Raw genomic sequence first — 144,179 nt, forward strand, 5'->3', positions numbered from 1 at the left:
ATAAGAGCGTCTGCTAAATGACTTAAATGTAAAAAATGTAATGTTTGAGTTTGAGCGTAAGTCTCTCCTGGGCTGTATCACTTCCTGTGCCCCTTTTTGTTTGGTGTGTGTGTGGGTAATTTATTTGAGTTTTTTGTGTGAGTGTTAGTGTAGTGTGTGAGTGTGTGTGTAAATATTTAGTGTGTGTGTATAAATACTGTGTATATATATACAGTACCAGTAAAACATTTAGACACACCTACTCAATCAAGGGTTTTTCAAATCAAATCTTTATTTTTACTATTTTCTACATTGTAGAATAATAGTGAAGACAACAAAACTATAAAATAACACATGGAATAGTAACAAAAAAGTGTTAATACAAATAAAAATATACTTAATATTTGAGATTGTTCAAAGTAACAACCCAAACTTTTGACTGGTACTGTGTACACAGTATACAGTGTATATATTGGATTGTGAGAGTGCATAGGGTCAGTGCAGATAGTCCTGGTTACCATTTCATCAACTATTTAGCAGTCTTCCTATTTAGCAGTCTAATGGCTTAGGGGTAGAAGCTGTCTCGGCGTCTGTTGGTCCAACAGCTGATGGTCCAATACCGTTTGGCGGATGGTAGCAGAGTGAACAGTCTATGGCCCTCAAACTCAACTCTGGACCTAGAAGCCAGTTCCACTGCATGTTTTCATTGTTCCCCTCTAATCAGGAATTGATTTAGACCTGGGACAACAGGTCTAAACAGCAATTAATTATCAGGTAGAACAGGAAACCAGCAGGCTGCAGACCTCGTAGGGTAAGAGTTGAATAACCCTGGTCTATGGCTTGGGAGGCTGGTCTTTGGCAATTTCTCGGGCCTTCCTCTGACCCTGCATGGTATAGAGGTCCTGGATGGTAGGGAGCTCAGCCCTACAGTGATTTACTGGGATGTCCACACCCCCCTCTGTAGCTCTTTGCGGTTGAGGGCGATGCATTTTCCATACCAAGCGGCAATGCTCTCGATAGTGCAGCTGTGGAACTTTTTGAGAATCAGAAGGACCCATGCCATATCTTTTCTGCCTCCTGAGGGGGAAGATGAGATGTTGTGCCCTCTTCATGAATATGCAGGTGTGTGTGGACCATGTTAATTCCTTTGTGATGTAGACGCCAAGGAACTTGAAGCTCTCGATCCGCTCCACTACAGAGCCGTCGATGTGGATAGGGGTGTGCTCTCCCCTCTTTCTCCTGTACTCCACGATCAGCTCCTTGGTCTTACTTACGTCATATGGGAACACTCAACAAACTCTCTTTTTCTCTCTCCACCCTACCTCCCTCCCTCTCTCTCAGTGTGGTTGTGGTTGACTGGGTTCGGGGTGTTGTGTGTGACGGATCCTTTGTCTCTGGATAGATTGCCATATACAGTGCAGTGAAAAAGTATTTGCCTCCTTTCTGATTTTCTCTATTTTTGACAAGATGGGTCCCATTATGCCTGGTGAAAACCTGCATTCCACAGTAAGAATCTTATACCAATGGTCAACCATGGTGGTGGTAGTGTGATGGTTTGGGGATGCTTTGCTGCCTCAGGACCTGGAAGACTTTCATTAATAGAAGGAACCATGAATACTGCTCTGTATCAGATAATTCTACAGGAGAATGTCAGGCCATCCGTTTGCGAGTTGAAGCTGGAGCACAGCTGGGTCATGCAGCAAGATAATTATCCAAAACACACAATGAAGTCTACATGAAAATGTAAAGCAACAAATTTGAAGTTTTGAAATGGCCTGGTCAAAGTCCAGACCTAATCCCAATTGAGATGTTGTGGCAGGACTTGAAACGAGCAGTTCATGTATTGAAAACCCACAAATGTTGCAGAGTTAAAGCAGTTCTGCATTGAAGAGTGGGCCAAAATTCCTCCACAGCAACGTGAGAGACTGATCAACAACTACAGGGAGTGTTTGGTTTGAAGTCATTGCAGCTAAAAATGGCACAACCAGTTATTGAGTGTAGTAGGGCAATTATTTTTTCACACAGGGGCATTGTGTGTTGCATAACTTTGTTTTATGAAATAAGTATGTTATTGTTGCGTTATCTGTTCTCTCAGGTTATCTTTATCTAATATTAGGTTTTGGTTGAAGATCTGATAACATTCAGTATCAAAAATATGCAAAAGTAAAGAGAATTAGAAAGTGGGCAAATACTTTTTCACAGCTCTGTAGATCAGGCCGCTAGTCTCCCATCTCACTCTGCTGTCACCACCAGAGGCACGGATCACCAAGCACAGATAGGGAGGAGATGGAACATAGTAACATAAATATTAACTAAAAAGGGGAGAGCAGAATTGATATTCCTCTTCAACACTGTGACAGTATAATAAAGCAATGGGAGTGAAATTAAACCACTATAAACATAGGCAGAAACTGTTATGAGAGGAATCGTAATTATGCTATGAAATGTCAGGAGCAAATACTAACTCACAGTCCCTGTACTCAAAGTCCCCCATACACAATAAACCTATCATTCTCCTTCACTGATTAAAGTGACAAAAATTTTGATGATCGTATTTCAAATGTTATTTGGAGAATAACACACCATCAATCAGACATTCAATTCAAAGTCTGGAGAAATAATTGCTTGAGACCACATCCTGTTGGTCTCGTTGGGAAATTTTGAGCACTGGACTGCTGTTTCACATTTTGCTTATCATCAATTTTGTTGTTCATGGGGGAACATTAATGCAGGGGGTGAAAACAGACATCAAACGCACTGAGAAGCGTTCAGTCATATCTGCCTGTGTGTTCTGCATTGTGCCAGGCTGCACTATCATGGCAAGGTCTATCTCTCTAAACCACTGAGAGCTAACCTGCAGAATGAAGATAAAGAAAATGGCTTCAATTTTCCCTATCAGAAAAAGTCTGGTTGTTAGAGCGGAGAATCCATCCCCATTTCCCTGGGACCTTTGATCATGGATTACTCAGGGAGCGTGGTGAGGAGGGAGCTCTGTGTTTGGCTGGGAAACCTCATGGAGCTGCCTGAGGTACACTGTCAGAGCCTCTGAAGTCCACTGAGAACCATTCAGGGCCAGCACTCACATTAGTGGATCATTAAAGTGGCACTCCAGTCTACTTTTTACCTAATTTAACACCTGATTTACTTAACGAAAGGCATATTCTCAATAGGTGGTCCAGGTAAGTTTTCCGTTCTCAATTGCTCCTCTATTGTTCCTCAAGCAAGGGAGGAGGCTGATGACATCACAAAATCCCATCAGACCAACTCATTGAATGACCTACTTCTTGAAGTTTGCAGTTTTATAAAAAAAACAAAAGTCATTTTGTAATTTTTTACCGTTTAGTGTGTGTGCATGTGGCCTAGTTGTTAGAGTGTTGAGCCAGTAACCAAAAGCTTGCTGGTTCGAATACCCGAGCTGAGAAGGTGAAAAATCGATGTGCCCTTGAGCAAGGCACTTAACCTCACTTTGCTCCAGGGGTGCTGTACTGGTATGGCTGACCCTGTAAATCAACACGTCACTGCACCTATCTGGTGTTTGTGATGATACAACTTTGTATTTTTTATTTACTGTATTCATACTTGGGATATCGCTTTTAAACAGGAAAAGTTCAAATATTTATGGAGGATGTCTTTAAATACGACATACAACTAATAAAACTTGAAACTTAAATGATTGCCAATTTTCCTGAGTTGGCCCAAAACTCCATTCACATTGTTCAATTTCTCTGCTTATAAACCACTGATACTAGAAGAGATTTTCTATACATTTTCCTTGAAATCCCTTGAATGAAATATTGCTAGCTTGACTCTTAGAACTAATAAAACAATATCTTTCATCAAGCTGCTGCTCCCCTATTTTCAAGAAATCCAGTGGGTGTTTAATGTGAGTTTCTGGTCATTCCTTCTGTGTTTGTTTACTATTAATCCAGTGACTATGACTGCAACAGCCAATAAAAGTATGTTAAGGTGATGAATCACACACAACATCTGTTATTTATTGTATTCACTCTCTATTATCAGAGATAAATGTGTATTGAACAGCAGTCAGAAGACAATAGTGAAGACAATAGTGAAGAGCAGCATAATAGGGCCTGCTTTGTATTAGCCAGCACATCCCCGGAGAAGACTTGTCTGCAGTCAAAGAGTTAAAGGGAATATGTCTGGTTTAAACAGGTTAACCGTCAGGTCTGTAGAGCTTTGGAGATGGATGGATTTCCACTGACCCACAGGCACTCATGAATTGAAGACATGACAGTCTAGTCAAAACTACAGTGTTTTCTTCTTTGAATGCTTCAACATGTACTGTGTTACTCTATGAAATTGTACGCTCAAATGGCAATGCCTATGTATGTATGCATTTATTCATTTATTCATCAAATACACGGTATGGTAAATTGGGCTGTACTACGAAAATGAGTAACTACTGCATGAGAGAAATGATTGATCAGTTGGTCATGAGGGGAGGACATTCCCCCCTCTGCTCCCCCCCCCTCTCTCTCTCTTTCTCTCTCCTCTCTGCAGATGCATGTTGTGATGTTATAGGGTTATAAATGGCTTCTGTGGCTGAACTTAGATTAGATTTGTTTCAATGAGATTCATTCCAGCCTTAACTCTGGTCTCAGTGCTCTCACAGCTTGTTTCTTTGATGAATACCTCCTGCCCTGTCAACAGCCATTTGCTAGGTCCCCTTTCATAAACTCCTCCTCGGAGGGAGGCCGAAACTCTTCCTCTCACAGTCAATGCCCCTGTCACTTCCTCGCCTTCTCTACTCTTACAAAGTCAACAAAAATACAGCTCCCTGGAAATAACAGTTATAGCTTGTTTGTAGATGTATTGCAATTTATATTAACAAGCATAGCCATTCATAATTTTGTATTTGCATTACATGCAGTATAAGGGAGTATGTGGGATGCTCTGATTGATACAGTATGTTGGGACTGTTATAGAATTAGGAGTCTTAGGAGTGTAGGCTTTTTAATGCCTATTACTTCATGTAGAGTAAAGTATTGATGGGAGGGGCCTCCAACTACTGTTCGTTACACACCCTTAGGCCTGACAGCTCCCAGCATACTTTAGCAAGATGTCACTTATTCCTGCTCAGTGAAAGCCTTCTCCATGATAATGACCAGGGGAGAAAGTAAGACAGTACTGTCCAGTATGGAGTATTGGAGCCTATTACAATAATTAAAAACAAAGATGCCATGAAAACTGTAAGCGACTACATTAAAATTTAGACACCCTGAAGGTTGCTTCTCAAAGCAGCATGTACTATACCCCTAATGAGTAAACTCCAACATGGTTTTTAGGAAGTGCCACAACATGGCAGAAAGACATCTCTACTGAATTAACAATGTTTCATTCTCATATGAAAGGATACAAAAGGGATTGCTTGCCATTAGGATTAGTACGGCAAGTCCTTTACAAGTTGTCCAAAGGCTCAGAGTCAAGGAGAGGCTAGTTATTCAGTCTAAAAAGCTTTTTCAGACAAAGAAAAAGAGTAGGAGAGCAAGGGCTGGTTCGCAGCATGGGTTGACGGAAACAACAGAACAGAAACTCTTGAGGGTGCTGTGAATTAATGTGGACATTGAATTGTGTGCCCTGCGCCCTCATCATTAGGCCTAGAGATTTTCACTTTCACTTAATCTGGATCGGAGTGGTTTGGCTAAGAGCCTAAAGTATAAAAAGAACCAGACCCTCACTCCCAAAATGTAAGATATTTTCTTCTCAGTGCCATGGCAACTGGTAGACAGGCAAATTACTTCTTGTCCAAACACAGAACATACTGTACACAATAGAAACAATTCTACGCTCTGCCTGCTTAATAGTTCCCTTATGACTGATAAAGAATTAAAACCTCTGATGGAAAATAACATCTCTGATTGTGCATGCTGTGGAAAAATATAATTCCATTGTGTTTGTCTAAATAGCCTATATGTCTATGATAGCATGGAATAGATGAAACAAATCCAATTCCTGCCGCAGAAAATGTATAAAGGATGACATGATGCATTTTTGATGTCTCGTCTAATAGCATGTCATATTTGATGCAAGGCGATGAGCCATATTAAGAAGAGACATCTCTTTATGTTGAATGGGAAATGATGGTTACTAATTTGAGCACAGAGGGGATGTTCTTCAACCCTGTCTTGCTCTACCAATGACACCTCTTATCAACTGTATGATGTGCATAATGGCTAAGACAGTCAGTGATGTGCTGGATTTAGTCATGCGTCAAAACACAGATCAGTCGACATTGACTACAATAAGGGAGCACAGAGATTACGATACCGCAAAGATCACAGTGTTCAAATCAAACTGTGAGAAAAGACAGTTGTGTGGCTTGTGAAGATGTGGTTGTAATTGTGATTTTCTCTCTCAGTTAGAAAAGCTGAGTATCTTTGCCAGTGCTATTTATGTGCTGGCATGTGTGCCACCCGATTGGCTCTATAGTGTTAATGAGGTTAGGTGGGGCGACCTACCAAATGTGTCTTCGTGATGGATTTATTTTTTTACCACACTGACAGTATCTCATAGTCCACAAAGGGTTTCCATTCTATTCTCCATCTCAATCTCACCCACTGAATCAATATGATGATGTCCCTGACAATCTTATATGAACTGCACCATAATTGTGTGTGTGTGCAACACTTATTCTGAGGTGGATTTCAGACCCAGTGATCAGGTCTTAGCCATCCTCTTGACCTGGAAGCAGAGATAGACTTCCTCTCTCAGTGATAAGTCTGCTATCACTCTCTCTACTCAAATTGAGATTGGGAAATGCCACCATTTTTCCTCACAGGACCTGACCTTTTCTGCTCTTAGCCTTTTCTCATCCTGGGGGTTTTCTATTAGCTTTTATGAAGAAGCCTTGATTTCTGATATCTACAGTATAAGGAAGCCACTGTCACTGCATTGTGTATGTTTGTTTACCATCAAGCAAACACACAAGTAACACACACACACTTTGTGCGCCTTCAAATGTATGTCCAGAAGGCAAGACACAAATCTTCAATAATCAGTCTAGTTTCTGCATCTGTAATTCAAAGCCCCTTGCGACTGTATAATTTAACAAATGTGCAGCACAATGTTCAATTTAGACAAATTATGCAGTTTATAATAAATGCAGTTTTGAGCGGGGAAAACAAGCATTACATCTGCAATATCTACTGAACAACATTAAGTGCAAAAAACAACAATGCATAAAATATACAACTACTGTAGATTTATTTGAAGCAATTAGGAATAGTCTAGTCAAATAGTGTGCTGAATCTCTACCAGTGTTGCACATTATTTTGTAGCATATGGCTAAACTGGCTATCCTCTTTTATGTGATTTTCCTTATCTTGTTTTAAGTGAAACACCATTTAAACCATAATGTCCAACTTGAATGTCCAGTGTTCTTTAGGGTAACACTTTGGGTATGTTGCAGTAAATGAGATCAAATGAATAAGCACAGAGCTTATGATGCCACAGTGAGCTCTTCAACATCAAAACATTGGATCAGTGACTCTATAGGATCTCTGCAGGAAAGCCTATAATGGCATATAGAGCAGGGGGTTACCATCTAATAGGCCTCTTCCATACACTCTTCCCCTGCAGAATGCACATCACTGCCTGAGAAACAAGCAGCAGGGGTAGGATGTTATTTGCAGAAAGACCCTCAGAGGATGAAACCATCAAGGCTTGTTCTTTCTCTGTCTCGTGTCCTTAGGCCAGAATTCAACAAAGGACAGGTACAGAGTGGGCTCAGAGATGGCTGAAACATTCATATATATATATTGATATATGACTCTTCATCTGTGTCACACCAATAGACAGCTGCTCCCTCACATATAGGTTTGGACACTCTGAAATACACGTAGAATAGATGATGAAGAAATATGCTCTATACTGTAGCTGATTCACAGCATTGAATGATGAGGTATGTCTAAGCCTCACAAAGGACTGGAGATGCATGTCATAGACAGTGCCTAATCCCATAGACTTTATAGAGCCAAAAATACATGATCCTAATCCCACAAATCCGCTCCACAGAATATTCTCTGTAACCCCCTAGATCCTGACAGTCAACTAGCCTATTACTCTAATCACTATTTACTATGGGAAAAGATCCTCACAGGAAAAGCTCTATTAGCTTTTCCTGCATGTTTATGTGATCATGCATACGAAAAGTCTTCTTAACCAAGACTGAGATGCCCATTTGGGTATATATAGACCCTTTCGAATAAGATGTTCATACAGTCATGTCTTCATCTTACCTTCTTACAGTATGTGTACATAAGCAAGAGTAAAGAGAGAACACAAAGAGTGCTTCTGTGTTAACAGTAAACTGCTGATTATGTGTTGTGTGATCTACTACATGGCGGTGAACTGTTTGAACTCTTCATATGCTCTTGAGACTACAAGGTTAGCTGCCTGTTCTAGAATGCGTATTGTGTGTGTGTTGTGTCTGTACTGTTTATTTCTATGGTCAGTACATCTAAAGTGGGTTGTTTCCAGAATGCCTATTGTGTTGTGCATGCTGTTCTGTACATCTGGGTGGGCTGTTTTCGTTAACCCCGTCCAATGCCATAAACGGGTCACCACTCTGGGGAGGTGATTATCCTCTAGCCTGGGTAATGGTCCTTACTCACAGCACTTAGTGAAAAGAAATGGAGGGCTGAAAGACTATACACTAGGAAGGAAGAGACTCTCTCCATCACTACTGCATGTGTTTAGTGGGGTTCTTTCATCTTGTTTTCATGTTTAAGTAATCCCTTTTTGACATTCAACGGAATTAGGCCAACAACAAGTAGAATGATCAGATTACTTTGGAAACACAGGGGAATGAAAAAGTAGCTACTATAGGCATAGTGTTCTTGCTTTCCTTTTTTAGTTTTACTTTAAATAAACCATTAATCCATATACTGTATGTGAATGTCCTGGGCCCGTTTTCAATTGTACCACAGTATGCTGAAGAAGGGCTCTCTTTAATATGACTGCAGTAGAGACAATAAGGGCATCTCCTACACTTCATTGGTTTTCCATTATCATATTTTGCATTGGACGATCCGCCAGAGTGAGTGCTATGATCAAATTTGATTATTGCCTTCATACATAAATAGACTGAAAAATGGCATGATAAGGGGGTAATTTGGTAAATTGTGACTTAATTTAGCAACAATACTGCCAATAAATCTTATCCTTGGATTGAATGGGTGCCAGGGGAACGGTAATACATATGAGCAAAATACAAAAGCAAAAGCACGACAAATTCTGATTGCTTTTATCCCTTTGTTTTCTGGCTCCTCTTTGTCTTCATTTCTGTATCATGACCTCTAGAGTCGATGCCCGTGCCCCCACGGAAATCAAATGAGCATAATAAAAAAATCCCCCATAAAAATCTAAGGCATGAAAAGTCTCAATCAACCGTATCTACCGATGTCGGCCTTCCATATCTGCAGTGAAAAGTGTCATATCTACAGCGGTGTTGTCAGGCCATGAGACATCCCGAAAATCGGTCTTCTCCCGAAAACGTCTTTACCGTCCAAACGGTTTGGTCTACAAACTATTATGGAACATTTTTACTCTCACGACTCTCTGTTTTGCTCTACGACCCCCACAAGCATCACGGGACTAGGCTTAAGTTGGTACCGCAGATCTGCCAACTTCTGTCTGTAGAGGCCAGACAGTTTGGGCTACACACTAATATGACCCCTCTGTGGAAAGATGAGACTCTCACGAACACATACATGATGCCCCCAAGTCTCACAAGACTCGTCTGAAGGTAGCCCGGTAGCAGTTAAAATAATGTTTGGAAGTATATGGAAGTAGTTCAGAGCCTAAAACAATTGGTTCAACTAATGTACATGACAAAATGTCCATTGGCATAACACTAAAGCTCTGAAATAGATGTTATTCCTGTACAATGGGTGTGGAAGGGAAAGTAGTAAGGGACTTATGCAATGTATCTTCACATCAACTGAGCTGCTTTTTGATAAATAACAAAGTTGGATACTTGGCTAACCTGTTGTTAGAGTCAAGCGGCAGGGATAACAACACCATTAGCTACCACACCACCAGGTGACTCTCATAGTGTAATTAAAAGGCTGTCATCGAAATCCTGTCGACTAGGGAAGCTGTCCAAGAGATCACATGGGTGCCAGACCAACATTCCCTCCCTCAACCAGTCTCACTATGTTGCATCCTCTTCTTCTCTTCTCTCCAGCTCTCTTCCCCAATTGCTCTCCTCTTCCAACCCCCTCAATCTCTGTCGTTCCCACGCTTGGCCCCACTGCCTCATCTCCTCTCTGACACACCCCCAAACCCAACTTCCCCATCTCTCCTCCTCTGCCCCTTCACCCCTCCAGCCCAGCTTCATTCATTTCTCTCTTTCTTTTTCCCTATCCGGTATAGTTGGGCAAGACTGCCCTCTCTGGTCATAACATTAGTTTCCTTCTTTCCTCTCTCCTGTCAGTGTCAGTCCATCCCCCCTCCATGCTGCAGTCCCTGAGGTCTTTAGTTTGGTGGGGGCGAAAGGTGTCATGGAGGAAGACTGCCATCTACTATCTTCAGTATTCTCTGTTTGTTTCTGAGCTATTCTCTTTGAGATATGGCATCAGTACAGTAGGACAACAGTGCCATCTGCTGCACCAAAATTTGACTTAAAAAGTGGGCAATCATTTCAAATAATAACCCCATTTAATGTCTCTGCTTGTGTTCGATAGCTACACAATAACTGTCATCATGGATCATGTTTCAATGCCTGTAGACATATTGTGCAACAGAAACATATTGTTGCAACAAACTAAACATGGATGTAATTCACATATTTTATGGAATATTTGCTGTACATTGCTGTTTTTCCTCATACAATACAAGCCACTTACTTAATAAGTCTGCAATTAGCCTAAACGGTACAATTGTGTAGCTTTTTCTTGTTATTACTGTAGCTGCAATACTCTTCCCCCCCCCCCCCCCCCCCATCTCTCTGTCTTTGTCAGACTATCAGAGTTGTTTCTTTCGTATCTGATCGCTAAACAGCAGCTCACTCACTCAGCTCCACCTGAAAGCAGGACTCAGAGCAGAGGTCACCCTCCATGCTCCCACACAGTGGCTCCATCAGCACCTTCCCTTTGTCTGTCTCCTTCTCACCAAATCTCTCCTATTTTGACTCACTCCTCCCACATACACACTCTTATTCAATGCCTTTTCACGTAATCTCTTTCTCTCACACACACACACGCACGCACACACAGAGAAGATGGGGAGGGATTTGTCATCACAATATGTTCTGCGTTTTTGACACAAATCAACTGTACTACTTGTTCAGGCTCTGGTCTTTTCCCATCTTGATTACTGTCCGCTAATATAGTCAAGTGCAGCAAAGAAAGACCTACAGTAGCAAAGCTGCAGCTGGCTCAAAACAGAGTAGCACTGGTTGCCCTTAACTAAACACACAGAACTAACATCAACAACATGCATGCCAGTACTTCCTGGTTGAGGGTTGATGAGAGTTTAACTGCTTCTCATCTAGTTATGAGAAATATTACTGTGATGAAAATTGTCTGCATAATCAAATAACATTCAGCTCAGAGACCCATTACATACCCCACAAGACATGCCACCAGAGGTCCACTAGTCCAAAACAAATTGACAGCAATGCACAGTATTATACAGAGCCATGATCGCATGGAACTCCCTTCCATCTCCAGTTACTCAAGCAAACAGCAAAATAACCTTTAGAAAATGGATTAAACAGCAACTCATGGAACGGCGGGGACTGTGAGGGGGAAAACACATAAACACAGGCACATACGGGTTGTGACTTCTGACAATGAGATGAAAGGTTGTCAGAATGCCTAGCCTACATACCACAGCCAGCAGGTGGGAGAACTATGCCTTTTGATTGCTGGCTAGTGGGAGGTCAGTGCTGGGAGCACTACATAATGTGTCAGCACACTCCATAATGTGTCAGCACACTCCACAAAATGGAATTAAGTAGTCCTACCTCGTCAGAGGCACATTACAGCTAGCGAAGAATGTGGCCAAAACAAAATGATTTGTGCACGTGTGTATGGACTCATGCCTGGGAGGCCGCCCGGTTACAAAACAAATGCAGTTCTGCTAACCCGGTGCACTTGTTTATGTACAGCAGCCTATAACAAAATGAATGCGCCCCAGCACAGGCCATCACCCAATTATAGAGCCATAGGCAATAGGCACAGTGGCCCCATTATATTCCAGTGAGTAAAATGTTTTGATATTTTTTATTTTATGTTTTTTTTTTAATGTTGAGTATGCATTAAGGTGTCTGTAATCGAGTATATATTGGCAAGAACTAATGTTGACATCAGTGGCGGCTACGGAGCGGAGGACGGCTCATAATAATGGCTGGAACTGAGCGAATGGTATGGCATCAAACACATGGAAATGATGTGTTTGATGTATTTGATACCATTCTACTTACTCCGCTCCAACCATTACCACGGGCCTGTCCTCCCCAATTAAGATGCCACCAACCTCCTGTGGTTGCCATTAGTAAATGCATTTCTATATATTCCCAATTTTTTTTTACAAATGGTGGATACAAACATGGCTGCACAGTGGCTTCAAAACAGCGTCCCGTCAGTCTTCTAGGGTTTATACCAGGTGTATACACATCATTAGATCTGACATTTCTGCATGCTGACATTCATAGTTATGAACATTAGCTAGATGCGAAAGTCAAACCTAGGCCTATCGAACATCAAGCTACCTCCACCACAGTGATTCTAAGAGGGAAAAGGCTAATCGGACACTTCTGACCTGCAAACCAATATTTAATTTCAGAATTGGTGAGAAGTGAGGCATACCTCCACATCTGGAGTAGCTTCAGCCCCTTTCCTTTCTTCCAGTACCTGGCAGGTTATGATAATATCATGTGGGAGAGTATTGATGAGTCTGCAGTCCTCTAGCTCACGTAGTAAACAAGACCTGCTGTATGAAGTACTACAAACCCATGGCAGGGTGAGACAGATGGGTATACAGATAATATTTACTTGGATCCCAGTCCATGTGGGACTGGAGGGGATCAAGGCAGCTGATGTACTGGCCAAACAGGCCCTTAGCAATACGGAGGTGGGAAGCGCAGGGTCTGAGGCACTGTGTCCGAAGCTTCTGTTCTACTCCTAGTCACATCCCCACTTGTTCTCCTTTCTTTTTTCTGTGTTTCCAGTGGCAGTATGCTGGTGTCCTGAGCGTTTTCAAACGTCTCCTCTCAAAAGGTTTTGTCTATTGCGGCCATTAAGAGTTCTGCAGGTGACTGGCCACATTCCAAGGGAGCTGCTCTGTAAGACAATTAAGCCAAGTATGGATCAGTCCCACTGTGTGCTGCCTTTTTCAAGAGTCTCTTCAAGATTTGCACACCTTTTCAGCCGTTCCGTTACTTTTAGGATATAGCGGAGTAGAGGTTATATGTCTGGACTCATAATGCTCTGCAAACATCTCAAACTGACATGCATTATCAGAAGCCACCACTAGGGGAATCCCATGCCTAGCAAAACATTTCAAGTGCAAAATGACAGTCTTTGCTGTTGTGCTGGACAAGAGTGCAATTTCAGGGTAATTTGACAAGTAGTCGATAGTCAACAAATAGTCCTTACCATTGCAGTGAAACAAGTCGACTCCAACCTTCTCCCAGGCTGAGGTAGGTACCTCTCCCATAACCATGGGCCCCTTGGGCTGTCTATAATGACATTTGAGACATGTGTCACAATTGCCCACCATTTGCTCAATGTGAGCATTTATATTTGCCCATTAAAGGGACTCTCTAGCCCTTCTCTTACATTTCTCAGCACCCAGATGTCCTTCATGTACTCTCTGTAACATCTCCTGTCGCATTGAAGTCGGTATCACCATTCTATTGTTCTTCAACAGCACACCATTGACAGCTCTGCGCTTAGTGTGAAGTACTGCTTACAAGAGCCTTTTTGCCAGCCATTTTCCAGATTTTGAATCACCTTGCAAAGAATGGGAACCGTTGTGGTCTCTTCAGCTATTTTTCTTAGTTGCTGCTCAGAAACAGGAAGTGACTCCATGACCATATCCACATGCAGGGCAACCCCCTCCTCCTCCATTGACTCCTGACTGAGGCTGATTTGGGCCACTGCTGGTGGAGCTCTTGAGAGGGCATCTGCTACCACTAAAGTTGACACAGGCACATAGTTTAGAACAAAATCATAGCGTTGCAACTTCATCATCATCCTTTGAAGACGAAGAGGCATGTCATTCAGATTTAGAGAGATTGGAATAAGGGGTTTATGGTCTGTTTCTAGAATCACCTTCGGTGATAAATGTAACAGTGAAACTTCTCACAACCAACAACCAACCCTAGGCACACCTTTTCTATTTGAGCATAACGCTTCTCAGCATCGGTCAAAGAACGGGCTGCATAAGCCACAGGCTTCCACACACCTTGATGCTCCTGAAGCAGCACTGCTCCAGTGCCATCTTTAGAGGCGTCCGTGGACACCTTAGTAGGCCTCTCAGGTTCGAAAAAAGTTAGCACTGGCTTCAGCCAAAATATTCTTTATATTGTTCCACTCTCTTTCATGTTCTCTGTTCCACGAGAACTCAGTCTTGTCCTGAAGGAGTGTTCTTAATTTCACTGTTTTAGCTGACAGATTTGGTACAAACTTCCCCAAATACTTGACCATACCCAAAACTCACTGAATGCCTTTCCTATCTGTGGGATTAGCCATCTCCCTCACCGCGTTGACCATAGCATGATCAGGGTGCACACCCTCCGAGGATAGCCTATCCCCAAGAACTGTGATTTCCTTCACAGAATTGATATTTAGCCTGATTTAGCTTCAAACCATGCTTCTGAACCCTCTGCAGTCTTTTCCAACCGCTCATTGTGTGCCTGAATAATGGACCCCCAGAACACCCAGAACCCCCAGAACACAAAATCCTCCATCATCCACATACACACAAACTCCCTCTCTAACCCCTCAATGACACGTTCCATGGTCTTGTGAAAGAGCTCAGGGGCAGCTTATGCCAAAAGGTAACCTCTTAAAGGAATATCTTCCAAAGGGGGTATTGACAGTTTGGTGCTGGCTGCATCCGACCTCACCTATCAGAATCCAACTTGGAGAAATAATGTGCGCCAGCCATTTCGCACACTATCTCCTTCCTTTTGGGAATCTGAAAATGCTCCCTTATTATACATGAATTAAGGTCCTTGGGGTACATACAGACTTTAAGATCTCCATTCCTTTTCCGGACACACACTATGGTATTGACCCAGTCTGTTGGCTCCTCTGTTTTCACGAGCACATCGAGATTCCCCATTCTTCCCAACTCCTTCTTTAGAGCCTTCCGTAGTGGCACCGGAACTCTGCATGGTGCATGAATCACTGGCTTGGCATTCTCTGAGGGTAATAGAGTGAATGAGAGGCAATGCTCCAAATCCTGTGAACACATCCAAATATATTTGAGTAATCACCTCACCGTTTTGATTACTTGTCACCCGTTGAACACTGTGCAGCCAGTCAAAGTCATTAATGGTGTACACTCACTTAACCAGTCCCAACGACTCACATGCTGTATCCCCAAAAAGAGAATCATGCCCCTCTGTTACTATCACAAACAAGTGTGTGGCTTCTTGTTTTCCCCTTTACAGTTAACCGACACAAACCGTTTGTCTCAATTGCTTGGGCATTGTACGCTTTGAGAGCCACAGCCTTTTGCATGACGACTGGTTTGTGCTTTATCTCATGAAAAATCCTCATATTGATTAGGTTGGCTTTAGCTCCTGAATCCAGCTTTAAGGTCAAAATTGTACCATTGTACAACCCAATGGTCACTAACTACAGCATGGACCTGTGATGGTTCTTGCCCATCCTCCACGCATTCCACAGTGCCCACAAACAAATCACTTTGTCATTTTTCCAAAATGATTTTCTCTCTTGCACTTGTAGTAACATTTCCCAAAGGCAGGACACTTCCTGGTCTGGTGCCTGGTGTGGTGCCCCACCTGTCACAATCATATTGTTTGTGAATCCTTTGATCAGTCATATTGTTTGTGAATTCTTTGATCAGTCATATTGTTTGTGCCTCCTTTGCTCATAGCGCCCCCTTGTGTCCTAATCTACAAAATCCATTGATGTGCTTTCCACCTCCAAAGCAGTGCTTGCCGGTGTGGAGCTAAAGGTTTTAAAAGGCAATTGTGCCAGCTTACTGCAACTCACTTTCCTGTGGCAATCTAACTCTGGAATAATTTATACTAAACACAATCTGATCTCGAAGCATAGATGAGGTTATGTCTACAAAAAGCATAGACGTGTAATTTAATCTCAAATCAGTAAGAAAGACGTTTCACACATAACGTTCATATGTCTCGTTCTTCTTAGGTGAACAATATGCATCAAACTGATCCAGTAACTCCGCAAACTGGTCTTTATCCTCATTTGCAAACGTGAAGGTTTTGAATATATCGATTGCCTGTGTTCCCGCTATAGTAAGAGAGAAACTTTACATTCACCGACTCCTTTGTATGGAACTACCGTAAAACTTAAATTAACAGGCCAGGCATTTATTTGCTTCAATCACTGAACACAATAGCCAGGCGTCTATTTCAATGGCAGACATATACAGCAACAAGCGCTGCCAAAATGTTTTCCAATTCGCATCCACATTCCCTTCCAGGCTCAAAGCCTCTGGTGGCTTGATTACATCCATTGCACTTCCATAAACTCCAACATTCACAGAAAAAACACAACTTCCACTCCTGGTACCATGTATTACTTTGTTAGTTACAGCGAGCAAGGACTACCAGCACCATCAATCATAGATAACGAGTTTTAATGTTAATCCACCATTGCTACACATACACCATAGGTGTCATAAACCATCACTCAGAACACCATCAGTACACTTTTCTCCCAGCTCTGCTGACAAGTATTTTTCTCCGTTCATACAGGAATAAAGGCCTAGTGCACTAATTTGGTGAAGAAGAAAAAATATTTTATTTTTACATTTTTTTCATTGTGATTTATCAGGGTTTGCTTAGCACCCCTACTTCCCGTGGCTAAGGTGGATGTTGAAGTTTCAATGAACAAGGCAAAGGCAAAAGTCAACAGGAGCAGTGGAATAGATTCGAAAAAGTTTCGACTGCTCCTACAGTTTTTCTTCCGTACTACAGTTTAACTGACACCCGGCACAGAAAGACAATTTCCTTACAATACCATACAAATAAGTCAGATTTGAAAATTCCTAATAAGACACTTTAGTCATCACTTTTGTGCACAAAACATGCATTGAATTATAAAAAATAAAATAAAAATCATCACACATAGCCGAAGATATTAACATTTTATATTCATCCAATGTCTGCCATGTTTTTGGTGCTCCTTGTGTGCTAGCGCACATGTGATGTTGGTCAACATAAACCAGATTCAAACCGGATATAGACGGTCCATGAATTGGCGTATGCGAACATCAGTAGATTACCTTGAAAACAACGGGCGGATATCTTGGACACAGTCTCCTGTTCTTATTATACCTCAATGGTCTGTTTGATATTAATGCTGGGTCTAAATTATTTATTTACGAGGTTACAATTGGTTACAGCTCTGAAGCGCGAAATCAAGGGTGTATGATAGGCAGCCTAGACTTTGCAAGTCTGATCTGCGATGGATTTGTTATTATAATGTTTATACTGGTCACAATAAACAGTGTGGTAGTCTTTTCAACATTTGGAGCATAAACTGTGTGCATTAAGGAAATAGACGCCTGGCTATTGTGTTCAGTGATTGAAGCAAATAAATGCCTGGCCTGTTAATTGAAGTTTTACGGTAGTTCCTCACTGTCTGTGGCCCACAGTAGGTGATAGTAATGCAGCAATGACATTGGATGCCAACCGCAGAAAAACCCCACTGAAGAAGAAGAAGTCATGTGGGATCAGACAGGTCGTCACTAAAGATTGTCAATTATATTGACAAGATAGTCAAGTGACCACTCTAACAATGGAAATACATGTCCTGAAAGATGGAAGGCAGGATGGAGGAGGCAAGATAAGGTGGGACCATTCTAGCCACTGAGAGGGAAGATAGGGCATAGAGATAGATATTGGACCCATCTTTGTGTATCAGTGCCATTATAGCATCTGTAACAGCATGGGCAGTGCCATTGAGGCTATCTCCATTTTAAAGTGGTCAATTTTCTTGTTCTTCATTGGCTGATTGCTCTCAACTCATTGGAATCCCCACCCAGTTGACTACTTTAAAAAGCCCTCAATGGCAACGTCCATGGCAACTCTTTTTCAAAGTTGCCGAAATGCCACGTGTATCCACTTATATCAGTGCATTCGTAACAACTTAACCACTACGACACTTCTATTCGATCTAATAAGCCTCACGTAGCAAATTAGCAATTTCATTTTTTGTTGACACAAATGCACGCTCTCTCATTGACCTCCATACAAAATTCCTCACTTCATGGGCTTATTTTCATGGACAGATTTTGGGCAGGGTAAAACCTCTCGCCTCACCACTTCCACCCAGTAGTCACTAGCGTCTATAGCAGGGGTGTCAAACTCATTTCGCATCGTGGGCCACATACGGCCTAGGGAGATGTCAAGTGGGCCGGACCATTAAAATTATACCATACTCTGCTATAAAGAACCAAAATATCATGTCTTTCCTTTGTTTTGGTGTAAAGAAGCACAAGAACATTAGGAAAATATTGAAATTTAATGAACTATCCTTTTACAAAACATTTCATGAAACACCTCATATTTCCTTAGACAAATGTGCAATTTACTTTTATCATTCACAAATATGCATTGCAACTGATCCCACTGATTGTACAAAGGCACAAAACTTTAATTGGTACTGAAAAATATAGTAATGCACTTTAAGATTAAATGAGACTTTTAAAGAAAGGAATTTTTAAACCACTTACACATACGCATATAAAATCTAAATGTAATCCCTGCGTACACCTTACAAACTAAGGAGAGTGATTTTAAATGTGTAATGAAGAAAGTGTTCGCCTGTACTGTAAATCTGTAAACTTCATACATGAAACATACATACACATACAATACATACTGAAAATTTATGGAGTTGTATGAACAGTAGAATTCCATCACACAACTTTTGTTTTGAAGCTGCTGACTAACATTAAAGTGCACATTTTTTAAATCACCACAGTAAGGATTCATCTTCACAGAGCTGTATTCTTTCAATGCAAACAGTATCTAAGGCAGCATTTTAAAGGTGTTAGTCTAGTCTGGACTTGTATTTGTTCCTGAAACTTGGCATCTTTTGGCCTGTACAAGTGCATCAACACCAGGTGTCATGTCCTGACTAGCTGTCACTTTCAGAATGTCATTTAAGTGCTTGTTTGTGAGCCTTGAACGCATTTTTGTTTTATTGATATTCATCACTGAGAAAATTTGTTCACAAAGGTAGGTTGTCCCAAACATGCAGTGCTCTCGTCAATTGCCACGGAAAATGCAATAAATGACTTGACTCTCTGTTTCAATTGACTGTCTAAATCTGCCGATAGTTCCGAAATCCTCTCTGCTATAGTATTCCTCGTCAGGCTAATATTGGCAAAAGCTTGTCGCTTCTCGGGACATACAAGTTCAGCCGCCTTCATCATGCATCGTTTAACAAAGTCACCGTCGGAATACGGCTTCGATGCTAATGCTATTTCGCTAGCAATTAGGTAGCTGGCTTTTACCGCTGCTTCACTGACTTCTCGGCTCTGGATGAAAGTTGACTGCTGTTTCCTCAGACCCGCCAGCAATTCGTTAATCTTATCTCTTCTCAGTTGTCCTTGCAAGCCGTCATATTTTTCGCTGTGATGAGTCTCGTAGTGGCGTCGAATATTATATTCCTTCAATACCGAAACTTGTTGCAAACACACCAAGCACGAAGGTTTTCCGTGCATCTCTGTAAATAAATAGGACGTGGTCCATTTTTCTTTGAAAATTCTACACTCCTTATCTACTTTTCTCCGTTTGGATAACGACATTTTGGCTAATGAGGGTGTAGCGGAGAGGTAGAGACCAAGGTATTAACAACGTCGTAACAAGCAGCAGATGGCGCATTGATACCGTCTGCTGTTTTCAGTCTGTCTCAGTGATGCGGCTTGTCTTCTACTCTGATGGAAAGAGTGCGCCCCTTAGCGGATAATCCATGAATTGCAGCGAATTAAAAATATTAATTCCATGTCTTTTATGCATTTTTTCCACTTTCAAATTATCCTGCGGGCCTGATCGAACCTCCTTGGGGGCCGTTCCGGCCCGCGGGCCGTATGTTTGACACCCCTGGTCTATAGCCACAAGGTCATAAATCCAGCCCATTTCCACAATTTCTCTTCTTAAAATTGTATTTTAAACCTAGCCTTAACCCTAAACACATTGTTAACTTTATGCCTAAACCTAACCTTAAATTAAGACCAAAAGTTTTTTTTGGGGGGGGGTCATGTGTAACTACATACATGGAGTGTGTCTGAAAGTGGGCGTGTCAACAGAAGCGTGATGTACAAGGGAAGTGGGTGTATGGAAAGAGAATCAGATAATTGTGCAGATTTGTTGCCATTCAAAACTATTTTGCGTGGCTGATTGGGCTGCAATACAACTCAATTGTTGACAACTGTAGCATTTTAACCCTTTTCCTAACCTTAAACTTCTTATCCTAACTTGCCATGTTAATTATCCTAACCTCCTACCCATTTTAGCTAAGCCGAAACCTAACCCTTTTCCTAACCTTAACCTCATTCTCTTAACCTGCCACGTTAATTATCCTGACCTGCTAAGTTAATTCTCTTAACCTGCTACATTCCGGGTCGCCTCTGGGGATAACATCAACGAATAGACCGACTCAGGCAAAGGATTCATAAAAAAATGCATAGATGATGTGATACCGATTAGTGTCTATCAAAACTTACCCAAATCAAAAACCGTGGATGGATGGCAGCCTTGTAGAAGTAAAGAGATGCTGCTTATAAACATGGTAATGTTACCAGGGAAAATAGTATGGTTAAACAAACAAATACGACCTATGCAGATTCATCAAGATGGCAAAACATGTATAGAGACAATGTGGAGGAGCAATTCAGTGGGTCAGACACGTGGCGTGGCAGGGGCTCCTAACGATCACGGATTACAAACAGAAAGCCAGCCACGTCAAGGACACGAACGCCGCTCTACCAGATGACCTAAAAAACGTTATTCTCATGCTTCGAGCACAATGATGACTCTGAGCAGACGAGGAGAACCCATGAGGATGAGGGTTACGTACTTACGGTCTCCACTGAGAACATCTGTAAATCATTCAAACGTGTTAACCCTCGCAAGGCTACAGGCCCAGATGGTATCCCTAGACGCTCCCTCAGAGCGTTTGCAGACCAGCTGGCTATTGTGTTTTCTGACATTTTCAATCGCTCTCGAGGTCAGGCCGCTACCCCCCTCCTGCTTCAAGATGTCCACCTATCATCCAGGTGCCCTAGAAAGGGAAAGTGACTGAACTGAATGACTACGACCTGGATCACTCACTTCCATCATCATGAAGTGCTTCGAGAGACTAGTCAAAGACAGGGTTGAGGAGTAACGGATTACATGTAATCCATAACATATAAGGGATTACAAAAAAACAGTAACTGTAATTCGTTACGTTACCATCCAAAATATTGTAATTGAATTACAGATACTTTTGAAAAACTAGATGATTACTTCGAGGATTACTTTTAAATTCGGAAAGGATTTTTTTTTGGACACTTCTCTCTTCTCTCAATGACATTCAAATCAACATTGAAGAAAGGTGCAGGTTTAAATTTGTTCCACCTGAGCGAATCTGACCACAAATCAAAGACCACTATGATGACACACCAAATGTGTTTGATTGATCGCGAGAAAAGAGCAGGAATAGGCTTTTGTAGGCTACGGTCCAATCTATCTCTTCCAATGGTGCGACTGCTGTCAGCATCCAAAGATTATTCAACTTAAATAAACGCTTTGAGGAAAGGATGACAGCAGTGATATCTACATAGCGCATTGATGTGAATCACACTGCTGTTCTCTCATTTAGCTACTTGCGACTTACAGATTGTGTTTGTTGTGGATGGCTATTCACAAATCTAAATGTGTATTTGAACCCAATAATGGTTGAATTCAAAAAGTTTAAGCTGCCTATCAATCATTGTTTTTGAAATCGGTGGACAGCCAGTGGAAAATGCACTCTTGCAACAGCTTTACAGTGTGGATCCCAACCTATGGAATAAAAGTGGGACTTTTATTGCTCAATATAATTCATGCTGATAAAAAAAAAATCCATAGGCCTGATGGACACATGCTCTAACTTTTGATAGACTTAAAGGGGCAATCTGTAGTTGCTACATCCATTTTTGGTCTTAGAAATTATGCATATATATATATATATATATATCCATTGATTCTTGAAGAATATATCTCACAAATAAATAAATGCCATGAGCTTAGTTCAACTGTCATACTCCATGAGAACCCAAAAGATAAGCTTGTTTTACTCCAATGTTTTTAAACATTGTAAATGTAAACAAACACGGTATATATCACGGTTAAAACAAGAATTGTTATATCATGGATGGTCAGTCCTTGCATCCATAGCTCTGTCTATTAATCTGAGAGTGGTTACATTTCTCCAGACCCATCCCTCAGCTTTTACCAAACCAGATGCGGGGTGTCCATTTTGTTATTGTTTCATCTGTGGATTTGCCCTTTAAACAGCTGCATATTATGAAGATATCAAAGTGTCACCAACAAAAAAATCAACAATAGGGCTATAGCAAATGCAGAATATGGCATTCCATTTTTCATAATCGCAGCATTTATTTTTCAACTCGAATCAATGAGCCCAATCAGTCCTCTATGACAACAAAATCATAAACAACAGAGTAGGGCTGGCTAATAAATCCTTAGTTTTGGGGTCATACTTCCATATTTCCAAGTCCTATTCTTGAAGATAAAGGAGCATAAGATTAATTGGAATGACTGGAATTCTGATAGACTTTGTTTTTAATGTAAAGATATAATTTAATTGTATTATTATATGTAGTAGAAAGCGGTGGATTAGAAGAAGCCTACATAACCAACCTATAAAGTAAAATGTAACATCCATATATGTAAACTTTAACATTGATTTATCCTGCAATAGATGTTGTTTAATTGGTAACATGCATTTTTGTCTCCTTTTAAGGGGAAAGTAAGTACTGATTAAAATTTTGGACAGGTAACTATTAACTGTAATGGATTACATTTAGAAAGTAACCTACCCAGCCCTGGTCAAAGCCCACATCACCTCCTCCCTCCCGATACACTCGACCCTATCCAATTCACCTACAGCCCTGACAGATTCACGGACAAAGCAATCGCAACTGCACTGCACACTGCCCTCACCCACCTGGACAAAAGGAATGCATATGTGAAGATGCTGTTCATCAACAACATCTTGGCCATTAATACCTTTGTGCCCTCTAAACTCACCACAAAGCTCACAGCCCTGAGACTGAACTCCTCCCTATGCAACTGGGTCCTGGACTTCCTGATGGGCCGCCCCAGGTGGTGAAGGTAGGAAACATTACCTCATCGACACTGATTCTCAACACAGGTGCATCCTCAGTTCCCTCCTGTACTCCTTGTCTTCCCCATGACTGCGTGGCCTCGCACAGTTCCAAGTGCATCATCAAGTTCGCTGACCACACAACAGTAGTAGGCTGACGGCCTACAGGGAGGAGGTAGGCACTCTGACGGCGTGGTGCGTGACGGCTGCTTCTCGAAGCAACATCAGCACAAGAACTGTTCGTCGGGAGCTTCAAGAAATGTGTTTCCATGGCCGAGCAGCCACACACAAGCCTAAGATCACCATGCTCAATGCCAAGTGTCAGTTGGAGTGGTGTAAAGCTCGCTGCCACTGGACTCTGAAGCAGTGGAAACGTGTTCCCTGGAGTGATGAATCACGCTTCACCATCTGGCAGTCCGACGGACGAATCTGGGTTTGACAAATGCCAGGAGAACGCTACCTGCCCCAATACATAGTGCCAACTGTAAACTTTGGTGGAGGAGGAAGAATTATCTGGGGCTGTTTTTCAATGCCTAGGGCTAATCCCATTTGCTCCATTAAAGGGGAATCTTAACGCTACAGCATACAATGACATTCTAGACGGTTCTGTGCTTCCAACTTTGTGACAAGTGTTTGGGGAAGGCCCTTTCCTGTTTCAACATGACAATGCCCCCGTGGATAAAGCGAGGTCCATACAGAACGGTTTGTCGAGATTGGTGTGGAAGAACTTGACTGGCCTGAATAGAGCCCTGACCTCAACTCCATCGAACACCTTTGGGTTGAATTGGAACACCGACTGCGAGCCAGGCCTAATCGCCCAACATCAGTGCACAACCTCACTAATGCTCTAGTGGAAAGCCTTCTCAGAAGAGTGGAGGCTATTATAGCAGCACAGCAAAGGGGAAATCAGTCATTTGAAGTAAATTGATTAGGCTCTAATCTATTGATTTCACATGACTTGGAATACAGATATGCATATGTTGGTCACAGATACCTTAAAAGAAATGGGCCTCACAATTGGCCTCAGGATCTTGTCACTGTATTTTTGTGCATTCAAATTGCCATTCGATTAAATGCAATTGTGTTCATTGTCCGTAGTATATGCATGCCCAAACCATAACCCCACCGACACCATGGGGCACTCTGTTGACATCGTTAACTTCAGCAAACCGCTTGCCCACACGACACCATACACATGGTCTGCAGTTGTGTGCCCGGTTGGATGTACTGCCAAATTCTCTAAAACAACGTTGGAGGTTGCTTATGGTCGAGAAACTAACATTCAATTCTCTGGCAGTTCTGATGGACATTCCTGAAGTCACCATGCCAATTGCACACTCAAAACTTGAGACATTTGTGGCAATGTGTTGTGTGACAAAACTGCACATTTTAGAGTGGCCTTTTATTGGCCCCAGCATAAGATGCACCTGTGTAATGATCATGCTGTTTAATCAGCTTCTTGAAATGCCACACCTGTCTGGTGGGTGGATTATCTTGGCAAAGGAGAAATGGTCAATAACAGGGATGTAAACAAATTTTTGCATTTTAAAGAAATAAGAATTTTGTGCATATGGAACATTTCTGGGATCTTTTATTTCAGCTCATGATACATGGGACCAACACTATATTGTATATTTGTCTTTGTCCTGCATTGTTGGATCTCGGAGCTCAAGAATTTCATTGTACCCTGAAATTACATCTGCAACCCTGTACATGTGACAATTAAACTCTCTAATCTAGTCTAATCTAACATGAGTTCTCTTAGCCTGCTATGTAAACATTAAGCTGACCCATGGTGCACCTGGCTATGGCCGGTCTAACCAATATTGAAGCGCTGATGTTACACCCATCGTCGTTGATCCACCCACTTCTTTTGCAACACCCACTTTCAGACACACTCAAACAGGTCAAATAAAATCAAATGTGATTTGACACTCCATGTCTGTAGTTACCCATACTTGATTTTGTGTAGCCAATTTTGAGTTTATGGCTTTGGAATATGATTTTGGTACTGTAGAATCTCACTTTGTGGCTATGGTGGAAGGGTTAGTGCTATCAGGAAACCTTGGGACATCCCTACCCTAAACTCTAACCTTAACCCCTACTCTAACTTTAAGCATAACGCTTACCTAACCATAACCCTTTAAAGGGACATTTCTAAATTGTTTAACTTCATATTCATCATCTCCAGCACCACCCCAACATCAACATATGTGAAAATGGAGTGTTTCTATGTTTTGACCATGCTGGTCATTTATCAACATTTGAACATCTTGGCCATGTTCTGTTATAATCTCCACCCGGCACAGCCAGAAGAGGACTGGACACCCCTCATAGCCTGCTTCCTCTCTAGGTTTCTTCCTAGGTTTTGGCCTTTCTAGGGAGTTTTTCCTAGCCACCGTGCTTCTACACCTGCATTGCTTGCTGTTTGGGGTTTAGGCTGGGTTTCTGTACAGCACTTCGAGATATTAGCTGATGTACGAAGGGCTATATAAAATAAACTTGATTTGATTCTCTGTTTTGTAGTTAAAAAAGATAGAAGTGTTTCCAATGACATAATCAACCAATTAGTAGACAATTAGTAAGCAATTAGTAGTCAATGCCTACTCATAATTGGTTAAAATCACACGATGCACACCGATGTCACTGGAAACACTTTTTTTCTTTCTTTCTGGAAACACTTATCTTACTCTCGTTTTTTTCCTCAAACATGGAAAGGTGCCATTTTCACATGTTGATGTTGTGGTGGTGCTGGAGATGATGAATATGCAGGGATGCAAACTGGTGACGGCCCAAAAAGGTGAACATTTACAAATAAAATCCCTGCTTGGGGGAAATGCAGGTTTTTACTAATTAAACAACAAAGAATATGATCTACATGATCAGTCTCTGTGTGTAAAATAAAGTGGTTAATGTGAACCTAACTCACAGCTAAAAAAAAATTAAGAAAGCAATCCAATGTAATTTGTTGCCTAGACTTTACTGCAAATGACACTCAAGTCTTGAGAAAAACAATACACTAATATTGCAGTTAGCCATGACAGCCTTTATAATAGAATGCTTGTGAACACACACATCTAAATATTGCACTTGGGAAAAAACGTCTTAAAGTAAAAATAGAATAAAACAAACAGGCATTCTATTTTTGCTCTATAGTGGTCACTATAGTAGACATCGATCAAGTGCACAAGGAAGGCTACATGCGTGCAAAAATAACATTCACTGAGTAAACAATGTAATAATCCCCCCTCACTCACACACAAGTGTTACTGTCAAGTTCAATACAACAAAAAGCAATATCTTTGGGCTACACTGCACATTATTACATTGTACACTTTCTGCCTGTGGACATCTGTTCTACAATGTACCAGCAGAGCATGATACCCTTTGTTGGCATAATTGATATTTTTCAGGCAGAGAGTACACCCTTTTTATCCACTGTATTGAAAAAGTGGGAAAGAGGGAAAGTGTGTGGTGTTCCTTTCACCTCTATAGTGGCATCCAGCTTAAGCCAGGCCCAGCTCCAGCTACACTTGATCCCTGAATCCACTTGTTTAACAAGAAATGTTTCATTTTCACCCAATTCTCTCATTCAGAAAATTAACCACATACTGTAGAGGGAAAACATTAGTTCACAGATAGTAGTTAGTTTGTTAGCTAGTTAACATTTCACACAGATTGCCAGGGTCCAGTAAGCAACTAACACGTTATAACTTGAGGTAACAGCAAGGAGTCATATACCAGTTAATACTATAGCGAATTGGTTAGGTTACTAACGTTAGCTCATCTGATGTTGTAACGTTAGCTAGCTAATGTTAGCTGTCTGACTTTATTAGCCAGCTAATTTTCACACCATAAACTCAATTATTTGATCAGTTAAGTTGGCTAATGTTGTTTAACATTTCTCTGGCTAGCTAACGGAGAATTCGATCCAGCTAGCAAGATACTTAACAATGATTACAAACCAAGAAATATGACTTATAAGTCTTCGTGTTCCCTTGAGAAATGAAGTCCGACAGCAGTGGTGAGCACTCTGAGGTTGAGCCAGTCCAGGTTGAAGTGGGCCTACCTGCGGTGGCAGGTGTAGTGGAGACTTTCAATGTATGCCCTCAGAATCATACCAGAGATGATTTTGAACCGGTAGGAGTAGGGCTGCGGCGGTTATGACATTTTGTCAAGCAAATAACTGCCGGTCTCACAGTACAGTAATTGACCGTTAATTAACATAAACATGTTTAGCATCTCCTGGCTTTCACGCATAGCCTACAAGCCACTGATGCAGACCTTTGGAACATCTACATTTTTAAAAGTATAATAAGTCAATTAATATAGCCTACACCATCACAATGAATCCATTATTTATTTTAGACAGTCTTTTTCAGAATAACAGAATAGCATACTCCGACTTGTCCTTATGTTAGGCCCTGATATGGCTATGTCATATGGCTGTGGGCTATACTAGTTCATTTAGCAGACAATATGTGCTTAGAATTCTGTGGCATTATTTTTTTCTTATTTTATAGTATGAAGAATACAGTTGAACAAAGCTTAATAAAATAGAAAGGATATTCTCCAAACGATTTCAAAGGAAGTGCTGTAACGGCGATCCTCCTCCTCTCCATCTTCGGAAAAGGAGGAGTATTGAGGGAACCAAGGCGCAGCGAAGTTTGAACACATATTTATTAAACAAGACGAAAAACGAACACGAACTATACTTGAAATGAAACAAAATAACAAACGACGTAGACTGACCTAAACATGAGAACTTACATAGACACGAAGAACGCACGAATAGGAAACAGACTACATAAACCGAACAAACCGTATACAGTTCCGTATGGTGCAAACATAACACAAACACGGAAGACAAACACCCACAACGAACACTGTGACAACGCCTACCTAAATATGACTCTTAATTAGAGGAACGCCAAACACCTGCCTCTAATTAAGAGCCATACCAGGCAACCCAAAACCAACACAGAAACAGAAAACATAGAATGCCCACCCAACCTCACGTCCTGACCAACTAACACACATAACAACTAACATAAATAGGTCAGGAACGTGACAAGTGCGCACATGCGGCTATTCTGTGTTAAGCAGTTAACAAAGAATCTGTCTGTCTTGAGCTTTGACACATAGTTTGTTCTGATATGGTCAGGTTAGGTTATATTTGCTATTCTGTGAGGGCCTATGTTCCGAACCTGCTTCGGTGCTTTAGGTGCCAAGGATTAGGACATGTTGCAGCAGTATGTAAAACAGAGATCCCACGATGTGAGAAATATGCAGGAGGGCATAGTCAGAGAGAGTGTACAGGTGGAATAAAGAAAGCACTGTGTGTCAACTGTGGGGGTGCCCATGTAGCTGGGTTCCGAAGTGCCATGTGAGAGAGAGACAGGTTGAGATTGCCAGAGTTTGAGTGGTGAAGCGGTGAAGAGTATAGAAGATAGCCAAAGGGTGAGTGAGTTGACTGGCAGCCCCTCATTGAGTTGGCCTGAAGAGAGAGACCCAGAGAGGCTGTTTTAGTAAGGTTGGATTTCTTGCGTTTATAGCCATGGTGATCAACGTAGTGTACTGATGGAGCGGAAATCACAGAAGATGGATGTGGTAGTTGCAGCAGGAGGGAAAGATTTGAGTGTGAGAGATTTTAGTGCAGAAGATCTACAGGAAGTTTTGAGAGAAAGGGTTCCATCCACCAGCCTACGGCCTGGTGTAGGATTGTTTAGGGCCAAGTAATGGGATGGGGTTGTGGGTTATAGTGTTTAGGTGCAGGGTTAGATGGTGGTGCAATTTAAGTTTTTCCATTTTCCCCTTTTCCCTTAAATGTTTTGTTTTGTTACAATGTGGAATGCACATCCCCAACTGAGAAAGGCAGCAATACACGAAAAGCGTCTAATCCGCCGGGAAATTCACAAGAAGAAGACCCTAGAACAAGACCCTAACTTCAATAGTGTAACATCAGATGGACTTGATTAGATGTTTTGTGTGTCTGCTGCTCAGCTGCTTGTTTCAAGACTCAGGACGAAAGCAGTAGCCTGATAACATGTTTATGGTCACGTTATAGTCACCATGGCGCCCTAATAGCAGCCTTAGCACAGAGCTCCTATAAATGTGTACATGTTTCGTTTTTTTACTTTTTAATTGTTGTTTTTTAATGAGCTCTTTTTTATTTGATATCATCAAGTTTTTATTGCATATATCTGCCGTTTTTTGAGCCACGGATTTTCAGATTGACTGACAGGTTAACGCTTTTTGGCTTGGCCAGCTAGCTTTTGTTTGAAAAATGCATCTGGACACAGTACCATCTTTTTTGTTTCACCTGGCTGCCAATTCAAGATCTTTTGAGAACATAATTTGAGGAGTAGTCTGAAGCGTGATAGGAATGGGAGATACAGAAATACAGCAGTGCTGAGGCAGAGGGTTCGTAATGAGGATGACTGGTTACTATTCTGAACTTTGTGTGGTGAGTTTTCTGGCGCCCAGAGCTGCTGAGGCATCACCCAAGTGGGTGCTACACAGAGTGGAAGAGGAGAAGTCCAGTGGCTGTAAGACTCAGGCTGGTTCCCAGTCTTGCCCTCTACAAGATCATCAGCAGGCTTCATCACCATTGTCTACCATCCTCTGACCAGCTCTCTCTGTTCAAGCCATGAACTGATCTTCTCCATCTTCAGAGGATGCAGCTTTCAAATTATTGGCCTCTACTGGCTGACCTTTCATAATATATAGCTTATTTTTTTGTTGTTGCTCTTCAAGCAGTTTGAGATTCAATGAAAAGCGCTATAGAAATGTAATAAATTATTATTATTATGTTGCAGCAGTATGTAGGAGGTAGATTCTGAGGTGTGAGAAGTGTGGAGGAGGGCATGGAACAAATAATGTGTAGTTTCAGTTGAAAAAGAGGAGTGTTTCAATTGTGTGGGTGGTCATGTTGCTGGGGATCAGAAATGTCCTGTGCTAGTGAGACAGGTTGAAGTTTCCAGGTAGTAGCAGCCGCAGAGAAGTTTTTGGTTATCAGAGATTTTAGTGCAGAATAACTACAGGGGGGTTTGAGAAGGGGTTGCAGCCTCCCAGCCCTATGGCCTGGAGTGGGTTATGTTTGGGCCAAAGTAGTGGGAGGGGGTGGTGAGTATAGTGGTGTATAAGGTTAGATGGCGGTGCAATTTCCTTTTCTCGTGAACAAATGTGCTATGCACTTTCCAAACTGTGAAAGGCAGCAATACGAAACATATCGTCTAGTCTACCCGAAAGCACGGCACAAAGAAGAACAAGAGTAACGTCAGAGTTGGGACGTCCCAAGGATCCAAGATAGCATGGACCATAGTGGAAAAAGACCAGACGCGGTAGCGCCATTTTGAACTGTCTGCGAATGGCTGGTGTTGGAAGGACTTGTCGGGGAGGGTGCGCGAGTGATTGAACAAGCCGGGAGAGGGAGGAAAGAAAGTCAAGCAGGAGGGTGGCCCGCAACGTCTGTCCCACTATATAGCGCCATCATTTGAGAAAGACCGCTTGCACGAGTCCATACCCGGACATACAAGCCCGGGAATCGAGCGCGCGGCTAGAATCCCACTCGCCATGGCAGGTAATGTTAGTTAGCTAACTGATAAGACATCTAGATAGCTACCGGTGGTAATAACAGAACTGTAGCTAGCTAGAGAAGTCTAAATATAGCATTGTAATATATATATATAGCTGCTAACGTTAGCTAGGAAATATACCGGCGGTAATGACGTTATATATAAACAATACTGTATTTAGACGTATCTGCAAGTCTAGCTAACTTAACTAATTGCTAAAGCTAACTAACGTTAACTAAGTAAGGTAACTCATGAAATATCACTGGCTCTGAACCAATCATCTTCATTGGGGTCCTAGCTCCACGTTCCTCTCACACATCATTACTAGCTAACATGCATCGCTGTCATTTCAAGCTAACCGTTAGTATTATACTGTTGCTAGCCACAGCTCTACCAAAGACTATACTTCCCTTTACCATTGTGGCTATAATATATAATATAGCTAACTGTCTAAGATAAGGTGAGTTAGCCAGGCGACCAATTATTGTTAGTCAAACTAGCTAGCTTGCTAAATTGTCCATAATGTGATGGTACTATCGCGTTAGCTAACTAGCTACTGGTAGTTTGCTAGGCCTGTGCGCTGCAAGCTAACCTGAACTTTGAGGGAGACACCGGTGGCATTTGAGTTTCCTCTGTCCTGCATTGTGGGATAGCAAGGCTACTGGTTAGTTCACGTTCTCGAACCACCATTTCTATATGATGTCTTGCAATGGAAGGCTATCTTATCACATTTAGCAGGTTCGCCAGTCGCCGCAGCCCGACTGGCGAGTTGAGCGGGAGTTATGATGTGAAAGATGAGTGGATGATGACTGGCTTCTTCTGAACAGTCCACCTTTAATGCCCCACCACCATCATGGATTAAGCCATGAGTCACAGTTGAGTTTTACAGCTGGATGTAATTCAACTGGATGTGGGATTTGATTTAATATTTACGTGTGCTTGAAAATGGAGATTATCAACACAATGTAACTGCCATTTCCCTCAGGTGGATTGCTAGGTGTGATGATAAAGACCTGGCTGAAATCAATCTAATGCAGAATGCATCTAGCTATGACTCAGATTATGCATGAGATTCAGTGTAGGCTGGGCAAACCCGTTTTGGTGATTTCTGCAGTGGCGAACCGTGACTAGGACCTAGGCCTTCAGAGGGACCAAAAATCTTCCAATACATTGTATCTAACAAAAAAAATCAAGAAAATAAAAAACATAGCTTTACTTAATGCGCCCAACATATCTGCTGTGTTCGGACCATTCTAGTTCTATTGAAGGGGGAGCAATACTTTTTCAATTAATCAAACAGCCCTGGCCGTGCTTTGGGCTGCCGCACACACAAAGACAGATCCGGCATAGACACAACGTGACACACAGCATAAAATAATGCACTGTTTACACAACTCATGATAGCCAATACCACTATAACACCATCACCAAAAGGGACAACCGTGTCACTTCAAAGGTGACAGACTAATGGTGCTGAAAGAACAGTGACCATAATACCTGTGCACTCTATGGCACTGAAGGAGAGCTAATTTTGGTCAAACACATAGACAGGCTGCAGCAGTCACACAGCATTAAAACATTTTTAAAGAATAAGCAGCCCATTCACTCTAGTAGGTCCCATGAAACTATAACAATACAAAAGCACAACTATTTCATGTCCAAAATGAAATTAACAAACTAGCTATTACTTCCCATTGCAATTACAGTTGAAGTCGGAAGTTTACATACACTTACACTTAGGTTGGAGTCATTAAAACTAGTTTTTGAACCACTCCACAAATTTCTTGTTAATTATTAACAAACTATAGTTTTGGCAAGTTTGTTAGGACATCTACTTGCATGACAAGTAATTTTTCCAGCAATTGTTTACAGACAGATGATTTCACTTAAATGGACAATGACCCCAAGCATACTTCCAAAGTTGTGGCAACATGGCTTAAGGACAACAATGTCAAGCTATTGGAGTGGCCATCACAAAGCCCTGACCTCAATCACAGAAAATTTGTGGGCAGAATTGAAAAAGCATGGGTGTGCAAGGAGCCCTACAAACCTGACTCGGTTACACCAGCTCTGTCAGGAGGAATGGGCCAAAATTCACCCAACTTATTGTGGAAGGCTACCTGAAATGTTTGACCCAAGTTAAACAATTTGATGGCAATGCTACCAAATACTAATTGAGTGTATGTAAACTTCTGACCCACTGGGAATGTGATGAAAGATATAATAGCTGAAATAAATCATTCTCTCCACTATTATTCTGACATTTCACATTCTTAAAATAAAGTGGTGATCCTAACTGACCTAAGAAATTGTTACTAGGATTACATTTCAGGAATTGTGAAAAACGGAGTTTAAATGTGTTTGGCTACGGTGTATGTGAACTTCCGACTTCAACTGTATATTTTATTACGTTCCTCACACTAACCGGTGGTCTAAGGTTTAAATGCAACAATGTTTCAGTCATGCGCTGTTGAAACTACCACAACTCAAAAACCAACTCAAAATATTTTTACCTCACTGGTTTGATGACAACCTGCAGAACACAGTCGGCTACGTTTTGGAATGATACAGGTTCACCAAAACAGAAAGATCACCACAACACTTTTTTTTCAATCACTCATCGATTATCATGTTGAAATAAATTGTGCGAGAGGTAGATGAGGTTGCGCATCCTGTTAAAATCAACACAGCAAAAAAAAAAAAAAATCTGGGAATACTGTGTACATTACTGGTTGATGGACAATTTCTAGAAGACAGCTAGCTACATTTTGAAGTGTTGCCCACGCGGTAACTTTTTTTGTTAATCAGTTCCATGGATATCAGGGTGAAATCAATAGAACCGGGAGCAAACGTTTGCGCTGTAGCTCAGTTTAAAATAACACTATTCAAAGGCCACATGGAAACTTGGAATAACCTACACATGGTTGGTTAGATGAGAACTTGTAGAAGGCTCAGTTCTATATTTTGGAATGGTGGATGTTGATTTCGGAAAACGGAACCAATCACTTTTTCTGTTAACCTCAAAAAATCACAACCCGCCATAGAATATCAACAATGAATATCAACGGTTGTCTGCTTTTAAGTCATAGTTTGACTGTCAAATCAGTGTATTGGATGGTGGCCCAGCGCGTATGATAAAATCAATAGTACAAAACAAAATATGTTGATCTGTTTTAAGCAACTGATCTTGTCATCGTCACCAATCTGAGGTAAAAAGGATGTGTGTTTCAATCTGGTCAAAGCATCCACTTTTGTGATGTAGTAATACGTACTGTCCACATGATGGAAAGTAGAGCAACGTACATTAATTAGATATGCCAAAATAATTCCGTTTTAATTTAGGATGGTAAATGAAGCAAATTCACAGATTTTTACAGTCACATATTTCTCACTAGTTTAACCATTTTAGAAAGAAATAAATCCTCTTATGCACAGTTTAACTGTGCACTCTAGAAATAACTCCCCATAGTGACTGTGCAGCAGCCCATTCATTCGACTTCCCTATTCAGTGTGACAAAATAGGCAGAGCTCTAAATATAGACCTGTCTGCCTTCCAGCATGTATTGTAAGTTAGCCAGCTAAATAGGCCTTTGCAATGCCTCTTTAATGATGGAATTAGGGCTGGTCGATTTATATCGAATTCATTCGGATTCATGTTTTGCGCAATATTCCAAATGCCTGTATCACAAGAATCAAGGTTTTGTATTTTTTGTTTTTATGCGCGATTATGTCCTCTTGTCTTTTTGGTCTCATCTCCTTCGCTCCTTCTGTGCTGTGTGCACCTTCCCATTTACACCGGAGATCTGAATATAATGACGAGATACTCATGTCTCTGCCCTAACAATCGGAGTCGTTGTCCCAAAGCCTGGAAGGCTGGAGACCAAGCTTAGGTCCAAAATAAACCCATATAAACGCTTTGGGCTTATTTTGGACAGATTTTGGCAATAGTGAAACCTCTCGCTTTGCCTCTTCCTCTCTGTTTATATACACACACACACACACACACACACACACACACACACACACACACACACACACACACACACACACACACACACACACACACACACACACACACACACACACACACACACACACACACACACACACACACACACACACACAGAAACCAAGCCCCTGCCACTCACACCATTGAAGTTGAGAGATTTCTACTTCTCTGACAAGCGGTTTCAACTCGCTATTTGCTTTTGAGGTTTGGTCCAATAGAATCAGTCATATTAACATCAAAGCACACTGAGAAATTATTTTACTGAAATAGAGGAAGTTGACCTTTCTAACGATACATTTTTATGTTCCAACTACTCAAATTGCGTTCAGAGAAGACCCTACTAAAACAGGAGTATCATTGAACATTGATTCTGGAAAATGAATGCGCAATTTATTGCGTGTTGCATTGCGTTACCATGTAGCGCTAGCATCATTTTAGCCAAAGACTTATACTGTCTAGTCTGTGTTTTATAAATGTGCAATAAGCATCCGACACTATTTTATAAGGAATTGGCAGCTTGTTCTCATTCTGCAAAATAAGGTAGGCTACTTGATTTCAAAATTGGAACAAAGTGGAAAGGCAAACATCCTTTTCAGATGGACAGAAAGGTGTGTTCATAACAATTCAACTGTTATGCCTTTTTTTAAATAGCAAGTAGTTGGCAACTTGAAATAAAGATTATCTGGCTATTCACTAGCACGTGGGATTGTGCTTGAAGTTGTTTGAAACCTGTGTTGATTTTCTATAAAGCGTGCTACAAGAGGTTAGTAATTATTAGTGAAAATGCATAATGCATGGTTTTGGTTAAATTTGTAGCAAAAATGCCATTTTCATGGACAGACATGAATGCCAGATGAGTGATTATTGCAACAACAAAAAAGTTTATATTTACCCTAATTTCACATGCTCTGAATTCATTAGATTATTGCTGACTGTGAAATGCAGTGTATTTGACCTTTTAATTGTACAACAAAGCTTCTTTTTTTTTTTTATTGCCCATAAATTTGGAATAATCTATATGGTTTCTCGGCCATATCGCCCAGCCCTAGATGGAATAAGTTATTACTTGTTGACAAATGGCTCTATGGTGCTTGTATCACGATTTTCTGCAGAGGCAGATGACAACCTAATTTAGCACACTAACCACAATTACAATTGTGATCACTTGTAGTCAGCCTAGTAACATGCTATATGTTTGAGGGTTCTGTAGTTCACCAGAATAAACCAGTCCCATTGCCTTTTATCGATAGGACATTAGGCTTCACCCTCTGCATTGAGAACCTCATTGTCATAACCGCTCCTCCTGCAGTTATCACACACCCAACCAATCTACACCCCAAACGTATATTTGTATGGGCAAATCTAACCAGTTCCATTGTGCAATGAAATAAATGATTACATGTGGAAATGTACAACTCAACCTGTTTCATTGTGCAATGCCAGTTTTCAATCAAGTACCTGTCAGGACTAGTTATACTGTACCTGTATTAACCCAGCAAGAGAGAGATTTTGATATTGACACATTTGAGGCTGGCTGTGCAGAAATCTCTTTGGGGAAAGTTATATTTCTGATCTACAGTGCATTCGGAAAGTATTCAGACCCTTGACTTTTTCCACATTTTGTTACGTTACAGCATTATTCTAAAATGGATAAAAAAAATATAAAAAAAATCCTCATCAATCTACACACAATACCCCATAATGACAAAAATAGGTTTTTCAAAGAAAGATACAAATATTAGAAATAAATACTAACTGCTATATCACATTTACATAAGTATTCAGACCCTTTACTCAGTACTTTGTTGAAACACCTTTGGCAGCAATTACAACCTCGAGTCTTCTTGGGTATGACGCTACAAGCTTGGCACTGTATTTGGGTTACTCCCATTCTTCTCTGCAGATCCTCAAGCTCTGTCAGGTTGGATGGGGTGGGTCGCTGCACAGCTATTTTCAGGTCTCCGGAGATGTTAAATCGGGTTCAAGTCCTGGCTCTGACTGGGCCACTCAAGGACATTCAGAGACTTGTCCCAAAGTCACTCCTGCATTGTCTTGGCTGTGTGCTTAGGGTTGTTGTCCTGTTGGAAGGTGAACCTTCGCCCCAGTCTAAGGTCCTGAGCACTCTGGAGCAGGTTTTCATCAAGGATCTCTCTGTACTTTGCACCGTTCATCTTTCCCTCGATCCTTACTAGTCTCCCAGTCCCTGCTGCAGAAAAACATCCCCACAGCATGATTCTGCCACCACCATGCTTCACTGTAGGAACAGTGCCAGGTTTCCTCTCGATGTGAACCTTGGCATTCAGGCCAAAGAGTTCAATCTTGATTTCATCAGACCAGAGAATCTTGATTCTCATGGTCTGAGTTTTTTAGGTGCCTATTGGCAAACTCCCAAGTGGGCTGTTGTGTTTTTTACTTAGGAGTGGCTTCCGTCTGGCCACTTCTCCCCCGATTGCTCAGTTTGGCCGAGCGGCCAGCTCTAGGAAGTCTTGGTGGTTCCAAACTTCTTCCATTTAAGAATAATGGAGGCCACTGTGTTCTTGGGGACCTTCTATGCTACAGAGTTTTTTTTTTTTGTACCCTTCTCCAGATATGTGCCTCGACACAATCCTGTCTCGGAGCTCTACGGACAATTCCTTTGACCTCATGGCTTGGTTTTTGCTCTGACACGCACTGTCAACTGTGGGGAACTTAGACAGATGTGTGCCTTTCCAAATCCTGTCCAATCATTGAATTTAGCACAGGTGGACTCCAATCAAGTTGTAGAAACATCTCAAGGATGATCAATGGAAACAGGATGCACCTGAGCTCAATTTCGAGTCTCATAGCAAAAGGACTGAATACTTATGTAAATAAGGTATTGCTGTTTATTTTTATACATTTGCAAACATTTCTAAAAACCTGTTTTTGCTTTGTCATTATGGGGTATTGTGTGTAGATTGAGGGGGGAAAAGATTTAGGCAAACGTAACATTTGGGAAAAGGTCAAGGGGTCTGAATACTTTCCAAATGCACTGTATTATAGAAATATCGTACTGTAGTATTCCCCCTGCCTTGACCTAGTTAGTGTATGTTGTTGGACCTTTTGACATTAACAGCTGTTGATCTTGAGCTGTGCCTCAGTACCTGCGAGTTGTATCTCCTAGTGTATTGTCAATAGGCTGTGGAAGTACAGTCCTAGGCCATTGCTGTTAAATTTTACTGTATTGTCTGTCCATGAAGTATAATGTTATTAAAGACAAATTGGCTTATTGCACGAGATCAGACCAAGACAGACACAGAATGACCTTCTGAGACTGTCTACACATTTTCTCACTGCAATGGTCAGGATACAGGCTCCCCCCTCTCTTCTAAACTCCTCTTCCTGTCAAATTTGTAACGTAAACCGTCATGCGATATCTTGATCCGTAACTGTCATTCTGCCATTTCAGGAACTGGAGGTGGGAGCAATGACGTGCAGTGGTGCTTCTCACAGGTGAAGGGTGCCATCGATGATGACGTGGCCGAAGGTAAGAGCCCTTACTCACATTGGTCATAGCAACAGTAGTACTGTACAATGGCAGTACTTGTTGCAGAATCATCATGGAGTCCTAGTAGTTGTTAATCATAGTAATTTATTGTAAACTATTGTGCTGGATAAATCCTAGTCAATGAGACACGCTCATCCACTTGTCTTGCATTCCTTTGCGGTCACCCATGTCTCCTAATCTCCCTAAATATCACACTGCTATCCTTGCAAACAGTCCAACACTATGTGCAAGAGTGGCTGCGAAGTTGATTTCTGACAGTGGCTTGCTTGCTGCTTTCTCTTGTTGGCTTTTGTCCTGTGGCCTCTCATGCTGACAATCTGTCTGAACATCCAGCAAAGGTACACTGTACGCCGAGTTGCCAAGCAATTCTATCCTCTCCAGCAAGTCGCCAACCTGCACGCGTTTTGCGTACCATGGCTGTAATTTGAGGTCCTAGTACCCTGGTACGAAGAATACCATAAAATACGCAAATAATAGGCTTCGACTTGGCACATTTTTGTTTTTTGACAACAGTCTGAAGTTGGAACTGAGCCAATCAGAGGACTTGGGCGAGGACGAAAAAAACTCTTAAATCTCTGCTCTGGCCTTCCTTGGGCCCACCCACCGGAGTCATATTATTATTTTCCTCCCTCATGCTGGATGGCAGCCCTCCACTTCGTCCCCGTTGACACCAATGATGTGTGAGGAAAATGGTAGCAATAAACATTTTCCAACATTGTATGTGTTAAAACCTCTACCGCTTCTCTCTCCCGGATCCGGGATCCTCCTCATCAAAAAAGCTGAATAGCATAGCCTAGCCTAACGCGACAGGGATATCATATAATATAATTTTCATGAAATCACAAGTCCAATACAGCAAATGAAAGATAATCATCTTGTGAATCCAGCCATCATTTCTGATTTTTAAAATATTTTACAGCGAAAACACTATGTATTTCTATTAGCTAACCACAATAGCAAATGACTCAACCGCATATTTTCACAATTTTTCTACCGCATAGGTAGCTATCACAAAACCGACCAAATAGAGATATAATTAGTCACTAACCAAGAAACAACTTCATCAGATGAGAGTCTTATAACATGTTATACAATAAATTTGTTTTGTTAGAAAATGTGCATATTTGAGGTATAAATCATAGTTTTACATTGCAGCTACCATCAAAAATATCACCAAAGCAGCCAGCCAATAATTACAGAGAGCAACGTGAAATACCTAAATACTCATCATAAAACATTTGTGAAAAATACATGGTGTACAGCAAATGAAAGATAAACATCTTGTGAATCCAGCCAATATTTCCGATTTTTTTTTAAAGTGTTTTACAGCGAAAACACAATATAGAATTATATTAGCTTACCACAATAGCCAAACACACAAATGCATTTATTAGCAGCAAAAGGTAGCGATCGCAAAAACCAGCAAAAGATATAAAATTAATCACTAACCTTGACCAACTTCATCAGATGACAGTCTTATAACATCAGGTTATACAATACACTAATGTTTTGTTCGAAAATGTGCATATTTAGAGCTGCAAACCGTGGTTATACATTGTGAATATGTAGCATCGATTCACCAGAATGTCTGGAGCTATTTTGGACACTCACCTAATCTGACCAAAGAACTCATCATAAACTTTACTAAAACAATTGTTCTTACTTTTGCTGAGCTTCCATCAGAATCTTGTACAAGGAGTCCTTGGTCAAGAATAAATCGTTGTTTGGTTTTAGAATGTCCTTTTCTCCTGTCAAATTCGTGCCACAATGCTAGCCAATGTTGATGACGTTCCCAATTTCTCTCGACGCAGAGAACGGAAAACTCCAAGTCCCAATAAACGTTAAATAATCTGATAAAACTCGGTTGAAAAAGCATTCTTTACGATGTTATTATCACATGTATCAAATAAAATCATAGCCGGAGATATTAGCTGTGTATACCGGACGCTTATCATAAGACAATATGGAGGTGCTTCCCGCGCCTATGTAGAGAAAGGAAATTCTGGACACGTCATTCCAAAAGCTCTTGTTCGACCTCAGATCAAGCTAGACACCCCATTCCACCTTCCACTGCCTGTTGACATCTAGTGGAAGGCGTATGCAGTGCATGCATATCCATAAATATAAGGCAATTCAATAGGCAGGCCCTGAAACAGAGCCTCATTTTCAGATTTTTCACTTCCTGTCTGGAAGTTTGCTGCCAAATGAGTTCTGTTTTACTCACACATATAATTCAAACAGTTTTAGAAACTTGAGTGTTTTCTATCCAATAGTAATAATAATATGCATATTGTATGATCTAGAATAGAGTACGAGGCCGTTTAAATTGGGCACGATTCTTTCCCAAAGTGAAAACAGCGCCCCCTATTAAGAAGTTAATCAACCACTATTTTGTAGTTATGTGCTTATCTCCTTAGGTAAGGCGTCTTTATGACGAAGGTAGTTAGCTACAGCATTTAGTAAACTAGGCGAACAGTTTCTTGCCGGCACATGCTTTGATCCCCGCAACCATAGTAGTAGGAAGCGCATTGACTAGCAAGGAAGTGCGTGTTGTTGTGGTAGTTCAGTGTGTGTTGCTACGTGGTAGAAAACAGACACGGCAGAGAGCTGTTCCACTAATATCGCTCTTCAGAGAAAGTAATGTCAGACTGTTAGATTAGTAGGCCTATATGTTAATTAATCAGTTCTTGATCTGACCTCTTGTTATAGCCTTATGTGTTCATTTTTGCAATGAAAAAAAATATTGCTGTACTGGTATGTCACAGCCCTACTTTTAATTCGAATACCCCCTAAGTTTAATCTAGAAAAATGTGTCATTGAGACCATCTTAATTTAAGTTAGGATCAAACACTCTACTACTGTGTTGGCTACAGTGTTTGCTATAATGTAAGACTCTAGGTTTCAGAAAATCGCAGTTACAGGTTTTTGAAAAATGCTAAATGCTCGACCTCCCCCGTACCCAACCTCAGGGCTACATCACCACCACCCAATCCTAGGGAGAGCCCTGATTTGTACAATGAAACATATTTCTGGTTTGCTGCTGAAGAGCAGCAGATTACCAAGTGTCCGTAAGTCTATAGTCTACTATTCCTACTGAGCAAGTATTCTGCCAACAACATTATTGGGCTAATAAAGGTGCATTTGCCTGTGATTTGAGCAGTGTGGGTGTCGTGGTCCGCCTCTGGGCTGAAGTGGTAGGTCTGGATCCTAGATCAGTCTAAACCTGCACAGAAGGTGAACTGATTCAATGTGTGCACTGCTCCTGGTCGTATGTCAATCTCGTAAGGATTTGGTGTGTGTGTTACTCTGTAGACTGGCACTAGGCATATGTATGTGTGGTAAATGGGGGGGTGGGGTGTCAGTCAGGGTATTGACAACGTGGCATTCAGCCTCACCCATCCTTACACGCGATACAAACACTCACCCACATACCCCCACCCTCGGCCCCAGGGTGTTCAGCCCAGACAATGGCCTCCTGCTGCAACCTTTCTCGGCATTGTCATTCTGCTCCAATAGGCAACAAAGCGTGTGTGTGTCAGCCTCTGTCTAAAAAGCCTCCATACTGCTGTTGGTGTAATATGTGCTGCGGCCTGTAGAAACTAGGTTAACGATCATTGTGTGTCTGCTTTGGATGCGTTCACATCCTCAGTAGAATACTATGGCCTGCCTCAACTCATCCAGGCCTAAGACTCCAGCTCCTAGACATCAGACAGACTCCCGATCTAATCCAATGCCTGTAATGCTGACATGCTACCTGCCCTTGCATGGATACAATCACCTGAAATTCCTTAAGTGTTGGATAGAAAATGATAGTGGCCTAATTTCTTGTTTTCCTGACGTTGTTCAGCCGACATCATATCTACTGTGGAGTTCAACCACTCAGGAGAGCTGCTAGCCACAGGAGACAAGGGTGGCAGGGTCGTCATCTTTCAGCAGGAAATAGAGGTATGGCTGCCTGTCTGGAAGTTTAGTTTGAATTCAAAATCTGCATTATTAATTCTAGTTGCGTTTGAATGAAAAGGAGGTGATGAGGAAAAGAAAAGCTAACATTTTCCAGCCTTTCCTTTGCCTTTCTCCATCCCTTACTCCATATCCTCTTTTCCTCCTAACAGAATAAGAGTCAGCCACAGTGCCGCAGTGAGTACAATGTTTACAGCACTTTCCAGAGCCATGAGCCCGAGTTTGACTACTTGAAAAGTTTGGAGATTGAGGAGAAGATCAATAAAATCCGCTGGCTGCCCCAGAAGAACGCAGCTCAGTTCCTGTTGTCCACTAACGGTTAGTCAGTTACCTTCACCTACAGCCAGCCAGTTCACTCTGGTGAACCTTTGTACATGGATGACATCACATCACCGCTCTTTGTTTGGCTGTTAAATATATTTATCCACTTGTCTGTTCTGATTGGCAGACAAAACTATAAAGTTGTGGAAGATCAGTGAACGAGACAAGAGACTGGAGGGCTACAACCTGAAAGAGGAGGATGGACGCTGCATCGACCCCAACACTGTCACTGCACTTCGGGTATCTGCTTAGCTAGCTGATTACATTCCAGGGGCTATAGTATAGAGAGACACTTGTTGTCACTGTGTGGGCGTTGCCCATACTCATAGACCCTCACCCGCTAACTCTTCCCTCTGTGCCCTTGCAGGTGCCCGTGTTTAGACCTATGGACCTTATGGTGGAGGCGAGCCCTCGAAGGGTGTTTGCCAACGCCCACACCTACCACATCAACTCCATCTCAATTAACAGTGACCACGAGACATATCTATCCGCAGACGACCTGCGCATCAACCTCTGGCACCAGGAGATCACTGACCGCAGCTTCAGTATCCTCAACCAGCTGTTAATTATTGTGTGTGTGCCACCAGTTTATCCCGAATACCTTCTCAGTAGTTGATAGTCCCCCTTGACTCTAGCCCCTCCAAGACATTGTGGATATAAAGCCAGTCAACATGGAGGAGCTGACCGAGGTGATCACAGCAGCTGAGTTCCATCCTAACCAGTGCAACACCTTTGTCTACAGCAGCAGTAAGGGCTCCATCCGCCTCTGTGACATGAGGGCATCAGCGCTATGTGACAAGCACTCCAAACGTGAGTACCTATGATCACCAGTCACTTAGAGGCTTCAGCATCAACCTCTATATTAGGGGCTTACACATTTGACCACATTTGACCAATGGCTTGAATGAATTCACATCGCTGCTGAGGACAGGTGTGGGAATATCTTGGAAAAGCCTAGCTAGCACAGCAACATGCACTTATTGCTAATAGCAGTTTATAAATGAACGTTACCTCATCTCCCCATCCAGTGTTCGAGGAGCCAGAGGACCCCAGTAACCGCTCCTTCTTCTCTGAGATCATTTCATCCATCTCGGATGTCAAGTTCAGCCACAACGGACGCTACATGATGACCAGGGACTACCTGTCTGTCAAGATCTGGGACCTGAACATGGAGACCAGGCCTGTGGAGACTTTCCAGGTGAGACTGGTAGAGGGAGTGTGGGGCGTACCAGGTGGGACTGGCAGAGGGAGTGTGTGTGGGGGTTTGAGGTTGGGGAAAGTCAACAGACTTGGTAGTTTGTGTGCATGCATGACTGTAAGTCACTTTGAATAAATCTGTCTGCTAAATGGCATATTATAGAGTGTCAATCAAAAATATTTTTTGGGACCAGTGGGTAAAATATGTTAATTATGTAGATAATTCTCTAAGAAAACCAATGGTCCAAACCTCACCCCTCTATAATAACCCAGTCAAAAATTAGGAAAATTGCGCCGCGTCAGCTAGGCTGGATGCTGTGCGAGAATTAAGCTACCAGACAGGCTCCCATTGAACTCATCTTTGTTCTCGAATCCGCATGACATAAAACAATATCGAGGTAATATGGATATTGATTTTGAGACGTGATATGTAGTATTTTCATATGTTAGTATACACTTTTCATATTAATGTGAAGATTTCTCACAAAAACAAGCGTATCTCTGTGAAATGTCAACGGAGCACTGAAACATGTCAAATACTCAAGTTGCTTCGAAAAATCTGCACTGCTCTGTCAGCAGAGCTCTGTGCTTTTTATCGGATTTATTAGGTCACAAAATCCAACTATGGATACACTGTTATTGAAATGTTAGAGCGAGACCCCACTGAACAATTCAGAACATGAATAATCATATTTGTCTGGGTAAATATGCATTTTATAACCTAAGGAAGTCTAATTTAATCACCAAAGCGTGTTTTCACCCACTCTGGGCAGAGTGGGTTGACACCCGACATATTATTATATATGGTAGAATTCTTTTTTTATCAGAGTAGGTTTTTATCAAGGACTGACCCACCTCATTTTCTTTATGCTGTTTCAGACCATGTCCACTAGAGGGTTCTCTAAGATTATGTTCTTGCCGGACTGCTGCACTATCGCACCTTGAAAGAATTAGAACCCAAACAATGAGTTTTACTTTGAACTTATTTAATGGTGTTAGCCATTTCAATCATCTGGACCTGCACATTCAAATCAAAATGACCCTCCTAAATACCCAGAGTTGACCCCTGTGGTGAACTCTGAGCTGAGGTTAGAGTATGTGACTCTATGTTGAAGACCTTTGACCTGTCTGTCTCCCTCCACGGCAGGTTCACGAGTACCTCAGGAGTAAGCTGTGCTCGCTCTATGAGAACGACTGCATCTTTGACAAGTTTGAGTGCTGCTGGAATGGAAATGACAGGTTAGCATTGCCAAGTTCACATTGTATTCATAAATGACAATAACAAGCCCTAGGTTCTTAATTTCTTGTTTTAATCCTCTCCCTCATTTCCCTCTACAGTGTGGTGATGACAGGCTCGTACAACAACTTCTTCCGGATGTTTGACCGGGGCCAGCGGTGGGACGTGACCCTGGAAGCGTCCCGGGAGAGCAGTAAGCCACGGCAGGTCCTGAAGCCCCGCAAGGTGTGTGCCGGCGGGAAGCGGAAGAAGGACGAGATCAGCGTAGACAGCCTGGACTTCAACAAGAAAATCCTTCACACTGCCTGGCACCCACAGGACAACATCATTGCCGTGGCAACCACCAACAACCTATACATATTTCAGGACAAAGTGAACTAGATGTGCACGTGAAGGCAGACATGACATCCACTACCTTCAGCCTCTAATTTTAGTCCAGGACAGTGATTGAGTGACAACAACATCACAGTCAACAAAAAACCTGTCATTGGACAAAACAGACTATGCCATGTTTCCAGGTGTGGAAAACTGAAACCTCATTCTTGCCCACCATCAGCCTCTGTGGCACAGTGACACGTCGCTCAACTTATTGTTTCGGTGATGTTGTGCCAATCTGTGCCGCCCGCCAAGTATCGCCCCACCCAGCCCAGCCTCAGGGCAATATGGGTAAAGAGCACCATTTTATATGTATGTCTGACAAGCACACTTTTTTTGCTGATGGTTAGAAAAATCAAAACACACCTAGAACCATCCCTACACCTGTTCAACTCCTTTCATTGTCTGGTGCCATAGTCATGTTTTTTTCTTAGTCAACTGCCAAGCTGTTAATTTTTTGTTTTTAATTCAATTGCAAGAACTGGAGTTTTTATTTTAATTTTATTATTCTTCATAGTTGGAAAGGAAAAGGCGCAATGCTTGCTCACCGTTAAATTATTTGTTTTATTTAAGCAAGGTTAAAGATGAACGTTTCGGCCTTCATATCACATATTTCTTCACATGTGCACGCACAAACAATTAATGCATACACAAACCCAATCGGAAACAAACTCACACTTATTAAAGAGCCTAGCTCTCTCTCAAAGCTGTTGCTGCTGTTGGTGGACTGCTGCACCTCAGAGGAACACTTTAAAACATGTACTGAGAGCATGTTGTATGTATGTAGTGTGACTGGTCCTTTCTGCACACACTACTAGATGCACAACCAGTCTGTCTGGCCCAGTGAGGACTCCTTGCTATTGCTGTGAGTGGACCAGCAGGCTAAGGCTTGGGAGAGAATTGACTGAGTTTGGGAACCAGAGTTCTTGCTGTGTCTTGTCGTTCTTTTTTTCCTGTTGACGGTTTTCTGTTGTCTAAGAAGTGCTATAGGTATCATACTTGATCTGTATCATTGTACTCCATTAGTATAACGCAAATGACATATTGAAACGCTATAGATGTGTGTAGCGTTTTAAGCCGGCATTTCATGAAGAACTGCCACCATACTAGTGGCTAGGTTCAAGGAAAATCCTGAATCTGAGTGCCCATTACCATGATCTTGCTCATCAAGCCTGTGTCTACACCAGTGAAATTTGAAGGTTGAAATCATGATGTTTGACAATAATTACAAATACAATCCAACTCCAACTCTACAATGACAGGAATAAAGTAAATACCTTTTTTTTTTTACTAATGTGTCATGCCCTGGTCATTACATTCTGCTTCAGAATAGACCGTATTCCTGCCATAGTCTGAGGATAACCCCCCACGTGGAAATAGGAGTACTGACTATTCCCCAGATACATGACATTCTTATACAGGGACTTGTATATGTGCACCTTGGGTACATGCATATGTGCACATTCTCCAATTAAAAAGGTATTTCAGTTCTTGGAAATATACAGATGCCAGTAATTGTGAAAGTAGTGAACGCCCATTTGATATTTTCTCACACGGTGGTGAACCATTTCCAGCAGTTACATCATGTTTGTCTGCCCTGCTCGACTGCCTTCGTTATCAACAACTGGCTTATCTGACGTCATCAGAGTTCTAGGAATATTGCTGTTCCACCTACTGGTTCCAGATCAGCTAACGAAACACAAATACTGTGACTGTGTGGCTACTCTGCAATAAATTAAAGGGGACCCGGGTCAGTTTTGGTACGCGAATGCGCGCACGTCCGAATGTGTGGAGGGAGTGCACGTGTTCCATTGACAGTCTTATGCAAGCCACCCTGCACACAGGCAAGATGTCCGAAGCTGCTGCTGTATCAGAGAATAACGGACTAAATGGTAGGTGTCTTCGAAATGCTTGGTTATATTTCATTGTCATTCTAATTGTTTATTAGAAAACTTGTCAGGTAATTTAAAAATTTGTATTTTGATACTTTACTATCTGGTTTTGAGAGATGAACAATCTACTGAGCTTTGGGTTGATTTTCTATGTAGACATGGAAAAGGGTTGTTGGAGGGCTAACATCGTGAACGGTGTGATATTTCTGTATAGATGGACCAATGGGATTTTAAGAGGCGGTGTAAACTGTTTGATTGACCAGCAGTAAACCAATCGTTGATGCACGTGGTGCTGAATAGGCGCGGCAATTTTGATGGCAATAAGACATAGAGATAAATGGAGGACTCTTCTTTATCTATGCCGTTATAGTTTCTATGACAGAATGGGCAGCGCCATTGAGGCTACAACCCACAGGAACCTCCACCCAGTGGTGGACTACTATGACTACTTTCAAATGGCGGATGCCCTCAATGACGCTGCCAATGCTAAAATATAATTTTGGCCATTAGAGGCTTCTATAAATCTCTATGCAACAAGACGCGATGGAAGAAGAAGAAGAAAGGTCTGAAAAATCCAAAATTGGGTTTGGCCAAATGTTCGGAATTTAAAAATGTTGTAATAGTTCACATACCCAAGGGCTGAGGAAAAAACATTCCGAAAACGTAACGAAATCTACTTTGAAATATTACTTCATTTTTATGCACAATCAGCTAATTTTGCATTGTGTAATAGTGTAATAGCTAACGTTACTTGTCGTCGATGTAAACAATACACATAGTCTACTGGGCTATTTAATCTGGTTTTGACTAGATGGGATCCAGCTAATGTCAGACAGACGTGACTTTTTGTAGCAGGTTAGGATAATTATGTTAAAGGGATTAAGGTTAGTGTAAATGCGAACAAATCTCCCCGACGCGACTCGGAACATGCGACTTTTGACGTCAATTTGACATTAGCTGCATCCCTTCTAGCCATGACCAGGATAATCTGCGAGTGTGAATTTATATGTAGACCAGCAAAGAGTGTCTGCTACACCGACCTCAACACACCTGTAAATGTGGGATTGCTGCACTCTAGAGTCTGGTCAATTTGTATACAGCCTGATACCTAATGGAAAATAATAATACAATATGATCAGTCTATAATGATCTATGTCATATATCCTATGCTTTATTACAGGTGTATTCACTATATCAACCCCAAACATACATTTAACACAATTTAATCTTAACATTGCGTTGTGATCTTCCTTTGTCAGAGTCTTCTACTCAACTGTGTTTGTCATTATGAGTGTGTCTGTATGGATATGTCCTGTTAGCACATATTGATGGACTATGTGATCAGACTGGAATGGACTGAGGGACATGTTTATCAGAGTGTCACACATACCATGCCTCTGGAGTAATTACACAGTCAGCTCTGTGTTAACCTGCCTTTATGGGGCTGGGTTTGGATGTGGTGGAGCATTACCAAGCCCTGAACCAGGGGGGCTCGTTGACTTGGCTCGCTGATTTATTTATGGACACAGTGGAGCGGTGACAGACGTTCTGGATATGTGGAAAGTGGAGAATGTTTTTTAGGACACACCAGGACAAGGAGGGGTGGAGTACAAAAGTGGGGGTGGTGAGGCTGGGGATCAGAAGCTTTTTGTTCTGAAGTTTGAGAGTACAACTCGTGTCAGTTACGTGCTAGCTGCTGTGAGTGTCAGGGGGGAACAGGTTTATTATTGCTAGAGACAGCTTACTCACTCTGCCTATAAATAAGTGGACACTCATTTTTGCTGTGTAATTCTCAGAATTGAGTAAAGCGTCCTGTTCACTGAAGTATCATTGTCAGATAAAAAACTTTGGTAACAAACTCTGCATCTGCACTGTTCTTCAAGTAAATGTGTTTTTTTAAAGAGTAGTTTGTTAAAAGTAGTCATTGTGCATAGAGTTATATGGTTTGTTTAACTTTGCAATCATTGGTTTTTGTTTGTGTAACGGCTTGTGCTCTCCTCATCCTCGGACGAGGTGAGGAGAGAGGGATCTGAAGACCAAAACGCAGCTTGTGGGAAATAAGCCATCTTTTATTTAACAACACTGATGGCAAAACACGAAACGAAACAAACACTTTCCAAACTACAAAATAACAAAACGACGTTGACGAAACCTGAACATAAACTTATATAACTAAACATAAACTTACGTACAGGAAACAGACGACATCGAAACGAAAACGAAACAAACAAACGCTACAGTCCAGTGTGGTACGAACAAACATACTGACACAGGAGACAATCACCCACAAACAAACAGTGAGAATGCCCTACCTAAATATGACTCTTAATTAGAGGCAAACGCAAACCACCTGCCTCTAATCAAGAGCCATACCAGGCAAACCAAAACCAACATAGAAACAGATAACATAGAATGCCCACCCAACCTCACGTCCTGACCAACTAACACACAAAAACTAACATAAATAGGTCAGGAACGTGACAGTTTGACACATTTTAAGGTGGAAAATCAGTCTCAGCATCACTCTGTTAGCGTGGAATTGCCCATCTCACTCCCATCCACACACTAGAAATTCAGTTGACTTTACTCTTCTTTTGTGAGTCTTTGGAGCCATTGGTTAGGCTATATATTTTATGGTAAGAACGAACCAGGATCTATGTTTCTCTACCCCGTTTGTTTGAATCTTTTCAGGGTGTCTACCAAGTTTTTATGCTGTTTCATGGATCCCCCACATCAAGTAAGCCAGGTCTCCAGGAGCTTCATGGGGTTTTGGTGGGCTTTGTTCCTGTGGGGTTCAAGCCAGCTTGTCAAGGGGTTGTGGATGGTGGTCAGGTCATAACACTAGGCTTCCTGGGCTTCTCTGTGACCTCCTACAACAGCTGATAATGGCTACACGACAGAGAGAGGAGCAGCCAGAACATTCGGCTCACTACCGGCACCATGGAAACCTTGTTTAGGCGATAGAGCACAGACAATAGCTGTAGATAGTGGCTCGGCTCATGCCACTGTGTCATCCTCGGGATGAACCTGGGTGCTGAGTCGGGCTTGGGGCAGGGGGATGGGGACTGCTATCATCCAATGCCTGGCCAGCAAAAACAGTTTGCGCTAGTTACCATAGCCACAAAGTAAAGAAATGTCTAGATCATATGTCAAGATCATTTTTTTGTTTTAAGGTTAGGATTAGGTGTACGGTTAGCAGTGTGGTTAAGGTTAGGTTTATAATAACATTTTAAGAAGAGAAATTGTAGAAATAGGTGGGGTTTATGACTTTGTGGCTGTGGTAACTAGTGACAACCCAGTGATACTGACTGAGAGGCTAAATCGGTTAGGCTAACTGTCACATGACCAGATTGTTTACTCTCTCGGCTATGAGATCATGTGCTGTGCTTGTGAGCTCTAGCTTCCTCTTTCTGGCAGGATGTGTGATGGAAACTGAGAGAGAGATTTGAAATGTCTCTTCCTTTGAAACCTTTGTGTGTAATATTTACTGTTCATTTTTTATTGTTTATTTCACTTTTGTTTGTTATCTATTTCACACTCATTGGCAATGTAAGCATATGTTTCCCATGCCAATAAAGCCATTTGAATTCAATTGAGATACTGGATGTCTCTCCAGTGGCAGTATGTGGATGTCTCATGCCCTGCAGCCATTTGCCTACCAATATAGCAGTGGTTTCCCGCCAAAGTTTGGACACACCTACTCATTCCAGAGTTTTTCTTTATTTGTACTATTATCTACATTGTAGAATACAAGGGAAGACATCAAAACTATGAAATAACACATATAGTATCATGTAGTAATCAAAGTCTTAAACAAATCAAATTAGCCACCCTTTGCCTTTGACAGCTTTGTACACTCTTGGAATTCTCTCTCTCTTTCAACTTACTCTTGAAAAGTTGTAATAGTAGATGCACAAGGTGCAATTTTGAAATTGGGTAGTGCATCATCAGTTCCTCTTGTTGTAACGGCTGTCTAAGTCGTTCTCCTCCTCAGACGAGGAGGAGGAGTAAGGGTCGGACCAAAATGCAGCGTTGAATGTAGACATACTGAATTTATTTGACAAGACGAACACTGACACGAACTACACTTGATAATTACAAAAATAACAAACGACGTAGACTGACCTGAACATGAGAACTACATATAACGAAAAACGCACGAACAGGAAAGACTAACCAAACGAATGAAAACACGAAACAGTCCCGTGTGGTGCAACAGACACAGGAACAATCACCCACAAACAAACAGTGAGAACAGCCTACCTTAATATGGTTCGCAATCAGAGGAAACGTCAAACACCTGCCTCTAATTGAGAACCATATCAGGCAACACATTTAACCCAACATAGAAACACATAACATAGAATGCCCACCACAACTCACGCCCTGACCAACTAAACACATACAAAAACAAGGAAAACAGGTCAGGAACGTGACACTTGTCATGTTAGTCAGATGCATACCTTAGAGATCTATTTATAACTTGTCAGAAATGTTCAAATCAACTAGCCCATGTCAGCTAACGTTTTTTAGCGAAGTTGTTTTGCCCATAGATTTTTGTTATAATGTTTGAGTATCCAAATATTACATTAATACACATTAGACATGTCAAAATGTATAGAATTGCAAGAAAATTATCTTTAAAACTGCAACATTTTCTCTGCACCCCATGACAAAATGTGTAGAATTGCAGGAAATAAGCTTTAAACCTGCAAAAGCAGTTTGTGTCATGAACAGTGTCTGTGCCCATAGAAATAGATAAGGCGTGCGCACGCTCAGGGGGGGGGGGGGGGGGGGGGGGGCGGGGGTTGTTCCCCAATGCTGGAAGGAGGGCCCGGGTGCAAAAGTTTGGGAACCTCTGCAAAAGAGGACCACAATGAAAACAAGTCTGACTTTTTGTGTGTATAATCTTCGGCAATTTTGGTACATGTATTGGTTGCCTGATGTGGCTTCTTTATGTATTTCAAATTGCCAAATCAAAACTTGTGTCAGTGTGACTCCGAATAGTTTGTATCCTAGCTGTTATTGGCACTCTCCCCTGTAGCCAGTCCCTGCCTGTGCTCATGTAGGAGCATGATCAGCTGGCTTGTATATCACAGCAGGGACTGTAAAAACTGACATCACATAGAGGTATTTACTGCCCTTTCACCATGCAGTAAATAGCTACAAGACCGGCTAAGGGAGAGTTAAACTTCCATACTTGTGGTTGTGTGTTTCTGCCAGACTTTCTGTCTGTCTAGCTCAGCGTTCAACACAGTGCCCTCCAAGCTCATCACTAAGCTCAGGACCTTGGGACTAAAAACCTCTCTTGGCAACTGGATCCTGGACTTCCTGACAGCCGCCTCCAGGTGGTGAGAGTAGGCAACAACACACCCCCCACACTGACCCTCAACTTGTGTGCGTGTGTAGTTTCCTCCTGTACTCCCTGTTTACCCACAACTGAGTGGCCGCGCACGACCCCGACACCATCATTAAGTTTGCTGACAACACGACGGTGGTTTGCTGATCACCGATGACAATGAGGCAGCCTATAGGGAGGAGGTCAGTGAGGTGGTGCCAGGACAAAAACCTCTACCTGAATGTCAGCAAGACAAAGGAGCTGATCGTGTACTACAGGAAACGGAGTGCCGAGCACACCCCCATCCACATCAACAGGACTGTAGTGGAGCAGGTCGAGAGCTTCAAGTTCCTCTGTGTCCACATCCCTAAGGAATTATCATGGTCCAAACACACCAACACAATAGTAAAGAAGTTACGACAACACCTCTTCCCCTCCAGGAGAGTGAAAAGATTTGGCATGGGCCATCAGATCTTCAAAGTTTTACAGCTGCACAATTGAAAGCATCTTGATTGGAAGCCTCACCGCTTGGTATGGCAACTGCTTGGGATCCAACCGCAAGGTGCTACAGAGGGTAGAGCGTACTGTATATAGCTGCCCAGACTGCATTGATCCTTTTAGCGCTAACTCTTTTGACTCATCACATACGCTGCTGCTACTGTTTATTATCTATCCTGTTGCCTAGTCACTTTACCCCTACCTTTATGTACATATCCACCTCAATTGCCTCGTACCCCTGCACATCGACTCGGTACTGGTACCCCCTGTATATAGTTATGTTATAGTTACTCATTGTGTATTTATTCTTCGAGTCATAGTTTATTTATTTTTTTATATATTTTTCTCTCTACGTTGTTGGGAAGGGCCAGTAAGCATTTCACTGTTAGTAAGTCAGCATTTTCACCTGTTGTTTACAAAACGTGACAAATAAAATGTTGTTTGATCTTTAAAAACCCCTTCACATTCATGTCTTTTGAAAGTTTTTTTTTTTAATCAGGAAAACAAACAATGTTTTTCTTATAATTTTTAGTTCAGCATACAGGCACAATGTCCCAAGGTCTGCTCTAACAGGAACCATAGTAATAACATCAACAATGAGATACAAAAACATACCAAAGTTTCTCTCTAGAGCTCAATAGGGATACATTTGCTTATTCTCCCCTTACTTTGGAATGTAACCAACGTCATGTGTCCCATGTGTGCTTGTCCTCAGGGTCCTGGGTGGAGTTGGAGATGAACAGAGCTGCGGCCACGACTGCAGCGGGGTTGCCCCAGTCTGCCTCTGCCATAGGCCAGGCCTTGTGGCTGCTCCCCCTGCCTCAGGTGGAGGAGGAGGTGGAGGCCATGGTGGGGGGACTGGAGCACGTGCCCTCCTCATCCTCCATCCATAATGGAGACATGGAGAGGATTCTACTGGATGCTCAGCATGAGTCCAGCCACAGCAACTCTTCCTGTGACAGGTAGGGGGCAGAGTACAGTTCGAATCTTGGCCTTGGAAAACTAGGGAAAGATAATTAACCCTCCTGTTGTGTTCCTTTCATGTTAATTGATTCTGTGTTCCCGGTTCAAAATGAATAAATCCATAATAATACATATATTATCAACTAATGTTGTGTTAGATCTTTTTATCTACTTAAGTTCTTGTGAACATTACATGTTTTGAACTTCTATTAGCTTGTTATGGCCTGTAGGCCTCATTGACCTGAGCTCATACAACTCGTTTTTGAGTAAAAAAAGCATCAAGTATGGATTATTTTGACAATAACAAATACTAAAATGAAACATATTGTGTTATTTATCACAGACTACTTTGTGTCAAAGTTTAACAAGGAATCTCTCCTCCTCTCCAGTGTCATGATCAAAGATATGATCAAGAGCCTCACATACAGTATATCGTTTGGTCATTGTGCTGCCACAGAATGAATTGTGAGCAAGGCCCCAAAAAAGCTTTATATTCCAGAGCTGCAAGAAAAGTTCTATATATTGTTGAAACAATGTTGCGATTGTTTGTGAGAATGCCAACAGATGTGGTTCCTGTGGGGGAAAGATTATATTGGGGAAAGGTTCCCGTGGGGGTTGCCATGGAAGCCAAGAAGGGAAGTGAGGTGTGTGTGTGTGTATGTGTGCTCAAACACACATGCATGTGGGGGTCTGGGAGATGAAGTGTGTCCATCTGATGAATGGGCATGTGCCTGAACTCAATTTTATACACTAATTGTACTCACCCATTCATTTCTAATGACCGGTCATTTTTGACCGGGAACACCACAGGTGTACAAAAGTTAAATAAAACAGTCAAAATTTTATGAAAGTCATCAAAATGTATTTTGTGTGTTCAGATGCCCTGTGTGGACAAAGTCATGGAACCTTATGACAATCAGATTAAATTAACTACATTTTTCAGAGAGAACTTGTAAATCGGTCCAATTCGACACAGCAGGAGGGTTAAAAATCTTTTGATTTCCCTGGTGAGGTCACGTACTAGCCCACAATTAATGTAGATTTGAATTCATATAGTATGAAATGTGCTGTGATGGCGATGTAAATAGAATCGATTTACAATAGGAAACAACATCCTCATCAGCTGTGTGTGCGCAGGGTGAAGTCCCCCACCAAACTGACATTCACTCACACTGTGTGCGTTCCATTTCTGACCCATGAGGATGCCTGCCATAAACCCAGGCTTATCTGATCGCCCAGATTCAGTCAGCTGTCAATGAGTCACCTGACAATGTTTACCAGGGGTGTTTCTACAACAGCTTACTATCTGCAGAAGCTCACAGATATACAGACTCATCCATCCACTTTGAGGTTGCAGGCTGAGAGGCAAAGTGAGATCATAATAGAGGCAAGATCTGCATGCACATTTAGCCATTAGAGATAAAATCTCTTGATTAATATATTGGGAATTTGAACATGCCCCAAAACTTCAACCTGATTTCTGCCTACAAGAGTACATTCTCATTCACCAAGGGAGAAAAGACTTGTAACAGTTTGTTATTTTGTTGTTTGATCCTCCTTACAGTCCTCCCCGGCCTCATAGTCCCCAGGAGGATGATCATGATGGACAGATCATATTTGATGTGGACGTGAGCAGCAGAAGAGACAGCCAAGTAAGAGTTATTGCTCAGTCTGCCTGAGCTGCCTACGTCACTTGTCTGTTTCCATGGCAATATAACCTGCTGCTTCCCTCACTCTCTGTATCATTGTGAATGACAACCATAGCATTTGTTACTATGGTGATGGCGGGAGGAAACCCCGGTGGGTTTGAATCCATGGGCATGGCAGTAGCCATAGCTTCAGGTTCCATTGCAGTTACACACACACACACACACACACACACACACACACACACACACACACACACACACACACACACACACACACACACACACACACACACACACACACACTGTCGGTGGATGACATGGCAAAGCCACACTCTTGTCTGTTGATGAATGGAGACTTTACTCTATGTGACTGTAACCATGGCAGCCTCACACACAGGGTTTATTGTAAGGTCTGTACTGTATGGGCGATCGGCCATATAGTCTTAGTGGCTCGACCTAGGATGAGTTGGATGGACTTGTTGATTTGACTTAAATCAGTGTCCTAATGCTCTGCGTGTGTTCCTGTGCAGTCAGAGGAGGAGGCCCTGGAGAAGGAGAGGGACATGGATATCCTCATGAAGGACTCTGACTGGGTAGCAGACTGGTCCAGTCGGCCCGAGAACATTCCTCCTAAGTGAGTGATGTACACAGTCCCATTGCCCCTAAAACATACAAGTCTTAGTGTATCTGGTCTCCTTGGTAAATCCTAGTGTGTTTGCATTATACTACTTAGACTGAACATTTTGACATGATGAAGAGAAGATGAATTATACTGTTATTGACAACTTTGGTTTTTCGTTGAAGAGTGAATGGTAAACTGGATGATGATGATGATGATAATGTTGACGTTACTGTATGGTAACTATAATGTGTTCTTGCCTGTAGGGAGTTCCATTTCCGCCACCCCCGGCGTTCAGATACACTCAGCATGAGAAATACAGGGGCGATGAAGAAAGGAGGTGTCTTCTCTTCAGAGTTCCTCAAAGTGTTCATCCCCTCGCTGTTACTGTCACACATCCTGGTTCTGGGGCTGGGGTAAGAGAAAATTGTACAGAAAATTATGAAACAATATATTATGAACTCTTACCTGCTCACATACACACACACACACACACACACACACACACACACACACACACACACACACACACACACACACACACACACACACACACACACACACACACACACACACACACACACACACACACACACTTCCATGCAGTTTTCTGTATAGACCAGCAGAGGGTGTGTGGCGGCAGCAGACAGTGGGAAACTGCAATGCTCCAGCCCTGTTTATGTCTGTGTCTGGCTGGTAAAACAGCTGCTGCTGACATGGATATACACCTGCACCACACCCTTAACACACACTTTATGACAGCATACATTATACATTTCATGACAGGGACACACTTCATCTGTCACTTATCAACCTACTAGTTAATGACTCAGGGTATAACTGCCCTCTCCCTCTCTCCCCCTTCAGGGTGTACATTGGGAAGAGGTTGACCACGCCCCCTACAAGCTCTTTCTGAGCGGGAAACTGAAAAAGTGCCTGACTAATGGCTGTAATTTTTTGGGGGGGGAAATGTTGCTGTTTTACGAAGAATGCCCATCTCTCCTCAAACTTTCTTTCTCTCCGTTACCCCTCTTTCTCTCTCTCTCTGTGCTTTTTCCCACCTGTCAAAGCATTTCCTCTTCCTGTATCCTGCGCAGACCTGAGATGTGCTGTTCTCAGGACAGATGCGTTGCCCTTTCTCTTATTTTACTCCCTGCCCCCCTTTCTATCAGTCATTTTCTGACTGCTTCCAGAGTAAGGCCATATTCCCTTTTGCTCCGGTTTGGGTGGGTATTTTGGGAAGCGGCAAAGCGTAAAACCAAACCTAACTCTTCTACACACTAGCTCCAGCACTCTGTAATTGCCCGGTTGTACGAGAGAGTCTGCCCTACAGATTTTGAAGATAGAAGTACCCCAAGATCGTGCCACCTACAACAGTGGTTGGGTGTAACTCTCAAACCCTGAAAAGGTCCAACCAAATTCAGAAAAAAGAAGCTAACCTGAAAATGTGAGCATGCCTTTGAAAGTAATCATTTTGTTCAGAAGTAGAAACACAATTTACTATAGTTGTTATGGTATTTTCGTATAAATGTATTTTACCACAAGTGGTGTATTGATAATGAAGCCTGGGTTTTGATTATGAAGGGTGTTACCATAGTGGCCATCTCAAACCCACAACCACCTGATGCTGTGCACTGGAGGGAATCTGCTTGGCCTGCCAGATGAGATGTCTACAAGACCTATGGTATCAGGAATATATCTACACCTTGATGGAAAATATCATATTACACATGTATCCAGTTGTTAATCATTATAAAAATGTATGTCATTTCAAATGCATTTGAAACTATTTTCAAAACTGACATGAATGACTGGAAAATGATGGATATATTCCTCCTATTAAATGTAAACTGACACAGTTGTTTTGTGGGTGGAAGTTGGGTAGCCACACTGAGGTGATGTGTTTGTTCTGGTGTGTGTCATTCTCTTGTTTGTCTGTTTTGAGTTCTCTACAACATATCATGGACATAGTTATTTAGGCCTGGTTCACTGGGTAGACCTCTGATATGCCTGCACAACTGTGACAGGTCAACTTCCCACCTTACACACCTGTACAACATACATGCATACACTTAAGAACAAGCTCATGTGGGTTGTTAGTCCAGCTGGAGAGAGATAAACCCTGATGTTTCACCACACTGATAACAGGAGCTGGAATGGAGTCCAGATGCAGAATAGTTTGAGAGGCACAACCCCATGTCCAAACTTAAGCATGCTCTGACTGTCACGGCGACCTATGTCACAGTGCTCCAAGATGGACAGCAGTATTTCAAAGTTGACACAATGTGCTGTTTGTACTAACTCCACCATTGGACCTTGCTGAGATCAACCTCTTGTATACAGTATCTTATTTTTATCTCCCTCTACACAACTGCCAAAAGGAACTGAGGTCCACCTTGAAACTCAACTGTTCTCAGTAACCACGTGCCTCACCTCTGTTCCCAAGCCTCCATTGTGGTTCTGTTGGTCTCACTGCCTGTGATCAGACATTGAGAGGCTACTCTATGGCATGTTTTTGGGGTGTTTTTTCTCTCAATGAGTTTTATTGTCTGTATTGTTATGACATTGGAGTCTGAACAGACAGAGCATGAGGTATAGCTATGATGAGACGGAACTACAGGGATTTAATGAAGATTATGTTTTCAGTCTAAAATGAGGATGTTAGATAGACACCTTGCAAGGCCCAAAGTGAAAAGGAAAAGGAATGTGTAGAAATGGTTCCCCTCAGACTGCTATGGTAACAATAGTTATTATCATACACATCCTTTTGATTTCATTTGATGTTTTTTCTCCTCATTGGAAAATGTAAAAATGATTTGTCAATAAAATTCCCTGAATCAAGCTGAATTGTTGCTAAGGATTCTTTTGTGACTGATCAACTACACTGAACAAAAATATAAACGCAACATGTGACAATTTCAACGATTTTACTGAGTTACAGTTCATATAAGAAAATCTGTCAATTGATAAATTCAATGGGCCCTAATCTATGGATTTCACATGAAGCTGCAGGGGTGTGGCCATGGGTGAGTCTGGAAGGGCATAGGCCCACCAACTTGGGAACCAGGCCCAACCAATCAGAATTAGTTTTTCCCCACAAAAGGGCTTTATTTCAGACAGAAATACTCCTCAGTTTCATCAGCTGTCCAGGTGGCTGGTCTCAGACGATCCTGCAGGTGAAAAAGCTGGATGTGGAGGTCCTAGGCTGGCGTGGTTACACGTGGTCTGTGGTTGTGAGGCCGGTTGGACGTACTGCCAAATTCTCTAAAATTATGTAGGAGGCGGCTTATGGTAGAGAAATGAACCACTCAATAATCTGGCAACAGCTGTGGTGGACATTCCTGCAGTCAGCATGCCAATTGCATGCTCCCTCAAAAGTTGAGACATCTTTGGCATTGTAGTGTGTGACAAAACTGCACCTTTTTGAGTGGTCTTTTATTGTCCCCAGCACAAGGTGCACCTGTGTAATGATCATGCTGTTTAATCAGCTTTTTGATATGCCACACCTGTCAGGTAGATGGATTATCTTGGCAAAGGAGAAATGTTCACTAACAGGGATGTAAACCAATTTGTGCACAACATTTGAGAGAAATAAGCGTTGTGTGCATATGGAAAATTTCTGGGATCTTATATTTCAGCTCATGAAACATCGGATCAACACTTGTTGTATTTATATTTTTTGTTCAGTTTAGAAATACACACAAACTTAAATGCACCATCTCACTATTGTCATGGTTTTGGTATTTTCCTAAACAGCTATTGTGCTGAGAAGGACATGTGGGGAATGCATTGGAGGGACACCCCTTTCAGCTGCATCTGGTCTCCTACCCAGGTACCAGCCAGAGCCCATTCCTGCTTTGCTTCAGATAAAAGCCAGCAGGTAGAGGCAGGGTGATATGGCTGCTAGCCAGTCCTCATACCTCAGCCTATAACACTCAGTCTGTTGTCATATTCCAGAGCCTTCATTTGGAACTGGTCAGGCATACACAACACCAAATGTTTAGCAGAGTGTGCACCTGCACAGTCATTTGTCATGCAATGGAGCTCGTCATGTCTCTCCCTGAATGTCTCTAGGGAGGCCACAGGCCTGGTTCTGCAGACTGGCACCTTTGCCTCTTCCTGGACATTGTCCCTCTCATGTTGTTTCTCATATCGCTGTCTTTATGTAAGTGCATGAAGTCAACACTGACATAACACTGTGTTGTTGCTTCTAACATGATTTTGGATCTATTTTTAAGCTCCTTCGACTGGAAGGTAACCACCCCCCTCTCTGTCTCTCTTTCACATGCACGCACATCCTGTTACTAAACTGATTAGGTTCAAATGATCAATCAGTGAAACCCCTTTTAGTGGCCTCTGGCTTTCTGTAGGCACAGCACAGATATACTGTAGAGGTCTCACCAACCACTGGTGAACAACACCTGCTCTTTCTATGACATAGAAAGGGAAAGGGAGATGCCTAGTCAGTTGTCCAACTGAATGTGTTCAACTGAAATGTGTATTCCGCATTTAACCCAACCTCTCTGAATCAGAGAGGTGCGGGGGGCTGCCTTAATCGACATCCACGTCTTCAGCGCCTGGGGAACAGTAGGTTAACTGCCTTTCTCAGGGGCAGAATGACAGATAATTTACCTTGTCAGCTCGGGGATTCAATCCAGCAACCTTCCTGTTACTGGCCCAACGCTCTAACCACTAGGCTACCTGCCACCCCATAGACTGACCAGGTGAAAGCTAAGATCCCTTATTCATGTAACCTGTTAAATCCACTTCAATCAGTGCAGATGAAAGGGAGGAGACAGGTTAAAGAAGGATTTTGACGCCTTGAGACAATTGAGACATCAAATCAAATCAAAGTTTATATGTCACGTGCGCCGAATACAACAGGTGTAGACCTTACAGTGAAATGCTTACTTACAGGCTCTAACCAATAGTGCAAAAAAGGTATTAGGTGAACAATAGGTAAGTAAAGAAATAAAAAAACAACAGTAAGAAGACAGTGAAAAACAGTAGCGAGGCTATATACAGTAGCAAGGCTATAAAAGTAGCGAGGCTACATACAGACACCGGTTAGTCAGGTTGATTGAGGTAGTATGTACATGTAGATATGGTTAAAGTGACTATGTATATATGACGAACAGAGAGTAGCAGTAGCGTAAAGAGGGGTTGGTGGGTGGTGGGTGGCGGGACACAATACAGATAGCCAGGTTAGCCAGTGTGCGGGAGCACTGGTTGGTCGGGCCAATTGAGATGGTATGTACATATGTACATGAATGTATAGTTAAAGTGACTGTGCATATATGATAAACAGAGAGTAGCAGTAGCGTATAAGATGGGTTGGGGGGGGTTGGGGGGACACACAATCCAAATAGTCTGGGTAGCCATTTAATTACCTGTTCATGAGTCTTATGGCTTGGGGATAAAAACTGTTGAGAAGCCTTTTTGTCCTAGACTTGGCACTCTGGTACCGCTTGCCATGCGGTAGTAGAGAGAACAGTCTATGACTGGGGTGGCTGGGGTCTTTGAACATTTTTAGGGCCTTCCTCTGACACCGCATGGTGTAGAGGTCCTGGATGGCAGGCAGCTTAGCCCCAGAGATGTACTGGGCCGTACGCACTACCCTCTGTAGTGCCTTGCGGTCGGAGGCCTAGCAATTGCCGTACCAGGCAGTGATGCAACCAGTCAGGATGCTCTCGATGTTGCAGCTGGATTGTGTATGTGGAATGTGTATGTGTGCCATTCAGAGGGTGAATGGGTAAGACAAAATATTTAAGTGCCTTTGAAAAGGTTATGGTAGTAGGTGCCAGGCACAGCGGTTTGAGTATCAAGAACTGCAACAATGTTGGGTTTTTCATGCTCAACAGTTTCCCATGTGTATGAAGCAGTGGAGGCTCCTCAGAGGAGGAAGGGGTGAAGCATTCTCTTCAGTGAATTTCATAAAAATAAAAATTGTGAAACACTTAAAAAGTTATCCATTTTATATAAACTATACTAAACATATTCACGTCACCAAATAATTTATTAAAACACACTGTTTTGCAATGAAGGTCTACAGTAGCCTCAACAGAATTCTATAGGGTAGCACCATGGTGTAGCCAGAAGACAGCTAGTTTATGTCCTCCTCTGGGTACGACTTCAATACAAAATCTAGGAGGCTCATGGTTTTCACACCCTTCCATAGACTTACACAATAGTTATGACAACTTCCAGAGAACATCCTCCAACCTATCAGAGGTCTTGCAGCATGAACTGACATGTTGTCCACCCAATCAAAGGATCAGAGAATGAATCTAGCACTGAAAGCATAAGTTACAGCTAGCTAGCACTGCAGTGTATACAATATGGTGAGTAGTTGACTCAAAGAGAAAGGCAGTAGTTGAACAGCTTTGAACAAATTCATTTCTTCCAAAATAAAGGAGAAGCAAGAGAGAGAGATAGAGTGAGAGAGAGATATTTTGTTGTATTCTTTTTCACTTTCACTTTCACTTACTTAGCTAGTGAATGCAGCTAGCTAGTTTAGCCTACTCAAAAACCAGGGTCAAACAGAGAGGGCTTGTATGTTAGGTAGCTGGCTATGTCTATCCAACACTGGAACTCTTTCAAGTCAAGATTTGATTTTGATTTGATTTGATTTGGATCTCTTTTAGTCCCCATTTGGACTAATTTTCCAAGTGTCCTTAAATATTAAAATACAATTTATAATATGAACACATTTCCACATATAACACACTATTACAAACATACATAATATACTAACATAATGACCCAATGTCACGCCCTGACCTTAGAGATCCTTTTTATGTCTCTATTTTGGTTTGGTCAGGGCGTGAGTTGGGGTGGGCATTCTATGTTTATCGTTGTCTCTGATTGAGAACCAAACTTAGGTAGCCTTTTCCCATCTGTGTTTTGTGGGTAGTTGTTTTCTGTCTTTGTGTTGCTGCACCTGACAGAACTGTTTCGTTCATTCTATTTGTTATTTTGTTTAGTGTTTTGTTTTAATAAATTAACATGAACACTTACCACGCTGCGCTTTGGTCCGATGATTCCTCATCTTCAGACGATGAACGTTACACCCAATAAATACTCAATCTAAAAAAATATTGATTCTTCATCTACTGTAGTCCCACAGTATGTATTATGTATTATATTTAAGTTGTTTATAAATGTTTAAATTTATATATTGAAAGGTTTCTGGTTTGCTCAGTTAATTTATTCCATTTCTTTATTGCTCTAAATCGAAATGTTCTTTTGCCTATTTCTCTTTTCTGTCTGGACAACGCATAGATGGTGGACAATCTATTCCTAGTATTTACGGAATGTCTGTCTCTTACCAAGTGAATACCGTTGTGAATAGAACTTGGCCGTTTTAAATTATGTATATTATGAAATAAAATAAGCATGTTCCTTTCAATTATCTTATCGATTGATGACCAACCAAGAACACTGCGCATGACTGCAGCAGAAGAACCATATCTCCACCTTAAAACAATCCTTGCTGCTTTGTTCTGTGCATTCTGCAGCCTCCTAACTTCACTTGATGATGCATTTCCCCAGACCACAGAACAGTAGTTCACCTGACTCTCAATTAATGCTTGTGTTATTTGCTGAATAATTTTTCCTGGTAAATATTTAGCCATCCTTCTGATTATGCATGCTGTTTTATTTTTTTTTATTTTTTACATAGATTAGTTATTTGAGATGACCATGATAAGCAGTTGTCTAGCTGCACTCCCAATAGTTTGGTTTCTGCCACTTCTTCAATTTGTACAGATAAGCTTTTCGTTTTATTAATTTATTGCCATCGGGCCTGCCGGTGTAACTGCTAAACTGCTTGCGGTACTGCATGATTGTAGTGGGTTTACTAACGCGTTAATTCTAGTAGCTATGTTCACTATGACATTAACATGGTGACAACGATGTCGGCTGTGTGTAGCGGTTAGCAGTTATGATATGAAGGTTTGGCTTGGAAAGTTTTTTTTGCCTGGTCACGGAAAGCTGATATGTTGTCCACAAGCAAAGGGAAAAGGTGAGCGAAGGTGAGCGCGTAGATGCGAGAAGGAATACAATGATCAAAGGGATCATGCATTTTTATGTGGCTGCTAGGAAAGTGAACTGTGTTTGCATGTGATCAGGGGTGTATTCATTCCGCTGATTCTGTTGAAAAACTATTCTTAAATGGAAGCAAACAGAATGAAACAGGAATAAACATACCTGAATTCGTCCAATAGAAACTCTCGTTTGCAACTGTTGGAGTAAAGATTACACCCTAATTCAGCTAGATGCATGCAAGAGCGTGCAAGACAATATTGAATGTGTCAATGTCTGTCACCTTGATTACTCAAATTTCTCTCGACCTGTGCACCTACGTTGTAACCTTTCATTAATAGGCTAGTTTGTAGCAACCTCATGATGGGTATAGGGGAAATTAAAGTATCATGTAGTAGCCTAAACCTATTGATGTTAGATTGATTTGGTTGAATGGAATATGAATAACAGTCATCCAATATGCTGTAATAGAAATAAGGCCATGATCATAAAACATTTTTTTTTATCATCTTCCATCATCTTAAACGGCACCAACCTTGATTGCTATCAAGAATTCCTAATGTTTGGTATACTCAGTGCATTTTCTGGTTCAGTGCCTAATGAAGAATACTGTCCTCTAGTGGTGAAAATGAGTATGAGCCGAGGCTCTGCTTTGTATGTTAGGGAGGGCTGGGGACCTGTGTGTCGCTGTATGTTTGTAGCCTATATGAAATTCATGTTCAGTAGAAATGACTGACATGTGTGTCAATATGGTGAAGTTATGCAATACTCGTACACTCTGACAATAGAAATGACACAGATACTGAGAGTCAGACTCTAAAGTGAAGTGTAACTTGATCTTAACACAATTGCACTGAACCTTTTGATACTCAGCCTGGCATGTGGCGAAGTGGTTGACTCAGATAAACAGTCAGTATGGCTTACTGAATCGGCTGAGTCAGTAGGCTGTTAAGCAGCATCGAAGAAAAATTCACCCTCACTCCAATTCTTCTCTAAAAAGTGGGACATGAGGCAGAACAGTAATTAATGGTAATCAATGAAGGGGGGGATACAAAGAGGAATTATCCTAGAATTCAGTTCTACTTCCTTTGTAATAATGTATGCATACAAGTGGGATGGCATGCCTAGACATCATTCCACCTTCATAATTACACTGAACAAAAATATAAACACAACATGTAAAGTGTTGGTCCCATGTTTCATGAGCTGAAAAAAAAGATCCCCAAAATTTTCCAAACTCACAAAAAGTTTATTTCTCTCAAATGTTGTGCACAAATTAGTTTATGTCCCTGTTTCTCATTTGCAAATATAATCCACCCTCCTGACAGGTGTGACATATCAAGAAGCTGATTAAACAGCATGATAATTTCACAGGTGAGGTGCACCTGTGCTGGGGACAATAAAGAGGCCACTCTAAAATGTGCAGTTTTGTCACACAACACAATGCCACAGATGTCTCAAGTTTTGAAGGACCGTGAAATTGGTATGCTGACTGCAGGGATCTCCACCAGAGCTGTTGCCAGAGAATTTAATGTTAATTTATCTACCATAAACTGCCTCCAATACAATTTTAGAGACTTTTGCAGTACGTCCAACCGAACTAAAAACCGCAGACCACGTGTAACCACGCCAGACATCCTGCTTTGTCACCTACGGGATCATTCGAGACCAGCCACCTGGACAGCTGAAGAAACTGAGGAGTATTTCTGTCTGTAATAAAGACATTTTGTGGGGAAAAACTCTGATTTGCTGGACCTGGCTCCCAGTGGGTGGGCCTGGCTCCCAAGTGGGTGGGCTTATGCTTTCCCAGGCCAACCCATGGCTGCGCCCCTGCCCAGTCATGTGAAATCTATAGATTAGGGCCTAATTAATTCGATTAGGGCCTAATTCATTTAAATTGACTGATTTCCTTATATGAACTGTAACAGTAAAATCTTGAAATTGTTGCATGATACATTTATATTTTTGTTCAGTATATGTACATCCTCCTCCATCTCCCTTTTTTCTTTAGATTATATCAGTAAAGCCTGTTGAGATAGGGAGTGTTGTGTTTTCACTAGAAAAGGACACACAGAGCTGGCCACCACCCTGTAACCCATGGTAACACCACAAGCTGCAATGGGAGGAGCTGGGGAACTTGCCGCCTCTGGATTGGCCAGAAGCAGGTGTTCTGAGGTTCCATATGGGGATTGTGTAGGAGGAGGAGATGGGATGGGGTAGGAGGAGGAATGGAGAGCAACATTATGTTTATTTGTGTGTGTGTGTGTCTGTTACCAAAGAAAACAGTGATCATTGCTGTGCACTACCTGTTAATCCAGACACAGAAACACATTCTCTATCCATTGGGGGATGGATGCAAGTTCTTCAAGTTCAGATATGTGTTATCTGTGGCAGTGTAACAGAAGCGACAGTGTATAAAATATGGATTTACGACTCTTTGAACACCATCTGTTTTTGTAATGCCAGGACTATACCCTCCATATGCGGATGGAATACCCAGAGGTCAGACATGGGGCCCTTCAGCTTTTTGGCAAACTGACCACTTTTCTCTCAAGTCCCTCCCTCTTCCCTCTTTATTACAGAGTGTTGTACAGTATGAAAGGCCACCACAGTGACAGGCTGCTCACTACTCACTACTCTTGATTGTTGGGTGTGGCTGTGTTGACATACTTTTAGTTTTTGCATGTGGACATAGAAACTCCTCTTTGACATCCAATCATCCACTCCTCTCTTCCATACTGCCCTTTCCTAGACAACCCGAATGCTCACCCAGACACTGGCCCCGATGTCCCCCCTGGAGAGCAGCCAGGCCAGTTTGTACTATGTTGTTATGGAAACTGGGCCTTGGCTCTGTCTGTCTGACAGGAGAACAAAATGGCCTTGTGTCCTTCCAAGATGGGCAAACTGTGTTCTGACTCTGCTGAACGCTATTATCATGTGTGATACTGCCTGATCTAGCTTTAGTCTTAATGCTGTTACAAGAAACCATGTATAACATGTTATGTAATCGAAAAAATACAATTTAATGTCATCAAATGTACAAGTATGCATAAATGCCCATGAGAACTTATGATCATCATGTAACTAAACATAGGCCTATACAATCTGCATTCATTTCTATAAGAAATATCAGTGGACACTGATATAAAAAGTCTGATTTTGTGATACTGAGGAGAATATATAAAAGTTCAAATGCAATTATTTTTCAGAATATAGTTGAGTCATGTTTCACGTGAGCAAGCGAGAAAGAATTCAGAACATGAACAACTGCTGCCGGAGCTCTCAGCGCCACTAGTGCAGAATACTTGCCCAGTCACACATGTGGATCGGATGGTGCTGAAGGGACAGCGCCCTTCATTGTTGAGCGGGGTGTGACGTGGAAAAGTCAGAGGTGCTCTGACTGCCTTTTGACCCCATTCTGAAGATTCGAAGTTTTCAGTTAGCCAAAATTTAACCCAATAGTTACATTTATGGACGTAGTTTTCTCACTACCTCTCCGGTGCAAATCACATTAAGACCAGACCAGTGTATGAGGCTTTTGATTGACGTCATACCCCTCCAAGTAGTAGGCTACTCTTAATCGATTGGGGCAACAGATGAGTTACATTTGATTAAGAAAGCATTGTCTGTCCTATGCCAGTGAGTGCACTGTTCATTTTTGGGCATTACTTCCGGACAGACGGCTCTGATATCCTCCAGCTATATCTGAGCACCAGTTACCAGACACTGTGGAGTTTGCTCGCATCTTAAAGGTAAATCTTCTCAGCATATCTCAACCTCATTCATTCATTGCGCATTAGGATGGGGAGAAATTAGGTTAATAGGCTGGGCATATTACTGGATCATTTATTCATGTTTTGCATTTAGGCTATGTGTTATATAGTATTTTCTATCTACATGAGAAAGCAATTATGTGAGTGCAAGAGATTACAGTTGGTCTCAAAATCGTATGGGTATAGAAAATTATAGGAGGTAGTGAAAATGTGGTGCATCTCTGTGTAATTGCTTGAGATGAGCTAAGCTAATATTTGGATTTGCAGAAGCAAATAATGAGATATTTTGGATTTTACAGATAAATAATGTAGCACCTTTCCTATTGAATTATGATGTATGATATTCTTCCCTTTCGCACTGAGGACAGAAACAATATTTTCATCCAGCGCTGATACCGTTCAGGGACGACCACCTGCGCTATCAACCGGCAAGGCGGTGGCTGTCCAAGCTTCGAGTTCGCAATTCGCAAGCAGTGCTACAAAGGATCAGAACTCATCAACCCCGCTGTGCAATCATGTCGACTACCGGGGAAGTCCCTGCCTTCTTCAAGAACATGGGCTCGGGTAGCCCCATGCCACGGCAGAAATTCTGTGGCATGTTCTGTCCAGTTGAAGGTTCTGGCGACAGCAAGACGTTGGATTTCCAGTCACTGCCGGGGGGCAGTAGAAGGAGTGACGGACAGGTCATTGACAGGCAGACGGACATCTCCCAGCCAAGGGTCGAGATACGGGAGAGCAGAGGAAAATCAGCCCTGCAAAACCTGGATGACAGGGTAAGAGCTACAGATTTTGTGCTATGTCACCCTGGCTGAAATGAAATAAAATAAATGTATTTCTTTCTTTCTTCTATATATGTATGTATGTCTGGCTCTCACAGATAAAGCAGAAATAAATCGACACAGTCATGCAGAAAGGAGTTCACTGGGATCTCTAGAAACTTCCCAATCGGTAAAAAATGTCAAGTCGCTTTCCAAACAATTTAGCTATTGCCTTTACTCAATCAATCAATGCCAGTGCAATTAATTCTGCCAACCTCTTGAATTACATTCGAAACGTGACAACCATTATTCTAAATTAGGAAAAATTGACACAAACCTGGTTAATAATACATTTATATTACACCAAATTGCAGATACAAAATATATACTTAAAAAATACATCGCCCAGTGTGAATAAGCCTCAACATGTTTACTGCTCATTTTAAAATAAATTCTAGCCTAATAAAAATATTCAGACAACAGCAGAGTAAAAATGACCAAAATATTATATTATTTATATTATTACCATCATCAATTACAATCGATCAGGGAATTATTTTAACCTAATCATTGAAAAACAGAACAATGGGCCTGTCTACAAAATGGTTGAAATGGGTGAAACAGCACCGCGCATGGTCAACTGGTATAGTTTATACATTTCGCCAGTTCCAAACGAGATCTGGTCCCTGCAGATGGTATAGCTTCAACATTTCGCCTGGTCCACTGAAGGTAATCTGGTACCTTCAGAATCGGCACCCTCTCCCGTATTTTGTAGGATACTGGGTTGCAACATAAACTACCAGTTGCATAAAATTACATGGTTATCTAGCCATTACCTACCAGGCCTAGAGGATAAGGTTTCATAGGCTATTTAATGTTATTGAGGTATGGATTCTTGACTATAGGGAAAGCAAATTCAGAGCAAGGCTAGCACACAGCTGATATCCTTCAAATCACCTTCCAACGGACTGGACATTATCAGGTGAAGTTTGCCTACATTCCCCATGAGGCTCTGTGATGGGCCATTACTTCCTGTGCTGTGCTGGGTGAGTAGACATCAGGGGGAGTAGTTCCTGTACTGAGCTGGCCGAGATTGATGTTCCATAGGGCTCTCTGCAATGGGTGTAGGCTATAGGTCGGTGAGAAAAAAGCTAATGTACGTACATACCACACACACACACCTCTGACAGATTATCTATAATAACTATAATATCTCTACAAATATCCTCTGATTTACCTTCCATTTCTTGAGTAGTCTAATGTACTAATTTCCCACAATCTGATACTTTTCCATACATTTTATTTTATTATTTATATATTTTTTTATATACTTTAGAAGTATTTTTTTAAATATTTAACCTGGCACGTCATTATAAATTCTTATTTATAATGACGGCCTAGGAACAGTGGGTTACCTGCCTTGTATAGGGGCAGAACAACAGATTGTTACCTTGTCAGCTCGGGGATTCGACGTAGCATCCTTTCGGTTACTGGCCAACGCTACCTAACCACTAGGCTACCTGCCGCCCCAGTATAGCTCTTTGTATTGTTGATCTCTGATTTTTGTGTGGTTATGATGAAGTTCTTACGCCAGATTCTTCAACGATGACATAACCAACATAACACAAGGACATCTGAACTCATACCAGAGAATCAACAACAGCTAGACCGTGCACATGCCGTGGAATTTATATTCAAGGCAGGCAGTAGTGGTGTAGCTAGCTGGAGCCTACTAGTACTGGAAATGCCATAGTGCCGGACTTCTCAATGGATCAGGGCGGGGTTCTGCGCATGCACGTTGGGCTTCGTCCAGAGTATATGTCCCTCCCTCCCTCTGTGTCTGAGTCGGTCTGGCAAGGTTTGGTGCATCGGCGGAGAACAGGAGAGAAGACGTGATCTGGAGCTGCGATTCTTTTCCTAGATTCTGCGAGCGGTGGCCTCCCCCTTTAGGACGCACGACTCCTTTTGGAATTGTACCCACTCTTTGCTGCATTTTTTTTCTGCCGATTCCATACCGGCCTTATCCACCCGGCGAACCTCAGTATTCTGAACATCCATTCCATTGATAGCGGTCCACTAAGTGCAGCAAGAACAGAACAGCGAAGATGTCTGGGCAAGGCTATCAGGGCAAGAAGAACATTCCCCGCATTACAGTGAGTTAGGAAAACATGTATTCATTACATTGAACGAAATGAACATTGTGCATGTAACTAATTAACCTACAGAATTCGCCACTCACCAGTCAGGCATATGTGAAATTAGGCTTGTGGTCCGTAGTTGAATGCTCTCTCGGGTAGACTTACAGCTCAGAGGTGAAGGACCTGTTTGCATCAGCTGTGAAATCATTTCTGCACGAGCTCTTGGTTATAGGCCTTTAATAATAAGGTGCCTATAAATAAAATCGAGTCTACACACGTGATCTTTCAGAGCATCTATTTCAAGGAATTATTTCAATTGTCTTTATTTGACAACATGTAAGCCTGTGGTTGATTGTCCACGTTTGAATAAGCTATATCACAAGGGTCTTTTAAAACTATCATTGAAATCAATGTTGTCTGTGAATCATTTTCACGCGTAAAAGGCAGTCAACGCACTGCCGAGGTTTCGCGGTCGCGAGTTATTACATTTCCACGCCGATGTTCTTTGTTGGGGAACGGTGTCTGGCCGGTTATCACGGCAAGCCAACGGGTGGACAAATGCAATAGTTTTCTCGCATCCGCCCATCCGCTGCAGTGTCGGGTTCGCTTTTCTACTCAATGCAAACTCGGTTAATTCGGTTAAATGTTTTATTCAAAGGCGGGGTTAGGGAATGCAGGCCGTTAATGTTGACGAATTTTGTGTGGTTTGGGTGAGGCAGCATCCCTGTCTTTCCCCCCAGATTATCCCCGGGAGCCGGGAGAAATCATGGCGAAGAGAGAATAGCGGTAGGCCTATAGGATAATGGAAAGAGAAGAAGAATGGGAGAGGGGCGGCAGTAGCTCCAATTTCCTTCCTCGTCTCTTAGCTTCCACAGTAATGAAGGGAAAGGGGCAAAAACGAGACATAAACTATAGACTACTGTCTTTCCATATTGATTTCGCCGAACAGGATCATTCATAGGTTTTAGTCTCTACTAAACCGCACTGGTCTATGAACTCCTCGTGGTCACAATAAACTACTGACCCTCATGCCTCTGACCTCCACTGCAATGATCCATACCTGAATACATCCTTATAAAACATGTGTAGGCCCAAATGTCATAAAACCTACCCATTCATCGAAAATATGACTTAAAGAAAGATCTTTAACAGTCTAAGCTTTTGGGGGGGAGTGCACCTCTCCTCATTGTGTGCATGAGCTTTTGTGTGGACAAAGAAAGCACATTGAAAGGGGCTCTGGCTGGCATCCTGGTCGGTTACTCCAGCAAGCTGTCAGGCTGGATGAGTCTGACACAACTGGAGCAGGTTTGCCCTAAACTTCTGCCATATCCTACACCCTGCTTATGTGGATACTGCATTACTCATTGAAGGGAACAGGCCAGGCCTAACTCACTAATGATCTATTCACACACACACACACACACACACACACACACACACACACACACACACACACACACACACACACACACACACACACACACACACACACACACACACACACACACACACACACACACACACACACACACACACACACACACACACACACACACACACACACACACAGTCTTGTATAACTAACCTTGTGGGGGGACACAATTCAGTCCCATTCAAAATCCTATTTTCCCTAACTCCTAACCCTAACCGTTACCCGAAAACCTAACCTTAACCCTAACCCTGGCTCCCAACCCTAACCATAAAACGAACCCAAACTCCTCACCCTAACCCTAAACCCCCTAGAAATAGCATTTGATCTTGTGGGGACTAGCAACATGTCCCGAGTTGGTGAAATTGTTGTTCGTTTACTATTCTCGTGGGGACTTCTGGTCCCCACAAGTATAGTTAAACACGTCCACACACACACACACAGCCGCAGTGTGTGTTAATGTGCCACACCCCTGTGGCAGGGAGCAGTGAGCACACTGTGTGTTGTCTGTCTATCTTAGAGACAGCCTCAGTCACACACACTTATGGAACCACACAATCCCTTTATAATCCAACAATCTCCTGCTTATCCAGGTCGCCACTGTCCTTGTTTATTTCATTAATTTACCCATAACATAGCCATCAGTCCCAGGACCAGTGGCCAGGGCGTGTCACTGGGTCTAATTGACTGTCATATCAACTGTTTCAAGGTAGATTGATGACCATGTGTATGAATGTGTTTGCGTTTGTATATCAGCTGTGTGCACAGTCAAAGAGAAGCTCTTTCATTCATTCATCTTCTTGCTCCGGGCTCTGTCTTCATCCAGTTCTGGAGTAGACTCCATGATGAGCCTAACTGTTAAAGTGTTAAATCAGAGGATTAGGAGCCATAGTAGCCCAAACAGTGATCAAGCTAACTCTAAACGGATATAGAATGTGTACTCTGGACCAGGGAAAGAGACAGAGTAAGAACAAAGTAGGGTAAATCTAACATACTAAACAATTCACTGTAAAACCAAACACACAGATACACACAAAGGATGAATGCTACTTTCTGTATAGCAAGTTAATCCAATTGTGTCGTTGTTTTTAGACGCACACACACACACACACACAAAGTTGAAGAGATTGGAAAGTCAAAGGCCTAACAAAGGATAGCAGGCAGGCTGCAGTATGAGGCTGTCGTCACCAGCTGGAGTGGTCAGCTGCAGACTGCAGAGAGAGGCAGACTGGGGAGCAGCACACCTCAGAGCCTCATAAAATATGAATCTCATCCTAAAATCACCACCTGGGACTGCCTTCAAAAGATGACTCATCCAATTCTCTCATGAATAAGATTATTTTCATTTACAGTCAGGCACACACTCAAAGTTACAGTTGAAAAAGAAGGAAACATAAATAGATTTTTAGATGTATTTTTATTCAAGAGTAGGACTGAAGGGCTCCTGTATAAAGATGATGGACTTTATTGCAGGATTGACATGTCATGAATACTTTTACTGAGAGAGGTCTTCTTGTGGTTCCCAGGCTCTGGGGTCAAGAGTTCAGGAGTCAGTGCAGGCCGCCGTGGATGCCTTTTTACCCGGAAGACCCTGTCTCTTCCTGTTATATCAGTCTCTCTTACTAAAGACAGTCCAGCCTGGCACTGCTCATCTCCAGCCCGCCATTTTCCTACAGTAATCCCGCAATGCACTGTGGCCCAAGGCATTCCATGTTCACACATTACACAAAGCACACTCTTGGTTCTAAGGGCCACCTGCCACCTGCCATATACAGTGGGGCAAAAAAAGTATTTAGTCAGCCACCAATTGTGCAAGTTCCCCCACTTAAAAAGATGAGGCCTGTAATTTTTATCATAGGTACACTTCAACTATGACAGACAAAATGAGAAAAAAAATCCAGAAAATCACAATGTAGGATTTTTAATGAATTTATTTGCAAATTATGGTGGAAAATAAGTATTTGGTCAATAACAAAAGTTTATCTCAATACTTTGTTATATACCCTTTGTTGGCAATGACAGAGGTCAAACGTTTTCTGTAAGTCTTCACAAGGTTTTCATACACTGTTGCTGGTATTTTGTCCCATTCCTCCATGCAGATCTCCTGTAGAGCAGTGATGTTTTGGGGCTGTTGCTGGGCAACACGGACTTTCAACTCCCTCCAGAGATTTTCTATGGGGTTGAGATCTGGAGACTGGCTAGGCCACTCCAGGACCTTGAAATGCTTCTTACGAAGCCACTCCTTCGTTGCCCGGGCGGTGTGTTTGGGATCATTGTCATGATGAAGACCCAGCCACGTTTCATCTTCAATGCCCTTGCTGATGGAAGGAGGTTTTCACTCAAAATCTCACGATACATGGCCCCATTCATTCTTTCCTTGACACGGATCGGTCGTCCTGGTCCCTTTGCATAAAAACAGCCCCAAAGCATGATGTTTTCACCCCCATGCTTCACAGTAGGTATGGTGTTCTTTGGATGCAACTCAGCATTCTTTGTCCTCCAAACACGATGAGTTGAGTTTTTACCAAAAAATTCTATTTTGGTTTCATCTGACCATATGACATTCTCCCAATCTTCTTCTGGATCATCCAAATGCTCTCTAGCAAACTTCAGACGGGCCTGGACATGTACTGGCTTAAGCAGGGGGACACATCTGGCACTGCAGGATTTGAGTCCCTGGCGGCGTAGTGTGTTACTGATGGTAGGCTTTGTTACTTTGGTCCCAGCTCTCTGCAGGTCATTCACTAGGTCCCCCGCGTGGTTCTGGGATTTTTGCTCACCGTTCTTGTGATCATTTTGACCCCACGGGGTGAGATCTTGCGTGGAGCCCCAGATCAAGGGAGATTATCAGTGGTCTTGTATGTCTTCAATTTCCTAATAATTGCTCCCACAGTTGATTTCTTCAAACCAAGCTGCTTACCTATTGCAGATTAAGTCTTCCCAGCCTGGTGCAGGTCTACAATTTTGTTTCTGGTGTCCTTTGACAGCTCTTTGGTCTTGGCCATGGTGGAGTTTGGAGTGTGACTGTTTGAGGTTGTGGACAGGTGTCTTTTAAACTGATAACAAGTTCAAACAGGTGCCATTAATACAGGTAACGAGTGGAGGACAGAGGAGCCTCTTAAAGAAGAAGTTACAGGTCTGTGAGAGCCAGAAATCTAGCTTGTTTGTAGGTGACCAAATACTTATTTTCCACCATAATTTGCAAATAAATTCATTAAAAATCCTACAATGTGATTTTCTGGATTTTTTTTTCTCATTTTGTCTGTTATAGTTGAAGTGTACCTATGATGAAAATTACAGGCCTCTCTCATCTTTTTAAGTGGGAGAATTTGCACAATTGGTGGCTGACCAAATACTTTTTTGCCCCACTGTATGCTGGAAGATATAATCCAGGATATCCCCATTCATAAACCCTCCAGTGTGAGGTAGCATGTATTTATGTCCACTTCACCAGCTGGGCACAGGAAGATAGGGGAAGGAAAGCAACTGGGATGCACGCATACCTCAGCCTTATGGTGCTCCAGTGCAACCTGGGATTGCTTCCTGACAAGCAATGTTTCCTTTTTCTTTAAGAGGATCCGGCTACACAGTACATCTTTAGTCAGGCTACACAGTACATCTTTAGTCAGATTGTTGGCTCAACAAAATCCATGCTTCTAAATCGGAGCGTCTGTGCAGTGAGATTAAGAGTACAGTTACAGTCGTATTCTACGTGTCTTAAACCAGACAGCCACCCATCAGCTCCTGCAGTCTTCGACCAGGGTGACTGGCAATTCCAGGTCCAAGAGACATAGACCTGGCGGGGTCTGAGGGCGGTGTCCAGGTCTCCCCTCCACTGGAAACAAACAATTGGATCAGTATCTGTGATTTAGATGAGTCGGGATGCTTGATGCTTCTCCACCCCAGCTCTAGCACATGTTCCCTGGGAGTTTTCCGCTGGGAGAGAACAACACATGCTGTTGCCTGGTTACCTCATTTGACAGCATTAGTTTTCGATCTAGGAAGGCTGCTTAGGCCCAGTAGATGAACATCTTTGCCTAATGGTTAAAATGTTCAGATTTGCTGATACAGCTTTATTTAGGCATCAGTATAGTTTTAATCCAAGCCCTCTATCACATCATACACTGGATTGATCTTCCACACATTGTGGAAAGAGGACTGATCAATGCTACCTCACTCAGTCTATCTCTCTGATATACAGTAAGTCTAACCTATCCAGACTCTAGTCTGCTGCTGGGCTTGTTATTGGTTCAGATCTGATTTTGAGCATAGGGACATTTTCAAAACTGATTCTATACTTAAATCTCAATTGAATCAGTTATTATTTGGGTATTTTTGTTAACAAAGATTTATGGGCTGTATTAGTTGGTCAGAGATGATTAATGAACATTGACCAACAACCATAGGCATATTATCTAAGTTTATTTGATCATTCTTTGTTGTTGAAACCCTATCCACATCCTCTTTTGTGTGGCTGGAACTGATTCTTATCCAGGGAAGGTCACTGTCATGTTTGGCTCAGGTCCAGTAAAATCAAAAAGATGCTCTCCCACAACATGATGCTGATGGCCGTCACAGGCCAAGCAAATGGGGACTTTCTCTGACCTGCAAATGCATCTTCAAATATACGGTACCAGTGAAACAATTTGGACACACCTACTCATTCCAGGGTTTTTCTTTATTTTTACTATTTTCTATATAGTAGGTTAATAGTGAAGACATCAAAACTATGAATTAACACATATGGAGTCATGTAGTAACCAACAAAGTGTTAAACAAATCAAAATATATTTTATATTTGAGATTCTTCAAAGTAGCCACCCTTTGCCTTGATGACAGCTTTGCACACTCTTGGCATTCTCTCAACCAGCTTCATGAGGTTGTCACCTGGAATGCATTTCAATTAACAGGTGTGCCTTGTTAACAGTTCATTTGTGGAATTTCTTTCCTTAATACGTTTGAGCCAATCAGTTGTGTTGTGACAAGGTAGGGGCGGTATACAGAAGATAGCCCTATTTGGTAAAATACCAAGTGTATATTATGGCAATAACAGCTCAAGTAAGCAAAGAGAAACAACAGTCCATCATTACTTTAAGACATGATGAAATAGAAAATATATTTTGATTTTGTTACAGTTTTTTGGTTACTACTTGATTCCGTTCGTGTTATTTCATTGTTTTGATGTCTTCAATATTAGCAAAAAAAAATGAAAATAGTAAAAATAAAGAAAAACCCTTGAATGAGTAGGTGTTTCCAAACTTTTGACTGGTACTGTATATATTTTTATACCTACTGAGATCCTACAATTCATAATCGAATGGCTAAATAACACATTTAGCCATCTTAAAACAATTCCATATGTTAGCTTAGTAGATATTACGATCTAAGGGCTTAGACCTACAGGGGTTAAACACAAGAAACCGCTAAGTAGGATGAAATAAGAAGAAACATGGAATAGGCATGCACATTTATATACTGAAATACTCCACAACAGATTGAATTTGAAAGCACTTGACTGTTGTTACTTGGGACCACATTTGTCCTGTAACTTTTCTTGCCATTTTTGGTAAAGTATGAGTATCTAAAACTGAATTTATTGTTGTTATATCATGATGGCTGTCTTACACATATTTGTAAGAGTGTGTATGAATGGATTTCAGTAAAGGCTTCTAGTTTACATATCTAATGGCACGACAGAAAATTATGTAATGATAGTCATACACATGACTCAGTTGTTCAGTGAATAGTTGCCAAAACAGGATGGAGTCTTGCCAGGCCCTCCAGCACAGCATTCTGCTCCAAATAGATGTGAGAATAGACTGGGTTCATCACTCCTGTCACATGAGTCATCAAAAATGAGAACTGCTTATATGCATGTGCCAAGACCTGACATAGTCATCTCTAGCAAGACATTCATTGGGGGTTTGTTTGAAAGAGAGTGCGTTTCTGTGTATGTGTCTGTGTTTTATAGAATGTTTTTTAGCTGGCAGGGAACAAGTAAGCACTGTTATTGGGGAAAATATACCAAAGGATGTTAATGTCACAGAGAGGGGTTTCCTATTCTTTAGCCCAAATGCATTTTGGGTGAGGTATTGTGAGCCCTTTTTGGATAGCAGTTCTGATTGGGGCCAGGGTTTCTAGCAGGGAAACACGCTAGCTGCTGAAACTCAAACAGAGCAGCCTTTGTTTGTGGAGGATGCTAAAGGCCTCGTGACCAGAATGGTGCCACTCCCCTTTTGGAGAAGAGCCCATCACTACTGGGGCAACGCAGGGGGGTGCCAGGGGGTCAGGTCCCCCCCTCTCTAAGTCTCACATAGAGACAAGTGGCCTGGTGACAGAGGCGTGGATGGTTGATTACCAGGTCTGCATCCTGATTGCTCCCTTATTATGTCCATTATTCTGTCAGCCAGTCAGGGTGAGGATGCCGGAGGGGCGTGTCCTCAGGCGGGCTTTGCTGCTTGCCAATGTATCATCAGTGCATTCCTCACCCTAATTTGGAGCCATGTTGGTATCAGCCTAGCTAGTAAATTATCCATTAGAAGATGTATATTCCGGATTTTGTTCCTGGTCACGACATGCTTTATCCATCTGTCTGTAATAAGCACACTGTAGTTCTGCTTCTGCATTCACTTTGTCCCTTGCTGTATTAAGATGTGCATGAAGCATTGTTTCTCTTTTAGACTCTGTAAAAGCTGCTGCTGAGCTCCGATCCACCCCCTGCTGTGTATCTGTCTTTTGTTCCTATTTAACTCTCTTATCTATCGCTCTCTTTTATTCTTACAATCCCAAACACGTACTTTCTGTCCCTTACTCTGTCTCACACACACACTGTAATGGTTGAATGAGCTTCACCCAAGACTTGGTGCTGATTCATTCCAAACTATCTGTGCATGGAACTAAAATATTAATTCTTACAGCTCTGCTTTCTGTTCACCCTCTCTCTGTCTCTGTGTCTCTATCTCTGTGTCTCTGTCTCTCTGCTCTCTGTGTGTGTGTGTGTGTGTGTGTGTGTGTGTGTGTGTGTGTGTGTGTGTGTGTGTGTGTGTGTGTGTGTGTGTGTGTGTGTGTGTGTGTGAGAGAGAGTGAGACTTACAACAAAAGCCTAGCTCATAAATTGTGACATCTCAACACAACCAGTTGGTGCAACCATGAACATTGTGGGAGGACACGTGGTTCCTTATCAACACAGAACTCACTTGGACAAAGCCTAATATAAGTGTGACGCAACAGAGCAAAACAAGGCAAAACGTCAGATAATGCTGTGACAGTGACAATATAGCAGAGAGGCAGTCATCTGCATCTTTTGGCCATGGTGTGGGTGATAGGATAGCAGGGATGTGGAGGGGGTGAAATATTTTATATTTTCTTTGGTATTTTACGGATCTGTACATATGTAGGATCTTACGTTTGAAAACATCCTGCAGTTACAGTAAATGTAAATTATTATGTGGATTCTAATACAGGGTCGTGATACATCTTTTGTAAGGGAAAATCATGTCTGAAATGTCAATGTGGAAATTACAAACCTCAGAAGCTTTTTTTAAACCTCAAATACACTACAAGTTTTACATTTCCTGCATTGCATTGGAACGTTCTCCTGCAACAGGATAAACAAATGAAGATCCTATATTTTTATGTAATATGTTAATAGCACAGTGTTAGCCGATGCTTCCTGTAAAGAAAGTGGCTTGTACTGCGGTGGTGCCAAATACAATACTCACCCTCATAAGCTCATTTTAAATGGTCATATAAAATCTCAGGCCATTCTTTGTGTGTTACATTCTGGTGTCTGGCATTAAAGCCTTTTCCTGAAAGAACACTTACTTCACTGTCTTAATTCTATGAGAATGAAGAGGAAATTGATGTGTTTACTAACTAATAGTGATATTTTTTTTATTATCTTCTAGAGCGATCGTCTCCTGATCAAAGGGGCGAAGATCGTGAACGATGACCAGTCCTTCTGTGCTGACATCTACATGGAGGATGGCCAGATCAAGTGAGTTTCACAACAACACCTCCTGAGGTTCCTCTGCCTCGAGGTTAACTATCTCTGAACCATCTTTATTATGCATTACACCTAACAATGGTCGTTGTTCACTTTTACAGAATCGTTTACAGAGTAAGTGCAGTCACAATGATAACTCTATTACAACTATCTATATCTCTCTTTCCGTTCCTTCTCTCTCTATCTCTCTTCCTCTGATTTCAGACAAATTGGCGAGAACTTGATAGTGCCCGGGGGGGTGAAGATCATCGATGCCCACGGGCGCATGGTTATGCCAGGGGGTATCGATGTGCACACACGCTTCCAGATGCCTGACCGGGGCATGACCTCAGTGGACGACTTCTACCAGGGCACCCGCGCCGCTCTGGCAGGGGGCACCACCATGATCAGTATGTACACTACCACCTACATCCTCTCTCCTCCCCCTCTTGAGAGGCATTGGGAGGGTGCAGTGCAAGCTTAATCTATGGCAGCGCCAAGTCCTGAACCCATAAAGACCCATCCGTTACAGAGTGTTAGGCTTGCGTGCCACCAGGCGCTGCTGAGTGCGGTGAAAAGTAGACTAGAGAGACATTCAAAACCTTTTGCAAGTCGTTTATCCACTCTCCTCGTAATTACTCAGTAATAGCGTGGCCTGCCTGAAACATTCCTAGAGTTTAGATGCCTCAGCACTATGCCATCTGTTCAGGTCCCCTCCCCTGCTGACAGTCACACAGACTCCTGGAGAGTTAGATAGCTATGTCCTATCATGCAGAATGCTGACTCCTGCTGATAGCACTGCAGAGTCCACAGAACCAGCTATGTAATTGGTTCACACATCTCACAGCCCTACAGTTGCTGTACAGTACATCCTGACGGAGAAAAAAAAAATGATGCAAGACTCAGATATAGCCATTTAATCTGAGCTACTTTATATTATAGTTGAAAGCACCCCTAACATTAGGAAGGAATATTTTAGGACCAATTCGCTAAGTAATTGTATGTGTCTGTGTCCACTAGTTGACCACGTGGTTCCGGAACCCGGGGCCAGCCTGCTGTCAGCCTTTGAGCAGTGGCGTGAGTGGGCGGACAGCAAGTCCTGTTGTGACTACTCCCTGCATGTGGACATCACTGAGTGGCACAAGGGAGTTCAGGAGGAGATGGAGGCCCTCGTCAAGGACCACGGTATTGCCACACCCAGTACATATGACATCCTATAGTAGGTTAAGATTAGTTATGTTTTCTCTTTATGTATGGTTGTTACATTTCCCAAAGATTGGTTTAAACATCTATGTTTGTTCAGCCTAGTTGGGTCTCTCATTCTGTTTCTTCTACAACCGTTATTGGTGTCTTCGTCTCTCTCTTTGTTACTCTTTCCCACTCCCTGTACCTTCCTCTGACACGCCCTCTCTTTTCTTAGGTGTCAACTCTTTCCTTGTCTATCTGGCTTATAAGGATGTTTTCCAGCTTACTGACTCTCAGGTATGACTTCCTTTATCATGCGGTAGCTTTTTTGACGTTGGCTCCCTGTTTGCTTCACAGGAAAAACACAACGATCGCTACCATCACAAAGAACATTAACGGTTATAATAATCTTTAAGAATATAGTATGAAAGGAATTCAATTTATTTCGCACCTCATTAACCATACTATTAAAAGGTATGTGGCAAAATGAAACGGAATGCTTAATAAATTACACTGTATGCCATCATATAATCTAGCTCTTAGATCCAGCTGCTTCCCATGGCCTGCTCTGCTCTTGGCTGAGGGCTGTGGGCTGAGTTGAGGGTGGGTGGGGAGGCTGAGGCACTAAATGTCTGTGTGGGGCTCCAGAGGGTGTAAAGGATGATAAAACAATGCACCAGTCCATGTCTCTGTCTCTGGTAAAAATAGATTAATCTTGGACGCGAGGCTCCTTTGAAAACAGCCTGTGTTGGTTTTTGCAGCTGCCTGAGGAATGCATGGAGGCTGCCCAGGCCAGAGCATTACACTCTAATTTGTGCACATCTCCCAAGGAAAACTATGATAGCTCTTTATTTCATTTCTGGCTGTTGGGAAACGATGACTCATACTCGACTCATACATCAGTCATACATCAGTAACTGGTTCTACCACTGATGCATCTGTGAGTGTATGAGTTTTACATACTGTGTGTGTGAAATTGGTATTACAAGTACGCTCAATTAACTTTCCAAAACCATGACAAAATGCCAAGTTTGTCTGTGTTTCTGTTCTACGATCCATCTGTGGTTGTCTGATGATGCTGACGTGGTTATTTTCTGTAGGTCTATGAGGTGTTCAGTGTGATCCGGGATCTGGGGGCCATCGCTCAGGTCCATGCTGAGAACGGAGACATCGTGGCTGAGGTAAGACCTGGGGCTAACAATACACCGTTTACTGGACTATAAAACCCTATTTACTATATCTAACACCGGACAATTTTTAAATATGCCTATTCTTTTCCGTTCAGGAGCAGCGTCGTATTCTGGAGCAGGGCATCACTGGACCCGAGGGACACGTCTTGAGCCGTCCTGAAGAGGTAGGATGCATCAGCGTTTGACTTCAGAGTTCCTACCTCTTTCTGTTTTTATCTTCCTTTTATGTTTCCTAAATGTGTCCTTGCAAGGTCACCTTGACCTTTGAACCTTGGGTGTCTATTTCAGGTGGAGGCGGAGGCTGTCAACCGCTCTGTGACAGTAGCCAATCAGACTAATTGTCCCCTCTACATCACCAAGGTGATGAGCAAGAGTGCTGCTGATGTCATCGCTCAGGCCAGGAAGAAGGGTGAGACACTGTTTCTAGGATGTTTGCTAGGATAAAAACATACAGAAAGATGAAGGGAAGATGCATACATGTGAACCAAAAGAAGGCAGAGGCACCATATTGTTTGCGTCAATAACATCATTTAAATCTGTAATCACATCATGTTTCTGATTGGCCTTGGAGGCACTGTGGTGTACGGGGAGCCAATCACTGCCAGCCTGGGCACAGACGGCTCACACTATTGGAGCAAGAACTGGGCCAAGGCCGCCGCCTTCATCACGTCCCCACCCCTCAGCCCAGACCCGACCACGCCCGACTATCTCAGCTCCCTGCTCTCCTGGTGAGAGCACTAACTCAATGCCTTGACACTACCAAGCCTGCGTCTTCTGTCTGGGTTGTCCGTTTCGTCTTACATTGATTGTTTAAAAAAAATCCCAGACGATGCCTTTTGCCTCTTGCCAGGCTGTCATTGTAAATAAGAATGTGTTCTTAATTGACGTGCCTGGTTGAATAAAGGTTAAATAAAATAAAAACTGGATTGGACTATGAGGACAAATACCCATATTCATGATGTAAAGTGTTATCATGGTAACAATATCAAATAGGACAATCATCCCAATATGACCCCAGGTGTCACAGTCTCAGTTTGCTCCCCTCAATGTCTCCTCTCCCATCCTAATCTCTTGCACTGTGCCCTCCTCTCCAGTGGGGACCTGCAGGTGACTGGCAGTGCCCACTGCACCTTCAACACTGCCCAGCGTGCCGTGGGCAAAGATGACTTCACACTCATCCCTGAGGGTACCAACGGCACTGAGGAGAGAATGTCCCTCATCTGGGACAAGTGTGTGGTGAGAAATGAATACATACTATATACTATACAATACAGTCACATATTCTCATATACGGTACTTAGAGTGGAACATACTGACATGTAAATATAGTGTACAGTATGTGTATTTGTATTTGTACACATTTTTACCTTACACACTCACATGTCCTAACAACACAAAGTTAACCGCCTGGTCTCTGTTTTCACCTGGCCTATCCAGGTGACAGGTAAAATGGATGAGAACCAGTTTGTGGCGGTCACCAGCACCAACGCTGCTAAGATCTTCAACCTGTACCCCCGTAAGGGCCGCATCGCTGTGGGCTCTGACGCTGACCTGGTACTCTGGGACCCAGACGTCATCAAGATCATTTCAGCCAAGAGCCACAACTCGGTCAGCCAGTCACACACTCACTACGCACAAATACTGTACAGTCAGAAAGGCACAATCTACTCTATATCCAGCCTTATGGTATTACACGTTACCACAGATTCATCTTAGGGAAAATGCCCAAAAATAAATTGTTCATCTTTAAACATTGAAGTGAACATAATAGGTTAAATTGTAATAGTTCTATGAAATGACTCTCCGTATTGGTCTTTTTATGGTCATCTTACTCCTGACCACATATGATTGGTTGGGTTCCCCAGCACTAGGGCGTGGGCTACATCAATGGTCTGTTGTCTGGAGAGACTCAAATCTCACCATCACATCAATGACGCTCTCTCTAGAAGGGTTTTCAATTGCCATTTATCTAACCATTGAAAAACACATAGGGAACTGTTAATGATTTGAACATTGGCCCACTATAAAACAACTGCTCCACTGGCACAGGATGGAGAGGGAGGTAGTTCCACCACACTAGTGCTGAACACCAATCAACTCATACAAATCATAAGTGGCTGATTGATACATGGAAATATTGGTCTGATTGAAAACATTATCTACTGTACTACATTTCTTCTCCCCCTTTCATCCAGAATGTGGAGTATAACATCTTTGAGGGCGTGGAGGTGCGTGGCGCGCCCCTGGTGGTGATCAGCCAGGGTAAGATGGTCCTGGAGGAGGGGAACCTCCACACCACCGAGGGGTGCGGCCGCTTCGTGGCCCGGAAGCCCTTCTCTGACTACGTCTACAAGAGGATAAGGGCTCGCAGCAGGGTAAAGCACTGTTATGGAACTGTGTCATTCTGGGCTGTGTTGTGCATTTTTGTGTTTTATTACCAGCTTGAGTGTTACTGATGTAACTAGGGGAGTGGGTTACAGACTTTGTTGATACCCTGTATTATGTTACGTTGTTTGCTGACAAGCTGGATGTTGCATTCCACTATCAGTAGGTTTTGGTTGTTTGATCTTGACTCTTGATTCTGCCTCTTCCCTGTTCTCCAGCTGGCTGAGCTGAGGGGAGTTCCCCGAGGCCTCTATGACGGGCCTGTCTGTGAGGTGTCACTCACACCCAAAACTATGACTCCTGCCTCTTCTGCCAAGACCTCTCCAGCCAAGCAGGCAGCAGCTGGTGCCCAGCCTGTCCGCAACCTGCACCAGTCAGGGTTCAGCCTATCTGGTGAGGAACACTTGGGTGGATCAATGGATCCATTCATTAGAGATACAGTATCTGTCATTATATCTCAATGTACAAGCACGGTGGAAGAAACCTAGAGAGGAACCAGGCTCTGAGCGGTGGCCAGTTCTCTTCTGGCTGTGCCGGGTGGAGATTATAAGAGTACAGGGCCATTAAGGCCATTTCGTTCTTCAAGATGTTCAAATGTTCATAGATGACCAGCAGGGTCACATAATAGTTGCGCACTATTATAGTTTTGATGATAAACTTTTTCATAACAATGAAAATCCAGTGATATTGACATCCTCCTCCTCTTCTGTACTTGTAGGTGCTCAAGTTGATGACAATCTTCCTCGACGTAACACCCAGCGCATCGTGGCGCCACCCGGTGGCAGGGCCAACATCACCAACCTGGGTTAACCACTCCTATTGGCCACCAGGGGAAACGAGGGCTTGAGGGGAGGGGCATCAGGGACTTGGGGCCATTCCACCAGGAGGCAAACCCTCTAGCTACAGTGCCTGACCGAATCTCCCCTCAATCTCTCAACCCCTCTCACGCTCCCTACATCTTTCCCCGACTCTTTCACCCCCAACCCCCAAATCCCCCACCCTAGAGGAGACACATAAAAAATTATTTGCCTCATTTGAAGAAAAAATATGAAAAAACAACACTCCTTATATGAGCACTTTGGACTGTATTATTTAGTGTTTTATACTGTACTTTCTACCTGCCATGTATCATTCAGTTTTGTTTTTTATTTTCATGTTATAATAGAGGGCTGAAGTGAGACTAGACTGAGCAGTTTTAACACGGCCAGAAGGTCAAGACGGTGCTTGTTGCATTTGCATAGAGGAAGTCCATTCCGTCCCTCTTTTTTAATTTTGGATGTATGGTGAATGAAGTATGGAGACACAAGGGGAGCATGTTGTACTTGTGTTTTACCTTCAGATAATAGACGGGTTGGTTTAGTCACAAAATTCACGTGTGAGCAACTATTGTGCAAAACAAACAGTGTTTGCTTAGACTGTTGACGACATGTAAACTATATTTAGTCTCCAAATGTTTATTGAAAACATAAATACATTTGCACAATGAGCATTTGTCTCTCAAATACATTGTTACAGTTGTAAGGTTAGCTAGCTAGCGATTTCGAGCCATATTAGCATAGACATGACACCTGTCAAAACACCTTGAAACAAGACATGGTATCAATAACAAGATTCAACGAGCTGAAACGAGCCACCTACAATTCCCTACATGGCAGCTTCTTGTCATTGTTGCTCGCTATCTGTCCGTTCAGAATCATAACAATGCATGCCTTCCGGCCACATTGATGCGTGCGCATAACTTTGGTTACGTTGTCGGCCAACCCGTCTATGGCACATTAGATTAGTTGCGCTAAAATTGTGTAGTGAACATGGAGATGCTAATATGCCTTCCTCAATTGATATGTTCACTGTCTGTGTCTGCTTTGTCTTTGTTCTCTACTGTTTATACAGCTTCGCCCTCCAGTGTGATTTTCATCTCCCACACTGTTAAGATCAGTTCAGCACTGGCTATGATCAACACCATTTATTGACTTGTTGCTATAAGGAAAATTATTATGAGACTGTAAAACCGTCCATTGTTATCGTCTGAAGTTCACTGCAAGCTAATAGTAAGCTGTCCTCGTCCCCAGACTACGCGATGATACATGAAATTAGTATAAATCAAACAAACCACTATAATGTTGAAAACCTAAGAGGAACTTGTCACTGGTGCTCACCTCATGTCATCCCACCCGTAGCTTTGTAGATTCTAGATTAAATGAAAAAAACATGCCCCATATTTGAAAGCTGCTTGTGAAGTGTGAAAATCCAGTAGAGTAGGAGAAGGTGTTGGCGGGCGGGGAATAGAGCGCTGTCTCCCAGGGAGAGGCCATTATGGAACTTCCATGAGAGGAGATGTGACTCAAAGTTAGGATGTTGGGAGGAGTGTAGCCGGGTAGAAGGGAAGGAAGAAAGATGTTGGTCAGAATACTAGGGAATGCCCAATTTCTTATAGCCTCATTCAATTCACCCTCTTCACAAGATGGTGCCACACTCCTTGTACTCAGCTACGCTGTAGTACAGTATGTGTACATTGCCCATATACCTGGCTTGAAGGGTATTGTGACCCCTCTTTGTTATGGGATCTTTAAGATCCATAGACCATTTAATTGACAATGTTGCAGGTAATCAAATGTATTGGTCACATACACATATTTAGCAGATGTTATTGCGGGTGTAGCGAAATGCTTGTAAGATAGCATCCCTCCCACTGTTCTAGAATGTCCCAGTACCAACCAGTGCATTTAGATGACTCACTGTCTTTCTGCTCCCGGCCTCCTCTTTTCTATTCATCCACTCCATTTCCCTTTTAACTCTTTATGTGCCTGAACCTGATAGTTTGATTTGTTATTATTCTTATTGTGGTAAGAGAAGGATGTAAGATAAAAATGTAAAATAGCCAGTGTTAACCGATACAAAGGTGCCAGATTTTGTTCTTTGGTATTCCACTGGTAGTGCTCCTGTAAAAAAATCTATGCTTAATATGTTGGAAATGTTCATGTTTTAGGGTTTTTAACCGTACTTGTTTCTGCTATTTAGTGTCATTCTGTACTTAGTGGCCTAAGGCTGAACACTATTCATTTGAGCTTGAAAGTAGACATGGAGTATTGTATTTCTAACTAGTGTGCAGTGTTATGTTGTGAGGGTCTGGGCACACACACACACACACACACACACACACACACACACACACACACACACACACACACACACACACACACACACACACACACACACACACACACACACACACACACACACACACACACACACGTCTCAGTGCACCACTCCTTTGGGCCCAGACCTGGAGCGACAGTATTGGTCCTTCGCTCTCACTCGTTTTGCACGGTCTGGTTTTCATTAAGGCAAAGCAGTCCTCCAGCTGTTTTTCTTCCTTCACTCGCATGTCGGTGGGTTCTTGGCCTAAAAGTTGCCGTTCTGCAGTCTTCGCCTTTTCCTCTCCATGACTTAATACAGAGCAAAACACTCACTCACACTGTTATGCACACACAGACACACACACTTGCACGCATGCACTCACGGAACAAGTGGTGTCTGTATGTCCTTCCAGCACATTGGAACTTTGGTTTTCATGGCCGTGTTAAGGTCTCGTAGGAAGCTCTTAAAAGGTAGTCTCTTTCAGGGTAGTAACAGTATCTGTGTTTATGGAATCCATAGCAGGGAAATGAAAGTTTGACACAAGTCAGTGTTTGACACAAGTCAGTGTCACTGCCTACAGGGAATGAGATGAGACAGGGATGGGAGGGAAGGTGGTGTTGAGCTGTCTGCTTGTTAGTGTTCAATCACTCAGGTGGCAGGGTTCAGGCCACTCCAGTGCTTATATTCCAACAAAACTGTCAAATCTGCCATGTGAGATTAGGGCTAGGACAAGTCTTCGTCCTCACATGTGTAGAGTACATGGCTGAGCAAAAAATCTCTTTAGTCTACATTTACCTCCTCTCTGAATCTTGTATCATTCTTATTGAGATATTATGGTCATCATGACTATGATTTTGATTATTATTATCATGATTTTTGTTGTCATTATTATTTTTACTATGATCACTAACAATATTTAAGATAGTTGATTCTCCAGATGTTCTTCTCGATCCAATGAAAAACCCTGGCCGGTGTATTGGCATCTTTTCAGCATGAGTCTCCTAGTTGCTTGCTTAGTGTTGGAATGCATATCTCTCAAACAAAGGGTGACGCAGGGTTAAAATGATTCATCCCTCTATTCCCACGGACTGGACTTTTTTTCACTCTGATTTGGGGGAGGGGGGAAAGGGGGCTGCCGAAGCACAAATACATTTTGGCAGCCAGGAGTACATGAGTCCTCCTGAGACTTAAAGTATGTCTTTGCTTGTTTCCACCCCGCTCTTCCTCTCTCTCTGGCTCTTCCATTGTTGCCACATTACCTTGACCATGAGGCCCTCCAGGCCCCACTTTTTATTTGTCATGGCAACGCTTGTCAGATCGTAAGTTACCCATAGCAACCCGTCCAGACCTGGTGCTATTAGAATAACATGGTGTCCGTGGCAGACTAGCTGTATGGAAGCCATGCACACTATAGAACTCCCTCCTCTCTCTCTCTCTCACACACACATGCACACACCCTCACTCACACTTGTTTTCTTCCCTACCCCCATTTTCTAAAATGAACTGTTGCTGCAGACTTCACCCAGTTTCAGTGTGTCACCATTTGTGTATAATCTTTTGGCTAGTTGGGTGGGATCTACATGCTTCTTCTGACCCATGATTCGTGGGCCCTGAATTGTGTTATTAAGAGGGCACCACAAGCTTCACATGATAGCAATTACCCAGAACTCCTCTACAAGGCCACATATATCTACCCACTAGGCACTCACTGGTTGTTTCTATGTAATTTCAATAAAGTTACGCTGAACCAACGTGGAATAGATGTCTGTGCCCAGTGGGTACCATGCACCCAGCGCTGTCTGCAGCTGTGGTGGAGCACAATGCCTCAAGCATTGACTCAGATATTAACCAGCTGTCAACGCCGGCCTCGCCATCGTGTCCCCTCCATATACACACACATGAAAGCATACACATAGACACACACATTCCTCCTTCTTGCTCTGTCAGCTTGGATATTTGTCTATGCTACGCTAATATGTGATGTAAGCGAAACGCAGATTGAGAGAAGAGCTCTAGGTTTGAGGTTGCTAATGCTGTTAAAATCCCACCCGCACCCCTGTCCTCCCCCCTCCACCTAACCCCCTCCCATTGTGAAAGTAACTGTGTGATGGTGTTTGTCTTGATGGCTGTGGGGTTTTGAGGATGCTTGCTCTCTGTGGAATGTGTCAAATCCCATGGATGGTGATGTAAAAACAATGATTTCAAAGAATTAAAGGATAAAACAAAACAAAGCACAGCTTCTGGCATTTTGTGTGTGTGATAGTGAATGTTTTTGACCTTAGGAGGTAGAATGGGTTCCCTCCCTCCTCTCCTCACCTGTGGTAATATCAGTTTGTTTAATGGTCACAACACATGGCCACTGATCATGTTTCATAGGAACATTTGATTTGGCAGTGTTTAAGTTTAGCCCTAGTGCTCTGTGTATTAAGGTTACTGAGAATATCAATGTTTTTTAGTAGGAAATATAGATACATAAATATTAAGGCTAAACATACAAATCAGTCAAACAATTCCACTCTAAATTACATACAGAAACATTACTGAATGGTCAATACTCTTCAATGGTGCCTCTACTTATTCAGCTCATGCACTGTAGGCTACTGTACAACTTGAAATCCCCACAGGAACAACGGGCAGCTCAGTCCTGTGAGAACAAGTACACACTCATGACACAAGATGGCAGTATGTCCCCTAGTCTGTTTACACGAGTAAATGGAAACAGCAACATAAATCTATGGACAGCAAGGAAATAATGGGTTAGAGAGGCAAGAATAAGTGTACCTAGGGTAAAGTATTACGTTAGAGCCATTTTTGAAGGAAAGGAAATATGTTGAAATAATGTTTATGTTTACAGAAACCCTTTTTGATTTGTTTATTGTGACACCTGTGGTTATCTGTATTGCACCAGCAGAGATTAGCATTAAAGGGTCAGCAATTAATAGCTAAACTGTCTGTGATAGATGCCAAGTAGAGATAGGCATACAGTTTTCAACCGTGTCTATCTATCGTGTTGTTTTGTATCTTAGCGTATCATTTCATTTAGCATTTTTGTTGAATAATTTAGGAGTTTACCCTTTCCATATAGTTTCCAAACAACGGGACTGTGTGAGTATTAACTAATGCTCATTGTCTCACTTCAAATGGCATCATTCCTAGTACGCAAGGCTCATCCCTCAACCGATCTGTCTTGTTTCTACAAGTAACCACAGCCACAAAGTCAAAATTTGCTATATATTGTAAAAATTCATGAACAAAAATGTGCTTTCTGGTCTTAATTTAAGGTTTGGAATAGGCATAAGGTTAGCCACGTGGTTAAGGTTAGGGTTAGGTTTAAAATTAGATTTAAGAAGAGACTTGGCTTACGTCCGACGGCAAGTTTTACAGTTCATTAAGGGGATAGGAAGCGGGCTCTCAAGGACAAAGGCAGTGGGGTCTGCTCCCCTGAAGGTCAATGGCCGCGCCAACGCAGAAATCTAATTAGCATAATAACAAAATCCCCATAAAAATGTGTCAGTTTAAGCTAGAGATATCATTTTATTTTGTATCGGATGCGTCTCAATCCACCACATCCACCTATGTAACACTTCCGCATCTGCGGTGAAAGGTGACAGAGCTAGAGCGATGTTTGTCAGACCATGAGACATCCAGAAAATAGGTAGTCTGTAGCGTCTGAACGGTTTGGCCTTACAAATGATTATGAACCCTCTATGGAAAAATGAGATTCACGAAAACGATGGTGTTCTCCGTTCTGCTCGACAACCCCAAGCCTCTTGAGCGGATCTGCCATCTTCTGTCTATAGAGGCCAGACAGTTTGGGCTACACACTGATATGACCCCTCTGTGAAAAGATGAGACCCTCACGAACATGCCCATGTTGGATGTTTTGCTCTAGAACTCATCTGAAGGTAACCCGGTAACAGTTATAATAATTTGGTATTTAAAAAACATTAAATGTAGCTAAGCAAGTCAGTTTTTATTTATTTTTATTTAACCTTTATTTAACCCTCCTGTTGTGTTTCGGTCAAATTGGACCGATTTACAAGTTCTCTCTCTGAAAAGTGTAGTTAATTTAATCTGATTGTCATAAGGTTTCATTACATTTTGGGTGGTTTATTTAACTTTGTACACCTGTGGTGTTCCCGGTCAAAAATGACCGGTCATTAGAAATGAATGGGAGAGACTACAATTAGTGTATAAAATTGAGTTCATCCGATGGACACACTTCCTCTCCCAGACTTCCACATGCATGTGTGTTTGAACACACAAACGCACGCACGCACGCACGCACGGACACACACACGCACGCACGCACACACACACACCTCACTCCCCTTCTTGGCTTCCATGGCAACCCCCACGGGAACCTTTCCACAATAGAATCTTTCCCCCAAGGGAACCACACCTGTTGGCATTCTCACAAACAATCGCAACATTGTTTCAATAATATATATAACTTTTCTCACAGCTCTGGTATATAAAGCTTTTTTTGAGGCCTTGCTCACAATTCATTCTGTGGCAGCACAATGACCAAACGATATACTGTATGTGAGGCTCTTGATCATGACACTGGTGAGGAGGAGAGAGGCCAGGAAACTGACAGTGAAGGTGCACTAGAGGAGGAAGTGTCAGAAGATGAAGACAACTTCAACCAAGAACCAACCGATGTCTTCCAGTTGAAGACAACTGATCCAGACCAAGAACCAACCGATGTCTTCCAGTTGAAGACAACTGATCCAGACCAAGAACCAACCGATGTCTTCCAGTTGAAGACAACTGATCCAGACCAAGAACCAACCGATGTCTTCCAGTTGAAGACAACTGATCCAGACCAAGAACCAACCGATGTCTTCCAGTTGAAGACAACTGATCCAGACCAAGAACCAACCGATGTCTTCCAGTTGAAGACAACTGATCCAGACCAAGAACCAACCGATGTGGAACAATCCAGTGATGAGGAAGAGGGCCCTGCTGAGGTTGTTGTTACATTCCGGTGAAAGAATGTGAATTTGTCCTGGTCTTCATCCCCACCTGAGAGGAGAGGTCGGCTGTCGGCTGAAAATGTTATCAGGATTACCCCAGGGCCAACGAGATACGCCATATCCCGGGTTGATGACATAACATCCTGCTTCGAACTGTTCCTGACAGAGTCAATCGAAACTATAGTGATAAACATGACCAACTTGGAGGGGAGACGTGTTTACAAAGACAACTGGAAGGATGTAGGCCGGACAGACGTGCAAGCATACGTGGGTCTCTTGATTTTGGCCGGTGTGTACAGATCCAGAAACAAACCTACCACCAGTATATGGGATGCAGAGTCTGGTCTGGCAATTTTTCGTGCAACTATGTCACTCCAGACATTTCACATGTTGTCACGGGTGATTCGCTTCGACAACCGTGATACAAGACCAGGCCGTCGTCAACAAGGCAAGCTGGCAGCGATCAGAGAGATTTTGCACAAGTGGGTGGAGCGCCTTTTGATAAAGTTGACAAAAAGATCTAACACAACATTAGGTGATAATATATGTATTATTATGGATTTATAATCAGCTATAATGGGGGCGGTCATTTTGGACCGGGAACACAGAATGAATTAAAATTAAACGAACACAGCAGGAGGGTTAACTAGGCAAATCAGTTAAGAACAAATTCTTCTTTACAATGACGGCCTACCAAAAGGCAAAAGGCCTCCTGCGAGGACCGGGGCCTGGGTTAAAAAAAATATAATAAATGCAATATCAATAGAAGATAAAACACACATCACAACAAGAGAGACAACACAACACCACACAAAGAGTTTAAAAGTTTAAAATAAGTCAATACATGATGTGTCCTCCATAAATTACATTGCTCTTTTCAGAGCGCCACACAGACACCATAATCAATCCATAAGTTAACCAATAGCATTCATTCTCCCCTTTGAGAACGCAACTCTCTGAGACACGCACACAGACACACACTTTCTCTCTCTTATCACAGTATGGAAGACAACAATATAGCAAGGCAGAAAGTCATGACAGCACAGCATGGTAGCAACACAGCGTAACAACATCATGGTAGCAACACAACATGCACAAACACGGTACAAACATTATTGGGCAAAGACAACAGCACAAAGGGAAAGAAGGTAGAGATAACAATACATCACACAAAGCAGCCACAACTGTCAATAAGAGTGCCCATGATTGAGTCTTCGAATGAGGAGATTGAGATAAAACTGTCCAGTTTGAGTGTTTGTTGCAGCTCGATCCAGTCGCTAGCTGCAGCGAACTGAAAAGAGGAGTGACCCCCAAGGATGTGTGTGCTTTGGGGACCTTTAACAGAATGTGACTGGCAAAACTGGTGTTGTATGTGAAGGACGAGGGCTGCAGCATACTGGACCCTATTCCAACTAAACTACTGAAAGAGCTGCTTCCTGTGCTTGGCCCTCCTATGTTGAACATAATAAACGGCTCTCTATCCACCGGATGTGTACCAAACTCACTAAAAGTGGCAGTAATAAAGCCTCTCTTGAATAAGCCAAACCTTGACCAGGAAAATATAAAAAACTATCGGCCTATATTGAATCTCCCATTACTCTCAAACATTTTTGATAAAGCTGTTGCGCAGCAACTCATCGCCTTCCTGAAGACAAACAATGTATACGAAACGCTTCAGTCTGGGTTTAGACCCCATCATAGCACTGAGACTGCACTTGTGAAGGTGGTAAATTAGCTTTTAATGGCGTCAGACCAAGGCTCTGCATCTGTCCTCGTGCTCCTAGACCTTACTGCTGCTTTTGATACCATTGATCACCACATTCTTTTGGAGAGATTAGAAACCCAAATTGGTCTACACGGACAAGTTCTGGCCTGGTTTAGATCTTATCTGTCAGAAAGATATCAGTTTGTCTCTGTAGATGGTTTGTCATCTGACAAATTAACTGTAAATGTCAGTGTTGCTCAAGGCTCCGTTTAAGGACCACTATTGTTTTACCTCTTGGTGATGTCATTTGGAAACATGTTAACTTTCACTGCTATGCGGATGACACACAGCTGTACATTTCGAAGAAACATGGTGAAGGCCCAAAATTGTCCTCCCTGGAAGCCTGTGTTTCAGACATAAGGAAGTGGATGGCGGCAAATGTTCTACTTTTAAACTCGGACAAAACAGAGATGCTAGTTCTAGGTCCCAAGAAACAAAGAGATCTTCTGTTGAATCTGACAATTAATCTTGATGGTTGTACAGTCGTCTCAAATAGAATTGTGAAGGACCTCGGCGTGACTCTGGACACTGATCTCTCTTTTGACGAACATATCAAGACTGTTTCAAGGACAGATTTTTTCCATCTACGTAACTTTGCAAAAATCTGAAAATGACGGTCCAAAAAATGATGCAGAAAAATGAATCCATGCTTTTGCCAATTCTTGGTTAGACTTCTGCCATGCTTTACTTTCTGGCTACCCGGATAAAGCACTAAATAAACTTATGTTAGTGCTAAACACGGCTGCTAGAATCTTGACTAGAAACAAAACATTTGATCATGTTACTCCAGTGCTAGCCTTTTTTACTGTTTTACTGCTAACCTACAAAGCATTACATGGGCTTGCGCCTACCTATCTTTCCGATTTGGTCCTGCCGTACATACCTACACTGTCACGTTCTTTCAAAATTGAACCCAGAAGCAGACCAGGACAAGGAGCGTAGGAAGAAGGTGAGTATTTATTTACAAGTAAATGGTTAGATATTTTCAGGTGGTGTAGCGGGCAGCGGTGGTGAATTGATGGGAGTAAATAGGTGAATCCAATGGAGTAGCGGAATCCTCCGTCGACCAGGCGGGAATGGGGTGAATGATCCGGGTGAGTAACTGAAGGCAAAACAAACGGAGGTAAGTTCAAGGCAAGCAATACGTAAACAAAAACAACAAAACAAATACTATCCAACTGGAGTCTGATACTATGGCACAACATACTGTTCATGGCTAACGATCCGGCAGGGAATGGATGTCAGGTCAGAGCTTTTGAAGGGGAGAGGTGATGATCAGGACAGGTGTGCAGATTACTGATGGGATACAGGTGCGGGTGAACATCAATCTCCCAACAAGCTAATTCGCCCGGCAACCAGACAGGATGCGTTCCAGGACACCGGAAACACACTCCAGGACAGAAACACAGGCAAACACAGACTCAGGAAGCGGGATTCGTGACAGTACCCCCCCTCCGACGAACGCCGCCGGGCGGACTACCTGGAGCGCTAGGGTGGAGGCGGTAGAAGTCACGAAGCAGGTCGTCATCAAGGATCTGACGCCGAGGAATCCAACTCCTCTCCTCTGGCCCATATCCTTCCCAATCCACTAAATACTGGTACCCTCGACCCCGCCGTCTGGAGTCCATGATGCGGCGCACCGTGTAGACAGGACCACCTCCGATCATCCGAGGAGGAGGAGGACGAGGAGGAGGAGGCAACAGAGGACTGAGGTGAACCGGCTTGAGGCAGGAGACATGAAAGGTGGGATGTACTCTAAGTGTTGCAGGCAACTTGAGTCGAACCACAACAGGATTAATGATTCTCTCCACTACAAACGGACCAATGAACTTCGGTGACAATTTCCTCGACTCAGTCCGTAGAGGAAGATCCCGTGTAGCCAACCAAACCTTATCTCGAACCGTATAAGCTGGGGCAGGAATACGGCGACGATTCGCCTGGATCTGATACCGGTCAGAAACCCTAAGGAGAGCCTTCCTGGCCCGATGCCAGGTCCGGTGGCAACGACGAATGTGGGTCTGGACAGAGGGAACCGAGAGATCCCTTTCCTGAGAAGGAAACAAAGGAGGTTGGTAACCGTACAGGCACTGGAAGGGAGACATCCCAGTAGCAGATGAAGGGAGAGTATTATGGGCATACTCGACCCAGGGTAATTGAGAGGACCAAGAGGTGGGATCAGAGGAAACAAGACAGCGCAGCGTGGACTCCATCTTCTGGTTGGCTCTCTCCGCCTGACCATTAGATTGAGGGTGAAATCCAGAAGTGAGACTGACTGTAGCTCCAATGGCCAAACAGAAGGATCTCCAGACAGCAGAGGTAAACTGAGGACCATGGTCAGAAACAATGACACAGGGCAACCCGTGGACCCTGAAAACCTCCCTAACCAGGATCTCGGACGTCTCAGTGGCAGAAGGCAGCTTGGAGAGGGGAACAAGGTGAGCAAACTTGCTGAATCTGTCCACAATGGTCAGAATAACCGTGTTACCATCAGAAGGGGGCAACCCCGTGACAAAGTCCAGGGCCAGATGCGATCAAGGTCGCCGGGGAATAGGAAGAGGGTGAAGAAGCCCAGAGCTGGGCCGATTGGTACTCTTATTCTGCGCACAAACAGGACAAGCGGCAACAAACCTCCGGGTATCTTCTCCCATAGCAGGCCACCAAAATCGTCTGCGCAGTTGCGCCATAGTCCGAGCAACGCCAGGGTGACAAGCTATCTTGCTGGCGTGGGACCACTGAAGGACAGCAGAACGGACCGACTCGGGCACGAACAACCGACTGGGTGGACCGTTACCGGGCCCGGGCTGCGTCCGAAGGGCCGCCATCACATCCTCCTCAATCCTCCATGTAACGGCTCCCACGACAACATTCTGGGGAAGAATCGTCTCAGTCTTGGCCCCACTCTCCTCCGTCTTAGAGAACATCCGGGACAGGGCGTCCGCCTTCCCGTTCTTCGACCCAGGTCGGAACGTCAGGGAAAAATTGAAGCGTCCAAAAAACAAAGCCCACCTGGCCTGACGGGCGTTGAGACGTTTAGCCGATTGCACGTAAGCCAGATTCTTGTGGTCAGTCCAGACCACAAACGGTTGCTCCGCTCCCTCCAACCAGTGACGCCACTCCTCAAAGGCAAGCTTCACAGCGAGAAGCTCCCGGTTACCCACATCGTAGTTTCTTTCAGCTGGAGAAAGACGACAAGAGTAGAAAGCGCAGGGATGGAGTTTACCGTCAGTGGAGCTACGCTGGGACAGGATGGTGCCCACCCCCACATCAGAAGCATCCACCTCCACAACGAACTGACGGGAAGTGTCAGGTTGAGAGAGAATCGGGGCGTTGGTGAATCGGCTCTTCAAATCTAGAAATGCCCGGTCTGCCTCAGGAGACCAACAGAACTTTCTGGTGCAAGACGTCAGTACAGTTAAAGGGGCGGCCACCCGGCTGTAATCACGGATAAACCTCCGATAAAAATTCGCAAACCCCAGGAATCTCTGGAGCTGCAATCTTGTACCGGGCTGGACCCAATCCCGAACCGCCCGAACCTTCTCTTGGTCCATCTTGATCTCTCCCCTGGACATGATGTACCCGAGGAAGGACGTCGTGTGGGCGTGAAAATCACACTTCTCAGCCTTCACGAATAGACGGTTCTCCAATAACCGCTGCAGGACCTGCTTGACATGCAGAACGTGGCTAGAAAGCTCCTTCGAGAAGATGAGGATATCATCCAGGTAAACGAACACAAAAATACCAATCATATCTCTCAGAACGTCATTCACCATACTTTGGAACACAGCCGGAGCGTTGGTCAGTCCAAACGGCATCACCTGGTACTCAAAATGTCCCATCGGAGTATTGAACCCAGTCAACCACTCGTCCCCCTCTTTGATCCGAACCAAATGATAAGCATTACGTAAATCAAGCTTCGTAAAAACCGTAGCACCCTGTAAGGAATCGAAAGCCGAGCTCATCAAGGGCAGGGGATACTTGTTCTTGACCGTAATATTATTCAAACCCCGATAATCAATACACGGTCGAAGAGAGCCATCCTTCTTGCTCACAAAAAAAAATCCTGCTCCCAGAGGTGATGACGAGGGCCGAATGAGACCTGCAGCTAGAGACTCCTTGATGTAGGTCTCCAAGGCCTCACGTTCAGGTCGAGAGATACTGTATAACCGTCCCTTGGGAAATGCAGCTCCAGGAAACAGATTAATCGCACAGTCATAAGGTCGGTGGGGAGGAAGGGACAGAGCCTTCTGTTTACTGAATACTTCACCCAACTCGTGATATGTTTCTGGAACCAGGGACAAATCAGGAGTAACAGAGTCACTGACCTGACTGGAAACAGCAGGAGAACAGGCAGTCCTAAGGCAGTTAGCATGACACTCAATGCTCCAACTAGTTACCTTACCCGTCACCCAATCAAACGAGGGATTGTGTTCCTTCAGCCAGGGGTAACCAAGAACCAGAGGAACATGGGGCGAGGACAGAATGAAGAAGGAGATAAACTCTGAATGATTCCCCGACACCAACATCTTAACCGGTTCAGTCCTCATAGTGATCCGTGCCAGACTACTGCCGTTCAGAGTGGTTGCTTCAATGGCTTCCGGCAATTGCTCCTTGGAAAGCCCCAGCTGTTCCACCAAGTCGGCATCCATAAAGCTGCCATCGGCACCTGAATCGATAAAAGCGTTCATGTCTAAGCTCTGATCCTTATTCATAAGGGTCGCAGGAAAACGGGGTCTGACAAGATCCTTGAGAGATTGAAACTGGCTCGCTAAAATTCCTCCCAAAACTAGCGAGTCGGGCAGTTTAACGGGCGCTGTGGACAAGGGGAGATGTAATGTCCCGAGCTACCACAGTAGAAACAGCTGTTGGTCTCACGTCTACGTTGGCGCTCCTCCTTAGTTAGCCCGTGTCGTCCCACTTGCATTGGTTCAGAATCTGGTGGCAAGACCCCTCCACTAATCCCGTGTGGAGAATAACGATCAATACGTTCTGGTTCACTTCCTGAACCGAATGGTAACCGAGTTGCTGATTGATTGGATGGGCCCCACTGCTTCTCCCGCCTTCTCTCTCGGACTCTATTATCTACCCGAATAGATAAAGTGACCAAGCTGTCTAGGTCACTAGGCTCTGGATAGGATATCAGCTCGTCCTTGAGTTGCTGCGACAACCCCTTGTAAAAAAACGCTTGTAGTGACTCCTCATTCCAACCACTCTCCACAACCAATGTCCTGAACTCGATCATAAAGTCTGCCACACTGCGAGCTCCTTGGCGAAGAGAGAACAAACGTTTAGCTGCGTCCTTACCTCGGACTGGATGGTCAAAAAGCTTTCTCATCTCTCCCGTGAACTCCTGATATGAAGCCGTGCAGGTTCCCTGTCGTTCCCAAATGGCTGAAGCCCATTCCAGAGCTCTTCCACGCAGCAGTTCAATAACAAAGGCTATCCTAGCCTTGTCAGTGGCGTAAGAATGGGGCTGCAGATCAAACACTAACCCACACTGCATGAGAAACAAACGGCATCCTCCCAAATCCCCTTCATATTTATCAGGCGTCGGTACCTTGGGTTCACAGAAGGAAACCGCTCCAGACACGGCAGGTGAGATGGGTGAAACAGGTGGTGAATGATTCGCCGGCAAACTGAGCTGATCCTGGATTTGTGTCAAGCTAGCAGATAAGTTCTGGATTGAACTCGCTATCTCCTGTAGCGCCGTATTGTGTTGTCCCAATGTCTTCCCCTGCTGGGTAATGGCATGGCAAACGGAGTCCAGGTCCGCTGGGTTCATCCTTGGCCGGATCGTTCTGTCACGTTCTTTCAAAATTGAACCCAGAAGCAGACCAGGACAAGGAGCGTAGGAAGAAGGTGAGTATTTATTTACAAGTAAATGTGAATGGTTAGATATTTCCAGGTGGTGTAGCGGGCAGCGGTGGTGAATTGATGGGAGTAAATAGGTGAATCCAATGGAGTAGCGGAATCCTCCGTCGACCAGGCGGGAATGGGGTGAATGATCCGGGTGAGTAACTGAAGGCAAAACAAATGGAGGTAAGTTCAAGGCAAGCAATACGTAAACAAAAACAACAAAACAAATACTATCCAACTGGAGTCTGATACTATGGCACAACATACTGTTCATGGCTAACGATCCGGCAGGGAATGGATGTCAGGTCAGAGCTTTTGAAGGGGAAAGGTGATGATCAGGACAGGTGTGCAGATTACTGATGGGATACAGGTGCGGGTGAACATCAATCTCCCAACAAGCTAATTCGCCCGGCAACCAGACAGGATGCGTTCCAGGACACCGGAAACACACTCCAGGACAGAAACACAGGCAAACACAGACTCAGGAAGCGGGATTCGTGACATACACGTATGCTACGGTCACAAGACGCAGGCCTCCTTACTGTCCCTAGAATTTCTAAGCAAACAGCTGGAGGCAGGGCTTTCTCCTATAGAGTTCCATTTTTATGGAATGGTCTGCCTATCCATGTGAGAGACGCAGACTCAGTCTCGACCTTTAAGTCTTTATTGAAGATACATCTCTTCAGTAGGTCCTCTGATTGAGTGTAGTCTGGCCCAAGAGTGTGAAGGTAAACAGAAAGGCACTGGAGCAACGAACCACCCTTGCTGTCTTTGCCTGGCCAGTTCCCCTCTCTCCACTGGAATTCTCTGCCTCAAACCCTATTACAGGGGCCGAGTCACTGGCTTACCGGTGCTCTTCCAGGCCACGCCTAGGAGGGGTGCGTCACTTGAGTGGGTTGAGTCACTGACGGGATCTTCCTGTCTGGGTTGGCACCCCCCCCTTGGGTTGTGCCATGGAGGAGATCTTTGTGGGCTATACTCGGCCTTGTCTCAGGATAGTAAGTTGGTGGTTGAAGGTATCCATCTAGTGGTGTGTGGGCTGTGCCTTGGCAAAGTGGGTGGGGTTATATCCTGCCTGTTTGACCCTGTTCCTGGGGGTATCGTCGGACGGGGCCAAAGTGTCTCCCGACCCCTCCTGTCTCAGCCTCCAGTATTTATGCTGCAATAGTTTATGTGTCGGGGGTGCTAGGGTCAGTGTTATATCTGGAGTATTTCTCCTGTCTTATCCGGTGTTCTGTGTGCATTTAAGTATGCTCAATCTAATTCTCTCACTCCCTTTTTCTCTATTTCTCTTTCTTTCTTTCTTTCTTTCTTTCTCTTTGAGGACCTGAGCCCTAGGACCATGCCTTTGTCCTACCTGGCTTGATGACCCCTTGTTGTCCCGAGCCAACCTGGTCGTGCTGCTGTTCCAGTTTCAACTGTTCTGCCTGAGGCTATGGAACTCTGATCTGTTCAACAGACGTTCTACCTTGTCCCAGACCTGCTGTTTCCAACTCTCGAGAGACAGCAGGAGAGGTAGAGATACTCTGAATGATCAGCTATGAAAAGCCAACTGACATTTAATCCTGAGGTGCTGACCTGTTGCGCACTTTACAACCACTGTGATTATCATTATTTGACCCTGCTTGTAATCTATGAACATTTGAACATCTTGGCCATGTTCCGTTATAATCTCCACCCGGCACAGCCAGAAGAGGACTGGCAAACCCTCATAGCCTGGTTCCTCTCCAGGTTTCTCCTAGATTCCGGTCTTTCTAGGGAGTTTTTCCTATTCACTGTGCTTCTACACCTGCATTGCTTGCTGTTTGGGGTTTTAGACTTGGTTTCTGTACAGCACTTTGTGACATCAGCTGATGTAAGAAGGGCTTTATAAATACATTTGATTGATTGATTGATTGATTAATTGATTGTATTAGATATCTCAGATAGGGGGAGTGAGGCCTAAGAGGGTTTCATAAACAAGCACCAACCAGTGGGTCTTGCGATGGGTATACAGAGATGACCAGTATACAGAGGAGTATAGAGTGCAGTGATGTGTCCTATAAGGAGCATTGGTGGCAAATCTGATGGCGGAATGGAAAAGAACATCTAGTCGCTTGAGAGCACCCTTACCTGACGATCTATAAATAATGTCTCCGTAATCTAGCATGGGTAGGATGGTCATCTGAATCAGGGTTAGTTTAGCAGCTGGGGTGAAAGAGAAGCGATTACGATAGAGGAAACCACATCTAGATTTAACTTTAGCCTGCAGCTTTGACATGTGCTGAGAGAAGGACAGTGCACCGTCTCTAGAAGGACAGTGCACCGCATACTCCCAAGTACTTGTATGAGGTGACTACGTCAAGCTCTAAACCCCCAGAGGTACTAATCACACCTCTGGAAAGAGGGGCATTCTATTTACAACAACATGACATGTGTTTTGGAGGTGTTCCGAACAAGGTTAAGGGTAGAGAAAGCTTGTTGGACACAAAGAAAGCTTTGTTGTAGAGCATTTAACACAAAATCCCAGGGAGGGGCCAGCTGTGTATAAGACTGTATCATCTGCATATACAGTGCCATGCAAAAGTATTCATCCCCCTTGGCGTTTTTCCTATTTTGTTGCATTACAACCTGTAATTTAAACGGCTTTTATTTGGATTTCATGTAATGGACATACACAAATAGTCCAAAGCGGCACCATGAAGACCAAGGAGCTCGCCCCAGTTTGGTTTGTGGGTGATTGTCTATGTGATGTTGCATGTCTGCATGGTTTGTGGGTGATTGTCTATGTGACGTTGCATGTCTGCACTCGTTATATTTAGCTTCACGTTCGTTTTGTTATTTTTGTATGAGTTTGTTTATTGTTCTTCATTTTCATTAAAGAAGATGTATCCACATCACGCTGCGCTTTGGTCTCCTTCGTATGACAAACGTGACACCAACCCTGATCTGTACTTCTCCAGAACTTTGTCCCTGACCTGTTTGGCGAGCTCCTTGGTCTTCATGGTGCCGCTTTGGACTATTTGTGTATGTCCATTACATGAAATCCAAATAAAAGCCATTTAAATTACAGGTTTTAATGCAACAAAATGGGAACCAATCCCGGCCACCATAGACCAGACAAAAAAACACATACCACCTTTGTCACACCCTGACCTAACCAAAATAATAAAGAAAACAAAAACCTAACTCTAAAGGGGAGGGTCCGGGTGGGCCTTCTTAACGCCGGCGGCTCGGGTGCGGGACGTGGACCCTCGCAGCGGGCCCCGGACTGAAGACCCTCATAGAGGGCCCCGAATAGACGGGAGACTCCGGACAGGCGGGAGACTCCGGCCATCGCCGGAGTGAAGGGCGGCTCCGGCGTCGCCGGAGTGAAGGACGGCTCTGGCTACGCGGAGTGAAGGATGGCTCCGGCGGCTCCTGACTGACGGGCGGCTCCGGCAGCTCCTGACTGACGGGCGGCTCCGGCAGCTCCTGACTGACGGGCGGCTCTGGCAGCTCAGGACAGACGGGCGGCTCTGGCAGCTCAGGACAGACGGGCGGCTCTGGCAGCTCAGGACAGACGGGAGAACCTGGAGGGGGGAGACGGAGAGACAGCCTGGTGCGTGGGGCCGCCACAGGACCCACCAGGCTGGGGAGACCTACAGGAGGCCTGGTGCGTGGAGGAGGCACCAGATGGACCGGGCTGTGGGGGAGCACTGGAGCTCTGGTGCGCAGCCTTGACACCACTCCTCCAGGCTGGATGACCACTTTAGCCCGGACCCTCCAGAGTGCAGGCACAGGTTGAACCGGACTGTGGGGGAGCACTAGAGATCTGGTGCATACTACTCGCACCTCTCCTTTAGGCTCAATGCCCACATTCGCCCGGCATGGGCGGAGCGCAGGCATAGGACGCACTGCACCCTCCCAGCGCCCCGGAGACACAGCATGCAGAGCTGGCACAGGATACCCTGGGCCGAAACGGCGTACCGGAGACCAGACATGCTGAGCCGGCACAACACGCCCTGGCTGGATGCCCACTCTCGCATGGCACTTGCGGGGGGCTGGCCTATAGCGCTCCGGGCTATGAGCGCGTACTGGCGACACCGTGCGCTTGACCGCATAACACGGTGCCTGACCAGTACAACGCTGCTTTCGGTAAGCACAAGGAGTGGGCTCAGGTCTCCAACCTGACTCCGCCACACTCCCCGTGTGCCTCCCGTGCCTGTCGTGCTGCCGTGCTACCTCCTCATATCGCCACCGCTCAGCTTTCGCTGCCTCCAGTTCTTCCTTGGGGCGGCGATATTCCCCAGCCTGTGCCCAGGGTCCCTTGCCTTCCAGTATCTCCTCCCAAGTCCAGGAGGCCAGAACCCTCTGCTCCTGGTTACCACGCTGCTTTTTTGGTGGGTGATTCTGTCACGTTCGTCATACGAAGGAGACCAAAGCGCAGCGTGATGTGGATACATCTTCTTTAACTTCTTATGGCTGAAGGGGCAGTATTGAGTAGCATGGATGAAAGTTGCACAGAGGTGCCCAGAGTAAACGGCCTGCTCCTATGTCATAGTTGCTAATATATGCATATTATTATTAGTATTGGATAGAAAACACTCTGAAGTTTCTAAAACTGTTTGAATTATGTCTGTGAGTATAACAGAACTCATATGGCAGGCAAAAACCTGAGAAGTTCCACTTTCTGTTTGGATTTTTTCCGTGGGTGGCAGATTTTCAACCAAGCTCTCATTGAAATTACAGCGCGATATGGATGAGTTTTCACTTCCTATGGCTTTCCCTAGATGTCAACAGTCAATAGAACTTTGTCTGATGACTCTAATGTGAAGGGGGGCCGAAGCAGACAGGAATGAGTAATCACTGCCATGAGGTGCCCACGCATTGAACTGGCGCATTCACGTGAGAGGGAGCTCCGTTCCATCGGTCAACTGAAGTCAATGTAATTCTCCGGTTGGAACGTTATTCAAGATGTATGTTAACAACATTCTAAAGATTGATTCAGTACATCGTTTGACATGTTTCTACTGACTGTTATGGAACTTTTGGAAATTTCGTCACGTTATAGTGGACGCGCTTTGTGACTTTGGTTAGCGCGTTTGGTAAACAATTCCAAAGTAGCTAATTGGACATAAATAACGGACATTATCGAACAAATCAAGCATTTATTGTGGACCTAGGATTCCTAGGACTGCATTCTGATGAAGTTCATCAAAGGTAAGGAAACATTCATGTATTTTCTGGTCCAACATGGCGGCTAATTTGGCTATTGTTCTGAGCTCCACCTCAGATTATTGCATGGTTTATTTTTCCGTAAAGTTTTTTTGAAATCTGACACTGTGGTTGCATTAATAACCTCCTATGGCTGCAATCCCGTCACCGGGATGATATGACAACAGCCAGTGACAGTGCAGGGCGCCAAATTCAAACAACAGAAATCTCATAATTAAAATTCCTCAGACATACATGTTTCTTATACCATTTTAAAGGTAATCTTGTTGTTAATCCCACCAAAGTGTCCGATTTCAAATATGCTTTTCAGCGAAAGCACTACAAACGATTATGTTAGGTCACCACCAAACCACAATAAGCACAGCCATTTTTCCAGCGAAAGATAGCTTTCACAAAAAGCAGAAATAGAGATAAAATGAATCACTAACTTTTGATTATCTTTATCAGATGACACTGATAGGACTTCATGTTACACAATACATGCATGTTTTGTTTGATAAAGTTTATATTTAAATCAAAAAATCTGAGTTTACATTGGCGCGTTACATTCACTAGTTCCAAAAACATCAAGTGATTTTGCATAGCCACATCGTTTCAACAGAAATACTCATCATAAATGTAGATGATAATACAAGTTATACACATGGAATTATAGATATACCTCTCCTTAATGAAAACGAAGAACAATAATCAAACTAATACAAAAATAACAAAACGAACGTGAAGCTAAATATAACGAGTGCAGACATGCAACATCACATAGACAATCACCCAGAAACCAAACTGGAAAATGGCAACCTAAATAGGATCCCCAATCAGAGACAACAATAAACAGCTGCCTCTGATTGGGAACCAATTCAGGCCACCATAGACCTACGTATGCCTAGACTACACACACAACCTAGACATACAAAACCCTAGACCAGACAAAAACACACATACCACCTTTGTCACACCCTGACCTAACCAAAATAATAAAGAAAACAAAGATAACTAAGGGCGTGACAGTTGGGCTATAAAAAATAAGCCGTACACTCCACAGAGCTAGGTTTTACGGAAGAGTGGACAGAAAAAAGACATTGCTTAAATAAAAGAATAAGAGAGAGAGAGAGAGAGAGAGAGAGAGAGAGAGAGAGAGAGAGAGAGAGAGAGAGAGAGAGAGAGAGAGAGAGCTGAGTGAGGTGGGGGTAGACAGGCCAGGGCAGACGGTAAACAGATCGCCAGGTGGAATCCAAGCAGCAGTGCAGCAGGCAACGGGAGTAGGTGTCACACCCACTTGGGAGAAGCTTTTATTTCTGGAGTCAGATTTCTTGTAGAAATGCCAGTGAACGGTCTTTGAACAGCAGGAGGGGGCTTCAGAGGATGCTTCAAAGTCTCCTTCCACTTGTTGGGCCCAAAGGCATCGACACCTTTTACTTCACATCTTAGTGATAATTGAGTTTGTTTCTGGTCTGTTCAGCATCAGACCAAACACTACTCACTCAGTTCCAGGTTGGATGCTGTCCTCAGGTCTCTGCTGTTTGTTTGCTAGAGCACTTTCCGTATAGCTTGGAAACAGGAAACCTTAGAAGCAGTAATCTCTCTGGTTAATTCTGGTCAAAATTAGGTTGTAGGTTTGGAGTTTTGATCTGAAGCGAAGGCCATGCTGTGGAGGGTATCATCGTGCATATGTACCTGCCGAAAAATCCAAGTTTATCTAACTCCAAATCTATCCTTTTGTAAAAAAACATGTTTGGAAAATGTGAGAGCTTACATGCAGCTGTGTCTCTCTCTCTCTGAGGGGGGTGTAAACATTTAACAGTTAAGAACAAATTCTTATTTACAATGATGGCCTACCCCCCCGGCCAAACCCTCCCCTAACCAGGACGACGCTGGGCCAATTGTGTGCCGCCCTATGGGACTCCCGATCACGGCCAGTTGTGACACAGCCTGGAAACGAACCAGGGTCTGTAGTGACGCTTTAGACCGCTGCGCCACTCGGGAAGCCACAATTCATGGAAGTATATAAGAAGACTGTAATAAGGGTTTATAAATATGTAAAAGACAAATAATAAATGTTTCCTGATCTTTATTATATATCTCAGATATAGGATAGATATTTCAGAACAAACTTCCTTTAGAATATTTTTTGGGGACTATCTGTTCCGTGTAGTGAATCTGTTATTCAATGTGTTTGGGCTAAAACAATTCTATATACAGTAGCTTAGTTCCTCAGCTTACACATCTCCGAGGAGCTGAAATGGTCAAACCACACAGACACCGTGGTGAAGAAGACACGGAAGTGACTCTTCAACCTCAGGAGGCAGAAGAAATTTGGCCATCTCCACAAAGCCCTCATTGTCCTACAGGAGAACCATCAAGAGCATATTGAAGGGCTGCATCACAGCCTGGTACTGTAATTCCACTGCCGCTGACCGCAAAGATCTACATAGGCTGGTACTCTCAGCCGAACGCATCAATGGGTGCACACTGCCTGTCCTCCAGGACACCTACAGGAAGGCCAAGAAGATCATCAGGGACCTCAGCCTCCCGAGCCACGGCCTGCTCTCCCTGCTCAGAAAACGGCAGTATTGGAGTATCATGTCAAAAACTGACAGACTAGCCATTACCCCCAGACAATCAGGCTGCTCAATAGCCACCACTTGTCAGCTACCTGCTTCCCCTGTCCCCCTGACATCGGTTTGGGATGTCTCCTGGTCTGACAAACACTGCTGTAGCTCTGCCACCTTCCACCGCAGATGCTGAAGGCCAACACCTGGCGAATGCGGTGGATTGAGACGCAGCCTATGCAAAAAATATTAGTTTAACAGACATATATCTATTTCTATTACGCTGATCAGATTTTCTGCTGGGGCATGGACATCGACTCTAGGGGGTTAAGTTTTACAGCACCAAATTTATGCGACTGTTCTCAGAAATCAGAATGTATCTGACTCTGACAGCTGTCACTGTCCTTCATTTGGAAATGTTAAGTTATGTATCACTAGATTTGATTTATTACAAGATTAAGGGTATACTGTGCAACTTTCATAAGTTCTGATGTCTTATATGGAATACTGTACGACAAAAGGAGTCTGTATTGAAAACATGCCCACGTCAGGGGAGATACCTATTTAGGCAATCCCTGCTGCTGGGCTGCTCAGTCCTGGCCCTGGGGGTCTGCCGCACTGTTGGTTGTCACTCTGACCTTGGCCTAACACACTTGAAACCAGTAATGAATGTTTCAAAAACTTTTCTTGAGACATAAAAAATATATGGGAAGTAGGTTGTGTTGGGGAGAAAGTTGAGTTATTGACTAGACTGGCGGGGATTGGGCATGCAGGCGGCTCGGTCTGGCTGGCGGTCTGGCTGGCGGTCTGGCTGGCGGTCTGGCTGGCGGTCTGGCTGGCGGTCTGGCTGGCGGTCTGGCTGAAATTTGATATAGAGGATGTCTTAATAAAGTCTTTGTACTTTATTTGTAGGAGTTGTTAATTTGTTAGGCTATTGGTTAAAGGTGCAACACAATACTGATTACTGAATTATCATTCAATCATTATCAGTCTTAACAATCCCTTAAACATATTTAATAATGATCTCTTACCTATCTTGATGACTGTGTGTATTTTTGCTTACTTTTTGTTGTTTTAAATATGGACGGCTATTAGATTATTTAGAAATGCAGGAAAAGAGCTTTAGATGTCCCCCAAAATATGAAGACCACCAGACACCCACCACATTATGTCACCCCCACTTCTAAACCAAAGTTGCGCCCCTGGCTAGAACTTCACTAGCTATCTAGCGGCAGTTTTCAGCATTGAGTGTGTCAACCGGCTTTGTTAGCATCCCTGCCTTTCGTTTCATATGGATTGATTTGAGACTGCTTGGGTCAGCCAGCAAGCAGACACTAGCTAGCAAATTTTATATCACCACAAATCCCCGTAGTTAGATGTAGAATTAGGTAGTGAAGACCTGCTACTTTAAAAATATATATATATTTGCTACAGGTTTAAAGGTTTTGGAAAGATGAACTTGGACTCTTTTGAGGATGAAAGTGGATTCAGAGGATGCTGTCACCTTGGTAAGATTTTCAAATGTTAGGACAGCAGTAGCCAAACTTCTTTTGAGTGTTTGAGAGTTATCAGACAGATCAGTGCAGACGGACGTCATGAGACAAATCAAATCAAATCAAATTTTATTTGTCACATACACATGGTTAGCAGATGTTAATGCGAGTGTAGCGAAATGCTTGTGCTTCTAGTTCCGACAATGCAGTAATAACCAACAAGTAATCTAACCTAACAATTCCACAACTACTACCTTATACACACAAGTGTAAAGGGATAAAGAATATGTACATAAAGATATATGAATGAGTGATGGTACAGAACGGCATAGGCAAGATGCAGTAGATGGTATAGAGTACAGTATATACATATGAGATGAGTAATGTAGGGTATGTAAACATAAAGTGGCATAGTTTAAAGTGGCTAGTGATACATGTATTACATAAAGATGGCAAGATGCAGTAGATGATATAGAGTACAGTATATAAATATACATATGAGATGAGTAATGTAAGGTATGTAAACATTATATTAAGTGGCATTGTTTAAAGTGGCTAGTGGTACATTTTTACATAATTTCCATCAATTCCCAATATTTAAAGTGGCTGGAGTTGAGTCAGTATGTTGGCAGCGGCCACTAAATGTTAGTGGTGGCTGTTTAACAGTCTGATGGCCTTGAGATAGAAGCTGTTTTTCAGTCTCTCGGTCCCTGCTTTGTTGCACCTGTACTGACCTCGCCTTCTGGATGATAGCGGGGTGAACAGGCAGTGGCTTGGGTGGTTGTTGTCCTTGATGATCTTTATGGCCTTCCTGTGACATCGGGTGGTGTAGGTGTCCTGGAGGGCAGGTAGTTTGCCCCCGGTGATGCGTTGTGCAGACCTCACTACCCTCTGGAGAGCCTTACGGTTGTGGGCGGAGCAGTTTCCGTACCAGGCGGTGATACAGCCCGACAGGATGCTCTCGATTGTGCATCTGTAGAAGTTTGTGAGTCCTTTGGTGACAAGCCGAATTTCTTCAGCCTCCTGAGGTTGAAGAGGCGCTGCTGCGCCTTCTTCACAACGCTGTCTGTATAGGTGGACCAATTCAGTTTCTCCGTGATGTGTACACCGAGGAACTTAAAACTTTCCACCTTCTCCACTACTGTCCCGTCGATGTGGATAGGGGGGTGCTCCCTCTGCTGTTTCCTGAAGTCCACAATCATCTCTTTTGTTTTGTTGACGTTGAGTGTGAGGTTATTTTCCTGACACCACACTCCGAGGGCCCTCACCTCCTCCCTGTAAGCCGTCTCGTCGTTGTTGGTAATCAAGCCTACCACTGTAGTGTCGTCCGCAAACTTGATGATTGAGTTGGAGGCGTGCATGGCCACGCAGTCGTGGGTGAACAGGGAGTACAGGAGAGGGATCAGAATGCACCCTTGTGGGGCCCCGGTGTTGAGGATCAGCGGGGTGGAGATGTTACCTACCCTCACCACCTGGGGGCGGCCCGTCAGGAAGTCCAGGACCCAGTTGCACAGGGCGGGGTCGAGACCCAGGGTCTCGAGCTTGATGGCGAGTTTGGAGGGTACTATGGTGTTAAATGCTGAGCTGTAGTCGATGAACAGCATTCTCACATAGGTATTCCTCTTGTCCAGATGGGTTGGGGCAGTGTGCAGTGTGGTTGCGATTGCGTCGTCTGTGGACCTATTGGGTCGGTAAACAAATTGGAGTGGGTCTAGGGTGTCAGGTAGGGTGGAGGTGATATGGTCCTTGACTAGTCTCTCAAAGCACTTCATGATGACGGAAGTGAGTGCTACGGGGCGGTAGTCGTTTAGCTCAGTTACCTTAGCTTTCTTGGGAACAGGAACAATGGTGGCCCTCTTGAAGCATGTGGGAACAGCAGACTGGGATAAGAATTGATTGAATATGTCCTTAAACACACCAACCAGCTGGTCTGCGCATGCTCTGAGGACGCGGCTGGGAATGCCATCTGGGCCTGCAGCCTTGCGAGGGTTAACACGTTTAAATGTTTTACTCACCTCGTCTGCAGTGAAGGAGAGCCCGCAGGTTTTAGTAGCGGGCCGTGTCAGTGGCACTGTATTGTCCTCAAAGCGAGCAAAAAAGTTATTTAGCCTGTCTGGGAGCAAGACATCCTGGTCCGCGACGGGGCTGGTTTTCTTTTTGTAATCCGTGATTGACTGTAGACCCTGCCACATACCTCTTGTGTCTGAGCTGTTGAATTGCGACTCTACTTTGTCTCTATACTGGGACTTAGCTTGTTTGATTGCCTTGCGGAGAGAATAGCTACACTGTTTGTATTCGGTCATGTTACCGGTCACCTTGCCCTTTTAACCAGTGGTTCGCTCTTTCAGTTTCATGCGAATGCTGGCATCAATCCACGGTTTCTGGTTTGGGAATACTTTTAATCGTTGCTGTGGGTACGACAGCTTGTTGTTTTAGTTTCTGTTTGTAGGCTGGAAGCAACAAAATGGAGTCGTGGTCAGCTTTTCCGAAAGGAGGGCGGGGGAGGGCCTTATATGCGTCGCGGAAGTTAGTATAACAATGATCCAAGGTTTTACCAGCCCTGGTAGCACAATCGATATGCTGATAGAATTTAGGGAGTTTTGTTTTCAGATTAGCCTTGTTAAAATCCCCAGCTACGATGAATGCAGCCTCAGGGTGAACTAATGCTATGGTCATTGAAATCAAGAAATCTCCCAAGTTGTTTATTATTGGACCAAATGGATTATTGGGGGGGAAAGTGTTGGAACCTACCTGTATTTTGATGTCTAACAGAAGTGGCTATGTCAATGTTTCTTTAAAGTCATAACATATTTAATATATTGTGGGCTGCCTAACAGCTGAAAGTGCCATGCATACCTGGTTATAATTACACTGAACAAAAATATAAACGCAACATGTAAAGTGTTGGTCCCATTTTTCATGAGCTGTAATAAAAGATCCCAGAAATGTTCCATATGCACAAAAACTTTTTTTCTCTCAAAATGTTGTTCACAAATTTGTTTACATCCCTGTTAGTGAGCATTTTTCTTTCGCCAAGATAATCCATCCACCTGACAGGTGTGGCATATCAAGAACCTGATTAAACAGCATGATCATTGATGTACCTTCTGCTGGGGACAATAAAAAGCCACTCTAAAAGGTGCATTTTTGTCACACAACACAATGCCACAGAGTGTACATTTGGCATGCTGTCTGCAGGAATCTCCACCAGAGCTGTGAATGTTAATTTATCTACCATAAGCCACCTCCAATATTATTTTAGAGAATTTGGCAGTACGTCCAACCGGTCTCACAACCGCAGACCACTTGTATGGGATTGTGTGGGCGAGCGATTTGCTGATGCCAGCGTTGTGAACAGAGTGCCCCATGTTGGCAGTGGGGTTATGGTATGGGCACGCATAAGCTACGGACAACAAACACAATTACATTTTATTGATGGAAATTTGAATGCACAAAAATACAGTGACAAGATCCCGAGGCCCATTGTGAGATTTATTTTTAAGGTATCTGTAACCAACAGATGTATGTTTGTATTCCCAGTCATGTTAGATCTCAGATTAGGGCATAATTTCAATTGACTGATTTCGTATGAACTGTAACTCCGTAAAATCAATGAAATTGTTGCATGTTGCGTTCATACTTTACTTCAGTATATTAATCACACATGCAAAACAACAGGTGACATGTTTACTTTTCATAGAGGATTGGTGCAGATACAGTGAAATATTCAACTGTGATTGGAGAGAGGCATGATAATATATTTAGTATGAAAATATTTTCTGTACATAATTTCCATTGCATTTAATGGGGAGGAGATTTCAATACGTTACACAGATGCTTATACAGTGCCTTGCAAAAGTATTCATTTCCCTTTGCATTTTTCCTATTTTGTTGCATTACAAGCTGTAATTTAAATGGATTTTTATTTGGATTTCATGTAATGGACATACACAAACTAGTCCAAATTGCTGAAGTGAAATGTAAAAAATTACTTGTTTCAAAAAATTCTAAAAAATATAAAATGGAAAAGTGGTGCGTGCATATGTATTCACCCCATTTGCAATGAAGCCCCTAAATAAGATCTGGTGCAACCAACTACCTTCAGAAGTCACATAATTAGTTAAATAAAGTCCACCTGTGTGAAATCTAAGTGTGATCTGTCACATGATCTCAGTATATATACACCTGTTCTGAAAGGCCCCAGAGTCTGCAACACCACTAAGCAAGAGGCACCACAAAGCAAGGGGCACCACCAAGCAAGCAGCACCATGAAGACCAAGGAGCTCTCCAAACAGGTCAGGGACAAAGTTGTGGATAAGTACAAATCAGGTTTGGTTAAAAAAAAATATTCTAAACTTTGAACATCCCACGGAGCACCATTAAATCCATTATTTAAAAAATGTAAGAATATGGCACCACAACAAACCTGCCAAGAGAGGGTCGCCCACCAAAACTCACGGACCAGGCAAAGAGGGCATTAATCAGAGAGTCAACAAAGCGACCAAAGATTACCCCGAATGAGCTGCAAAGCTCCACAGTGGAGATTTGAGTATCTGTCCGTAGGACCACTTTAAGCTGTACACTCCACAAAGCTGGGCTTTATGGAAGAGTGGCCATAAAAAGCCATTGCTTTTTAAGCAAACACATTTAGTGTTCGCCAAAAGGCATGTGGGAGACTCCTCAAACATATAGCAGAAGGTACTCTGGTCAGAGCTTTTTGGCCATCAAGAAAAACGCTATGTCTGACGCAAACCCAACACCTCTCATCACCCCGAGAACACCATCCCTCAGCATCATGCTGAGGGGATGTTTTTCATCGGCATTGACTGGGAAACTGGTCAGAATTGAAGGAATGATGGATGGCGCTAAATACAGGGAAATTTTGAGGGAAACCTGTTTCAGTCTTCCAGAGATTTGAGGCTGGGACGGAGGTTCACCTTGCAGCAGGACAACGACCCTAAGAACACTGCTAAAGCAACACTCGAGTGGTTTAAGGGGAAACATTTAAATGTCTTGGAATGCCCTAGTCAAAGCCCAGACCTCAATCCAAATGAGAATTTGTGTTATGACTTAGATTGCTGTACACCAGCGGAACCCATCCAACTTGAAGAAGCTGAAGCAGTTTTGCCTTGAAGAATGGGCAAATATCCCAGTGGCTAGATGTGCCAAGCTTATAGAGGCATACCCCAAGAGACTTGCAGCTGTAATTGCTGCAAAAGGTGACTCTACAAAGTATTGACTTTGGGGGGGCGTGAATATTTATGCACGATCATGTTTTCATTTTTTTTGTCTTATTTCTTGTTTGTTTCACAAGAAAAAATATTGTGCATCTTCAAAGCACTAGGCATGTTGTGTAAATCAAATGATCCAAAACCCCCCAAAAATCTAGTTTGAGTCCAGGTTGTATAATAACAAAATAGGAAAAATGCCAAGGGGGTGAATACTTTCGCAAGCCACTGTACATGCCAGCAGCACAGCACTTTACAAGAACTGAGCACATGTTAAATTGTTCGGTACAAAGCACTGTGAAAACTGCACGTCAGATGTTAAGCATGTCACAAATATTGACATTAGACAATGTTGAACATACTGTATGTACATTTTCTCAAGGACTCCTCTTCAACAGTGGTGTAAAGTACTTAAGTATAAATGCTTTAAAGTACTACTTAAGTCGTTTTTTGGGGGTTTCTGTACTTTACTATTGATATTTTTGACTACTTTTACTTTTACTTCACTACATTCCTTAAAAAAAGATTGTACTTTTTACTCCATACATTTTCCTTGACACCCGAAAGTACTTGTTTCATTGTGAATGCTGAGCAGGACAGGAAAATGGTCCAATTCACACAATTATCAACAGAACATCCCTGGTCATCCCTACTGCCCGGATCTGGCAGACTCACTAAACACACATGCTTTGTTTGTAAATTATGTTTGAGTGTGCCTCTGGCTAACTATAAATAAAAAAAAATAAGAAAATAGTGCCCTCTGGTTGGCTTAATATAAGGAATTTTAAATGATTTATACTTTTACTTTTGATACTTAAGTATATTTTAACAATTACATTTACTTTTGATACTTAAATATATTTTAAACCAAATACTTTTAGACTTTTACTCAAGTAGAATTTTACTAGGTAACGTTTACCTTAATAGAAAATGACTCAAGTAAAGGTATCTTTACTTTTACTCAAGTATGACAATTGGGTAATTTTTCCACCACTGCTCTTCAGTGACCAGAAAGCACATGTTTTCAATCTCTGTACTAACTCAGTACTCTGTATTCAATTTCTGTTCTGACACTGTGTATCCTCCTTTTGATTCATACATCCATCTATACACTGCGTCACAGCACATACAGTACAGTACATCTCTACCTTCAGGTGTGTTACTTTCTCCCTGAGAGCAGTGTTCTATCTCCCATTCCCTGCAACCTGAAGAAACATCAGACATAAGTCTAATGTTAATAGCTAGACTGACTCCAGCAAGTCTATAGATATGACTTTATTTCACGGCAATTACAATCACTTATTTTCCTAGAATTTGCGATTTTTTTACTATCCAGCAGCCTTTAGTGTTCCCAGTCACACTGCCTCCCCTTTCGCTCCCATGGAGAGGCGATGGACTTTGGCTTGACATGAAGCAGCACGACAGGCTGAAGGGCTTCGGCAAGGAGCACCCAATGGTGGCGGTCTTTCCCCCGCTGCAAAGCACCACGCCTTCAGCAGGCTTTTACTCTGGACCCGAGCAATGTGGGTATGGCTTGGCACCCCCACTGAGGAAGATGAGCCAGAGAAGGTCCTACAGCAGCCCAAGGAGGGAGAGGCTGGGGAGGGGGCTTGGCAGGGCTTGGTGGAGAAGCTGGAGGAGGAGGGGGGAGGCTTGGATCTGATAAGAGACGATGGACCAGGACTGGGACCATAGGAAGAAGCAAACCCCAAAGATTTAGAACTCCTGCCCCCTTGTCTGAGACAGCGTCCATGCAGAACGTTGAGGAATGCCCTCTTGAACTCCTGGCTGAAGCAGGGATAGATAATCGGGTTGATACAGCTGTTGAGGTAGCCCAGCCAGAAGGTGATCTTAAAGATGGTGTCAGGTGGCCTGTACGATGGGAATATGGAGCCTGTGGAAAGAACAGACAGAAAGCACACACACACAGATCTGTCACTTAAACACATACAGTAGTTCACAATGTCTATATGAATCATTGATCATTGGCATGTTCTATCGGCCATTCTCTGTATGTATTGATACCAACAATAAGATGAGCAGAGATAGCTCACACATTAACGCACACCATTTCACTATAGCTCCAATTGCAGACATACTGATGTTCACTGTGTACTTAACACTTTGTAAGTTATCTTTCTAGGTTAGACTTTTGTAAAGCCAACATACCTGGATTTGTCTCTAAATGTCTTAAACATTAAACTCTTTCATTCCTGTCTGAGAAGCTCAGGGGCATCAGCTCAGAGTCGGCATGAAATATTGTGCCGTTTATAGTGAAATGCTAAACTCCAGTAATGCTTTGCTGCCTTGGAAAGATGAAGGGTGATTGTGGGCGCCTGCTTACTGAGCACAAAATCATACCCTTTATGTTTGTTGTCCATAATGGTTTAAGAATCAAATAATGAATAGTGTTTTTGTTCATTTCATTTCTTCCCTGAAGTATAACCCAACGCTGGCATTTCATTTGCTCTGCTTCTCCATGGCAGTAATTTAATTCCTGATGTACTTTAAAAGAAAACAGACATGTATAGCGTGCATTCAACAGGGGTAACCAAGGTCGTAGACTCCATTGTTATGTATACAATAAAACACAAATAAATCAATAAACTATTCTAATATTGGACTGGTGTATAAATGCATTCTAAAGTAGGATAAGAAATGCACAGTATGGATGCATTCAGATACACCTCCCGGGACCAAAGGAGGAGGATTCAGAAGCATGAGTGTTTTAGGCCATCAGCAGGCCTTCTACTATTCTGCTAATCTACAGCAGGTGAGTTCAACCCCAATCTCCATATCATCTTGAATTACAGATCTCTCTAATCCCTAATCAAGGATATTAAAGTCTGTGAAGCCATTTTACTGCATCTCATTAATCACATTCTGTGGGGGTATTAACGACGTGGATGACAGCTTTGAGGCAATGTTGGTTTTGACTGTAGGCAACATGTATCGTCATATGGTCATATATACTGTAGCCCCTCTTAATCTTCCTATCATTCATATTTTTGCCATCGGTCAAGATATTGTGGAATGCGAAATTTGTGCCCTGTCATATCTTTCAAATCACTGAACTATTGTTATAAGTGACTCATCCCATGGCCATGCTAACAAGAGCGATTTTGTAGCTGAATTTGTATAATAGAGGGTTGCTTTTGCTTACGGCTCTTAATACTGTTTTTGGTGCACTGTGGCAGAACTAAAACAAGGGAAAAGCAGAAAATAGGCCCCGTGGCTTATTCCCCCTCTTTCAGTCTCCATCAATACATTAATTTCCGTTCAATTTTGTCACAGCGCTTTTCCATTGAGAGAGAGATTTACATTTTAAAGTTCAATTGAGTTGAGTGGAGGGGTTTATTTTTCTGCGATTTGGAAGGGAAGCTTTCCCTGACTAGAAAACGACACAGTGTGAGGCAATCACTCTCTATCCAGTAATGTGGTATTATATGCTGCTATGGGAAATCAGTTAGAGGGATTATTTTTGTGAGAAAAGAAAAATGCAAATTCATTCAGTGATGCTATTCCCTCTGATATTGTTATTTGACAGTTGATTAGACAGACATCTAGTCATATTAATGACTCTTTTTAATTTCCAAACAATTCAAAACAAAAGGCATGCAGCAGCACATACATATCATAGAGAGCAAGGAAAGGCATTGTGGGATACCCACCAATGGGCATAACCAGGAAGAAGGGCAGCCAGCAGAGAACGAAGCAGCCAACCACGATGCCCAGTGTCTTGGCTGCCTTCTTCTCCCGGGAAAACTTCAGCAGGCGCATAAGGGCGAAGGTGGTGCGTCTCCGCCTAATGGTGCCCTTTTCTCCCTCCTCCTCTTGGCCCTCTGGCACAGCAGGGGCATTTCCCCGATGGATCCTCAGTGTCACTCCCTCTCCTTTCGTGACCATCCCCCCCTCACTCTTCCTGCCCTCCCTCAGATCCCGGGACTTCTGCTTGGCCACCACATACACCCTGCAGTACATGGCCAGAATGACGGCCAGTGGCACATAGAACGACCCCAGGGCAGAGAAAATAGCATAACCCGGTTCCTCTGTGATCCGGCACTCAGTCTCGTCCTCTGGGTCAGGCTCCTTCCAGCCGAAGAGCGGACCCACGGATATGGCTGCCGAGAGGCCCCAGAGAGCTGTCACTGCGACCAGGCCGCGCCGCCCAGTGGCCATGGCCGGGTAGCGCAGCGGGTAGCTGACGGCAAGGTAACGGTCCACAGAGATGACACACAGGCTGAGGATAGAGGCAGTGCAGCAGAGAACATCCAAGGCAGCCCAAGCACTGCAGAATGGCCGGCCAAACACCCAGCGCCCCAGGACCTCCGAAGTGGCAGAGAAGGGCAGTACGGTGGAGCTCAGGAGCAGGTCGGCTGCTGCCAGGTTGGCGATGAAGTAGTGTGTGACAGAGCGCAGGTGGCGGTGGCACACCACAGACAGAATGACCAGGATGTTACCTAGAACCCCGAAGATGACAAACACTCCCAGCACCAGACCCAGGGTCACAGCCTTAGTGTTATCCATGTCAGCGTAGGAAGAGGAGCTGCAGTTGGGACAGTTCTCTGACACAGGGAAAGTTATGTTCTCACCCGAGGGAACCATGTTTGCTTTGTTTATGGTTAATTCATTAGTCAAATGTTTTTGGGATTGACTGCAATGTTCTGTTAAATCTGAAGTCAGCTTTGCAAACTTCAGCTCAGGAGTTGGGAGTCCACCATTTGTATCTCCCCTTCGTCTGACTCAAGACTGCAAAAGTTGCTACCTCATCAATCCCAGATCTTTGATGCCAGGAGGCAGGAGCCCTTGCCAATGCGTGTACAAATCACATGTCCTTGGCAGAGACATAAAAAAATACTGACAGGTCAGGATAGTAAATTTTCAGCACTGCCACTGATTGTTGTGCCATTTGTCTGTGGAGGTTGGCTGCAGGGCTTTCTGGGTGATAACAAGATCCAATATGTTTATGCTGTCTCTTCCTCCATGGGACTGAGAAGGCATGGTAGAAACTTGCTGGAGGGATGATTTTATTAAGCAAAAGTCCCACTAAAAACACAGGAAAAAGAGAGCAGTTAATAAAAAAAAATACATCCTCCCTTTTTCACGGAATTGCAGAAACTAAGGTGGGATTCAATCAGAATCGGCATCAGACTGCATTCACGGTAAACACTGCAAATGTCAGCTCAATCGGAAATTACATTTAAATGTCAAGCGCAGTATAATGCAGAACTTCCTTGGTCTGGAATGAATCTAGGCCTAAATGTACCCACTGGACACAAACTGGTTGAGTCAAATATAATTTTTCACCGTATTGTGATGTGGAATCTATGTGAAAAATACGTCACAATACGTTGACAAGTTACGCTGGAACAAGGTTGATTCAACCAGTTCATGCCCAGTGAATAGTCACTGTTGCAAATAAGACTGAATAATATTGAGACTGAGTAAGCTAGGTTTACAACCATATGCCAGGCATCCATCACATACAAGGATATAAAAAGGTTTCATAGTAATCCTAAATAAAACCACAAGACAACAAAAAACAACAATAACATGATGGGTGTGCTGTAAAAATACATTAGAGTGCCAAATATCTTCTTCCCTGAGAGAGGGGTGCTCTGTAAAGATTTCTTCACTTCACACATCATTAAATACCACCAGAGGTCCTGCTTCAATAAACACACCATTTTCGATTTCCTTTTCATCAAAATAACATTACTGAATCTGTCTGTCGATTTGACTCCTGATGCATAACACCATCTACTTCAAACACCAGCTCCACTGACACAGAATCATTGGTAGTCAAAACGTAAGTTATGAGGGAAACCATCAAAGCATAGAGGTAAAAAATAAAGAAAAAAACCCAGCTAATTTTCACCTGGGTCATAAATCAGGCAGCAACATGTGCTAAATCTGTAATGGGCAGTGTGTGAGTACGTTATAATATTCTAGATATATTGTGGGTTCTATCAATTTAATTGTTTGCATAATTCCTAATACTCCTTATTTTGATTGATATTTTTATTTTATTTTTTTACCATCCCTATGTTGATTGGAGTAAACAAACAGACAATAACTCTACTGCTACTTACAGCTATTTTCACTCACATGTACGGTGCATGTAGTTCAATAATTATACATGAACATCTGTTGCTAATTGGATAGAAACCTATCTAGTCTCAGAGAAGTAGTACTGCTAGGTTTCACACAGTCAAATGTAACAAATAACTATTTTTTATATAAAGAACTATATATATAATATATATATGAGATCTGTATCTAACATTTAAATGTGACATTTTTGTCATTTAGCAGATGCTCTTATCCAGAGCGACTTAATTAGTGCATTCATCTTAAGATAGCTAGGTGAGGCAACCAGATATCACAGTCAAATATACAATATACAAACATTCCGTTCAAGCTAAACAATGGATATACACTGAGTGTACAAAACATTACGAACAACTTCCTAATATTGAGTTGCACCCTCGTTTGCCCTCTGAACAGCCTTAATTCGTTGGGGGATGTACTCGACAAGGTGCTGAAAGCGTTCCACAGGGATGCTGGCCCATGTTGACTCCAATGCTTCCCACAGTTGTGTCAAGTTGACTGGATGTCCTTTGGGTGGTGGTGGTGGACCATTCTTGATACACATGGGAAACTGCTGAGCGTGAAGAACCCAGTAGCATTGCAGTTCTTGACACACTCAAACTGTTGCGCCTGGCATCTTCTACCATACCCTGTCCAAAAGGCACTTAAATCTTTTCTCTTCTTATTTAAGCTGTCTCCTCCCCTTCATCTACAATGATTGAAGTGGATTCACAAGTAACATCAATCATAGCTTTCACCTGGTCAGTTTATGTCATGGAAAGAGCAGGTGTTCCTAATGTTTTGTACACTCAATGTATAGCATTTTGCAAAAAGACTAATTTTAATACACGCTTAAAATCTATGAATGAAAAACCTGAAAACGGTAATACTTTACACACACATGAACATACACATAAGCAATACTTTCTGGTGAAAAAAACATACATGTGAAAAATTGTGGGATATAGCCTTTTGGAATTAAACTCTTAATTTGTTATTGTGCTCTCAAAGGGGTTGAAAACTTAACATACTCCCAGGACAAGTAGAACAAGCCTATCCGTGAACATAGCAGTCTACCTGGACTATTGTGTTTTGTGTTTACAGGGACAATTTAAAAAAAATATGTTACTCTCATACCACCAAAGCTTTCTTGTAGCCTAATGTCCTCATAGTTGACTGGTTGTTTTGTAGAATAATTAGGTTCTTATTTTGGTGCTAAATTGTAATTTATTGTTTGATTGATTGATTGAGTGATTCATTTTATGTTTTGAGGAGCAACAATTTCAATGTCACAAAAAATAGACATATAGGAGGAGTTTAGACAGGAAGCCCAATTCGGATATTTTTTCCACCAATTGGTCTTTTCACATCAGATCTTTTTCAGAGCTGATCTGATTGGTATTAGAATAAGGCTGCATGTCTAAATGCAGCCTATGTGATGTGCTCAAGGCAAGATTCTGATTGCTTATAGCCTACTAATGCAATTTATTTCGGCACAAAATGCCCATCTTATATAATTTTGAAAGGTTTCTGATTGGTAGTGAAATGGTGCAGAAAATGTGATGCAAATGACCGAGGGCAGACTATGCATTCGAATTATAGTCTACAGTTCTCATACATTTTCTCTCAAACTGTTTAAATAAAACAAAAATTAAAAGTATGACTTATTTCAATAATGTATAGGCCAGCCATTGTATTTACAGGTTTGGCCTAGGTACAGGAAGTGTAGTTAGAAATAACAGAGTTGACAAACATTCCCACCAGTTCGTTTAGAATAATAAATTCAAGAACAATATTTCATCAATATTTCATCATGGAAATACGGGTATGGCTTACCTTGTTATCCCTAAATGCCTTCCAGACGTAGCGTTATTCGACAGTACAAGTATGCTCAAAGTATAAATAAAGTAAACTGAAAGTATAGATATTTTTCGTATGGACTGGTATAACTATTCAGACGGTATTTATGACTTATGCCCAGACGCGCACACCCCCTGTAACGCACTGAGGAATCGCTCTGCTGCGGTCCTCAGTCAGAGAAATGCAGCCGCTAGAGACGCGCATCACCTAATATTCAACACTGAGACACCACCACCCCTCCTTTCTTTCTCACTCCTACATCTGCCTTTTACATTTCATCATCTACAGTCAGTGGCATATGTCGGCTATAGTCTGATATTTTTCCCAGTGAGATGCACTGCACATGTATACGTTTTGGTTAAACGGTTGAGGGGTCTAGTTAAACATAAATGGTAGACAGAATGGGCATGGGTAGCTATTCTGATCCTGTTGTAAACTTTCACCCAAGGCATAATAAATTACTTCATCCAAGAATGTATTGACTGAATAACCCAAACAGACAGACAGACCCCGAGACAACCCTCCTTCAGAAAGTGCTAAGGTTGCTGTGGCAGGGAGAATACACGTGAACACTTGAGGCATGATCTGACAAATGGCCGTGACTCATGAAAATTGAGAGAATTCTTTTGTTGATAATGTGACAATTTATAATTTATAATTTCATATATTTCATATTTCATTTCTTGAAGCAGGATCAGCAAAATGGCATTGTCCTCTACTGTACCACTGTGTCTTTGAAGGCAATTCACTATGAGGTGCAAGCCTCTGAATTGAATGATCGTGTTTGTGTGTATAACCCCTTATAAGATGGATAAAGTAAACTATTGACATTATTGTCCTGGAGAGAAGTTGATAAACAAAAGCGGAACTGATTTTCTCTCTCCCCCAAGGGATCAACATTACCCTGTCTGAACCAATATAATTATTGGTTGGGTTGGAGAAATGTACATGTGTGAAATTATTTGAATGTTCTTATGATTTTGGAATTTAGCAGGACTTTCTCTGTTTGACTGTGGACTTATTATATGGCATAACCGGCCATAGGAATGATCTAGTAAAATAAGAAAAGAGAACATGATGATGTCACACACAACTTTGTCATCTACAGATGAAGTTTGTTTCAAGTTGCAAAGTTTGAGACCTGGTCAAGACCCGATAGTTTACATAACCCATGTGAGTCACCATATATTAGGAGAAAAGCTCTGTGAATCTCTGATCTTTATACAGAAGGAGTTTCTCTCTCTAAATTTAGCTCTCCTGGATAGAGGTCATGCTGAGGTTCAGGGCTTGCTGTCTATACCTCCTACCCTCATCTCCACCGAAGGCAATGTGAAGGCAAATCAGCTTTAATTATTCAGGGTGAATGCTCTGTGTTCCTTGTTCTACATGAAGCATTATACTAAAATGTTTGTGTGTGGTTAAAAGGATACAATGCTGGGGCATTACAAAACTGGTATTTCATTTATGTATGCTTGAATGGCTTGAATTGACTTAATGTATTGTTTTTTAGCTGAGCAGAAGGAATACAAACATGTTCACCCTGTTATTTCTGTATCACCACATGTCCATAATCATTCTGCCACTTGTGTGCCTCTACTGAGAAACAGTTATTTCCTGGCATTTATTTTTATTTTCCATTTATGTATTCATACATTTTTTGTGAAATGACAGCAACCTTTTAGATTAAATTATTTTAAATGTAAGGTTCTTACAATGAAATTGGCCAAAGAGCAAGAGAGAGAGTGAGAGAACAGGGTAATGAAAAGCAATAATAGAAGTGTAATTTGGCCCACCACTGTGCTGTTTGTCTTATGGATGCTGAGACAGATGCTGTGCTGAGAATATTAAAAGCACAGTCTCCTTTTCCCACAGGTTAGTGTAGTTACCCTTAGCCTTGAACTCCAAACTGAGCCGACATATGTGGCTACTGTAACAATTAGGCACATAATGAAGGATGATAATTGTTGGCCAATCCATCTATTTTATATAACAGACTGTTTGACTCACTGGAGAAGGCCTTGGAAATGTCTACCTAGATTCAATCAGAATCAAAGCCCCAGGAGAAGCATCTGGTGGTAGAGTCATCTCAGCAGGCATTGATTACCCTTTGCTACTGCTAAACTGGAGGCAGTCTCTCACAACTGAGGTTTCCTAACATAGCACAACTTCAGACATTTTAGGCTGATTACATTTGGGTAAAACTGAATCCCCATTGCCAGGGGAATGCAGACAGCCTCTTCTCTTATTGTCGATCAGTGGAGGGAAATACAATTTCCTCTTATCAGCTCCAGGTGGATAAATGTTAAATTATTCATAGTGGGGTGAAGGCTGGGTGCTGGGAGATTAGTGTGTCTAATTGTTACACAGTTACTGCTAAAATCCAGGAAGAAGTCTGGGTATGCACAGGTACTGTGAATGCATCTAATAGGAAACAGAGACATGATGACTTTCATAAACCAAAGACAAAAAAACCTCAGAAAAGTATTCTGAATCTTCTATCTCAAAGTATGGAATATGTTGACTCATCATGGCCTGAGGGTTGTGGTGTGGTGAGATGCCAGGAAAGGAAAATATAATAATAAGAAAAAGTAAAATATCACTTCTGTTTTGCTATCCTCCTGAGCATCTTGGAAGCAATTTGTGATTTAGTTTGCATTCATCTTATTCATTCTGCCATCAGCATCTTGTCTTGTCAGACAATGCATCTCCTTCCTCATTAATTGACGTACTCACTATGTCAACCACTCATTCCCGCGCACACACAAATGCGCATGCTCAGTTAAACCCTATATTTTTCTAAGCACTTACTTCACAGCAAGTCATTTAAAAAAACACTCAGAAGCACCACTCATTGTCTGCAACATCAAAAAAGCTTAAATCATACCTCATTCCATGCAGCCATCTCAATACTGAACCAGTAGCAGTCACAAGTTCAGCTTCTCGTCATCTGACAAACATGTCAAAATGAGTAGTAGTTTATAGAGTTTGGTATAAGGGTTTTTGGCATGGATGATAGTCTAGGAGGCCAGACCCTTATTCTTTACATAATGTTGCCGCTACCATCTCTTATGACCCCCAAAAATTCTGGAATTACTCACCACGACTGGCAGAATACTTATTTTCCTTTAAGGAGTCTGACGAGCCCGACGCGAACAATATACTGCTTTCTCGGGAACAGGCCCATATCCCCGTGATTTGCATGAAGAGAAGACGGAGAAAAAGGGGCCAGTGGGCGGGCTGCATTCTGAGACTTCGTAGGCGATCAAATAAACCCCCACTTCCTTCCATTCTGCTAGCAAACGTGTAATCTTTGGAGAATAAAATAGATGACCTACGCGTAAGATTAAACTACCAATGGGACATTCAAAACTGTAATATTTTATGCTTCACGGAGTCGTGGCTGAACGACGACACTATCAACATACAGCTGGCTGGTTATACGCTGCACCGGCACGATAGAACAGCGGCGTCTGGTAAGACAAGGGGCTGGCGTCCTATGTATTTTTGTAAATAACAGCTGGTGCACGATATCTAAGGAAGTCTCAAGCTATTGCTCGTCTGATGTAGAGTATCTCATGATAAGCTGTAGACCACACTATCTACCTAGAAAGTTTTCATATGTATTTTTCATAGCTGTTTACATACCACCACAGTCAGAGGCTGGCACTAAGACAGCTGTATTTCCTCATAAGCAAACAAGAAAACGCTCACCCAGAGGTGGCGCTCCGAGTGGCTGGGGACTTTAATGCAGGGAAATTTAAATCCGTTTTACCAAATTTCTATCAGCATGTTAAATGTGCAAGAGGGGAAAAAAAACTCTGGACCACTTTTACTCTACACACAGAGACGCATACAAAGCTCTCCCTCGCCCTCCATTTGGAAAATCTGACCATAATTATATCCTCCTGATTCCTGCTTATAAGCTAAAATTAAGGCAGGATGCACCAGTGACTATATCAATAAAAAATTGGTCAGATGAAGCAGATGCTAAGCTACAGGACTGTTTTAATAGCACAGACTGGAAAATGTTCCGGGATTCCTCCGATGGCATTGAGGAGTACACCATATCAGTCATTGGCTTCATCAATAAGTGCATCAATGACGTCATACCCACAATGACCGTACGTACATACCCCATCAGAAGCCACGAATTACAGGCGACATCCGTGCTGAGCTAAAGGCTCTAGAGCTTTCTCTTTCAAGGAGCGAGACTCTAATCAGGAAGCTTATAAGAAATCCCGCTACGCTCTTCGATGAACCATCAAACAGGCAAGCGTCAATACAGCACTAAGATCGAATCGTACTAAATCAAATCAAATCATCAGCTAATATCTCAAAGTAATCTACAGAAACCCAACAACTGAGACATAAACTGAACAAGTTCCACAGACATGTGACTAACAGAAATGGAATGTGTCCATGAACAAAGGGGGGTGGGGGTCAAAATCAAAAGTAACAGTCAGTATCTGGTGTGGCCACCAGCGCATTAAGTACTGCAGTGCATCTCCTCCTCATGGACTGCACCAGATTTGCCAGTTGTTGCTGTGAGATGTTACACCACTCTTCTACCAAGGCACCTGCAAGTTCCTGGACATTCTGTGGGGAATGGCGCTACCCTCCAATCCAACAGGTCCCAGACATGCTCAATGGGATTGAGATCCGGGATTTTTGCTGGCATGGTAGAACACTGACATTCCTGTCTTGCAGGAAATCACACACAGAATGAGCAGTATGGCTGGTGGCATTGTCATTCTGGAGGGTCATGTCAGAATGAGCCTGCAGGAAGGGTACCACATGAGGGAGGAGGATGTCTTCCCTGTAACGCACAGCATTGAGATTGCCTGCAATGACAACAAGCTCAGTCCGATGATGCTGTGACACACTGCCCCAGACCATGACGAACCCTCCACCTCCAAAACAATCCTGCTCCAGAGCACAGGCCTCAGTATAACGCTCATTCCTTCTACGATAAATACAAATCTGACCATCACCCCTGGTGAGACAAAACCGTGACTCGTCAGTGAAGAGCACCTTTTGCCAGTCCTGTCTGGTCCAACGACGGTGGGTTTGTGCCCATAGGTGACATTGTTGCCGGTGATGTCTGGTGAGGACCTGCCTTACATCAGGCCTACAAGCCCTCAGTCCAGCCTCTCTCAGCCTATTGCAGACAGTCTGAGCACTGATGGAGGGATTGTGCATTCCTGGTGTAACTCGGGCAGTTGTTGTTGCCATCCTGTACCTGTCCCACTGGTGTGATGTTCGGATGTACTGATCCTGTGCAGGTGTTGTTACACGTGGTCTGCCACTGCGAGGACGATCAGCTGTCTGTCCTGTCTCCCTGTAGCTCTGTCTTCGGCGTCTCACAGTACGGACATTGCCATTTATTTCCCTGGCCACATCTGCAGTCCTCATGCCTCCTTGCAGCATGCATCTTTATTTTGGTATTTTTCAGAATCAGTAGTGTCTCTTTAGTGTCCTAAATTTTCATAACTGTGACCTTAATTGCCTACCGTCTGTAATCTGTTAGTGTCTTAACGACCGTTCCACAGGTGCATGTTCATTATTTGTTAATGATTCATTGAACAAACATGGGAAACAGTATTCAAACCTTTTGCAATGAAGATCTGTTAAGTTATTTGGATCTTTACGAATTATCTTTGAAAGGCAGGGTCTTGAAAAGGGACGTTTATTTTTTTTATCCGTTTATTTGCATTGCCCCCCCCCCCCCCGTTCTTTTACACTGCTGCTACTCTCTGTTTTTCTCATCTATGCTCAGTCACTTTAATAAGTACCTGCATGTACATATTACCTCAACTAACCGGTGACCCCGCACTTAGGCTCTGCACCGGTACCGCCCTGTATACAGTGGCTTGCGAAAGTATTCACCCCCCTTGGCATTTTTCCTATTTTGTTGCCTTACATCCTGCAGTTAAATCTGATTTTTGGAGGGGTTTGTATATTGATTTACACAACATTCCTACCACTTTGAAGATGTAAAATATTTTTTCTTGTAAAACAAACAAAAAATAAGACAAAAAAACAGAAAACCGAGAAGGCATAACTATTCACCCCCCCAAAGTCAATACTTTGTAGAGCCACCTTTGCAGCAATTACAGTTGCAAGTCTCTTGGGGAATATCTCTACATGCTTAGCACATCTAGCCACTGGGATTTTTGCCCATTCTTCAAGGCAAAACTGCACCAGCTCCTTCAAGTTGGATGGGTTCCGCTGGTGTACATCAATCTTTAAGTCATACCACAGATTCTCAATTGGATTGAGGTCTGGGCTTTGACTAGGCCATTCCAAGACATTTATAGAGTTGAAGTCGGAAGTTTACATACAATAGGTTGGAGTCATTGAAACTCATTTTTCAACCACTCCACAAATTTCTTGTTAACAAACTATTGTTTTGGCAAGTCAATTAGAACATCTACTTTGTGCATGACGAGTAATTTTACCAACAATTGTTTGCAGACAGATCATTTCCCTTAATTCAGTTTATCACAATTCCAGTGTGTCAGAAGTATACATACACTAAGTTGACTGTGCCTTTAAACAGCTTGGAAAAGTCCATAAAATGTTTTCATGGCTTTAGAAGCTCCTGATACGCTAATTGACATAATTTGAGACACTTGGAGGTGTACCTGTGGATTTCTTTCAAAGCCTACCTTCAAACTCAGTGCCTCTTTGCTTGACATCATGGGAAAATCAAAAGAAATAGGCCAAGACCTCAGAAAAAAATTGTGGACCTCCACAAGTCTGGTTCATCCTTGGGAGCAATTTCCAAACACCTGAATGTACCACGTTCATCTGTACAAACAATAGTACCCAAGTATAAACACCATGGGACCACGCATCCGTCATACCGCTTAAGGAGACGCGTTCTGTCTCCTAGAGATGAATGTACTTTGGTGCGAGAAGTGCAAATCAATCCCAGAACAACAGCAAAGCACCTTGTGAAGATGCTGGAGGCAACAGGTACAATAGTATCTATATCCACAGTAAAATGAGTCCTATATCGACATAACCCGAAAGGCCACTCAGCAAGGATGAAGCCCCTGCTCCAAAACCACCACAAAAAAGCCAGACTACGGTTTGCAACTGCACATAGGGACAAAGATCCAACATTTTAGAGGAATGTCCTCTGGTCTGGTGAAACAAAAATAGAACTGTTTGGCCATAATAACCATTGTTATGTTTGGAGGAAAAAGGGGGAGGCTTGCAAGCTGAAGAACATCTTCCCAATCGTGAAGCACGGGGGTGGCAGCATCATGTTGTGTGGGTGCTTTGCTGCAGGAGGGGCTGGTGCACTTCACAAAATAGATGGCATCATGATGAAGGGAAAATTAGGTGGATATACTGAAGCAACATCTCAGGACATCAGTATGGAATTTAAAGCTTGGTCGCAAATGGGTCTTCCAAATGGACAATGACCCCAAGCATACTTCCAAAGTTGTGGCAAAATGGCTTAACTTCTTACGGATCATTGGGACACCAGCGTCCCACCTCGACAACATACGGTGAAATTGTAGAGCGGCAAATTCAAATTACAGATATCGTAATATTAAACATTCATGAAAATACAAGTGTCAATCATCATTTTAAAGCTTAACTTCTTGTTAATCCAGCTGCTTTGTCAGATTTAAAAAAGGCTTTACGGCACAAAGCACACTATGCAGTTATCTGTGGACAGTGCCCCGCACACAAAATATTACATACATTTTCCAATTAAGCAGAGGCATCACGAAGTCAGAAATAGCGATAGAATATATCACTTACCTTTGAAGATCTTCATCTGGTTGCAAGCACAAGGGTCCCAGCTACATAACAAATGGTCCTTTTGTTTGATAAAGTCCTTCTTTATATCCCAAAAATGTAAGTTTCATTTGCGCGCTTGACTCAGTTATCCACCGGTTTCCCTCGTTCAAAATGCATACAAACGAATCCCGTAAGTTACCAATAAACTTCTTCCAATCATATCAAACAACGCTCCTAATCAATCCTCAGGTACCCTAATATGTAAATAAAAGATAAAATGTAAGACAGAGAATACCGGAGACCATTACCGGAGATAAATAACGAAGTGCACGCCCTCACTGGGACGTGCAACAAACACCACAGCCAAAATGCGAGCCACTTAGAAAAACTACAAATTCTAGCAATTTTTTCAAAAAACAAGCCTGAATCTCTTTTTAATGACTGTTGGCATCTAGTGGAAGCCCTAGGAACTGCAATCTGGGAGGTCTTAATTATATCTTCCCATTCCTAGCCATTGAAGTCAGTGCTGAGCTGGGAAGAAAAACAATTCTGGATGGATTGTCCTCGGGTTTTCGCCTAACATATCAGTTCTGTTATACTCACAGACATTATTTTAACAGTTTTGGAAACTTTATAGTGTTTTATATCCAATGCTACCAATTATATTCTAGCTTCTGGGCCTGAGTAACAGGCAGTTGACTTTGGGCACCTCATTCATCCAAACTTCCGAATACTGCCCCCTAGCCCAAATACGTTAAGGACAACAAAGTCAAGGTATTGGAGTGGCCATCACAAAGCCCTGACCTCAATCCTATAGAAAATGTGTGGGCTGAACTGAAAAAGCGTGTGTGAGCAAGGAGGCCTACAAACCTGACAAAGTTACACCAGCTTGGTAAGGAGGAACGGGCCAAAATTCACCCAACTTATTGTGGAAGGTTCCCCGAAACGTTTGACCCAAGTTAAACAATTTAAAGGCAGTGCAACCAAATAATAATTATGTGTATGTAAACTTCTCACCCACTGGAAATGTGATGAAAGAAATAAAAGCTGAAATAAATTCTTCTTACATTCTTAAAATAAAGTGGTGATCCTAACTGACTTAAAACAGGGAATCTTTACTAGGATTAAATGTCAGGAATTGTGAAAAACTGAGTTTAAATGTACAGTGGGGAGAACAAGTATTTGATACACTGCCGATTTTGCTGGTTTTCCTACTTACAAAGCATGTAGAGGTCTGTAATTTTTATCATAGGTACACTTCAACTGTGAGAGACGGAATCTAAAACAAAAATCCAGAAAATCACATTGTATGATTTTTAAGTAATTAATTTGCATTTTATTGCTTGACATAAGTATTTGATACATCAGAAAAGCAGAACTTAATATTTGGTACAGAAACCTTTGTTTGCAATTACAGAGATCATACGTTTCCTGTAGTTCTTGACCAGGTTTGCACACACTGCAGCAGGGGTTTTGGCCCACTCCTCCATACAGACATTCTCCAGATCCTTCAGGTTTCGGGGCTGTCGCTGGGCAATACGGACTTTCAGCTCCCTCCAAAGATTTTCTATTGAGTTCAGGTCTGGAGACTGGCTAGGCCACTCCAGGACCTTGAGATGCTTCTTACGGAGCCACTCCTTAGTTGCCCTGGCTGTGTGTTTCGGGTCGTTGTCATGCTGGAAGACCCAGCCACGACCCATCTTCAAAGCTCTTACTGAGGGAAGGAGGTTGTTGGCCAAGATCTTGTGATACATGGCCCCATCCATTCTCCCCTCAATACGGTGCAGTCGTCCTGTCCCCTTTGCAGAAAAGCATCCCCAAAGAATGATGTTTCCACCTCCATGCTTCATGGTTGGGATGATGTTCTTGGGGTTGTACTCATCCTTCTTCTTTCTCCAAACACGGCGAGTGGAGTTTAGACCAAAAAGCTCGATTTTTATCTCATCAGACCACATGACCTTCTCCCATTCCTCCTCTGGTTCATCCAGATGGTCATTGGCAAACTTCAGACGGGCCTGGACTTGCGCTGGCTTGAGCAGGGGGACCTTGCGTGCGCTGCAGGATTTGAATCCATGACGGCGTCGTGTGTTACTAATGGTTTTCTTTGAGACTGTGGTCCCAGCTCTCTTCAGGTCATTGACCAGGTCCTGCCGTGTAGTTCTGGGCTGATCCCTCACTTTCCTCATGATCATTGATGCCCCACGAGGTGAGATCTTGCATGGAGCCCCAGACCGAGGGTGATTGACCGTCATCTTGAACTTCTTCCATTTTCTAATAATTGCGCCAACAATTGTTGCCTTCTCACCAAGCTGCTTGCCTATTGTCCTGTAGCCCATCCCAGCCTTGTAGAGGTCTACAATTGTATCCTGATGTCCTTACACAGCTCTCTGGTCTTGGCCATTGTGGAGAGGTTAGAGTCTGCTTGATTGAGTGTGTGGACAGGTGTCTTTTGTACAGGTAACGAGTTCAAACAGGTGCAGTTAACCTGTTTGGGCTGCAGGGGCAGTATTGAGTAGCCGGATAAAAGGTGCCCATTTCAAACGGCCTCGTACTTAATTCTTGCTTGTACAATATGCATATTATTATTACTATTGGATAGAAAACACTCTCTAGTTTCTAAAACCGTTTGAATTATATCTGTGAGTAAAACAGAACTCATTTTGCAACAAACTTCCTGACAGGAAGTGGAAAATCTGAAATCGATGCTCTGTTCTAGGGCCTGCCTATAAATGTCCTTGATATATATCAGTATACATGCACTTCATACGTCTTCCACTAGATGTCGACAGGCAGTGAGAGAAGAAATGGAGTGTGTAACTTGATCTGGGGTCGAACAAAAGCTCTTTGTATGACGTGTCACCAGTTTCCTGTTTTCTGGAGAGAGTGTGAAGGGACCTGGTTTTGCCTTCTGTACAGCTGTCGTTATAGACGACTAATATCTCCGGCTTTGATTTTATTTGACACGTGACAATATCATCGTAAAGTATGTTTTTTCAATATAGTTTTATTAGATTATTGACATTTTTTCGGGATGTTAGGCGTGTTGCATTGTGTGCCTTTGTTCAGGAAGGAGAGCTTCGCGCCACTTTGCTAGCTTTCCGTGCTAATTGACTGGAGAAGAGGACATTCTAAATCCAAACAACGATTGTTCCCGACAAAGGACCCCTTGTACAACATTCTGATGAAAGATCGTCAAAAGTAGGACCCATTTTATGATGCTATTTCATATATCTGTCGAACATGTGAAATAGTCGTTTGCGCCCAGATTTTGGGTACTCTCTCGCTATACCTAAGCTGGATGTCGTAATTAAGTTATTTTTAGAATTCTAACACAGCGATTGCATTAAGAACTAGTGTATCTATGATTTCCTATACAACATGTATTTTTTAGTAACGTTTATGTATAGTTATTTGGTCAGAATAGTTGAGTGCCATAAAAATATCCGCACATTCTGGGAAAAAGATGCTACGTTAGCACAATGTATAACCACTGATTTCAGCTCTAAATATGCACATTTTCGAACAAAACATAAGTGTATGTATAACCTGATGTTATAGGACTGTCATCTGATGAAGCTTATCAAGGTTAGTCAAAAATTATATATCTTTTGCTGGTTTATTCGCTATAGATAACGTGCCTATTGCTATCGCTAACGTGCCTTTATGAATGAATGCGGTAGTGTGGTAGGCTATTGTAGTAAGCTAATATAAGGCTATATTGTGTTTTCGCTGTAAAACACTTAAAAAATCTGAAATATTGGCTGGATTCACAAGATGTTTGTCTTTAATTTGCTTTACCCCATCGATTTTTCAGAAATGTTTTATGATGAGTATTTATGTATTTGACGTTGGTGTCTGTAATTACTCTGGCTGCTTCGGTCCTATTTGTGACGGTAGCTGTGATGGTAGCTGCAATGTAAAACTGATTTATACCTCAAATATGCACATTTTTCAAACAAAACATAGATTTATTGTATAACATGTTATAAGACTGTCATCTGATGAAGTTGTTTCTTGGTTAGTTTGGTTGGTTCTTGGTTAGTTAGGTTGGCTTTGTGCAGGCTACCTGTGCTGTAAAAAATGTCTGTCCTTTTTTGTATTTGGTGGTGATGTCACGCCCTGGCCTTAGTATTCTTTGTTTTCTTTATTATTTTAGTTAGGTCAGGGTGTGACATGGGGAATGTTTGTGGGTAGTTGTCTGTGTCTATGTTGAACGTTTGTAGCCTGTGTATGCACTTACGTTTGTAGCTTCACGGTCGTTTGTTGTTTTTGTTTTGTAAAAGTGTTTGTTTCGTGTTTCGTCATCTTTAATAAAAGAAGATGTCTTCATATCCCGCTGCGCCTTGGTCCGCTTATTATGACGATCGTGACAGGTGAGCTAACATAAATATATGTGGTGTTTTCGCTGTAAAACATTTAAAAAATGTGACATGTTGGCTGGATTCACAAGATGTTTATCTTTCATATGCTGTATTGGACTTGTTTATGTGTGAAAGTTAAATATTTCGAAAAAATATATTTTGAATTTCACGCCCTGCACTTGAAGTGGCTGTTGTCATATTCTGCCCGGCTTCGGGCTTGCAGCTCAAAGAAGTTAATACAGGTAATGAGTGGAGAACAGGAGGGCTTCTCAAAGAAATACTAACAGGTCTGTGAGAGCCGGAATTCTTACTGGTTGGTAGGTGATCAAATACTTATGTCATGCAATAAAATGCAAATTAATTACTTAAAAATCATACAATGTGATTTTCTGTATTTTTGTTTTAGATTCCGTCTCTCACAGTTGAAGTGTACCTATGATAAATTACAGACCTCTACATGCTTTGTAAGTAGGAAAACCTGCAAAATCGGCAGTGTATCAAATACTTGTTCTCCCCACTGTATTTTGCTAAGGTGCACGTAAACTTCTGACTTCAACTGTATGTTTCCCCTTAAACCACTCGAGTGTTGATTTAGCAGTATGCTTAGGGTCATTGTCCTGCTGGAAGGTGAACCTCTGTCCCAGCCTCAAATCTCTGGAAGACTGAAATAAGTTTCCCTCAAGAATTTCCCTTTATTTAGCTCCATCCATCATTCCTTCAAATCTGACCAGTTTCCCAGTCCCTGCCGATGAAAAACACCCCACTGCTTTCACCATCATGCTTTACTGTGGGGATGGCATTCTCAGGGTGATGGGAGGTGTTTATTTTGCGCCAGACATAGCATTTTCCTTGATGGCCAAAAAGCTACATTTTAGTCTCATCTGACCAGAGTACCTTCTTTCATATGTTTGGGGAGTCTCCCACATTCCTTTGGGCGAACACCAAACGTGTTTGCTTATTTTTTCCTTTAAGCAATGGCTTTTTTCTGGCCACTCTTCTGTAAAGCCCAGCTCTGTGGAGTGTACGGCTTAAAGTCGTCCTACGGACAGATACTCCAATCTCCGCTGTGGAGCTTTGCAGCTCATTCAGGGTTATCTTTGGTCTCTTTGTTGGCTCTCTGATTAATGCCTTCCTTACCTGGTCTTTGAGTATTGGTGGGCGGCCCTCTCTTGGCAGGTTTGTTGTGATGCCATATTCTTTCAATTTTTTTATAATGGATTTAATGGTGCTCTGTGGGATGTTCAAAGTTTCTGATATTTTTTTATAACCCAACCCTGATCTGTTCTCCACAACTTTGTCCCTGACCTGTTTGGAGAGCTCCTTGGTCTTCATAGTGTAGCTTGCTTGGTGGTGTTGCGGACTCTGGGGCCTTTCAGAACAGGTGTAAATATAAATAAACTGAGATCATGTGACAGATCATGTGACACTTGCACACAGGTGGACTTTATTGAACTAATTATTTTACTTCTGAAGGTAATTGGTTGCACCAGATCTTTATTTAGGGGCTTCATAGCAAAGGGGGTGAATACATATGCACCCGCCACTTTTCTGTTTTAATTATATATATATTTTTAACAAATAACCTTTTTCATTTCACTTCACCAATTTTGACTATTTTGTGTAAGTCCATTACATGAAATCCAAATAAAAATCAATTTAAAGTACAGGTTGTAATGCAACAAAACAGAAAAAACGCCAAGGGGGTGAATACTTTTGCAAGGCACTGTATGGTCTCGCTATTGTTATTTTACTGCTTACTTGTTACTTTATTTCTTAATCTTATCTGATTTTTTAAAAACTGCATTGTTGGTTAGGGACTCGTAAGTAAGCATTTCACTGTAAGGTTGGTTTGATATCAGTAGCTGGCCCACTGGAAAGGTCATCCCCCAGTTGTGAACCGTGGTTGTGCTAAGCCGGCTGGCAGGGCCAACCCCCGGGTGTAAGCCACAGTTGTGCTGGCTTGGCACCAGTCATGGACCAAGGTTTCACTGACCCAACATTGTGCCTGGACGGTGGCTGAATGGATCACCATGAACCACAATACACACTGTTTGTTTGTCAGAAATTCAAAGGTGTGTCTAAGAATGCAATTTAAATAATATGAGGGTGGTTGATGAAGTAATTCAGGCTTGTGGCTAATGAAGATTGGATGCTGGCGAGCAAATTGGCATGGCCACGGCACTATGTCCATATATGGAGTTCCTTGCCGATTGGCCGTGTTCCAATATGGATGTCTGGGCCCATATATGGAGTTTCTGATCTAAGGCTGGATTCCAATATGGAAGAACAAGCCCATATATGGATGTTGCTGTTGTGGATTAGGTGTTTTATCTGAAAGTCAAGAGCCAATTTATGCTTGATCTGAAAATCTGGTCAGAGTATGGATGGTGTGATGCAATTGCGGAGCGTCCGGAGGCATGCAGAGGCCAAATTAAGCTCCATAACGCATAGCCGTGCGCCTCTCAAATTTTGTAACAATACAGAGGGCTCCGTATAGGTCCGCATTGACATGATTGGTTGACGGTAGGTGAGTGCGGGAGATCCTGCATAAACACAAACTTACTTCCTTGACAACTTCCTTCACAACAGCTATATCACCGTAAATGTTGCACGGCCAGTGCAGACGCCTGATTGACCATGCAGCACCTTTAAAGCGCTCCACCCAAAACTGCGCTATAAACTATACTTCACGAGTCCAGTTTCTCGCCATCTGACGAATATGTCGGAAGGGGTAGTAGTTGAGAGTTTGTTATGAGGGTTTTCACATGGATGGTAGTCGGCGAGGCCAGCCCAGAGTTGTGGATGTGGATGGTCCCGTGTAGCTCAGTTGGTAGAGCATGGCGCTTGCAACGCCAGGGTTGTGGGTTCGATTCCCACGGGGGGCCAGTACAAAAAAGTATGAATGTATGTACTTGTAAGTCGCTCTGGATAAGAGCGTCTGCTAAATGACTTAAATGTAAATGTAAATGTGGATCGGGGTTGGTAACTGGCCCCAAGTCGTGAACTGTGGCTGTGCTGAGCCTGCTGGCAGGGCCAACCCCTGACCATAGGCTGAGGTTGTGCCCGCCCCCCTGCTGGCAGGGCCAACCCCCGACCATAGGCTGAGGTTGTGCCCGCCCCCCTGCTGGCAGGGCCAACCCCCGACCATAGGCTGAGGTTGTGCCCGCCCCCCTGTTGGCAGGGCCATCCCCCGACCATAGGCTGAGGTTGTGCCCGCCCCCCTGCTGGCAGGGCCAACCCCCGACCATAGGCTGAGGTTGTGCCCGCCCCCCTGCTGGCAGGGCCAACCCCCGACCATAGGCTGAGGTTGTGCCCGCCCCCCTGCTGGCGGGAGCTGCCCTTGGTAGTGAACCAAGGTTGAGCTGGTCCCTCCAAAAGGAACTGAAGGGACACTTATTAAGGATTCTGTGCCTTCTGCTTGGTGACAGGAGTGAGCATTGGTGTGGGACCCGTCTAGGTTCTGGGTTTAGGGAAGAGTGCAGGGGCAGGAATGGTTGGTGTGTCGGACTAGTAAGAGAAGGTGGAAGTTGGTACCGTTGTGGGGAAATGCGGTGGAAACAGGGTGTGGTTTCGCTGAGGGCCTGACTAGAGTTTGTGGGTGTCTGACAAGTGATAGGTTTGAGCAGATGTAGAAGTATTTGCTTTGATGGCATTGGGAAAGCCATTGTGTTTTGAACCAGTGCCTGGTAATGGGGAGGTATCGCTGTGATGAACAGACTCTCAAGGGCACGATAGTGGAAGTGGTGCAGCCAGTGGCAATTTTGGTATGTAAATTTTGGTGGGGCAAACAAAACATTTTTTTTAATGCATGCCAGTAAAGCTACTACACAACACTAAACAATACATCAATACATTATTTACACTATAACGGTGACAAACGGTGCCCACAAACTGTTAGGACCTAAATAAAGCAGTCCCAACACCTTACCACTGCTATACCTGGTTATCAGCAGAGCCTTGTTTGGCGGCGAAACAGTTCATTCATCCTCATTTACTGCCTTAAAAAAACAGCTGATATGGCTGAATTGCTTAAACAAATGTGGTTTCTACTGACAATTGAAACGTACAAACTATGGCATAACGGGACGACAAGCAGATAAGAGGCATTCCATAATTTCAATTAAGACATTAATGAGCGAGCTAGGACGGACATAGTCAATATAACTATTTGTTCAGCACTTTTGAAATGTACAGTGACAGAATTCAGAACATGGGCCGTTCTTACATTATTCTCCTTGTACACCAAGCCAAGAACTGTAGGATAAATAAAGAGGGCATATAAGCAGACAATGAAAGGTCTTACATTATTCGATTGTAATATTGTTAGTGGGGCTTTGCTTTGTCTGTCATTTATCCTAGAGGAAAGGGCAAGAGGAAGAGGAGGCCGCAATGGACCCCGGCAGTGAGGCAGCATGCCGGGCCAGTCACAGCAGAATGCCTGATACACACACACACATCATGCACTCTAGCAAAATGATGGCCTCTAATAGTTTAGCTGTGAAATTGTAGCCTCTTACACTCACCAACTAAAGCAGATTCAATCCCAAAAACAAGAATATTGCATGATACGAACTGACAAGACACTAACATCAATTCAAATCAAATCAAATGTATTTATAAAGTCCTTCTTACATCAGCTGATATCTCAAAGTGCTGAATGGAATTGCTTTTTATTTCTTCTTTACAACAGAAAGGTTAGTGTTTCAAAGAAGTTAGGTAGATTAATTATAAATAAATTCTGAAAAGATACAGATCATTATTATTTATAGCAGTTCAAAAGAATGAATTGGTTTGGATAGATCACCAATGTTTGTAATGGTCTTCATATCAGCTACATTTTAACAAGCTAAAATACTTGTTGATATAAAATGTTGTTTTGTCAATATAATCATATTTGACTTAGGAGAAAACATATAGGGCTATTCCTTTAAACGTTAAAATGTAAGGCCTCCCGGGTGGCGCAGTGGTCTAGGGCACTGCATCGCAGTGCTAACTGCGCCACCAGAGTCTCTGGGTTCGCCCCCAGGCTCTGTCGCAGCCGGCCGCGACCGGGAGGTACGTGGGGCGACGCACAATTGGGCTAGCGTCTTCCGGGTTAGAGAGGGTTTGGCCGGTAGGGATTTCCTTGTCTCATCGCGCTCCAGCGACTCCTGTGGCGGGCTGGGCGCAGTGCGCGCTAGCCAAGGAGGCCAGGTGCACGGTGTTTCCTCCGACACATTGGTGCTTCTGGCTTCCGGGTTGGAGGCGCGCTGTGTTAAAGAAGCAGTGCGGCTTGGTTGGGTTGTGCCTCGGAGGATGCATGGCTTTCGACCTTCGTCTCTCCCGAGCCCGTACGGGAGTTGTAGCAATGAGACAAGATAGTAATTACTAGCGATTGGATACCACGAAAATTGGGGAGAAAAGGGGATAAAAAAAAAAAGCTTATAAGCAAGGTTATATCACCGCAGATTTGCTTATAATACCACTAGCTAATTGTATAAAGAGACCCAGGGGTACCATAGCCTGACAACTCAAACTAAATTATTCTGCTGCTCTGTCGTTTGCTACATACTTTAATCTTCCATCATTGAAGTTGTTTGTGGTGAAGATGGGCACAGGGGCCGTTGTACAAATATTCTTCAGTGATTAGATCGTCTCTAACCAATCAGAGTACACTCTTTAAAATCAGGGTTCCAAAAGTCTCTTTGGCTGTCCCCATAGGAGAACCCATTTTGGTTCCAGGTAGAAACCTTTTTGGTTCCATGTAGAACCCTCTGTGGAAAGGATTCTACATGGAACTCAAAAGGGTTGTACTTGGAACCAGAAGGGTTCTATCTGGAAACAAAACGTATTATTCAAATGGTTCTCCTATGGGGACAGCCGTAGAACCATTTTAGGTTCTAAATACACTCTTAGAAAAAAAGGTGCTATCAAAAGCAATGATGAATTTTCAAACCGCCGCTTTACCCACATGGGTTCTGGCACTGGCCCGACCCATCGGTTTCTGGACCAATCAGATGGCCCCGAATGTGTTTGCATATGGTGAAGGTACTCAGATCTAGACTTATTGCGGAGAATAAACGAATGTCCATGGGCGTGGCATAGCGTTTGGCCGGAGCAAGGAATCTGGGTAGCCAGGAAAGGGGTACTAGTCGATCTACTGAGACCTTACCAATATGGCCACTCGAGTTTGTCTGTTCAATTCTTGCGCACACACCCCCTTGAGGGAATCCAGAAAAACAAAAAAAGCTGACATAGAACTTGATGAAGTTCTGTAGCTAGAAAACAAATCAACAAAATACTGTAGCTATTTGTAAAGTTGATCAATGACTACCTCAAAATGAGCATTTATTAGGAGAAAGAGTATTACGTTGATGTCACTTATTATTTTGCGTCTTGGAACATTGCAGGTAATGTTTATTTAGCTAGCCAAAGCATCGGTTGAATTAGTCCCGCTGTGGCTATGGTAATTTCATTCTAAAAGGATCCATGAGCACCAACGTGACGTTTATAGGAGCATGTCAAATTGGGTGTCAAATGAAATCTAATGGTCTATAGTTTTGGGGGAAATTACAGCGTATAAACATTTGTTAACCATTTTCCATCCTAAAAATTTGCAATAGGCAAAGGATTCAATTTCTGATAAAATAGATGGAAAAGGGATCTTATACAACATCTATCAGCATTAAAAGGTATTAGAAATACATTTAAATACAATAATGTTGAAGTAAAGAACCCTGCCAACTAATATCAAAACTTATATTTAGTTTTAGAAAAATTATTTGCCATCTGTCAGTTAAAGAAACATTAACTTGTGCCTTGTAATTCCATTACCAAAAACCTACATCTTTTAAGATATTTTCTAATTTCTCTCCCTCATAAGGAGGGAGGATAATGAAAGTTCGCAGAAATAACAAGTAAAGGTAAACCTACCGATTAGTTATATTGTTCTTACTCAAATCAAGTTTTGTTTATGAATTATTAACCTGTTAGGGGCTATAGGGGGCGTTTTGGAAAAACTGGAAAATATGTGCAAATTTTCAAACGGCCTCTTAATATATTTTTGCTCTTACAATATGCATATTGTTAATACTATTGGATAGAAAAGAGTCTCTAGTTTCTAAAACCGTTTTAATTTTTTCTCTGAGTGGAACACAAGTCCTTTGGCAGCACTTTCCCCGACCAGGAAGTAAAATGCAAGATGTTTATGCTCGCTTCAACGCTCTGCCTATACATGGTCATGCCACCTATGACCCAAAACACACCTCGTACGCCTTCCTCTGGGTGTCAAGAGGACGTCAGAAGAGAAATCTTGCGTTTATCTTGTTCTGACGTGAAATAAGACCTATTTCTTTGGCGTGACCGTCAATTTCAGGAAGTCAGAAGCGCGCGACTTGGGAGAGATATCATGTTTTGTTTTGCTGCCGTTTCTGATGTGAACTATCTCCAGCTCGGATTTGATTTGATAAATGAGACCATGTCATCGTAATGTATGTTTTTTCAATATAGTTTAATCAGATAATTTGAATTTTTTCGGGAGTTTTGCCGTGTTCCGTAATGTTTCCTTTGTTTACGTTGGAGAGATCCATGCCACTCGACTAGTACCCCTGCTAAATGAAGATGGAAAGTTGCCTTTCTGAATGGATTGAACGACTCTTCTGGACTAAGGACAACTTGATCAACATTCTGATGAAAGATCAGCCAAAGTAAGACCAAATTTATAATGTTATTTCATATATCTGTCGTGCATGTCAACTGGTCGCGCGCGCCCAAGTGTGTCTGTCTGGCGTGGCTATGCTAATTTAGCGCTACATTTAGTTTTCGATGTAAAACATTTCATAAATCGGAAATATTGTCTGGAATCACAAGAATCCTGTTTTTCAATTGCTGCACAGTATGTATTTCTCAGAAATGTTTTATGAGGAGTAATTAGGTATTTGATGTTGGTGTCTGTAAATGTTATGGCTGCTTTCGGTGCAATTTTTGAGTGTAGCTGAAATGTAATTTATGATTTATACCATAAATATGCACATTTTTCAAAAAAAACATATGCTATACAATAAATATGTTATCAGACTGTCATCTTAGGAAGTTGTTTCTTGGTTAGTGGCTATATATATCTTCATTTGTTCGAATTAGTGATAGCTGGTGATGGACGTAATAACTGATTGGTGTTAGAAAGTGGTGTCTTTTGCTAAGGTGGTTAGCTAATAGATTTACATATTTTGTCTTCCCTGTAAAACATTTTAAAAATCGGACATGTTGGCTAGATTCACAAGATGTCTGCCTTTCATATGCTGTATTGGACTTGTTAATGTGTGAAAGTTAAATA

General features: G+C 42.8%; 4 protein-coding genes and 1 long non-coding RNA gene across 8 annotated transcripts; 3 read left to right on the forward strand and 2 right to left on the reverse strand.

Moving 5' to 3' along the window:
• The first annotated feature begins 30,852 nt into the window (after positions 1 to 30,852).
• LOC129864060 (serine/threonine-protein phosphatase 2A 55 kDa regulatory subunit B alpha isoform-like) lies at positions 30,853 to 47,044 on the forward strand. Its single transcript, XM_055936616.1, has 10 exons — positions 30,853 to 31,134; positions 38,566 to 38,643; positions 42,512 to 42,609; positions 42,777 to 42,942; positions 43,073 to 43,185; positions 43,313 to 43,490; positions 43,591 to 43,755; positions 43,974 to 44,143; positions 45,290 to 45,381; positions 45,481 to 47,044. Exons 1-10 carry the CDS (start codon positions 31,128 to 31,130, stop codon positions 45,758 to 45,760), a joined length of 1,347 nt encoding a protein of 448 aa, XP_055792591.1. The 5' UTR covers positions 30,853 to 31,127; the 3' UTR covers positions 45,761 to 47,044.
• A 103-nt stretch (positions 47,045 to 47,147) lies between these two features.
• On the forward strand, positions 47,148 to 59,554 carry LOC129864061 (BCL2/adenovirus E1B 19 kDa protein-interacting protein 3-like). 2 transcript variants are annotated; one of them, XR_008761047.1, is made up of 7 exons: positions 47,148 to 47,646; positions 54,198 to 54,444; positions 56,010 to 56,097; positions 56,625 to 56,728; positions 56,980 to 57,129; positions 57,581 to 58,160; positions 58,298 to 59,554. XR_008761047.1 is itself a non-coding variant. In XM_055936617.1 (6 exons), exons 1-6 carry the CDS (start codon positions 47,523 to 47,525, stop codon positions 57,627 to 57,629), a joined length of 762 nt encoding a protein of 253 aa, XP_055792592.1. In that variant the 5' UTR covers positions 47,148 to 47,522; the 3' UTR covers positions 57,630 to 59,554. The 2 variants fall into 2 exon arrangements, 1 of the variants encoding a protein (XP_055792592.1); XM_055936617.1 differs by having other exon boundaries at positions 57,581 to 59,554.
• An 8,527-nt stretch (positions 59,555 to 68,081) lies between these two features.
• Positions 68,082 to 90,967, forward strand: LOC129864062 (dihydropyrimidinase-related protein 2). 3 transcript variants are annotated; one of them, XM_055936618.1, is made up of 15 exons: positions 68,082 to 68,508; positions 68,893 to 69,302; positions 80,762 to 80,850; positions 81,064 to 81,248; positions 81,859 to 82,023; positions 82,259 to 82,320; positions 83,124 to 83,204; positions 83,309 to 83,377; positions 83,502 to 83,622; positions 83,785 to 83,941; positions 84,308 to 84,449; positions 84,651 to 84,821; positions 85,409 to 85,588; positions 85,817 to 85,991; positions 86,317 to 90,967. In XM_055936618.1, the coding sequence occupies exons 2-15, from the start codon at positions 69,045 to 69,047 to the stop codon at positions 86,406 to 86,408; spliced, it is 1,947 nt and encodes a 648-aa protein (XP_055792593.1). In that variant the 5' UTR covers positions 68,082 to 68,508; positions 68,893 to 69,044; the 3' UTR covers positions 86,409 to 90,967. The 3 variants fall into 3 exon arrangements, with proteins under 3 accessions (XP_055792593.1, XP_055792594.1, XP_055792595.1); XM_055936619.1 differs by having other exon boundaries at positions 68,898 to 69,302; XM_055936620.1 differs by lacking the exons at positions 68,082 to 68,508; positions 68,893 to 69,302 and adding an exon at positions 71,137 to 71,440.
• LOC129864064 (uncharacterized) lies at positions 69,625 to 70,945 on the reverse strand. The gene is made up of 2 exons (XR_008761048.1): positions 70,738 to 70,945; positions 69,625 to 70,416 (listed from the first exon to the last, which is right to left on the reverse strand). It is a non-coding gene; the product is annotated as an uncharacterized LOC129864064 (long non-coding RNA).
• A 23,012-nt stretch (positions 90,968 to 113,979) lies between the features above and the next one.
• On the reverse strand, positions 113,980 to 123,912 carry LOC129864065 (alpha-1A adrenergic receptor-like). The gene is made up of 3 exons (XM_055936621.1): positions 123,726 to 123,912; positions 119,471 to 120,845; positions 113,980 to 117,693 (listed from the first exon to the last, which is right to left on the reverse strand). The coding sequence occupies exons 2-3, from the start codon at positions 120,402 to 120,404 to the stop codon at positions 117,155 to 117,157; spliced, it is 1,473 nt and encodes a 490-aa protein (XP_055792596.1). The 5' UTR covers positions 120,405 to 120,845; positions 123,726 to 123,912; the 3' UTR covers positions 113,980 to 117,154.
• Between the last annotated feature and the right edge of the window lie 20,267 nt (positions 123,913 to 144,179).

Source organism: Salvelinus fontinalis, chromosome 10 (genome assembly GCF_029448725.1).
Source record: "Salvelinus fontinalis isolate EN_2023a chromosome 10, ASM2944872v1, whole genome shotgun sequence".
In the NCBI taxonomy this organism is placed as follows: domain Eukaryota; kingdom Metazoa; phylum Chordata; class Actinopteri; order Salmoniformes; family Salmonidae; genus Salvelinus; species Salvelinus fontinalis.

Coding starts and splice junctions, on each gene's coding strand:
- LOC129864060 (XM_055936616.1), top strand. Junction 42,943..43,072: donor GTTCCTGTTGTCCACTAACG/GTTAGTCAGTTA, acceptor TCTGATTGGCAG/ACAAAACTATAAAGTTGTGG. Junction 43,756..43,973: donor ATGTGACAAGCACTCCAAAC/GTGAGTACCTAT, acceptor CTCCCCATCCAG/TGTTCGAGGAGCCAGAGGAC.
- LOC129864061 (XM_055936617.1), top strand. CDS start 47,523: ATGCGCGCACGTCCGAATGTGTGGAGGGAGTGCACGTGTTCCATTGAC. Junction 54,445..56,009: donor AGCAACTCTTCCTGTGACAG/GTAGGGGGCAGA, acceptor TCCTCCTTACAG/TCCTCCCCGGCCTCATAGTC. Junction 56,729..56,979: donor CCCGAGAACATTCCTCCTAA/GTGAGTGATGTA, acceptor TCTTGCCTGTAG/GGAGTTCCATTTCCGCCACC.
- LOC129864062 (XM_055936618.1), top strand. CDS start 69,045: ATGTCGACTACCGGGGAAGTCCCTGCCTTCTTCAAGAACATGGGCTCG. Junction 69,303..80,761: donor TGCAAAACCTGGATGACAGG/GTAAGAGCTACA, acceptor ATTATCTTCTAG/AGCGATCGTCTCCTGATCAA. Junction 81,249..81,858: donor AGGGGGCACCACCATGATCA/GTATGTACACTA, acceptor TGTGTCCACTAG/TTGACCACGTGGTTCCGGAA.
- LOC129864065 (XM_055936621.1), bottom strand. CDS start 120,404: ATGGTTCCCTCGGGTGAGAACATAACTTTCCCTGTGTCAGAGAACTGT. Junction 117,694..119,470: donor CTTCCTGGTTATGCCCATTG/GTGGGTATCCCA, acceptor TTCTTTCCACAG/GCTCCATATTCCCATCGTAC.